This window comes from Calliphora vicina, chromosome 2, assembly GCF_958450345.1.
Source record: "Calliphora vicina chromosome 2, idCalVici1.1, whole genome shotgun sequence".
Classification (NCBI taxonomy): domain Eukaryota; kingdom Metazoa; phylum Arthropoda; class Insecta; order Diptera; family Calliphoridae; genus Calliphora; species Calliphora vicina.
In genome coordinates this window covers 64,085,800-64,229,978 of record NC_088781.1, presented here as the reverse complement: position 1 = coordinate 64,229,978, position 144,179 = coordinate 64,085,800, and the positions used below count along the sequence as shown (strand labels likewise).

Below are 144,179 nucleotides of genomic sequence, written 5' to 3'. Positions count from 1 at the left end.
CTAATTTTAGGCTATTAACAACCTCTCGAGGAGTTATTTTTGGGAATTTCTTGAACTCTCTCGCTATTAAATTATCTTGTCTAGGAGTGGTCTTACGAGGTCTTCCACCTAAATGTTGAAATTTCTTTATAATTTTTGAAACTGCTGATTTATTTATTGAATATTTGTAACAAATATTTTTTTTGTTTTAAACCAGCTTTAAAATCGTTAATTATTTTATTTTTTAAGTCTTCACAAATCTTAACTTTAGCCATTTTCTTTAATTTTGAAAAAAGCAATTATGCGAAAAACTTAGAAAAAGAAATTGTGAAAAACTACCAGAATTTAAAAATAAAATAAAATAACTGTAAACTGTGTTTTTAAATTGTTCTTTTAAATATTATTTTCGTTTTACACTTCTTTCTTGCAGAAGTTTAAAAGTTTCCATTGTTTTCTCAGTAGCGAAATAGTGAATATTTTTAATTTTGTTCCCTTTTTTCAGAATATAATTAATTATGTTGTTTGTTTTTCAGTTAATTTATATAATTAAAACTATACAAGTAAAATACTAAAAAAAAAAATTTTATTTTTAAAAAATATTTTAAATTTTGGGCTACATATGGAATATTTGGAAAAGTTTCCATTGTTTTGTCAACTACTGTATATTAGAGTCAACGGAGACCTACACAAATAGGTTCGTATTGACGTGCTCTTTCAGAATCTATGGTGATATTAAAAAATTATCTCAACTCCAAAGTTAACAGTTATTGAACATAAAAAGAGAGTTTTAAATAGCCGTCATAAAAAACTCATTTGAGGAGTTTTATTTTTTCCTTCAGAAAATAAAACTCTTTTCGTTTATTTCCTACATTTTTTCAGTATCTTTATTGAGTCTATCTGATATAATTTTTGTAGTAATTTATTTGTATAAGAAAAAAAAAAAACAACAACAATTTGATAATAGGAATCAAACAATAACAAATTAAAATCCCCTTGATTTTATTTTAATGACAATTTATTCATTTGCAATGCAAGGTGTTTTACAAATTGTAATGATCTGACCAGCGGCAAGCTTTAGGTGTCAATTTACATAATCCTCAAATGACTTTTATTTTATGACAGAAAAAATAAAACTCCTTAAATGAGATTTTTATATGGCGGCTATTGAAAACTCTTTTTTTAAGATGCGAAATTTAATTTTAACGTCGAATAATAACTGTTTTAGATGGATTTTTATTTTTAAATCACAAAATAACTGTTATAAGATAACATTTTTGATATCACTTGTAATCGTTTCTGTCCCTGGTTGGTATATAATTTAATTAAACATATAAAAAAACTGGATTATTTTACAATATTATAGTTACAGAAGATATATGGGAATATAGAAAATCTCGCAAGCCCCAAATTTTTCCTTGTAAAAGCATCACCTAATATAAACTCATCCTAAACATATTTTTAAAAATCTAAGAACAATTCTTAAGTTACAGCCAATAGCAACCAACTGTTGTTTTCCTCCATTTTATCGAGGAGCACTCTAATGTTACCAACATTACACAATGTTTGATAATACCCTACAATTCAATTTAATATAGATCACATAAATCGTACTCGTATAAATATTGACATTGTATAAAGAAAAAAGGCAGCCGCAATATGATGACAATCATTAAGCTGGCATTTAATTACACAATGTGTCACCCGTTTGAGTCCTTTTCTTCTTCGTGATCGTCATCATCATCATCATGCTCTTCCCATTTCTTTGTCATTGTTCTGCCATCTACCGATATTACAACACAACATTCAGATGTTAATATCCCTACAAAAGAGAGAAAATCAGAAACAATAATGTCGCTTTCTTTTGATGATTATTCTTTGACTGAAGAAAGCTGAAGCAAAGAATGAGAAAATGAAATGAAATTATTAAGGATTTATTATGATTATTTTATTAAAAACACAGCAGGCCTAAATAAAAACTAATCACATTTTTCTACATACAAATATTTTCTCATTTTTAGAGATTTTCAAGACACAAATGTAAGTGTGTGTCCCTATGTGTACTTAAGTCCTTTTTACCTTAATACAACAGCAACAAAAGGTTGACAAATTCTGAAACAAACAAAAAAAAATTATAATTCTTTTGGAGACAATAGAATTTGTAGACTCAACAATTTGTCAACCAGACCGTTTATAGTAAAAATATCATTAATTTTTAAGAATTTATTTCTTTATAGAGACTGAGTGTTCGTACATATGTATATGTACGTGTATTGTATTGTTTTTGTTAAGTGAAATATTATTTTACATATCAATTATTTTATTATTAAGTATTATTTGGTAAGGTATTGTTCAAAACGCACTTAGATTTATTTCTTAAATTCCATCATTCATTGTAAGTATGTTTGTATGTCTTTCCATTTTGTGGTTACTTATTATAATTTCTTATCATCTTTGTTATGATTCGATATTTTTGTTCAAACCCCAAAAATATAAAGAAATGAATCAACCAACAACAAAATTGCATTAAAAATATTTAATTTTTAGTTGATGACAGACATAAATTTGTATGACGTCTACTACAATGATGTCTTGTGAATAAAAATTTATGACAATGGCGTTGAGGTTTTTAGAAGTTTTTGACTGGGCAGGATATTAAAATTTGGTAATTTGATATTTTTTTTAAAGAAATTTTATGAATTTTTTTTTATGTTTAATTTTGAATGGCGTATTTATTGTCATATTTTTATGGTCTTATTATTAAAACTGCAAATTAGAAATATATTAAGGCTTTAAGTAAGAAGTAAATGTACGTATAAATAATGGCAAGTCATTACTTTGGGCATTACTAACATATTTACATGTAATTTTACTTAAAATCTTTCTTATGTTAATGTTAGTTAAGCAAATATTCAAGCAAGTAGTCAATGTATCCCTTATAGACAGTAATTGTCTCTAATATCTGAACTCTTGACTAACTCCAATTGATATATTTTGGGTCATTTGACTCGTATGTGTTATTTGTAATACAGAGTCTATTGTCTACTTTATACATCCCAGGTAAACTAGAGTGAAGTCAATTGTCACTTAAGTGTCTCTGAGTAATTTAGAGTGTAGTCAATTCAAACATTTATTTTGTATTACACTTTTTTGTGAGTAATTCGTACAAACTAGATGATATAATTCTCATACAATTTAGGGCCACTTTTGAATACACAAATTTTCATAAAACTCGAAATTTTTGAAATTATGTATTAGAGGTATGTAAATTGAAATGAATAGATATCAATCAGTGCTTAGCATAGATGGGCACTTTGCAGTACCAGTACTTTTTCAGTATATATTTATTTTTACTGATTACTGGAAAAAAAAATCATTATTCAGTAAATTTTACTGACTTCTGGAAAAAAATTCAGTATTCAGTAATTACTGATTACTGATTTTATATTTCAGTAATCAGTAAAAAAAAAAATAAATATAATTTTCATTACCAGTAAGCATTTAGTGATTACTGAAACGCTTACTGCAGTAAAAAAGTAATACAGTATGCCCATGTATGGTGCTTAATTACCACTAATCAAATATCCACACCAGTGCTATAAGCATTGACAACGATGCCCGTAAATGTTAAAATAACTAATTATATAGTTGATCAAGTAACCTGTAGCTAGTAAGGTAACTGACGCTATGTAACAGTAAGTGAAACCAAGGCGTTGACTAATTTGGACCAGCTGACAGACGTTACATTGTAATCGAAAGGGGTCAATTAAACCCCTGCTTAGGACATGCACGTGTTAAAATAACTAGTCACTTAGCTAGTTATGTAAATGAAAAGTAAAATCACTTATTCGGAACAGTCTCCTAGAAATGTTGTATTCTTTAGCCAGTACTTGTTCTAGTTTGGTGTTCAGATTGATTTTAATGAACACAGAACTAACAAGCAGAACAAACACACCTTCATGGGAATCCTTCGAAAACTAATTCTTTCACCAGTGATTCGATTTGAAATTGTTGAGCTTGGAACTAGTTCTACTCATATAATAACTTATATGTATTTACAGCAAAAACGCTTGATAATCGAAAAAAAAATGGGAGTATATTGATTTTATCATTCCGTTTGTAATACATCAAAATATTTGTCGCAGGCCCACATAGTATATATATTTTGGTTCTTCATAATATTCTAAGACGATCTAGGTATGTCCGTCCTTCAGTCTGTGTGTTGAAAACACGATGGAGCCAAACGGAAGGAGCCAGCTGGCTGAAAATTACTCTCTCTGTTGATAAGGTTTGTTTGATATTGAAAATGGGCACTATCGGTGCATGATTTCACCTATCCCGGAATACTGTTTGAGCACTCATAAATATGTTGATTATGTGTAGGGTTTTTATCCCGGGAATTTCCGGTACAAATTTCCCGGGAATTTTGTCAATTTTTCACTAACCGATTCCCAAGATTTTTAGTCGGGAATCCCGGGAATATAAACTGACATAGAAAACAAGTTAGAACTCTATTTTGTTCACCAGAAAACAGTGAAATGTCTTTTACAGTTTTTTGCCTATATCTCGGCAATAATAGACCGCTTATTATTATTATTTATTTGGGGTTTTTCATATCAAAATTTAACACATTGACTGCCACGTCGGACACATATGTGTGACACTGCACTATGCGGTTTACGCCACGTCGGACACATATGTCCGACACGACTTTTATTCTCTCTAGCCATGTCAGACAATAGTGCTGGATTTTAAGGATTTTTTCGATGTTGTCTGGAAATTCCTCATCAAAACTGTAATCTTCACATTCTTCATCACTTTCTGAACTTGTAATGAGTATTTTTTCTAACTCAGTATCCCATAAAAAATTCTTTTTCGCCATTTCGCCATTTTTTAAAAAAAAAATCAGTTTTTAAGCAGTAAACATTACTCAGAGTAGCCTAAATTACAATATTGACGTTTTCGAAGAGATTACGCAAAGAAAATGCTGTGGCCCCCAGCATCTTATTTGCTGAAAGTGCCTTGGCAGTCAATGTGTTAAAAAGAGAATTCAATATTTATAGAATTTATTTCTTATTGAATCATTCTAATTTCTTTAAATTTCTTCTTCAAATTCATAACAAAATATGTAGCTTCAAAAATGTATTAAATGATTAAATTTTTCTTCAATTCAAATCTAGTACAAAAAGGCTTAAGACAATTTTTTCAATTAATTTTGTAAATGATTTGATTTAACAAAAATTTAATCATTCAAAGTTGGAATAAATTCTGTTATTAATCAACTTTAAAATTAATTCAGTTTAAACAATGGCATTGGAATGAAACTAAACAAGTAAGAGTGCTATATTCGGCTATGCCGAATCTTATATACCCTTCACCTTTGTTGTGGATGCATTATTATTTTTTATAATTAGTATATACAGTGAATGTCACTTAAAATCGTACACAATCGTAGTCAAATTTTATTCATTAGTTTTAAAAAGTTGATGTTTTGGAAATATTTTAAAATGCTATTTTTATATTGTGTGTGCTATTACCTATCAGAAAATTGGGTATAATTTTAATTGCCCTTATCCACAAATAAAAAAATTGGGTAAGACTGTCAGTGCCCAGAATATCAACGCTTCATTTAAAATCGTAAAGGCACTAAAAAATAGCAAATGATACCCTACAAAGTATTAGGATTATTTAATATTAACATTTTTTTTAATTTTTAAAGTTTTAATTATAATTTAATATAATTGTACGAATTTAAGTGAAATATGAATTTTGTGATGTTCTTTAATTTTCATCAATATTTTTTTAACGTATTGAGGTTTTGTTAACTTTTTTGTTGAAATACATATTTTTTGTTCCAATTAATAAAATGACTTTTAATTTTTTATATAATCACCTATTATTGCCTTTATAATTTCATAATATTTAAAAAAAATATATTGTACGATTTTGAGTGACACTCACTGTATGTATGTATGTATGTACATTGCCCACTTTCAGCGTACAGCATCCTAAATTTATCAAGAACACAAAAAACAACAACAACGCCAAACGAAACAAAACACCAAAAGAAAAAACAAAATACGCAAGCCAATGAAACCAACACACGTCCAAACATACGTTTAATTGTATAAAAAACAACAACGCCAAAAGAAACAAAACACACATACGATTTGTTGCTTTTTTGTCAAAAAAACCAACACACAACCAAACAAACGTTTAGTTGTATAAAAAACAACAACAACGCCAAAAGAAACAAAACACACAAAAAAACAAAATACGCAAAGCATGCACAACCAAGCATACGTTTTGTTGCTTTTTTGTAAAAAAAAAAACACACAACCAAACAAACGTTTAGTTGTATAAAAAACAACAACAATGCCAAAAGAAACAAAACACAAAAAAAAACAAAATACACAAAACTTGCACATCCTCACATACGTTTTGTTGTTTTTTTTGTCAAAGCATGCAATACATTGTGTTTTTTGATGAAATTTTCAGAGGTTGTCTCGGATTTTTGCTCATATCTCCGTTATTTATGGACGGATTTTGCTGATTTTAAATAGCAAAATTCTCGAAAGTATGTCTGACAGAATTGTTGAAGATTTGGATCCCGGAGATATCTGGGGCCTTCAGAAAATTGATTTCAACAGACAGACAGACAGACGGACAGACAGACAGACAGACAGACAGACAGACGGACATGGCTTAATCGACTCCGCTATCTATAAGGATCCAGAATATATATACTTTATAGGGTCGGAAATGAAAAATGTAGAAATTACAAACGGAATGACAAACTTATATATACCCTTCTCACGAAGCTGAAGGGTATAAAAATTAAATATTAGGAATGGATTTATGGAATGAAAGGCTGACATTTTTTAATTACGGATTAAGATTTTAGTGGATTAAGCTCAAATTGTATTAATTAATTAATGAAGCTCTGATATTTAATATTTATAACACTAATATTTTATATGAAATTTAGCTATAATATTCCTAATTTACAGTATCATATATATATTTCGGGAATAGCCGGGTACCCGGGAACGTATAAAAAAATTTCCCGATTCCCGGGAATCAAAAAAGGTCGGGAAATTAAAAACCCTAATTATGTGGTAATCCTGATAATATTTGGCAAAAATTTAATTTAAGTATTCCGTAATTATACTGCTGAGTATGGCGAAATGAAATTGGGCATAAACAGGTTTTATATGAACCTCAATCTTTCTACCAACTTTTGTTGGTATCGGTCCATAATTATAACTTTTTGTGTAGATATCTATATAAATCTTTATTTTCTGCCGATAAAGTCCTACGTCTATAATGGACCGATAGTTACCAGTTTCAATAGGCTTTGTTATTGGGCGAAGATAATACATATGCCAAATTTTGTATCTTCTATAGAAATATCTTCAAAATTGGACATCCATTGCCATTGACCTCAAGTATCCCGTTTTACTATTTATCCAACTTTTGCTAACGAAGTAATTCGATAACTCCAGCAGAAACACTTTAAAATTAAATTATACCAAAAGAATAACAGCAAGTAAGAATGTATACCCTATATCTTTTTATCTTATCTTTTCAATGGATTTGAATACCAAAAGTTTTAAGAAATCTCGTTAAAATGATTTTCAAAAGTGAGCCTCATATGGGAGCAATGACTACTTATGTACCGATCGTTATACAATTTTGGGAAATGACTTCTGTATATATTTAACTATATTGTATTAAATTTTATTGGAATACCAATATTTTTAAGAGATTTATGCTAGTTAAAGTGATTTTCGGAAGTGGGGTTATATGGGAGCTATGACTAATTATGGACCGATCGTCACAAAATTTGGTGATGCAAGTTCGGCTTATATAAAACTTATTTGTTCTGAATTTGGTTTCAATATCTGTATAACTAAGATATTTATGAGAGCTTAACTATTTTCAGATAGGGCAATTATATGGGGGCTATGAGAAATAATTAACCAATTCTAACCAAATTATGTCGAATTATCTTTGATAAAAAGACACGATTTCGTTACATCATATGTATACATCCGACGGTAAATGCAGGCTGTTCTGCAGGTATTATCGAATTACATCGTTATCGTTACATCGTTAAATTTTAATGATTTCTTGCTAGCTTCAATTTTCTGATGTTAGGGTGGTACATTAGGGTTGTAGGAACAATGATCTGGTGGATAACTACTAGAACGGGATACTTGAGGTAAATTGCCCTAAGAGCATAAACATTGGTCTTCCCGAGACAAAAATATTGATATATAATACTTTAAGATCCGACTGTAAATGGCAAAGATATAACGAAAAATGTAAAAAGGCGAACCCTACGTTCGGCGCACTTTTTTTTGAGGTACGGTCTAATATACATGAAAGCTACTTTAGTATTATTTTTTAGAAAAGTAAGAAAATTAAATTTTGTTTAATAAATTGCTTTTTATGAAAGTTAAGCGACCTGATCATAGGCATTTTCTAATAGATTTTCCAAAAGTATTCAGATACAGTTGCCACAAAATCAGCTACAAAGTCAATATTGGAGTCAAATACTACAATATTATGGTATTAAAGTTCAGTGGAAAGGATAAAACAATGCCAATACCTCAAAATACTGCTACTTTCTGAATCTTTGGGAATTATAAAAACAGGTTTTTATTTTATACTATAACCAAATATTCAAAAATCGAATGCATGTATGAACAACATTTTTGATTAACATCCAAAATTGTGTAATAACATGGAATTATCAAAATATTTCCCACATCAAAAACAAACTAAATCCCTAATAATCACACACAAAATCCTGGCAAAGGGATTTATTTGTGCCGCTATAATATTTTGCAGCAAATGAAACACAAATATAAAGATCACAAAATACACATAAACTACAAGTAAATACATTTGGATGAAGAAAAAAAAACAGAAGTTTATCGTCAGCAGTTGACAAATTTAAAAAAAAAATATTAAAATTATTGTATGTCTGTCTGTCTGTAGTAACATTAGAAAAAAAAACATTTTAAATCTCTACCTAAACAAACAACATGGTGGAATCCTAAAAAATGAAACATTCGCATAAAAAACATCATGTTGTGATAAAAATGAAATAAATGAAAAAACAATAATTGAATTTTATTTCTTTGTAGGGAATTATATGGATGGATTACTGTTTTCAACCCTCCAACATCACGATCGCTGTGACTGTTAATGTCTCTATGAGTATTATTTTTTAATATCAAATATGGACGATTATTTAGATTTACAAAAAAAAACACACAATAGAACTAAAAACTCATATACATACAAACATATTGATAAAACAAATGATATTAAAATAAATACATATGTATTTGTACTTTTTCTAATTTATATTTTTCTTACCTTTGTGCAACCAAATGAAGACCAACAACTAAATGTTTTTGAAAGGACACTCGTATATTTTTAATACATTTCAGGGTATTTTTTATATGATCATCACATTAAAATAAAGTGTGAATGCATTCAAGTGTGAGTATTTAACTCAGTATTAAATATGATTTCATTCGTTATATTTTGTTTAAATGTAATAAAACAAACAGGACTCATACGTTCTACATGTTTTTAATAAACCAATGTATAATACATTTGAATGTTTACTATTCCTTATTAAATTCACGACCAAATTTGTTCAGTAATTTGCCTTAGCGAACATATTCCTTAAGCATGTGATAAAACGTAATCTATATTAAACAAATAATTTCATAATGCCAATGACCTTTTAGCTGTTTGCCAAATATATGAATCTTTTACATTACGGATCTGCAAAAGTATCTTATCCGAAGGGATATAAGTAACTACCAGTGTTGCTGGTATATCCATCAGCGAATGTTAAAGACAGTTTTTACTGGATAAAGTTTGAGTCAGCTTGAAAAGATAACACTTGTAGATAAATCAAATGTATTAACTGTTCATCATATACATATCAGTGTTGCTAGTGGTAGCTTGGAAAAAGTTAAAATTTTTCATCAAAAGGAACAAAACAATAATAATTTTATCATTGAATACTGTTGGGACAGAATTACCACATTCGATATCGAGTAATTTTCTTAATTGAGATTATGGCATTCGGTATCGATCAAGAAATTTAATATTTTTTATTATAATTTCGATATCGAAGATTTAGTTGGCTAAATATTGTTTAAATATCATTCATTAGATTGAATAGGCCCTCATGGTCGAGGAGTGAGTTCTTACGCAATTTGATTTTGTTTTTTTCAACTCTGGTTGCGAAATATGTAGTTGCTACTTTTCTGTTTGAAATGTTTGTTAAAATCGTTAAAATGTTCTAGGGTGTATGAAAAGATCTCCGAATATATTTTTTATTATGTCGATGTTTAAGCAATCAATTCTGTGTGCCATTTAGGGATGTCATTTCTAGGCGAAAATATTACTTTAAAGATGTGTGTTACTCTAGAGTTCTTTATACACATGACTTAAATTTTATTGTTGTCTAATTGAAAGGAATTTTATAATTCTTGAAATTTAGGGAACCTTTTGGATCTCCAACAGCAGCATGTCCTCAATTGAACTTGTCTAACTGCTACCATGAAGTTAGTTTATGGAATATAACATTTTACAAATGTCCGACGCGGCTGCGGTGGCGCAGTCCGATGTGTCCAATTTTCCAGACTCTGGCTGGGATATGTTGGGTTTGACGGGGTCAAATCGCGCGATCTCGGTGGCCCGTACACCCCCACGTGAGATGATCATGCCCTCAAATCGCTCGTGCAGAATGTCCAATGCAGGCCATAAGATGTTGGTAATCATCGTCAAATACCACTCGGCTTTGATGGTGATGGCCTGGCCAACGTCGTTTTTTTAAGAAATATGGACATGATGACACCGCCAGACCAAAATAAAAAGGTTGACTTTTTATGAATGCATTGGACGGTGTTGGAACTCATGTGGATTGGTATCGTCCCAAAGAAGGACTTCACCTTGAAATGGGCGAAGCTCGTGAAACGTTGCCCGAGCATAACACTTATTTGCCAACACAAACTGAATAGATCACCAACATTTTTCAATTAAGCGCTGAGCTCGTCGACAGCCAATTTGACAGATATAACTTCAACAATATGGCCACCATCAACTGTCAAAGTACGGAAGTCCCCATTTGCTGTATCCGATGAAAACTCAATGCTATCGTCCAAATACACAAAATAGACAGCTAAAAAGTGTATTACATAAGTACTTATAGGCGGTAATAAATAACACATACATTTTGCTAACTTGATTGTTTCTAGAACATTTTAACCCAAATATTATAAAAATACCAAAAAAACAATTTTTGAAAAATGCAAAAAGTAACTTTTGTTCTGCGGCTCCTTACATCCATGACATACATTTAAAATACTAACAATTGCTAATACTTTTTCACATACAACTTCAGCAGCAGGTCAGAAAAGTTACGAAAATAAGGTCCAAAGCTAAATTTACATGTTACGTATAGGGTTAAAAAATTAAGAAAAAATCAAACGTCTTCACTGATAGTTACTTAGGAGGGTACCAGAGTAGAAAGACTCCAATGGATTTTATGGACACAAAAACTATGCTGTCGGTAGACTAAAATTGGGCCTAACGGAATTATATTTATATCGATTTCAATTGGGAATAAAGGGTCAGACAAAATATCTATACAGATGACTAATTGCTAGAAACTTAGGTGCTGTGAAACAATGAGATCCCGCTCATTCATGTTATCTATAGATAGATTGGTCGAATAGATCACCAACATTTTTCAATTAAGCGCTGAGCTTGTCTATTTAAAAGAATAAAGAGTTGGAAACTAGCAGATATATTTATACCCTACACAGCCATAGTGGGGAGGGTATAATGCGTTTGTGCAGATGTTTGTAACGCCCAAAAATATTAGTCTAACACCCACCTTAAAGTATACCGATCGACTTATAATAGCTTTCTGAGTCGATTAAACGATGTCCGTCCGTCTGGTCGGCTGGCTGGCTGTCCATGTAAACCTTGTGCGCAGAGTACAGGTCGCAATTTTGAAGATATTTCGACGAAATTTGCTACATATTATTTTTTCGGCTCACGACCAAGCCTATTAAAACTGGCTGAAATCGGTCCATTATTTCACCTAGCCCCCATACAAATGTCCTCCCGAAATTGGACTTTATCGGTCATAAATGTTTAATTTATATATGTATCTCCACAAATTCCGCTCCAAATAATTCTTATATACACAAAATTCATGTCACTATTACACGACCTAATTTCATGGTGATCGGTCCATAATTGGTCATAGCTCCCATATAAGGCCCACTTCCGCAAATCACTCAAAAATATAAATTATTGAAATTTTAAAAGAAAAATGTTTTTGCTCTTTTACTTAGTGTAGGGTATTATATGGTCGGACTTGACCGACCATACTTTCTTACTTGTTTTAATTCTGCATCGTATATTGCGCATATTTAAAAATTATTTCCAGGTTCTAAACCATGTTATTCACCCATACATGACGTCGTTATTCCAGCGAAATTGCAGACATCAAATGTCCATACATTACAGTAAGGTAGAGAATTTGTTTTATAAATTAGCATCCGAATATATAATTCCTGTCTATATATTATTACCCACTAATATTCTACACTCAATTTACCTAGCCTCGATATTCTTCGTTTCTATTTACGTCGTCAACAATTTTGTTACTTTCAACTTCAATTTCCGTCGTCATTCGATCTAATAAGTATTTATAAAAAATACTAGGGAATCCCCTCACAGTTGTTTCGATCGCAAAAATAGTAGTAAATGACCACATTGTTAGAACCTCTGGATAGAAAAACTTTGTAGGGCTCCTAACTTCTACAAATATCAACAAATTTCAACAGATTGCAAGTGGGAAGGTTAGGAAATTCCTATTTATTTCACTAAGTTATATCTAATTTTCATTAAAAACTTAACAATCTGCTTAAATTTCAAAAATTATTACGATATCTTAAACTGTAATTTAAATCACTACATAAAAGATTGACTTTGTCTTTCCATTTGTAATATATCGAAATATTGGTCATAGAAGCAAAAAGTAAATGCATATATTTTGGGTCCTTATAAAATTCTAAGACGATCTAGTTATGTCCGTCCATCTGTTGTTGGCACGATAGGGCCTCGTGAGAAGGACAAAGGTGGATGAAATTTTACCTGAATTTTCTATATTAATGTACCTTGACAAATAAAATTATAGGCCGCCAAAAAATAACTTAATCGTTCTACTCATACCCCCATTTTCTCAATCTCAGATTATTTTTTATCGTGACGATATTCTGACAGTTCTCATAAAAAATTTATATTAATTGGAACTATATCGTTACAAAAAACCACATCCAGAGTTTTATGAATAGTAGTTATGAAATTTCATTCAAAACTAAAGTTATAGATCAGTTTTTTTACACAACTAAAGAAGTAGTTTCTGAAGAACTTCAAAAATTTGCTCAAACGCAGCTCTCCAGGACAAGTATGTATAAGTAAGCTTTTTCCCTAAATAAAATTGAATTGCTAGACAATTTGTCTTAAGTGAAACTTTTCCCATGTATCTACTATATTTTCTTTCATTTCTAATCTGTCTCCTTTTAAATTTAAAGCATAAAAACAGACAGCATTTAGAAGTCTCAAAAATCGATTTAAATTCCACAATTTGTTTCTTCATTGAATGAAAAAAAAATACAGAATTCTTCCACAAAAACAACTTAAATTTCTAAACACTTTCGAAATGAAAATTTAAATTAACTTTAAAAGAAAACTGAAATTTTCCATTTGATTAAATTTTATTGAATGTTTTTTAGTCATTGACCTTGCTGTTTTAGAAATAGGAAGTCTTTTGCAAATAAGTACAAGTAAATAACTGAGTGAGTGAATGAATGAGAGTGTGAGTAGCTAACTAAATGAAATGAATGAATGTCTATGTAAAATTGTCTTTAGAAGATTTTCACGCCATTTCGATTAAATTTAATCGATTTCTTTGTAAATACGAAACCAATGTCAACAACCAGCCCATTTATTTATATACAAACAAAAACACAACAAAAACATGCACGATGACGACAACTACACCAGAACAAACAAAAAACTTGACTTCAAACGTTTACATAAATATACAAACTAAAAGATACTAGTCGTATTAATACATACATACATATATATTCAGTATATAGCGAGCATATATATAATAGAAAAAGGAAAATCTATGTATATACGCAAATATGTATGTACTATATAGATGTCTACACACATTCATACATAGATACATGTTTTAGTTTGTATTATTCACATAGTTACATACAATTGAAACTTTAGACTTCCGTTTGTTGTTGAGTGTGAGTGTGAGATAGTCTGTCTGTCTGCCAGTGTGTATGGTTTTGTATAAAATTGTCTACCAGTTTTAACCAGACTATATGTATCCAAACAAATATTGTTACACCAACAACTACGACAACAAGTATTAAATCCATAGTCCTTTACAGCCGTTTTTTTTTCTTTTTGCTCCTTTTCCAGACTACAATTACAACACACACCGATGATGAGTTTATACGACAAATATTTTGAATCTAAAAATTGTTACTTCTTACTCTTCTGCTTGCAAGACAGGAGCACACACTTTGTTATAACGATAAAGGACTGGAGGAAAAGTGATTTTACAATTTGTAAAGTAGGACCAAATTTTTATAATTTAAAAATGGACTTATCAGGAAACAGTTTCAGTGGAAATTAAAAAACAAACTGTGAAAGTTATGGACATTAGAGTGTCCCTTAGAATTAAATGTTTGAAATGTTGAAACGGTACCCCCTGAAAACTTTCGTAATGACCTAAAATACCTTGTTCTAAGAAGGGCAACCGGTGCCGACTTTCGATTTAGTTTTGAGGTGCATTTACAAGGGGAAAAAAGTATTTTTTCAGTTTTTTAAATTTTTGCCATTAAATAATTACTTTTACAATTTAATTTAAAATAACCGAAATGTGTACGTAATTGTCGTTCTAATCTATCTATCTATATATATAAAATACAAAAAATGTTTCTACCTATGTCCGTTATAGACTCTGAGACCATCCAACCGATTAGCTTCAAACTGGTATAATTTTAAAGGAAATTTTCTGAATATGGTTTTAGACACCTAAAATACAATATTAGGTCCATTCGGTGCTTTCGTAAAGAAGATTTTCGAATTTTCTCATACAAACATTTTTCATCTATATATATACAAAAATGGATGTATGTTCCGAATAAACCCAAAACGGCTGGACCGATTTTAATGAAATCCTCAGGGAATCCTCAGAGTAGCCCAGCGGGTAACACTGTATAGTCAGATTTTTGATATTTTGTCTGTGGGCGGAGGGTCGTTTAATAATCCAATTTTTACATTACATCGCTAATGCCCTATATTTCATAAAAATGTATGTGTATGGCCGGAGCGATTTTGATGAAATTTTCACGGAATCTTCAGAAAAGCCTTTTGGGTAACAGTGCAAAGTCGGATTTTTGATTTTCGGTCTGTGATAAACAATTTTGTTTACTCTTGCATATTAGGTGCATGAATAAGAAATTTCCGTATGAAATGTACTTTTAATAAACAAATTATGATGTTAACAAGCTCGATGACCAAATACAATTGAAAGTGCCTGGCGAAACAATAAAATACAAATCGATTGACACAGTAATGAACGAAGAACAAGTCGTCAATTTTCCTACTGGATTTTTGAATTCATTGGAACCAGCCGAAATGCCACCACATGTATTAACATTGAATGTTGGTTTACCGACTTTTCCCGACACTGTATATTAAAATCGAGATCGAGATGCAATATAAAACAGATGTTTTCTAAATGCCAGCAACAAAAAGACAAAAATTGGTTAAAAAATTTTAAAGTTATTAAAAAATCGCCAGGCCATTAACGTGTCTCAGGCCACTAGAACAAGAAATGTAGGAACAAAATGATCATATTTTGAAAAATATTAAAACAAAAGTTTAGTTTTACTTAAAATATATCCATATTTACTTGTATATGAGTTTTTATCTTCGTAGTATACAGTTAACCTATTCGCAGGTACAACCAAAAAAAATATTTTTTTTAACGGTAGTTTCCAAACTCCATTTTCAAATTTTTAAAAATTTTGTTAAACAAATTTCAGAATTTTGTATCACCTCATTGCGATTTGTTGAGAACATAATAGGAAATAAAAATATGAAAAAGTTATGTCAATACCTTTCCAAAAAAAAACAAAATATTTTGGTATGAATTTTAAGTAAAACCAATTAAGAATATTACAGTCCAGATAATTCTAAATATACTCTGAAAGTTTCACTAAAATTGGAAGACGTTAAACCTTAAATCGTGAAGGTCAAAGGTCAAAATATTTCAATATTTGGAATTTCGGGCCGATTTTGATGAAACTTAAGGAGAATATGACATGAAGTCTAGTATTTATAAAAACAGCACAAAAATGGAAATTAACCCTTAATGGCTCTTGGGGTTAAAATTACCCCAATCTTCTCTCGATTGATTGAATTTTTAAAACTTTTTCTCTATGCTATGTACAAAATTTTCACACATATATTGCACAAAATTATAGTTTTCTCTTTGATTTACATAAAATTGAGTAGTTAATGTTCTTTCGAATGATTGAATTTTGAAAATATTTTCCCCATGCTATGTGCAAATTTTCACACATATATGCGTTTCAATCGGCTCAGTAGTTTCGGAGTTATAATAACAAATTAAAGAAAATAGCAAATTTGTTTGTTTTAAAAAAATCATATAAATCGAAAACGGCAGAAAATGTTCAGATTTATTGCTTTAGCGCAAAGCAACATGTAATAGGAACAAAATGAGATTTCGATCATAATAATTAATTAATTCGTTTTGAATTTATTCACAATTAAGTGAATTCGCTCATTTTCAAAAAATTTTAGTTTTTTTTTATATACATAAAACACAGGGCAACAAAATCGAAAAAATTAGAGGCTTTTTAACCACTACACAATTTTGATGTATGGTGGTTCCAGTAGTATAGATATGGTCCAAATTTTAAGTTCTATGGAGAGGTTTTTTTAAAAAAAAGTTTTAAATAAAATTGTAATTTTTTTTAAACGTTTCTCCACATAATTAATGATTACTCAAAAAACGGTTAGTCCAATATTATCAAATTAAACTTAGGAAAATTGAAATTTATATATTTTTTAATCCATTTATATATTGCGTTTAAATCGGCTCTGTAGTTTCGGAGTTATAATAACAAATTGAACCAAAAAATATATTTTTTACGTGATAATAGCAAATTTGTTTGTTTTAAAAAAATCATAAGAAATCGAAAACGGCAGAAAATATTCAGATTTATTGCTTTAGCGCAAAGCCGCATTTAATATGAACAAAATGAGATATTAGAGAAGCCACTAAAAATTTGCAAATGTTTAAAAAGTAGTTGGGACCGTCATAAAAAAAATAAACTAGTAAGCTCCTCTGCTACGACTGTGTGAAATTTCATGAACCAACCTTTTATTTTCAATTTATAAGTTCTTTATATAAAGAGTGAGACAGAAAAAACGTATAATTCATTAACATTAAAATATTGACATATTACTCGATATTTATAAATTTATCCACTTTTTCCCTCCCTTTAAAGATTTTATAGTTGCTTCCGTTACCTTTTCGGACGAATTGGTCCACTTACACTTAAAATCGGACAAAAAAATCTGAGCATTTACCTTTACGTGCTGGTTTTCTGATATAAGTGTTCGGTTCGTTCGGTTCGGTTGTTCGACTTATTTTGCCTTACCAATATCTGTTAGACCTTTTTGCCTTCCTGATCTTGGTTTTCTTTCAGTGTTCAAATCTTCCTTATACTGTTGAAATCGATGTCTTCCCCTCTCTGAGTTAGGGGGTCAAAATTTTACATTTTGGCCATACACGTGATTTTTCTCATCCATGTAACTTATTACCTATTGTTCTAAGCAATTTTCTTCAATCTTGCGAATAAAAAAATTTTTAATTTTTTTTCCAAAATAAAAAATTTATTTTCTCAAAAGAAAGCTTAGATCTTTTCCTTGAAAACCTTTTTGGTCGCTTAGTGGAATGCTAGTTGGATATTTATCAAAATAAATGTTTTGTAACTCAAAACATAAAATGCCAAATTAAACACTTTGTTGACTTTTTTCAAAATGGACCCTTTTTTATTTTTTTTTTTTTCTAAAAGCATAAGTCTTTTCCTTTAAGAGCTTTTATGTTGCTAAGTGGGATGCGAGTGAAATATCTATCAAAATAAATGTTTTGTAACTCAAGACATAATTTTTTTTAATTTTTTTTTGCAAAATCTAACCCCCATATGCATAAACAGTTTATAAATGTATCAAAGGTTTATGAAACAGATTTTGTATGGAAATTTTGTTTTATAAACCTTTGATAAATTTATAAACTGTTTATGCATATAGGGGTAAGACTTTTTAAAAATGGGCTCTTTTTAATTTTTTTTTGCTCAAAATATAGTTTAGGCCTTTTCCTTTAAGACCTATATGGTCGCTTAGTGGGATGCGACATAAAATTTTTGGATAACAGTAGCCAAACTTGCAAATTAATTTAAAATTTAAAGTTTAAAGAACTTTTCAGTTTACCCATGTACTAATATGTACAAGAATATGCCAGCAACAACATTAATGTTGCTGATTTGGTTGCTGTTGTTCATGTTTTCATTTGTTTTTGTGCAACTACAACACATACAATACAAAAAACCAAATCGAGCAACCAAATTGTCTTTATGTACCAATTTTTATGTAGATATTGTACATATCATATGTATGTACTTATATATAGTAAAAGTATATACATATTTTGTATATATACATAGATTTTTGGTTCTACAAGTAGTTAAAAGACATTTACTACAATTTACTTCCGTTTCTCTGTTTGTATCTGTGTGTAAATAAATGAAAATACGTGCGTGTGTGTTAGTTAGTTAGTATAAGAGTGTGTGTGTGTTTTGTAGCAATTCATTCGTTTTGTGTCGTTTACAATTTAAGCAATTTACTTTAGTTGTTTTTTTTATATTTTTTTGTCTCTATTATTTCTGTTGCTAGAGTTGTTTAAATTTTTTGTGTCAATCTCTTTAAAGTTAAATGTTTAATAGTATATTCGAAAACAGCGGGAAATAGTGAAAGGCCTTCATTTGACAATCCTTTATGTAGGCCTCGAACTATGTCTCATAAACGAATTATAGCTTAATGCTACCAAGTAATAAAGTAGAACACACCATTCAATAGGATTGATTACCAGCTCAGTTTAGATATTAATGAAACGAGTACTATGTAGATCCAGCCAGTAAGAGTGTTGAAAACAGTATCAAAAATCATTTGAAACTACTGGTTATGCTAGAAACTGATTAGAAACTTTTTATTTTGGAAATTATTCGGTAGGTCATGAATGAATGAAATTTTACATTGTCAGTACTGATATGCTTTCGACTTGATATGGATTGACATGGGTAGTTGGAATGGGGGTAAGTGTTGCTTGCCTACACTTGAACTGGACTGTTGCACAATGGAATGCCGTTTTATTTTCCGATGAAACTAAATTTAATTGTGGATTCTGATGAAATGTGGAGAGTTCGACGACCTGCCAATAATAGAATAAATCCCAAATACTGTACTGGAACAGTTAAGCATGGAGGTGGACATGGTGAAAGCTTAGGAACTTATGGAGAAAGATGTGTATAAACATATCTTGCAATAGAAGGTCTACTTTAGCATGCTGCTTGTAAGATAAAAGTGAGTTTGTAAGGCCTCGGTCTGCTTTTAAAAAATATACGAATATGAAACAAAACTTAGATTTCTAGTATCTGTTAAATAAGGCCTTTTAAAGGGCCTCCTTACTCCTTCCTACTAAAGTTAGTATGTGTATTTGTATGTGTGTAAGTGTTTTTGTGCTTGAATTTTAGTTTCGTGTTTGATTTCTTTTTGTTTTTGCATCGTTTTGAGAAAAGGGGACATTTGTAATCGATATTTTAAATTGTAGGGAAATTAAAGAGATATATTTGTCTACATATAAATACAATACATATTTTAAATTGTAGGGAAATTAAAGATAGATTTTTGTTCATACAAAAATACTTATTTGAAGAAAACTTAGTTTTTAGTATTTTGTTAAAGAATTATAATTTGCAATACTGCAATTGAAAATTGGCATAAAAAATAAAAAGCATACTTATTATCTTATGATCTTAGTTATCTTATGATCGCGTTTCAATCAGAGCAATTTACATCATTGGCGCTTTTTTGGAAAATCGTATTTCATCAGCCTGAAGTTTGGAAATGCATTTACAAGGGGAAATATGCAGGAGACAACTTATTTCCATTGTGTAAAAAGTATAATTTATTGTAATCTTAACACTATGTGTTTTTTCTGAATAATTCCTATATACGAAATAGCCTACTACCTTTTTTGACAAACTGTCCTTTGACAAAGTTTGACATAAACGTTTAATAAACAGGATAAAATAGTTGCTGCCTCCTTAAACTCATTACAAGAGTCTTACCTATCGGACCGTTTGCAAAATGGGTTAGAAACATTTTATTTTGGAAATAATTCAGTAGCTTGTGAACAAATTTATACAGTCAGAGCTGACGTTGATTTGTTTTTAAATGGTTCCTAGTTGGAATGGTGGCTAATGGGCAGTAAGGGCGTTTAAACATGGCGGTGGGTCTTTAATGGTGTGGGAGTGGTGTGGACTGTACGTCAACTGTAGAACCTGGCAATCTTGTATTCATTGCAATTACAATGAACAGCTGAGACTACTTAAAAATTTTAAAGGAAAATCTGAAAGTAAGTGCTTAAAAATTAGGTCCTGTAACATCATGGGTCGTTCAGAAAGACAATGACCCAAAGCACACCGCTTAGGAGTGACTATTGTATAATGTGGCTAAGCAGTTCACCTCCGCAATCTCCAGATCTTAACCCAATAGAGCTCCTGTCGGAAATTTTAGACCGGAATATTGGAAAACTAAGCATTTCAACTAAGGACGAACTCCGTACCCTCTTTAACGGAAGAGAGGAGGAAATTACTAAAGATATAACGGGAATTCCCGGGAATATATTTTGAAAATTTTCCGGAAATGTTTGTCTGGAATTTTTTTATAAGTTTTCATCTTAAAGTTATAATATTCAGATTCGTTGCGATGGAATTATTCTATTATATCCATAGATTTTTTTCGGATCTAACAACATATACTCAGTGTCAAAGAAGCATTATTGTTGAAATAACCGATTTTTTTCATTCAACTACAAATTTTTCAGCCACAGTAGAAAAATTCAGTCATTAAGAATGAATCAAATTGAAATTTTATGTTCTTAAAGGAATTATTAATGTGCCTAACATTACTATTTTTAAGAATATTCATATTTAGAGAAAATAATAACAAAAGTAGTGGATTGAATTTGTTTAGTTACAATCTGATTTGAAAAATGTATCTTTCGAAACCCTTAAAAAAACTATTCCAAAAAAATTTACTCGATTTTGGTTTAATTTAGTATTAAAAAATTCCCGTTGTTCTCAGATTATGATACCCATAAGCCGAGAGCAACATAATATGGTAAGTCCTTCACCATGTAAATGGTTGTCACAAAAATATACTTGTTTACTGTAACCATATATATGGTTTATACAATCATGTGAATAGTAAATTAATCATATTAAGGTTACCACAATCATGTGAATTGTTACTGTACCTATAATATTGTTAAAAAACTTGTAACAATATAGAAATGGTTACAGTAAACATGCACAACTATAAGACCTGTAAATGCAGATTCAATATGTAAACAAAACGTATACAAAAATTCAGTTGTATTTCAGAAAATTTCCAGTTTCCACTGAAAAATTCTAAAATACATCTGAAAATACTAAAAACTTCATTCAATCCTCAATATTGCTACCATTTACTAGAATTTCATCCAAATCTCAAAATTTTCATTATTGACTGAGTCTATGTAAATAATGGTCAAACTTCATCAAACATATGCTAGCTGTATTTATTTCAATAAACGCTTTAATTTAAGTTTTTGTTTTTATTTATTTAAACATTTTAAATCTCATCTTTTTGGAAAGTGTGTATGTAGCGTGTGTGTGTTTTAAAATGTGACATCTGCTTCATATCACATTGATGATACGAATAAATTATACATGGAAATATACCTATATGTAAGTATGTACATATGTAGATATTGTATATAATGATATGTATAGAAGAGTATGAATTTTTAATCATATTACTTAATATACAATACATAAACTGTATTTATCTACATGGGTACGAGTATGTACGACTGTATGTAGTTATGTATATTCGTAATAAAAAATATGGTTGCTACCATTTTTGTTATAGGATGTAGACAAAAAACGCTAAAGATGAATGATGAATGATGAATATACATATGTATGTATGACAATGTTTTCATATCTCAAAAATACAATAAAATATTTCAACCCTTTTTTTCTAACTGTCAAATGTTAGATGAATGAATGACAATGATGATGGGCATACAGGCCCTAATTCATTCATACAAAAATTCATAGATTTATATTCCTGAATTAAAATACATTTATGAGAGTGTGTTTTATACATATACATATGTATATATGTACATTAGGGTTACCGCTTTTGTAAGGAGGAAAAAGTAAGGTATAAAATTAAAGTTTAGTTTGTTGAGAATACTAGTTCTCAAAATGTTTGTTCTGGAATAAGTATCTGGAAAAAAAGGTTTTTATGATTTTTTCATATTCCTTGCAAACGAAATATATGAAATATTGGTATCAAGCGTAAGAACTTTAAAAGTGGGTTTCAATGACGTATCCGAAGTTTTAATGTAAATACAAATTTATTTGAACTTTTGTATTTTTGGAAAAAAAAATTTTTTTAAATTTTGACATACAAATCATTTAAGCTTTCCATTGATATATAATACATTCTAATTTATTGGGTCATAAAACAAATCTTTTATTAATTTAACCAAAAAAATTTTTTTTTTCTTATTTAATTAATACGAATTTATAGATATTTTAGGTACATATTTTGTATTTGGAACAAAATCAGATCGAGAAGAAAATATGTATCGAAAAACTTGATTGAATTTCGAAAAACAAAAAAACCTGTTTCAGTTAAGTTATAACGTAGGTATTAATTTAAAATGTTTTAAAATTTGTTGCTTTTATTTTGAAACATTTGTACAATATAAATTTATTCAAAGTATTGGCCATTGTTAGCTATGACCTTTTCCCATATTACTTTCAACATATGGATTCCGAGCCAAAAGAACTGTTCATCTTTTGAGACCAAGAACGAATCAAGCCAATAACGGATACTCTATTCCAAAACATATCACAGACTTCATCGATTAAAACAAATAGTAGTCGAAAGGGGCTCGGTCTGGACTATAAAGCGGGTGAGGCAAATCTTCCCAACTTCGTTCTAAATATGTTGTCCTGATGTAATATTACGGTTTAATGTCTGGCCGCATATTCTGGGCGTTTTTCAGTCAATGCTCACTTCAAATAAATCATTTGCATTCAGGTTCACAGATTCCAGAAGTTCATAAAAAATGGGACACTTTTGCTCCCACAATATACTGAGAATTACCTTAGCCCATGGATATTCGGCTTTGGTGTTAATTCGGCTGGTTGGCCGTGCTTCACATACGATATCTTACGCTTCGGGTTATCGTAATGGATTCATTTTTCATTCCATGTAGTGTTTCGGGGCAAAAATTATATTCTTTTATAGCGTTCTAGCTTAATGTTGAACATGCAAAATAGTCTGTCAAGGTATCTCGTCTTCAATTCGTATGGTACCCAATTTCCTTGCTTTTGGATGAATCCTGTTATTCAAAGACGTTATGAAATTGCTGATTGTGTAGCTTTCAATAATTTTTCAAGCTCTTGTTGAGTTTTACTACAATCTGCATGCAGTAATGCCTTTAATTTTTGATTTTCAAACTTTATTGGCTGTCCTGAGCGATCTTTGTCTTCCGTGTCAAAATCACGTTGAAACCGATGGTACACATTCACCATAAGCTTTGGAGAGCAATCGGTGTGCTTCAGCCGCACTTTTTTTCAAATTAAAGAAGTAAAGCTAAACTTCCCGCATATGACGCTTTATTGGTTCAAAATTCGAAGCAAAAAATTAGTTGTTTACACTATAATGTTCAATAACTAAGTGAGAATAAATGACAGATATGTACACTTCAAAATGGCATATAAGTTATTAAAACAATTGCCGCGTTCAAAAGATACCATCTATTGTAAATCCCGCATTTTTATGTATAAAAACTTAAAATTTTTACAAAATATTTCAAAAGTTTTTATTTATTTTGGACTTAAACGATTTAATACACGTATAATAATAATACATATATTTCTTATGTTTCCTTTTCGACAATAAACTTTAATAAATGACCGTTTTATATATTGATCCAGCTCAACTAATACTGCACTTAAGACAAACATTTTGAGAAACGTTACATCAGAATGAATTAAACTTTTATTTTAGTTTTATTTTTTTGGGGGCCACCCTAATGTTCATATGTATGTTGGTAGATATATGTATGTATCTGATATATACATATTAATAAGGTGCTGTTTTTAACAACTGCTCATATGTAAATGTCAAATGTAATAGAATTTTAAAATGGTTTTTCAACTTAAAAATTGTAATATTCGGAAATGACTAATGTCAGGGTTACAGGAAATCAAAATCATCGAGAATTACCAATTAAATTCCCAAACATTTCCAAGACAGCCAGCTCTACGCACCTGAATGACCCGAGTTCACTCGACCAAGGGCTGTCAACTCAGCAAACACTGCTGCTACAACAACAACCAATTTAATTAATTTTACAAAGATATGATTTTTAAATCAGCATTACTTAAATGGAATTTATAATACATTTTTTCATATATACTAAAATAGTGTAAATTTCTTTAAATTCATATTATCTTCACTTTGGCATTTAAATCGTATTTCCTAAATTTATTTCCAAATTTTGGAAAAAATATTAAAAACAGTCAAATTTAAAGTAAATTAAGTTTTAAACTATACAACAGAAATCGTTTAAAAACAGGAATTCCCATCAACTGGAGTGCTAGTAATACGGTTTGTGGGCCACACGTTCTATTACTACCCATGGCTAGAAAGTATACTGTTTTACATTTTACTTTATTCTAGTTTGAATTTTTAACATTTCTATATAAATTAGTCAGAATTTGTTTTTAATAATTTCATTTAAATATTAAGGCGCCAATTCGAACCGCCAAGCGGTATTTGACAAAATCAGTTAAGTTTTATTGCCAATTTATCTAATATTAATTGAGTTTTTTATACTGTTTTACTACTTATTAAGTTTGAAATTTTACTTTTACCGTTTGTTCGAATTTCAAATTGATCTGCGGCGTGTGTTAAGGTCGCCACTCTGTGACAGGTTGTGCTAAGGTGTCAAATACCTCAGCACATGTTTGAAATATTTATGTATTATTAACATATATTAATTTTTAATATTTTCTGGCATACAAATGTACATAATTTTATATGAATGAATTAGTTGTTATAAACAAATAAAAAAAAAACTATAAAATACTCATAACGGAAAGTCTATTAAAGCCAATCAACCAAACAAGAAGCTCTTAAGTATTTTAACTAATTTAAATTTTTTATTGCAAAATAAAATGTTATCTTTCTTAATAATAATAAGCAACAACCACAAATATTAATAATTAAAACATCTTATCATTTTTTAAGTTTAACAAAAATGCTGAAATGAAATATTAAAATTCATAAATAAAATTTTGATGAATACTGGGCAGGCACTTCTTACTCATCAATGAATATTGACATTTCATATTTGAATTTAAAATCAATAAGTGTGTGTTTGGACTTGCGTCAATAGACTTTAAAAATTGATAATAACATGTTTGATAAAAGCCATAACATTAAATTATTTTTTTTCTTAATAAAACTACTAATGAGAATATTTTATATGTATAGTTCACATAAAAAGCAACTAAATGTCTATAATATTCAAAACTCATAGTCATAATGTCTAACATTTAGTGGTTAGAAAAAAAATCCAAATATTATTTTCTGGTTTTCATTTTCCACCAAGATAATATTTGATATGTTTACATTTTTTTGTTGCTTAACAAAAATCATGTTGAAAAACCCATTGATATATTTCAAAAACCCTTTTCCATTACAGCATAATTAATAATAGAACCGAAAATCGTTAGAAACATTTTGAAAATTACCACAAAATAAAAACGAAACTTTTTGATGACGCCGATTTGTCTCTTTAATGTGCAACCAAATCCCCAAGCAACAAAAAACAAAACTATACGTGGACAACCTTTTTGTCCATCAAAAATATTTATAAATATTAACTTGTAAATAAATAAGGAAATTGTTATGATAAAATTGTAATGACGGTTTAGGTAGACTTTGACAAAGCGCTATAGCAAGAGAGGTATAGTAGTTGAATTGACAAACCATTTTGAAACTAGTTATAACTAGTATTGAAATCATATGACTATCATCAACAACAGCGTGATTCTGGAACTGTTTTTGTACTTTATAAGAAAATAATTTTTAATCAGATTTATATTATTTGTTGTAAACAAGGCAAGGATTTTCATGCACTAAAAATTTAAAAATATGCACTATAAAGAGAGAAAATATGCACTAAAAATTACAAAAATATGCAATAAAAACTAGTTTTTTATCTATATATATAAAAGTGAATGTGTGTCTGTATGTATGTATGTTTATTATTATTAGTTTGGGATCTATAGACGGCTAAACGGCTGAACCGATTTGCTTGAAATTTTTACAGTATATTTATGTATGTCTGGAAGGAGCTATAGGCTACTTTTTGTTTTGAAATTTTAAGTGGGCGTGGTACCTCCCATACAAAGTTAATTTTAAAAATCAAATATTTAGGAAACTATAATAGCTATAGTCCTCAAATTTTGCATGAGCAATTCCACTGTTTGTTTAAATATTTGCGGCAAAAATGGGAGTAGTAGCCTCAGAGGGCGTGTCACCTCCCATATGATGTGATGAAAAATTATATATAGGAACAGCTATAGCAGCTATCAATATTAATATTTAGTACAGAAATGCGCGCACTACCAAAAACATTAAGTAAATGTTAAAATTTGTATGTATACATTTGAAACCCTTATCTATATATATGGGGCATTTCATGTCAAGTGAACCAACTTTTGAAATCGATGTCTTCACAATTTTTCAACAACATCGGTCGAGAACTCTCTGAGTTATAGGGGGTAAAATTTTGACAATTTGGTCAAACAGGGGTTTTTTCTTATCCATGTAACTTATTACCTATTGTTCTTAGCAAAATGTGTCCCAAATAGTATAGATAGCTATTTCTTCGATCTTTCGAAAAAAATATTTAAAAAAAAAAATAAAAAATTTTTAATATTTTTTTTCCTAAATCAAAAACTTTTTTGACTTTTTTTTAAAACACGTCCTTTTTTTTTTTTTTTTTTTTTTTCTTAAAATAAAGTTTAGATATTTTCCTTGAACACCTACTTGGTCGCTTAGTGGGATGCGAGTGGGATATCTATCAAAATAAATATTTTGTAACTCAAAACATAAAATTTTTGACTTTTTTTGCAAAATCAAAAACTTTGTTGACTTTTTTTTTTCAAAATGGACCCTTTTTTAATTTTTTTTTTTAGGTCAAACAAAAGCTTAGATATTATCCTTGAAGACCCTTTTGGTCGCTTAGTGGGATGCGAGTGGGATATCTATCAAAATAAATATTTTTTAACTCAAGACTTACAATTTTTGACTTTTTTTTTTGCAAATACGATTTTTTTTCCAAATGGGCCCTTTTTTTAAATTTTTTTTTGTAGTCAAAAGAAAGCTTAGGTCCATTCCTTTAAGATATTTTTAGTCCCTTAGTGGGATGCGAGTGGGATATCTATCAAAATAAATATTTTGTAACGCAAGACATACAATTTTTTAATTTTTTTTTGCAAAATCAAAATTTTTTTTCCAATATGGGCCCTTTTTTAATTTTTTTTTTTGCTCAAAAGAAAGCCTAGGTCCATTCCTTTAAGATATTTTTAGTCCCTTAGTGGGATGCGAGTGGGATATCTATCAAAATAAATATTTTGTAACAATTTTTTATTTTTTTTTTGCAAAATCGATAGATAGATATCCCACTCGCATCCCACTAAGCGACCAAAAGGGTCTTCAAGGATAATATCTAAGCTTTTGTTTGACCTAAAAAAAAAAATTAAAAAAGGGTCCATTTTGAAAAAAAAAAGTCAACAAAGTTTTTGATTTTGCAAAAAAAGTCAAAAATGTTATGTTTTGAGTTACAAAATATTTATTTTGATAGATATCCCACTCGCATCCCACTAAGCGACCAAGTAGGTGTTCAAGGAAAATATCTAAACTTTATTTTAAGAAAAAAAAAAAAAAAAAAAAAAAAGGACGTGTTTTAAAAAAAAGTCAAAAAAGTTTTTGATTTCGGAAAAAAATATTAAAAATTTTTTATTTTTTTTTTAAATATTTTTTTTCGAAAGATCGAAGAAATAGCTATCTATACTATTTGGGACACATTTTGCTAAGAACAATAGGTAATAAGTTACATGGATAAGAAAAAACCCCTGTTTGACCAAATTGTCAAAATTTTACCCCCTATAACTCAGAGAGTTCTCGACCGATGTTGTTGAAAAATTGTGTCTGAGTTACTATCCAATAGAGCTAACCGTGGTGCAAATTTCATCCCGATCGGAAGACATCGATTTCAAAAGTTGGTTCACTTGACATGAAATGCCCCATATATATAAAAGTGAATGTGTGTTTGTTTGTTTGTTTGTTTGTTTGTATGATTGTTTGCGTATTTGTAATGGCACTCTACTTACAGTAAGGCAATTAATTAACAATCTAATCGGAGCGACCTTTATAACTGGGAATTATAACTTCGGAAATGCCATTTGATTTTATTCGATTGCAGTTTCCTATTTGCTTAGTATTTGCAATGATACTTGATAAAGCTCAACGTCAGTCTTGCAAGTTTGCGGACTAAATCTAGAAAATACATGTTTTTCACATGAACAGAAACTAATTTTAGATAGACTAAATATATTGTAAATCTTTACGGTACGGGTAGCGAAGCACACCGGGTTTTAGCTAGTTTGATATATTTATTAATATAAGAAAAATATAAATTTCACTATTTTCAGATAGGACAATTATATGGGGGCTAGGACTTCGTCCTTGGAGCAATAGAAAAGATTGTACCAAAATTTGTCGAATTAACTATCTTTGACAAAAAGGCACGATGTCTATTATCGAATTATGTACTTCGTTAGTAAAAGTTTAATTATTTCTTGCAAGCATTAATAGTAATTTAAATTTTTAATGGGAAAATATGCTATATATGTATATGCATTTAAAAGAAAAATATGCATTTATAAGAAAATATGTAACAACAAATCGATGCCCTTTTGTTACAAATTCTTCGATTCGGAAAGATAAATTGTCAAAAGTGATTTTGAGTTATTGACTACAAACATGCATTTGCATAGATATCCTTTCCCTGGCTATTTGTTATATTTTTATGACTTGCGGCACAAACTTTTCAAAAATTCTTTATGACTCTGCCACAAACTATACAAAACAGGACAAACAATATAACTACAAATTCTAATTAGGTATTTTTATTCAATGTTTTAATCTTTAGAATAATGAATCCATTTTCAAGAATTAAATCGATAAAAATTTGGCAAATCGGGCTAGCCTGGTCACAGAATATGGAAAATTTCATATTTCTGTCTTTCTTTCAGAAATCCCTTTTGTTTACATCGAAACTACAGCTGAACTTCTACATCCTCACATCACATCAGTCTTGGAGGAAGAGAGAATGCCTCTTGGAAAAAAGCATCACTCGTAAAGTTATCAAAAATTGGCGATTTGAAAGATTGCAACAACTTAAAAAAAAAGAGGAATTACTCTGCTTAACACCATATACAAGATACTGACAGTCATAGTACAGTAAAGAATCCAAAACAAAATAGAGAACAATCTGCGAGATGAACAGGCAAGCTGCTTAAATCAGGCCAATACTCTACCCATTATAATAGAGCAATCTATAGAATAGCGTACCTTCTGTATCATAGACTTCAAGAAAGCTTTCGATACCATCAGAGGAAATGCTATATGGAATCAGTTCTTCACAACATCAGTCAACCATTTCATACTAAAGCTGGAGTAAAACAAAGATCACCTCAACTATTCACCATCGTGCTGGATGATATAAGTCTGTTTAGAGAGTCACTTACTTGAGGATTTGGGTTATGCGGATGATATTTATCTACTCTCGCACAAAATCTGAATAGATTAGCTCGTAATAGTGGAATTGAGATTAATATCAAGAAAACCAAAGTCATGAGAATTCTGCTATCTAGGCAATATAATAACAACAAATGGCAGCGCAGAAACAAACGCAAGCAACCGGCTCAATATAGTGAGAATGGCATTTCGGCGACTGCATTCTGTATAGAGAAACTCGCAAATATCCAGACGCACCAACCTCAGAGTATTCAATGCATTTGTAAACTCTGCTCTGTTGAACGGAAGTTAAAAATTACAGGTATTCATCAATAAGTGCCTCAGAATCATTTGCAGGATATTCTGGCCCAACACCATCAGCAACACGGATCTCTGGAACCAATGAGAAACCCACATTGAAACAAATCAAACGCAGAAAGTGAAGGTGTATTAGTATTAAAAGGATGGCGCTATAGAGGAATCCTCAAGCCTCAAGAAGCCGTGGTCGACCCAAGAACACCTTGAAACGAACGGTACTCCAAGAGCTAAGACTATGTAGTTTTACGCGGGAAGGTAACATGGATATGCTTTGTGGAAGCCATATACTCCCAAGAGGGGTAATGGTAAAAAATAAAATACAGTAAAACCCTGATAATCTGGACCTTGTTAATCCGGATTCGGTAATCCGGTAAGCAAATATAAATAGAATCAATTTCAATTTTTATGCTAAAATACAGGTGCTTAAATTTTTATATGAATTTATATGAAAAAACGTACTTTTAATAACGTTTTTCTTTATAACTCCTGAACTAATTGAGTGTCCACCAAAATTTGTTTGCTCGACTATAGTAGAGAGGTCCTCATGCCATCTTCTTTTTTCATTTTTAGCACCGCGATCTTTGATATTTTTTACATTGAAATATATTCTCCGAAAATTGACACCATACACCATTTTAAAGACAATAACTTCGCTTTTAAAGTAGAATCAACTATTATGATGGACTTTGAGTAGTTTCATAGCTATGGACAATTAGGTAAATATATTTTTAGAACATTTTAACCCTCCGGCGGGTGAGAAGGTCCCTGGGGACATTTTTCATTTTCAAACTGAAATTACTCCTTGATGGTTCATGAGAATTATAGCCCCAACATGTGTTCCAAGGAAATTTTACCTAGAATCGTTTAAAAAAAATCAAAGCGATCCGACCAATAGTTTAGTTTGAGATTGAGATTTAAATACGTTTAAATTTGAAAAGGTAGTAAATAATAATAAATCAAAACAAAAAAAAATGTTTAAAAAATGCGTTTTCATATAAAATCCCCTAAAGGTGCCTGTGGACCTTGTACTTCGTAACCCTCCGATGATTCAACCATCGGAGGGTTAACATATTTTTCAGTTTTCAAATCGCGATATTTTTGAACTGGATTCATTAATTTGAGGAATCCCTTAGAACCATTGTCAAATCCGAAAATTCTCCCAATGTTTTTAAATTATTATTCGGTAGTCCGGATAATTTGATAATCCGAATTAGGGTCTGCAATCAATTATCCGTATTATCAAGGTTTTACTGTATATATATTCTGAACAGCCGAATATAACAATTTTATTTGATTTTGTTTATATCTTCTAAAAGAAAATCAAAGTTAGAAACAGTATGAATTATTTGTCCGAGATTTTATTCAAACAAGTTGATTTGGAATCCAACAATAATAGCAAATATCTGTTAACCAATTTAACAACCATCATCAAACACCAATTGGAAATGTTAACGAACCTTAATGTCTTAAATTGTAGGGTACACTTTAGAATCGATATAATTTTATTACAAAATTTATACAACATTTAACGTAGAATTCAAATAAATTATAAAAGAAAAACATTTTGTGTTTTATAAATGGCATTTAAGAAACTAACAAACATCATATAAAAATTCATTAAAATTTTTAATTTTTTTCTCAAATAAGTTTTGTTTTACGTAGGAAGAGGAAAAGAACTACGAGAAAGAAAGAATACAAAATCTAAAGGGTTTCAAATAACACAAATAAATATATTTATTTATTTACAAAAAAAAGGTAGATTCTAATATAAAGATAACAAATGTTTAATAAAACCAAATCAACATACGGAACATGTGTGTGTGTCACAAAAAACTCAAACAAAATATTTTTATATAAACTGCTCATAAATGAATCAACAACAAAAATAACAAACAATTTCGTGTATTCTAAAGGTCGCCTTTGCCGGTGTCATCATGAATGATACTCTACATATTGGAAAAGGTCAGTATGTTTAATTTAAATTCGAAACAAAATCAAAAAATCAAATAGTTTCAATTTCCCAATTTTGTGGGCATTTAGTTGTGTGTCATAAAATAGAAAATGCACGTAAATGTATTTATTTAAATTTAGATTTATTTCTTTTTCATTTCAAACACTTTTTCCTCATTTATGTTCTAAAGAGCGGCTTTAGTTTGAAACTCTTTCTTTTTCCCAATTTTAGGGAAAATTTTGTATTCTAAACAACTCTAATGGAGAGCTATAAAATAATAGAACTATTTTATGTTTTTGTCTTCTTTTTTTAAACTCATTATATAATTACAGTTTAAATAAAAACCAAATAAAATTCAGACTTAAAAAAACCTTTACATTTGTATGTAAGTAAGTGTTTAAATTATTTTAATGTTTTAGGTGTTTTATTCAATTTAATTTATTTTAATTGCTTAATGATGAACAACCTGAAATGTAATTTAAATAGATTTTCAATAAAAAGAACGAACTCCCACAAAAATTCTTGGAAATATTAAATTTATATCGAGAAAATAATTTTTTTTTTTTAAATTCAGTTTAATGTAGCTTTAATGTTGCACTTAATTTTAAATACAAACTTAATGTTTCTTTTTTTATTTTCTGATTCGCCACAATCTCTATTAGAAGGTTTTTTGTAAGTTTTAAAATCTTAAGAAAATACAGTGTAATAACAGCTGTTAATAATTGTAAACACAAATATTTGTATTTAAGAGAAAAGGTTGATCTACACATTTAAATCTCAATAGAAACTAAACTATTTGTCAGAACGCTTTAATTTTTTTTTCAGCGATTATTTATCATTAAAACGTTCTAGAAATGCTAAGTACATATTTGGAAAATAAATTGAAATTAGAAATAACGTTTTTCCAATTATGTTTTTATATAATTTGCATTTGTCTGAAAGTTTTCATGATTTTTTGCAGCAAAATTGATTCATCAAAGTTTCGATTATATGTTATATAGTCGAAACCGTGTCGAATATTATAATATAAATGATAATATCCTTTTTTGGAATATTATAATATAAGAAATAGCATATCTCTCGTCTATATTATTAAAAAAAAATATTTTTAAAAACATACAGTTGCTAAAATCATAAGATAAAAGTTAGCAAAAATGCAACTACTATTGGGTTTTCAAAAAGCGCAAAAAGTGTTAAATTGTAAATGCTGATACAAAAGAAAGTAATCGAAAAATATGGTGGGCTACCGTTACCCCTAACCTCAATTCTCTTTAAATAATCGAAAATACCGGTGTTTCTAAAATATAAAAATCCTTTTCAGAGAAAATAAACGCTAATAAATTTCATATTAATATTGCTATCGAGACAAAATTCTACATAAATGGTAGACCATAGAAAAAACCTGTGAATTAGGTCAATAATCGCTAACAGTTTTAGTGTCATAAAACAAATTCGGAAAATAGTTTTAGTCAAATTCTCCAACATTTTTGATTTTCCTCATATTTCAGCAGAAAGTAAATGTAAATAATAAATCCAATTAAAAATTTCGTTTTTATTAAATTTTTAACAAAAATCTTAAACAACTATGCAACAAAATAAAAACAAATTTGCGATCCCCAGTGCCCGTGTTACTATTTTATGTTATTAAAGAACAATTCATTTTGTACCTACTTTTCAACATCACCAATATTAAATGGAAAATACTGCATTCAACTTGAAAATTATTAAATACATTTAAGAAAAATATTAAGAAGCATTTCTGTTCAAAGGGATAAATATTTCGAATTTCTAATGGAAAGGTATACCTTAAGTCTAGAAAACAAAGTATAAAATCTCCAAAACACTTCTTTTTATTTTATTTCCCTTTTTACTTCCCCTTGAATAACGTTTGGAAAACATTTTTAATTCTGAATATATCACATATTGGATCTACCTTATAGGAGATAAGCATTTAACTTTGTAAATAATGTAAATACATATGTAGTATAAAGCTGATGAAGATTTATTAAATATATTTAATCTAAGTTAGTTATAATATAACATTTTAAGGAATTTTAAACCCAAATGGGTTTAAAACCAATGTAATTTATTATATTTAAGAGAATTTGCTTATTATTTTTGTTAAATAGATTGCAAATAAATTTTGATGGAAAAAAAAATAATAATAATTCTGAATATGTATGTATATGGGTAATTCCATTATGTCGCACGGGACATTCGTACACATTTAAAGTGAAAAATAATTAAAAATAAATAGAATTTTTAGTTTGACAAAAGGCTTAATTTATAGCTCTTAATTAGCCCCATAATTGGTGCTAAGTTTTATTTTGGGCAAGTTCGGCCAACCATTCGAACTCCAATTTTCAGCAAAACCAGAGGCAATATTTCAATGTGACTAATTTTAGAATATTGTGCATTAATGTCTGTTAGAAATGGTTTTGATTTTACGTAAAAATTTGTTATACTTTTTTTAAATTAATTTTAATCACAGTCGCACGGGACAAATTTTTCCATCATGATATTAATGTAGTTTCTGTTACTTTTTTACGAAATAATATGTAAACAAGCTTAATATAAATGTTTTTAAATTAATAGAAGTATTCAATGTATTTATTTCAATATAATATTAACAAACTCAAAACGTAAGAAAAATATTTAGTACGAATAAGCCCCTGTCTATACTTGACAAGTATTTATCATAACAATAAATGACGTTTGTTTTCAAAACAAAGTTGTCGTAGCAAAAACACTAACAATTTTGTCATAACGAAGCAATAACACTAAAAAATTATAATTTTTTATCTTGACAACCATTGTGACGTTTATCATTCTAAAAATGTATCAAGTATAGACATATATCAAAGTATTGTATATCAGTAAATACAATAAAAAAATAAATTTAAATGAAATTAGTTTCAGGAATATCAAACGGATATTTTTTCCAGAATACGCAGTTCTATCCGCTTTTCCTTCTTGCCCATTGCAACAAAAGTAGTCCAACTGGGCTATGCCTGGAAAGCTTTTCACTTCTCTCCATTTTTTGTCTTAATTATATAACATAGAATGCTTTTCAATCTGATCAGGCGGCAGAAGATATAATTTTACCATATTTATTTGATGTTGTGCATATTTACATGATTTATTTCATTTATGTAAGAAAAAATAATTTTTGAATTTCACACTTACAATGTCGCACGAGACCAACTTTATATGAGTACCAAAATCATAGATGTTTTTATTTTTCAATAAAGTTTATTTTATTTTAATTGTATTAAACATCTCTATTTGGACTCAATCTTTGATAAACTTTCTGTATGTACTTTCGACGCACGGATACCAAATGTTGTTTTTCAATGTCGCACGGGACATTGAAATATGTGATAATGCAAAGCAAAAACTTACAGTTATTTGCAATCGCATAGTTTCTTATGCATTCTATTTTGACTCTTTGTACCCTCAGGAAGATTTGAGATATAAAAAGTCAATGCATAATATCTTTCTTTAAAGAACTTGTAAATATCAGAATCAGATTTGATATCAATATCAAAATCAGAAAAGTTTCCCTTGGTCGACTTTGCATTCAAATATCTCGAAATGGGTTATGAATAAATGGAAAATATCTTTACATTATTTAAATTTGATTGTTTCCCTATGAAAATGGGATAAAACAAAGTGTTTTCAAACACTTTTGATTTTCTGGTATCGGTGGACCTTTCGGTGGAACTGCCCATATATTTATTTAATATAGGTACATATATTTTTAAAATTATTTAATTATGTACACAAACCTGAGAACATAGGTATTTATTATAAAGTTAAACCGCATTATTGGAAGACATTAATTTTAAAAAGTTTGTATGGCTGTCATTAACACAGCAAAATTAAAGGCAAATAAACAATTTATTTGATTTTAATTTGAATATTGTTTAATGGTTTCAAAATATCCCACATTATCAATAAACGATTGTTAAAACAACACATTAATCAAAAAATTTAATTGAAAATTTATTATTTATTTAAATGAGCTTTGTTTTTTTTTATTAAATTAATTTCAAACAAATAACGCACATAGTACCTATTTGAAATGCCGACGGCAAATGTTTGTGCACGATTTATTGAAATAAGAATTAATAAAATACTAATATGGACAAGATTAATAAATTATACATTAATAAAATCTTTAAAATAAATCAAAAGTTTTTAATAATTTGCTTCTTTTATAAAAAAAGGCGTCGGCAATTGCTAAAAAAAAATTAAATGAAATTATGTAGGTACTCTGTGAAAGCTACAAATATTTTAACTTAACTAACACCTTTCTTATAACAAAGTTGTACCTATGAATGTATTTTTTATTTTAGCACATAGAATTCTTTCACAATGCATATGTATGTATATAATGTGATATATAGAATATATTTTCATAATAAATAAACTCCAAAGGCAGCAACAACAACACTCTCACTCATACATATGAATAAAGAATAAAAATATGATTGAATATGTATGAGAGCACTACCAAAACAACAACAAAATATAATTCAGTCAGCCAAACCAACGACAACAGCAACAACGTCGATAAGAAGGAAAAAATAAAGATGAAATTTTTTCGCTCCGCCTAACCTTGTCATAATTTGTTATGTTTTCTTGTTAGCTCGTGTAGTTGTTATTGTTGCCGATATACGACCAGTTTTTTCTTTCATATTTCCTCCATATACAACAACAACAGCTGTAGCACTAATAAAAAACACACACAAGAGAAATAAAGGAATTACTTTGCTCATTTGCTTGATTTTTTTTCCTGATTGGTTTTTGTTGTATTTTGTATAAATTTTCTCGTTTACTATGCGCTTTTACAACAACATCTAGTACCTTTAATAATACTCATATCACTGATAAAGATTTTAAAAGAGTTTTTATAAAAGACTCCCCTCTTTGATAAAACACAAAAATCATTTCACTCATTTACATCACACAGAGATACTTGCTCATTATAAAATATTCTCTTTCTCTCTGCAATTCTAGCCACTCAAACTCATTTTTGTTGTGTATGAGTGTGTGTTAATTTGATTTATGTGATAATTTTATTGTTTTTGTTTTACTCTCTGTTCATATTTGAGCGTGTGTGTGCTTTTATTATTGTTTAATCATAAATTCATGGGTACGAATGTCTGTTAATGTTTCTCTAACAGTGGCCTTTATTGCTAATGGGTTAGAAGAGTTGAACTATATAAAATAATTTTATGTTGGGTTTTAAAAAAATGTATATAAAATGTTTCCTTATCGCTGTTATTAAATATTTTAACAGAGGGGAAAAGTTTTCTGTTAACAGTTTAAAGAGAAATGTTACTGGTTATTTAACATTTCGAATTGAAAAGTCTTATACGTGTGAATTAAATAGTTGGGGAAATTAATTACATTGTTATGTTAAACTTTCAATAACAGTTGAAAATAATAACATGAATGCTGTATAAGGATATTATGTTAAGAATTTAAAAGAGTGTGTATATGTATTTTTTTCTGATAACAACTTAAAGTAAAGCTGTTGAGAAGTTTAGGTACTTTTTATGAATATTTTTTTTTTTGTACTGAATTTATGTAATCATGGAAACTAAACCGATCTTCAGAGATCTATTGCATATATTCTCTAGAACAAACATCATTCATTTGAAAGATGAAGGTGGAAATATTCATCAGTAAAGGCAAATTATAAATTACTGAAATAAATAATTAATTATTACCACTAGACTATAAATTTTTTTATTATAAATTAAATGCCTACTTCAATAACTACCTATAATCATTGTGATCAGCTAAAAGTGTTTGTAAAATACTACAACATATTATAGAGTTAAATAAATTACTTATTTTTAGTTTTTCATGCAGAATTTGGTACTTGAGCAAACGACATTTAAATAAAACAATAGTAAAAATCAAATCCTTTTTATATTTGGTGCTACTAAAAACACAATGAAGTTCAATTGCGAATTAAACAAAAATTATGTGTTTTAATGAAATATTTGTGCAGACAAATGTTTTGAAACATACCTCAAATATACTTAAAAAAGGAATATTATGTTAAATAAATTCTTTATTAGTTTGTTTAGGGAATGTGAATAATTATCCGAAGTGACACAACATTGCGAAACGCGAAACCGTGCCTTCACATGATCAGAATATGGCTGTAATGAGTGCATCTAATTTTGCATCCGTAACATTAACGATTTTGTTTCATATAATAAAACAATGAGTGAATTCCAAAATGTATGCAATGCAGTCATATCGTTATCAAGACAAAGCATGCAAACGCGTAGTTAAAATTTAAAAAAAACATATCTTTTTCATACATTTTGCGATATGAAACATTATATGAAATGAAAGTTTACACAGTTGCGTTAAGAATCGCTCGACTTTTTAAGGTTGCATTGCATACATACATTTTGGAATTCACCCAATATATTATTCAAAAAATAAAGTTACATAAAAGCCTGTATATCAGTAAAGTAAATGCTTCTTTTTGGGTATTAAATTGATAATTTACTCAGTGTACGGTATTGTATGATCGGGCTTTACCGACCAAACTTTCGTACTTGTTTTAATATGTTATAAGTTCAGTCTATGTTTCCTAATTTTTCGAACTTTTTCCATTTCCGGGAAATTAAAAAAAATTGTCAATTTCCGGGAATTTTTTATTAATATACATGGGAAATAATTCTAAATGTTTTTTAAGCAAACACAGTGTACATATTTTTACTTATTCTAGATAATTTATATATTTTTTTTTGTTCATAAGCCATTTGACAATAGTACTTAGTATTATTCTAGGTATATAGAAGTCACAAGGTTTCTTGTGTTTTATTTAATAATGTTGTGATCTTTGGGTCATATTAAATCTAAAATCTATTGAAAAATAATGGTAGATATTCGTTTCTGAAAAAATTTCAATGTCAACGTTGCAACATTCTGAATTAATAGGTTTGTTCTACTTTATTTAATATATATTTTTTAAAACTGATCTTTGCATATCCAGACGCTACTGTATTACTAAAGTTTTTTTCGGAGCAGGTATACTGGGAATCAAAAAAGTTAGAAGAATTGTTACTACGTTTATACGCATTGCAAGTAGAAAAATTTGCCGTATAAACAGTGAACTATTTTTTTATTTGCGAATAGCTAATTCACGAAAACAATTCCTGATTAACGACACTATTTGCAAATAAGATTTTAAAAATTGCCATATTTTTTAATGTTTTTACTTTTTCTATCGTTTTTTAAATATTTCATTGCGTTTTTGCATTAATTGGATTGTAAGACAAACAAGAATTTTTAATTCTTTCATTTTTGCATTTAAAAAAATAAGAATTTTCCGTAACCAAAGTGACATATAAACAGAGAGTTAGTTAATTGCAAATTATTTTCATTTGCGAATAGGCTACGTATAAACGTAGTATGTCATGGATCATGTTTTTTTTTTATACATAAATGTAAACATTTATAGTTATCACAGTAGTCAAGCATGAATAGTCAAATATAATTTCGGCTTTAAAATTCTCCTTACAAGCATACCGCAACAAGAGCGGAAAGCGTTTTCTAGTTGACAAAAATTCCCATGCCCTTACAATTTGTATGCACCGTACTGAAAGAACGCGGCGGCAACGCTTTGAGATTGGAAAATCCGACTTTGACAGTGCGTTTAATAGTGAAGTTAGTTGCAAAACACAATAAATGATAACTTTGTTTTTGTTGTTTGACGCATCGTTGGCACTCTTGTTTAGGTATGACATTTCAATGTTAAAGCTAAGAGGAGAGCCTTCCGCTCTTATTTAGGTACGACTGTTACTGAAAACGAAAAGAGCTCTTGAGTGCTTACAAAACTAAAGAGCTAAAATGTCTGCGATGTAATCGCCGAAACTTATTTGTATAAGTTGATCTGAAAATGGACTTATGGCAACAATGGATAGAAAAGTTTCCATTCGGCACTGGTTGGACTAAATAAATAAATTTATTAGCAGGGAAAGTAGGATAACTATTATTTGGCAATATTTTTAAAGTGAATTATTCAGAAATACTACTGAATATGTCAAGGATTATTACGAAATTTTCCGTTGTCAAAAAGTTCAATAATACTGAATTTTTCTTAACTGATATGTGAATACTTTTTAAAAATATTCATATCTTTTCGCCGCCACTATTTTGAACTTTATGACATTTGTTGGAACATACCATTTAAGTATTTATTTTTTATTAAAGAAATATATTGGTAACATTAATGAAATTTGGAAACTTAAAATATATGTAAACATATTTTTACCATATCTTTTTTCAAATAAAAACTAGACTAACCAAGTACGAAAGTATGGTCGGTCAAGCCTTGAATATTATTTTTTTAAATTTAAATTTTTTTGGGAGGTTGTTATGCATCACTTTTGTGAAGAGTTTTATTTTTTCATAAAGCGGAACAATTTTCAAAATAAGAAAAAATGCCGGGATTTTACAAACATAACATGTTAATACTCATTCAATTTGTCTTTTTATGCAATATACAATCTAAATCTTATCATAAATCCATATCAGTTAAATCATTGAAATAACGAACTGATAGTTCGTCCTGGTTCGAAAATAAAACCAAATAATATAAAATTTTATATTTTCATACACATTAACATCGGTTGAAAAATAACTGCGGGACATTGGTTAAGTAAATGAAAGTCTCCCAAGAACACTTTATGTTTTTTTGAAGTTTGTATACCCACCATTAAAAATGATGGGGCAATATACCCCCGTTTGTAACACATCAAAATATTTGTCGCAGACACACATTCTAAGATGATCAAGCTATGTACCCCAGAGAAAAAATATAATTGGGCATGGTTACTGTAACCATTTAAATAGTTTTACAAGATTTTTAGCAATATTATAGTCACATTAACCATTTACATGATTGTGGTAACCATAGTATGGTTAATTTACGATTCAAATGATTGTATCACCATATATATGGTTACAGTAAACAAATATATGTTTGTGGCAACCATATTTATGATGAATAATTTTATCATAATATGTTGTTCTCAGATTATCATAAGCCTTAAGCCGAGAGCACCATAATATGATAAGTCCTTCATCATATGAATGGTTGTCACAAACATATATTTGTTTACTGTAACCATATATATGGTTGATACAATCATGTGAATCGTAAATTAACTATATTATGGTTACCACAATCATGTAAATTTTTACTGTGACTATAACATAGTTAAAAAACTTGTAACAATATTGAAATGGTTACAGTAACCATGCCCAACTATATTTTTTCTCTGCGTGTACGTCTGCCTGTCTGCGTGTTTCAATAGGGCGAAAAGAGCTAGCTGGCTAAAATTTTCCACAAATACTCTCTATTGATAAGGTGAAAATGTCCTCCCGGAATATATAACTCTTACTTGTTTTTTTTTATATTTTAAACATAAATGACGTATTTATTTTTCAATTTAACAACAACGGTTCTTTAATAACACTGTGCGACAGCTCAAATCGGCGGGGGTTTGAATTGCCTTTTTCATGCATTTTGACCATCTAAATGTCCAAATATCACAAAATTATGTTTAGTAAAGTTGTTAAGCTAAACGCCGGCTACAACATAGTCAATAAAGAATGGTGGTATTTTTGGTTTTCATTGAGTGGGACCCTGGAAAATCAGTTTTTCACCTTTCTTTTCGTTAGTTATCTTACAAAACTCAATTAAAATCATCTAATACTATACCAAGAGAAGAAAATATAGTTGTATGTACATGTTTACCAAAACCTTTTCAAAATTGTTAAAAGTTTTTGAACAATATTATGGTTACTGTACAGACATTTCGATCATCGCCTGGCATGAATAACATTTTTGGTAGATAATCTACTCTAAGCTTAGTTTGAACATAATTAGCATTTTTACTGGAATTCAAGATGAAAACAAGTGTAATTCAAGCTTTGAATTATAGTCAAGCAATTGAATTACAATTGTATTAAACTTTATTTCAATAGCATTCTCCAGTCAAAAGGAAATATAAATTCAAGCCATATGTTTTTTGTTTGAAAAATATTTAATTTTTTCAAATATTTTTCAAGTTTAAAACATAATTACATTTGCATACAAGTCAAATTCCAACAAAATGTTCAAGTGCTTGAATTTTTGCGGCTTTGGTGCTTATTGGGAAAGCTTTTACTTTATAATTCAATATACAAATCAATTTGTTGTTGTTGGTTGCTGAGTTGAAAGCATTCGGCCGAGTGAACACGGGTCATTCCGGCGAGTAAAACCGGCTATCGTGGGAACATATTTTTTTTGTTATGGGATTCAGATTAAAAAAACAAAGGTGCCAAAATAAGATACTAAAAATAATTATTGTAGCCAAACACAGAGATCTCAAATCATGTAGAAAATTATTTGAAGATACTTGAATTTTACATTTTTATAAATTAAGATGCAGGGCGACAGCAGACATGAGCTGAATAAAAATAGCTATGAAACAATTAATTTGTGTGTATTTAAGAAGAAAAGTTAATGCAGCCTTCGTTTTGGTTATGGAAAGATCGATCACGACACGACTAATATGTATTAGATTTTAATGATGTTTCCAGGGAAAAATATATTGAAAATGTTGGCCTATTATGAAAAATTGTATATAATGTTGACCTAGGACTGTTGAAAGAAATGTATTTTTTGCATTACACAATTCGCAAGGTCTCCTATCATGTCATATTGTCATAATATTTTACGAATCGGCTTAACCGACTCTTAGCTTTTCGGCACGGGCATGCACAGTAGTATTATTTGAGAACAATTTTTTCAAACCATTCTGAAATATTAGGACAATATGACATAGGAGACCTTGTGAATTGGCCAATTAATAATAAACAACAATTAAAACGTTGACATTTAAAGAAGACATGTTAATTTAGCACATGTAACAGTACCAGTCTTGTTGGTTATCGGCATGCACTTGTTACATATGCAAACAATTTCGAAAATGTTACTGGATTTTGAAAATGTTTTGCATAAAAAAAATGTTTCGCATATAAAAATTAACATCTAAGAAATGTTTTTAATTAGATTTAATATTTTATGAATTTAATCATAATTATATGAATATTTCTTTCTATCCAATCACTTTGCTTTATTGTTAATTCATATTCCAGTTTACTTTCAATTTTTTTTTTAAAGAACTCCTTTTACCAAGAGCTTTAGTCGTGGAGTGGTCCAAACTTAGGCAACTGTTTAATCAAATGAGTTGTATTTGATATAAAATTATGGGTTTTTGTTGTAATGTAAGACAATTTCAAAGAAAATCCATGAGATAGAAATGCATTTAACTCTCCTGCCAGGGAGTAAGTACTCTAGTTGCTGGCCGAGGAAGAGCAAATATAAACTAAACTTCTAAATATGTAGTGGCAAAGAAAGAGCAAATGCTGGTGCTGAGTAGTATTTGTGAATGTGTACTTTTTGCGTTTGTTTTGGCCAGAGCGAAACAAAGTTGGCCTGGCCTGTATGGCTGTAAATGTGTGTCTGTTGTCTGAGTATTTTTGCTCAATGTTTGTTAGCAACAGCAATTGAAACCGAAAATGTATCTCAACAACATTTTCATACAACATCCAGCCAGCCAGTCCAATAGTCGCAGCAGCAATCGATGATGAGGGTTTGTTTGTTTTTCAGTGTTGTGTTGTGTGTTTTTTTTTTTGGTTTGGTTTTCTTCTCGTATACAAAATATTTTAACATTTTGCCAGTGCCAGCCAGCAGTGTGTATAGAGACAAAGTTGTGTGTAGAGTGCGAGTACGAGACGAGTATCGCAAAGATACACTCTACCACTCTATACTACGTTTACGATGAGTTAGCCAGCAAGTCAGCCAGCCAGCCAGCCATATAACGAACAAATTTCTGTATTATTTCTTTTTTTTGTTGTAGTTGTTTGGTTTGTATCTGTTTGTTTGTTGCTTTTTAGATGATGGTGGTGCGCAGCACCAAAACTTTTATGCTCTAGTTCGAATCTTGGCGTATAACGTTGCGCCAGGACTTTTTTTCATTTCATTTGATACAAATATAATAATTGTATTTTTACAACAACAACAACAATAGCAACAACGACAATAAGAACATCTACTACTACTACAGCAGCAGCAAAGAACGAAAAGCATTTTATACTCTTTTGCCTTCTTATAAAATACAAAACTACGACGACGACGACCAGCAAAAAAGAAAAAAAACGTTTTTATTATTGTATTTGCTCATGTTGTTGGTGCTGCTGCTCATGTTGTTGTTGTTGGTGTTGCTTTAGTTGGTATTTGGTTTGTTGTATTCTTGTACTTCTACTTAGTATTATAAATTTTTTTGGATACACTTAACTTTACTTGAAAACTTACACACAACAGACGACCGTTTTTCGAACGACGTCAAAAAATATAACATCGACGACTACAACGTCGACTACGACAAAGTATTCAAAAATTTTTATTGTATTTTGAGTACATCGAAGAAAAGTAAACGAAAAAAATACGAGAAAAAAAAACACCTCAAAAAATACAACAAAATACAACTATTTGACTCGATTTCTTCTTGTGTCTATAATTTTTATATATAATTTTATATATTTTTGTTTTTTTTTATTTCGAGCTACTGTTCTTTAATATTTTTTTATGTTTGTGTGCGTTCTTTTCAATGTTTCTGTGTATCTTCTACTTCATTGTACAATTTTCGTCGTTTTCGTCATCAGCAGGAATAAAAATTTGCCAGCATTAAAAAAGAGTTTATTTTTTTTTATATATAGAAAATAATCAAATAAAAAGAAATCCTTATAACAAAAAATAAAAAAAATAAAATGATTTTAAGGAGCTCATAAAAGTAAAAAATACAAAAGTAAAATACAAAATGAAATGAAATAAAACGTAAGCAAGAGAAGCAAGCAGCAGTTTTATGGCCATAAAGGATAATTTTGCATCTAACGAATCTCAGTACAGCACGAAAAAACGGTTTAAACTCTACACACAGGCCAGCGTCACTAACCAGCCAAAAGCTATAGAATTTTGTAAATAAAATCGTTAAAAATTCTGAAAATTATTAAAAAAAATAAAAATATAAAGAAAATAATCAATAAAAGTGTTAAAACAAAATCTCTTTTAAACAAAATAATTCAAAATTTATCGCAAAAAAGTGCGTGTACTTACGTGTAAATTAACGTTAAACGTCCGTTTAAATACAGGCAAATACAGTTGTTGTACCAGGCCTGGGAGTGCGTAAAACACGCGTGAGTGTGTGTGTGTATGTGTGTGTTCTACACTTACACATGTCTGCATTGCTATTTGTGTATGTGTAATGAGCCATTAAAGTGCAATAATTTATAGTCAAAATCCTCCCCTTTACTTTTCCCAAAAAAACGTTTTAATTTCAAAATAAAATAAAAATAAATTTGCATTTAAAATTTAGTTAAAAAATGAAAAATAAATAAAGAAAAAATTAAATAAATGTCTCAAAAATAATGGTGCTAATTTGATGGTGCATTTAAAAAAAATTTCACAAAAAAAAAGGAAATAATAAATACAAAAATATTCTACAACCAGCAAAAAAAAAACAACGAAATTTAAAAGCCGTCGGTAAATTGGTGGCTTTTTGCATTGCAAATTATTGAATTTTTACTCAGTTGTACATAAAGTTTTATTATTTTTTTGTTGCTCATTTTGCATAAATGTTGTTGTTTTACAAATGGATACCTGTCTCACTTTGAAATACAGGTGAGTACTTTATTTTTTTTTAAACAACTTGTTCTACACTACTCACACGCTTGGTAAACCAAACAGCGTTTGTTTTAGTATGAATTCAAAAATATAAAAAAATTGTAATAAAAAATTTCAAATTATTTCAAGTGACAATTAAAACAATTGTTTAATGTGGCAAAGTATTTCAAGTGTATCATATCATTTGCTTTTTTTTGCAGCACTTGTCATAGTTGTTAAACAATTAATTAAATTGTATGTAGTTTAAAGTTAAATAAAAGCAAAATAAATTTATGCAATTTAAAGTGTATAAATGACAAAAAAAAAATGTTTTGCTTTAAGTCTAATTAAATCTAAATTTTTAATCAGTTCCAAGTTAATTAAAGAACATAAAGAATTCATTAGATAAAGATAAATTTTAAATAATTTAAACAATTATTTGGTTCATATTTAAACCTTTGCCGTAGAACATGCTTATTATATCGGCTGATTTTAAAGAATTTTAGTTATGGCAAACTGTATTCTGAACATCCATGTTTCTACTTTAGTTTTCTTTTTAAAGTTACAGTATTATTTCTGCACAGATTTAACATGTTCGTTGTGATTTGTTTCTATTTTTGATACTAGCAACAGAAGTATTACAATTTAAATAACCTAATGTTTGCCAAACTCAGCTAAAAATTTTCAGATAAAACAGAAAAATTTTATCATTTAAACTGAAACATTTGATTAGAAATAAATTCGGTTATCACAACCAAAACTATTTTCTCTGTGTGTCTAAAATAGAGACGACTTAAATAAATTATTAATATTTAATAATAGTTTTATTATTAATGCTTAACAATAAAACTTCTATTCATATTTAGAGGAAATAATGACAATAATACTGACTTAAATTTGATTATATACATTCGGATTTGAAAACTTAGTCGGACCTCTTAAATCTTTTAATAAATGTATACTTTTTATTGAATTTTTACCGATTATTTGAACAAATTTACTGGTCTTTGGTTTAATTAAGTATTTAAAAATTCTTGGGAATGAGAAATTTAATTTATTATTTCCTGGGAATGAAAAAAGTACGAGAAATTAGGAACTCTATTCTATTAACATATTCTAATTTTATACTGAATTATGATGGAATCAATTTATTTATTCCAATCAAATACATTTTAAAGCACAAAGTGCAATTGTTTAACACTATAATAGATACAATGAAAAATGTTTTGGTTTATTTTCATCTTCAGTATCACATAGGGTTGCCAAATGTCCCGATTTTAGCGGGATTGTCCCGCTTTTAGTCATGAAATCCCGCGTCCCGCTCGGGATTCGTAATTCGCGCTTTTTTGGATTATAATATCTAGTTTTAAAGAACATCATTATGTTGAAAATGTATAAAAAATCTAACAATTAAGTGGAACTGGGGGTCGATTCCGGTTCTGTGAAACGGTGAAATGAAAAGTTTTTTCACAGAATTACCCAAGAATTGGAGGCGTTACTCAATGAAGATAGTTGTCAAACTCAACAAAGTAAATTAGCTGGAAAACGCCATTTACTTTGTCTGATTACTTGTTCACTCTTATGTGGAAATTCAATCAAATCATATTTAAACAGATGTGAAAAAATTATTAAATATATATTGGGTGTATGACTTAATTTCTTAACTCACAATTTTAGCATTTATTTTTAAACATTTGCACAATTTAAATTTATCCCAACTTTCTGGCAACATATGGGTTCCAAGCCAAAATGCCAAGAATGAATCAAGCCAATTTCGGATACTCTGTTCTGAAGTGAAGCTTATCCCAGAGAGAGCGTTCTGCATCGATCGGAAGAAATAGTAGTCGGACGGTGCACGGCCTAGACTATAAAGCGGGGGAGGCAAAACTTTTTAACAAGTATTGCAACATGTGGCCGAGCGTTGTCATGATGGAAAATTATTATTTCAAGTCTGACCGCATATTCTGGCCAATTTTCGCTTCAAACGAATCAGTTGCGTTCAATACAGTTTTCCTGTAATGGTCTGATCAGATTTTATAAGTTCATAATAGATAGTACCCTTTTGCTCCCACCAAATACAGAGATATACCTTAACGCCATGGATATTTGACTTTGGTGTCGATTCGGCTGGTTGGCCAGGCTTCATATACGATCTCTTACGCTTACACGTAGAAAATGGATTCGTCGTAGCAACCGAATTTGTTGCCAATCGAATGATTCTGTCTTAGTGATCGAATTTTATAGTTGTGGCTACATAATTTTAGAATGGGAAACAAAAGTGTGGTTGCTTCAACCCAAATTCTATTCTAATTCTTTTTTATCTACTGATTTTCTCTTGAAAGAACCGAAAAATTCTATGTGTGCAACCGAATTATTCGATTGGCAACAAATTCGGTTGTTACTACGAATCTGTTTTCTCTGTGTAGGATTATCGTAATGGATCCATTTTTCATCGTAAGTAATGATTCGGTGCAAAAATGATTTTCTTTTATAATGTTCAAGCATAATATCGGACATGCAAAATCGTATTTTAAGGTCTCTCGGCTTTAATTCGTATCCTACTGCTCGCAAACGTTTTGAAATTGCTGCTTGAGAAGCTCCCAATGATTTTGCAAGTCTTTGTTGAGCTTTTCAACAATCTTCATGGAGTAATGCGTCAATTCTTGGTCTTCAAACTTTTTTGGATGGCCTTGGCGATCTTTGTCAATTTTATTCTTATTTGGTCAATGCACAAGGTCTCCTATCATGTCATATTGTCATAATGTCCTAATACTGCACAATGGTTTGAAATGCTTTTCAAGCAAACAATTTCCTAAAATAATACTACTCTGTATTCTATGTTCATTGTGTTATCGCAACCAACCAGCAGAGACCTAAGAAACGGTTAAGTCGAGTTGCGAAATATTAGGACATTATGACAATATGACATGATAGGAGACCTTGTGCATTGACCAAATAAGAATAAAATTGACAAAGATCACCAAGGCCATCCAAAAAAGTTTGAAGACCAAGAATTGAAGCATTACTCCATGAAGATTGTTGAAAAGCTCAACAAAGACTTGCAAAATCATTGGGAGCTTCTCAAGCAGCAATTTCAAAACGTTGAATGACCAATTGTGATATTGGTAATAACATCAATTCGGCATCGTTCTAAACCACTTCAAATTACACGAAGCAATACTCAGGGAATTTTGACAAAAGACCTCCATGCGTACAAAATGAAAATATGGAAAGCTCCGGCAATTCAAGTTTAATGGCAAAGTGAAGTCAATGACAATTTTTCGAAAAAGTCATCTTCTCCGATGAAGCGCATCCCATCTGAATGGCTTCGTGATTACAAAATGGTCGAATTTGGGGCTCAGAAAATCCTCATGCAATCCATGAGAAACAAATGCACCAACAACGAGCAACTGCCACATTGTGCATGAAACAATCGATTTATTGCAGCAACGATTTCCAGAACAAATTATCTCAAGAAATTCTGATGCCAACTGGCTACCAAGATAATGCGATTTAATGCCCTGCGATTTTTTCTAAAATCTCAAGTTTATGCGAATAAACCAGAAACAATTCCTGAAAAAGTCATTGATAATTTCATGAAAATAGTAACGGCCTGTCATAATAGGAATCTTTACAATCCAATAAAATAATCAAAACTATCTCTAAAAATACGTGTTTTTATTTTAAAATTAAATGCATTCTTACTGAGACATCCTTTACTACAAAAATATTTTATTTTAGTATTTATCATACCCATGAAAAACTGTATTAGTTCTAAAATTAGTTCTTAAACGAATGCATATCGCCAGTACTCATTCTAGTTTGGTTTTGCGGCTAATGATTTTTGGTTGAAATTGTCACCCTGAGAACTAGTTCTATGGAAGCGATATATACATACATATGTAACTAACTCACCTTCATAAGAACGGTTCTAGAATTAATTCTTCCATAATTGTTTCTTTTTATTCGAAATTGGAACTAGTTTTTTCATTACAAAAAAGTATATTAAAATGCTAATTTAACGATTTTTTAGTCTAATTAACGTTTGTTGCATTAGTTTTTATAAATGACCACATTATACATTTTTTTTGTCAATTTTCTATAATGAACACAATATTTCATTTTTTTTAAAGTTCCTAATGAATTAGATTAATAGATCCGTCCAAATCCATCATATGTTTAATTTCTGTTCATCATTATTAAAGATCAACATTTTATATTGTAATTTTCTTCAATTATGTTTTTTTTTGACAAATAAAATTGAATTTTTCCCAACACAAAATTCAAAGTTTTTTTAATGGTTCCGTAAAGTTCAAGGCATATTAATTAGCTGAGAGCGTCTCGGCCATAGAGAAACATAGAGCGGAAACTAGAAAAAAACTCAAACAAAAAATTACTCAAAATAATCACACATACGAGTGTTGTTTTTGTTTTCACATAGTTTTTTCTACTAATACATTGTCACCACTTAGGTTTCTGACAACTGAGTTAGGTCTTTGACAGTGGAGTTTCCGCTCCATGTCTATTCTCTATGGTCTCGGCAATAATGCCAATATTTGTTAGTTGTGAAATGATTTTCAATGTCAAAATAATTTATTTTGGTTATTAATTTTTTTTTGAGGATTCTATATCACAGCTACTAGCTTGATGTTGTTTAATACACAATTTAATTTATTTTATGATTTATTTGCAAAATTAGTTTACCAAATTTTCAGTTTTTTTATTTTTAATTTATAAAATATTTCTTTTTCAACTACAAATATAAAGAAATTTTGACAATACCGATCACATATGTATATAAACTATTTTTTATTCTAAATTGAAAAATCGTATGCATTAGAATGAAAAAATATATTTTTTCCTCTCTTATTCGAACAAATTTTTATTCGAATTACAACCTTACCTTACTTCTTGGCTGTCTGATATATATCTGACTTATCTTAACTACAACCTATAGATTTTCTTTCCTATCGAGTCTTCTTATTTAAATTTAAATATTTTGTTTCAATCTATAAGTTAAACAGTTATCAGCTGTTAGGGTTTGATCCGGTGGAAGTGGGCGTGGCTGTTTATTTTTTCACTTGTTTTCAGAATATTTATTTTTTACAATATTTATAAATACATATGTACATAATTCTTGCCAAGAGCAAAAACATTTTAAGACTTCTTTGTTTAAAATAATTAAAAATAATTCTTATTTAGTTGTATCATGTCCAACAAAAATATTATAAATTATTATAATCAACATTAATAACATGTCAAATATGACATTTCATTCGTATAAATACGTTTGTAGCAATAAATATTTGTATATTTCAATAAACATACATATACACATGGATGATACACGTGTATATGTTTGTGTGTTGATTTATATTTTTTTTGTCAAATAATATTCGACTAGATAAACAAATGTTTTTAGCTACAATTTCCGTAACATAATGTCAACAAACATAAAGAACTCATGAAAAAAATAGAAAAATCATAAAAATAAATTAAGAGATTAACTAAAAAAATTAAACAGCACTGGAGGGAAAAATATATCGAACAAGCAGAAAATATTTACACAAACATTATTATAGGCGAATCCGCCCATCATCGTCAGGCCAATGTGCAGGTGGAAAGAATTTACAAACAAAATATATAGACTTTGAACCACCAAGTTATGCTGGCTGAGAGGGAGGTGGCTGTTGATCTAATGGTCTAATGGAATGACATAAACAGAGGGATTTTGTTGTTAAAAAACTAAAATCATCTAATAGTGCATGAAATATTTTAGATGAAAATGTTGCATTTTGATAAAAAGAAAGAATAATTTAAAAGATATAAATTTTTTTATTATTCTTTTATTTAAGTGAACAAATCATAAATTAACTAAATACGGCGATAGTTGGTTGTCCTGCTTTTATTTCTTATTTTATTATTTTTTTTTTTTGCTTAAAAACATTTAAGAGCATGAAAACCCAAATAGAATTTTTGTTAAATGTTTGTAATGTGGTGTGGCTGTTGATTTAATTAATTTATGATGACGCGAATCATTTAATGTAGAGATGGGAAATGTTAGAGTAATGGGGTGCCCGGGTGTTAGGAAATTCATGTTTAAACTAAAATGTTTGGAGTCTTTTTAGATCTACTAAGCTACTGATCAGATTTCCAAAAGGTGTTTAATACATGCTGCTTTTTTTAATAGTTAGATGAAGAGGTATGTCAACATTTACTTCTTTCGGTATTTATTATTTGATTCTTAAAACATTAAAATTGCTGAACATATTTTCTCTCTGGTGTTCCTAGCCGTCACATTTGTCCAACAAAGTATCTTTATACGTACGCGCCTGATTCGTTTGAACCGAGCATTGGCCGAAAAACTATAAAGGGTCCTCATGTAAACGCTTAAAAGCCTCGCAAACTGTGCAATCTGTGCATTTTTACACTCTCGCAAATGAAATGTCAAAAAACGTATGGAAATTCGTTTACACAACTCCGATAAGTTTGCGCGACAATTTAGACTCGCAAACTTGAATTTATTGTGCATTTGATGAATCAGCTGCTTTTGTTTACTTTTATTTATAAGAAATAAAAATCAAATAAAATATAAAAATTTTGTGCATGTGAAAATTGTGTAACTTCGGAACAGAATGATTGTATTAAATGACATTGTGTATGAAAACATTAACCAACAGCTAGAACATAAACATAGTCCTCCAAACTATGTATACCACCGTTTGTTCCAAAGATTTAACTTTCATTCAACATTTTAAAATTAAAATTTATACAATTTGAAAAAAAATTATTAAAGCTTTTGTTGAATTTATGTATTTTTATTTGACAAATATAAATTTTCTGTATAAACTTGCACAAAATTGAAAAGGTGGGTTCATGAAACATGTCGCGCAAATTTGCCCATTTGCACAAATGGGAAACTTAAGCGTTTAAATGAGTACCCTTATAGTTTTGTTAAAAAACTATTTAGAATGATGTGGAAGTTTATAGTACAGACTTAGCACCATCCGACTACAATTTTTTTTTTTTGGAACAGAGTATCTGATATTGGCTTGATTCGTTCTTGGCCTCAAAAGATGAGCAGTTCTGTTGGCTCAGAATCTATATGTTGCCAGAAATATGGAAAAAGTTCATTGCTAACAATAGCCATTACTTTGAACAAATTTATATTGCACAAATGTTTCAAAATAAAATCTTAAAATTAAAAAAAAATCCGGATTATCAAGTCATACGCAATACATTACAAAAAGTTCGCCATTAATGTTATTATGCGTCGCACAGTGCATAATATAAGGTGAATGCATCTCATAATTAATTTTTGCAAATGTTTGAAATTAACCTTAAAACAAGTTATATCGTAAAGTATTGTATTATGCCAACAGAAGTATTCGAAAATGGCGACAGAATGGAGACTTTCGACATTAATGATTTGCGAAAATAAAATTATACCATATTCAAGGACGTATTTTTAATATTTATAATTATTTTTTTAGAATTGTTATGCTGGAAAGGGCATCTTATCCAGATTCTGTTTTTGTTATGACTTTTTTATATATTGTTATCAGATTTAAAATTTATTCATTTGAGACATATAAAGTTTTTTGGCTTACCTACGCAACTTTGACTAGGATTTTAACTGTTGGCGCCATTTGCCGCCGATCTAGTTTTAATATAGAATTAATGTTTGACTTATTATCTAAAAGATATCTCAAAACTAGCTGCCTTTGCATGACTATATACAAATGGCATGCAAAAATGTTGAGCAACTCAGAAATTAAAACCAAAAATTGTAAATTTAATGAGCTATTTTATCTTAGCAGTTTTGCGTTTCTTATTAAACATGAACATAATTTAAATAATTATGAAAACCTATTTTTTGGAACAGTGTTTTAAAAAAATGTTTATATAGAAATAAACGAGACATCACTTGTTGAAATCGGTTTATATTTGCAAAAGTTATTAAAGTTTTTCGAAAAAAGTTCGAAAAAATTTACCTTGTAAATTAAAAATTGTACAAATTTTTGTTCGTTAGTCTTTTGTTTTTTAATTCAAATGATCTGGGGGAGAAATACAAAAAAAAAGGTTTCATCCGATTGGAAAAATTAAAACCATGTTTAGTTAAGAACTAAATTTTCTTTATACATTGGTATAAATTTGTATAAGCTTTCATATCAAAATAATCAAAAACTGACTGAGTTACAAGTGCATAAGTTGACGAACATCACTGATAACAGCTTTTTAGAATAACTTCTGAATTTGAGGGTGTTTCTGAAATTTTTTTTACACAATTTATAATGTACTCAGTAAGACCTATAAATCTAATGACAAAATACATAAAAACCCCTCTTTTACTTGACTTAACATCTCACTTTTATAGAAAAACAAGTAAGAAAGTATGGACCATATAATACCCTACACTAAGTAAAAGATCAAAAACTTTTTTCTTTTAAAATTTCAATAATTTATATTTTTGAGTGATTTTCGGAAGTGGGCCTTATATGGGGACTATGAGCAATTATGGACCGATCACCATGAAATTAGGTAGTGTGATTTATGTCTACATGAAAGTTTACTATGCTGAATTTTGTGAGTATACCAACATTTTTAAGCGATTTATGCACGTTAAAGTGATTTTCGGAAGCGGGTCTATATGGGAGCTATGACTAATTATGGACCGATCGTTACAAAATTTGGTGACATGAATTTTGTATATATAAAACTTATTTGGAGCGCAATTTGTGGAGATACATTTATAAATTAAACATTTATGACCGATAAAGTCCAATTTCGGAAGGACATTTGTATGGGGGCTAGGTGAAATAATGGACCGATTTCAGCCAGTTTCGATAGGCTTGGTCGGACGGACATCGTTTAATCGACTTAGAAAGTGATTCTAAGTCGATGGGTATACTTTAAGGTGGGTGTTAGACTAATATTTTTGGGCGTTACAAACATCTGCACAAACGCATAATACCCTCCCCACTATGGTGGTGTAGGGTATAAAAATAAAAAATGTATTTTTAAGAGTTCTTAACTTTTTTTTATAATGATTCGATTTTTACGTTTGAAAAAAAAAATTAATGCTTAAAGTCACACCTATTCAGCAGAGAAAAAATATTAGAGAAATACTCATCCATTCTAAATTGATTATTTTAACGCAAGCTACAAAACTCATCTTTATGTTTTTATACCCTACACCACCATAGTGGGGAGGGATTATGCGTTTGTGCAGATGTTTGTAACGCCCAAAAATATTAGTCTAACACCCACCTTAAAGTATACCGATCGACTTAGAATCACTTTCTAAGTCGATTAAACGATGTCCGTCCGTCCGTCTGGTCGGCTGGCTGGCTGGCTGGCTGGCTGTCCATGTAAACCTTGTGCGCAGAGTACAGGTCGCAATTTTGAAGATATTTCGATCAAATTTGGTACATATTAATTTTTGGGGTCAAGGACCAAGCCTATTGAAACTTGCTGAAATCGGTCCATTATTTCACCTAGCCCCCATACAAATGTCCTCCCGAAATTGGACTTTATCGGTCATAAATGTTTAATTTATAAATGTATCTCCACAAATTCCGCTCCAAATAAGTTTTATATACACAAAATTCATGTCACCAAATTTTTTTACGATCGGTCCATAATTAGTCATAGCTCCCATATAGACCCGCTTCCGAAAATCACTTTAACGTGCTTAAATCGCTTAAGAATGTCGGTATACTCACAAAATTCAACATAGTAAACTTTCATGTAGACATAAATCACACGACCTAATTTCATGGTGATCGGTCCATAATTGGTCATAGCTCCCATATAAGGCCCACTTCCGAAAATCACTCAAAAATATAAATTATTGAAATTTTAAAAGAAAAATGTTTTTGCTCTTTTACTTAGTGTAGGGTATTATATGGTCGGGCTTGACCGACCATACTTTCTTACTTGTTTTTTTTTTAAATTTGGTTTAAATAATTTAAGAATTATGAAAAAGTATCAACAAGTTACGCCAATACCTCCCATAATTTTTTCGTACCTACAATAAAAATTCTGCGGATTTCGGTGTAAACAAATGTTGTTGCCATATTTTTTTCGAAAGAGCCCGATTTCGTTAATGTTATGAATTTTAAATAAATATGTTTGATCAAATTTTCCCTGTGGTCAGAAAGGCCTAATTTACAGTTTTCTAACACACAAACATTTTTATGCTAGATTTCAATAGCAATCAAGTTTTGTTTAGCTCTATACAAATTAAAAGTTTGGGGTAATTTTGAACCTAAGTATATTTAAGGGTTAATTTTAAAATTTGGAATTTAAATATATTATGTATATCGCTATGTTTTTATTAGAAATTTTTTTCAAAATATGGTAATTTTGTTCCTACATTACTTATTGTAGTGGCCTGAGACACATGGAGAATTTTTATTGGTCTGTTCAAAATTTATTTTTCCGGGCACTATACCTTAGCCATTATTTTAGCAAAAGAGTTCTTTTCTACCATTAAAAACAAACAATGTTAAACATACACACAGATACACACATATACATATACATACATATGGATTTAGTTAGTGCCACACAAAAGTATGTTTTTGTTTGGCACATGCTCTTCCACTGCTGAAGTCCAAAAACTAAACACATCTAGTCACTGCCACTGTCACAAACAATAAGTCACTTCTGTGGCATCAACTGGTAGGAGAATAACTAAGAGGAAGAATATAACAAAAACAGCAACAACTACGACAATAAAACATAAACATTTGTGCGATATTGTCGTCGTTTGTAGTTATTCTTGTCTAAATTCTATATTTTCCTTCTAGAGGTCGTCGCAGAGGAACATATTCATATGTACTCGTACATATGTATGTAATAAACGATTGCGTTGCTGTAGTAATAATTTTTTGGTGCATTTTAAATGCAGAGTTTTTTTTTTAAATTATAGACAAAATAAAACATAAAAAAACTGTTAAATTGTATGAATTGGATACAAAAACAATGCAATATACAGTTCAACAACTTGCATCGATTTATATGAAAACATACATATGAACAATATGTACATTAGACCAGCTCTTAAAAACTAGATTTGCTTTGGATGCAAGCCGCTTGCTAATTATAAAATTACTTTTTTAATTTCTAAATAAATTTTGGTATTAAACCATTATTTTTGGAAAGTTTAAAATATTTCAGAGAAAATTATTTTTCCAAGAAGGTATTAAACATTAAAACATGAAAAATAACCAAGTTATTAACATTTTTCCATGACATATATTTCAAAATCGGATTTTTAGCTACTAATGATCAAAATAACACCCAACAAAAGCAATTATATTTTCTAAGGGCTGGTCTAATGTACATATATTTACTCATTTGTTTATTTGGATATGCTTACTACATACAGTATCGGTCAAAATGTGCGTTATAACTTTTTTACAATTCAAACGATAATAAAGATTTAGGAAACATCAAGTGCACGCGAGTATGACTTAAAAATTTTAGATTTTTTTTAAATTTTAGGTTTTATTTTGAAATATTTGTACAATATAAATGTATTCAAAGTATAGGCTATTGAAAGCTATGACCTTTTACCATCTTTCTGCCAACATATGGATTCCGAGCCTAAAAAACTGCTTATCTTTTGAAGCCAAGAACGAATCAAGCCAATATAGGATACTCTGTTCTGAAGAGAAACCTATCCCAAAGAGAGCGCTCTGCATTGATCGAAACAAATAGTAGTCGGAACGGACACGGTCTGGACTATAAAGGCAAAACGTCTCAATCACTTCATTCTAAATATTTTTTAACAGGTATTTGATGGAATATTATTGTTTCATGCCTGGATTCAAACGAATCAGTTGCGTTCGATGCAGGTTCACAGTGATGGTCTGGTCAGATTTCGGCGGCTCATAATATATAGGACCCTTTTGCTCCCAACAAATACAGAGAATTACCTTTGGTGTCGATTCGGCTGGTTGGCCGGACTTCATATACGATATGTTAAGCTTCGGCTTATTGTAATGGATCCATTTGCATTGCAAGCAATCATTTCGGACATGGAATATCGTCTTTCAAGGTCTCTCGGCTGCAATTCGTAAAGTACCCAATTTATCTGCTTTTGGATGAATCCTGCTGCTCGCAAACGTTTTGAAATTGAGTAGCTTGAGTAGAAGTTCCCAATGATTTTGCAATTTTTTGTTGAATTTTAGAAAAATCTTCATGGAGTAATGCCTCCAATTCTTCGCTTCAAACTTTTTGGCGGTTCACCACTTCTGAACCGCACAAGTCATCTCTCTCACATTCACCATAGGCTTGAGCGGCACTTTTTTTTTCAAATTAAACAATTAAAGCAAAACTTTCCGCATATGACGATACATTGGTAAAAAATTCGACTTTTTCGAAGCAAAGAAATCTTAACCAGTTTTGTCCGATAGGTTTGTAGCTCACTTAGTACATGCTATTTTAATATGTTACCATTTTATTACAAAGATATTTATCATTTTGTATTGTTTAGTTTAATCAAATATTTTTTGTTTTAAAAACAAGCAAATTTTTTTCCCTAAAGAAATAATATAGAAATAATGTTTGTCTTTTGACCGACACTGTACATATGTGTACGCATAAAAGCTTGTAATATCTGTGTTTATTAAGATTGGCCCGTTTGTATAAAATCAAAAAAGTCACAACTTGATCTAGCTTCAGCTTTCAGCTGATTGAAATGTCAAAAATTTTCCTTTTCAGGATTTTCTCTTATTTGTTTCATAGGAACATTGTTTTCGAAATTATACATATATGAACACAAAAGTCTGCATTAAACAATTGAAGCACAATATAATATATCTTTAAAAGCTTATATGATCGGATGTTTATTTTATGTTAATAAATATGAATTTCAAAAAATTTTCATAAGACATCAAATATGCCTATTATTGGACCTTAAAAACAAATAATAGAAAATTCAGAAAACCCTTTAAAAGGAAATTTGTTATTCTGGTTTAGATCAACATGGAATCTTAACTAGTCTTCTTTGGTCGAAGTTTTTGTTGGGCCCTCCTAATGTTGTTTATATATTTGTTTGTAAATAAATGACGGACAAACTGTCTTTTAGTCATTTTGTTTGATTGTTCATTTGTCGTGGCGCTACGCTTCAAATGTAATGAATTTATTTCTATTTTGAGCAGAGTTTTAAAGGACTTTTATAAATGTTTAAATTATAGGGAGAACTAACTGGTTTTCTTCAGTTTATATTGGAAATGGATACGGTTTTTTAACAAGGAAATTATTTCCTTAAATTTTAAATTTTGTTGACAGAAACATAAATTTTGACCTATAAAATAAAATTGTTTTTCTAGCGTTCTATATTTAAGTTCGGGAATTTGAATTTGCAGAATAGTAAATAGTTTTTCGCCTGGTAGCTTGCACCAACAAAATATTTTTGAAAATGCAGTTTATTTGCATGATTTCTTCTACCATTTCGTTCTCTTGATATGTTTCTACTTCACAGCTACGAAACGTTGCAAACATAAAGAGAATGGAATAGAACTGGTCCCGTTATGGGTTCTTTGGAAGTAGTCAACAGTTCACTGTGGTTCCAAATCAAAATCTAGGTGGACAAAATTATTTGGCGCTCTTCTTATATAGAATTGGTGTCTCCGTGTCTCTAGATATATAAAAATCATTAATAAAAAAAAATTAAAAAAATACATTTTCATGTGTTTCTGAAACTAAATTTTTAAAAAGATTATATTTCAAGTTACAGTAAAAATAAAATATTTCTAAAAATTCCATTTCATAAAAATTAAAAAAAAGTATTTTTTTACAAAGACATTCCCCAGAAGTTTCGTTAAATGATGTATATAGTCATTGGGCGGGCTTCCACGGTCTTTTTTTGGCAGAAAAAAAATATCAGTATATTTGAGATCACAGTTTAAAGGACTATAACAGGAAAATGGAGAGGACCATAAATATAAGATATACACTTAATAAAAGCCTATATCAATGTTTATCTATGTTTTGAAGTATGAATTTCTGTATGGTAAAACAATTGAGATATATGTAATTTAGTAAAGAAGTAAAATATTAAAAAAAATTAACAAAAATATTATTAAATTTTTTTTTAACTTCTGGCGCTTCTGTCGAAAAAACGAAATGTCCAATTGAAAAACCCATTTGTATTAGAGGAGAGCAGATTGTCAGCTTCCTAAAAAACTTCGCTTTCCAAATTCTGAAGATACCGATTTCATAATTTTGTCCACCTAGATTTTGATTTGGAACCACAGTGCAGTTCTAGAACTTCATGTGAAAGGAACCTGGCACTTTAATATGGAGTTGGCATAGAAAGGAGTAAAATTATACGTTTTGGATACTGAACTACCCCAAACCAAATTGTTCTTAAGTAAAAATTTATTAGAAAATATGTTATGTAGTGTGCAATTTTTTTGCAATCATTTTTAAGCAAACAAAATGAAAAAATTATGGCTATAACTTTGAGATATACTTCTTCAAAGAAGTATATCTCGAAGTTATCTTCTACAATAAAAAACGTTGGTTAATCCTTAACACTAAGAGCTAGTTTCTTACTTGTCAGTTAAACGTAGCTTAACACGCTGTTATATTAAACCTGAAACATATTTAGACGGGGTTTAACTAATGATTGTGTTTCTCACTAATGGATTAATTTAGTCGGTATTGCCATACTTTTCAGTCAAATCACATGTTTATTCCTCAAAATGTTTCATATAAATATGGCAATACTTAAAATTTTATAAGAAAAAGCAACCGCGTATAGAACATTTATTGTAAATTTTAACTTTGTAAAAGAAAAAGTGGCAAATCAAAACAAAGAGCTGCTGTGCTGAATTGTTTATTTTTTATCTGTTTGTGCTTTGGCATTTTATTCTTAGGTTTAACTCACCAATGATGCTCAGTTAAACCCAGATTATATAGTAAATAAACAATAAGTGAGAAACACAATTATTAGTTTAATCTAGGTTTAAACGAAGAATGTAGATTATCTTTATCCCAGAAACTAACTCTAAGTATATACAAATTTAACAATATATCTTCTATCTACCTATTGGGTGTATGACTTAAAAATGCGGGATTTTTTATAAATAAATTTATTCAAAGTATTGACCTTTGCTATGACCTCTTCCCATCTTTCTGGCAACATATGTATTCTTAGCCAAAAGAATTGCTCATCTTTTGTGGTCCAGAACGAATCAAGCCAATATCGGATACTCTGTTACAAAGTGAAGCGAATGCCAGAGAGATCGTTCTGCATCGATCGAAACAAATAGGATTCAACATCGCCTAGCTTAAACGCCAAAAGGTAAAAACATGAAATTTGGACTATAAGTTCCCATCTCCCTATGTAGATCCACTAAGAAGTAATTTATTGAAATTCGTGTTTGGTAGTTTTTTTTTGAAATTAAAACTTTTTGGGTAGAAAACCAGTAAATACTAAGTTTTGGTACTTTTTTTGGCCATTAATATTTCTTTATCAAATTTTACTAAATATGAAATTGGAGCTTTTTGAACATTCGAACCGTTTAGGGGTAAAAACGATAAAATGCATTTTATTAAAAACTATGAAGCCAATTTTAAACATTTTTTCCTATAGTCATACAAAAATTAACTAACATGATTTTATGTGGAACAGTAAACAGTTTGATACTTTTTTAAAACATATTTTTCTTGAGCACATGAATCGTTTGAGCCATGTTACAAAAATTTTGCCAAAACAGAGTACATTGAAATTTCAAACTTGACGAGTGTTCAAGGGGGAAAACGAAAATTGATACCTTTTCTTATAATGGTACTTTTTTAATATATTAAAATATTTGAATTATATTCATAAGAATCAAGGGAAGGGGGCTTAATGGTATTAAGGTAGCAAATAGGGAGAAACAGTGGTACTTTATCGTTCTTCAAATGATACTTTTCGAATTTTCTATAATTAAATTAAACACTGATTTAGAAAATAAAGGGACAAAAGAGGTACATTTTTATAGCTAGAAGTACTTTATGAATAATGGACATGGAAATATAATATGAAGCATTCTGAGGGAATGAGAATTCAAAATGGATAATTAATGGTACTATTTCTTTATTGTAATGGCACTTTTTGAATATTTTATAATAATGAACTTAAAATAAAATTAGGCTCACATGATCCTGAATGAGTTAGATTCCTCAAAAGGCGACTTTAGTGGTACCTTTCATCCTCTTAGTGGTACTTTTTGAAATTTCAATAAGAGTGTAATATTATTGGCGGATCCTCATAAGATTCTAAAACCATCTAGCTATGTCCGTCCGTCTGTCTGTTGAAAGCACGATAGCAACCAAACGAAAAGTTCTAGCTGGCTGAAATTTTCTAGCCGAATATAACACACTTTGGAAAATGGAAGATGGCTTTTTGAGATTCCTTTGTTCAAGGACAATTTTTTATGCTAACTGTTTTATTGAGATGCGGTTTTCAAAATAAATGAGTTCAAAAATTATAAAATCTGACTAACATATTTTTCACGAATCTGTTAAACAGACATGAACTTTGAACCTATATGAAAACCAAACTAAACAGAATTTCGGAATTCTAGAGAAGAGCAAAGGTTCAAAAATTAATTTTTTAATCCAAATTTTTCTTTTTGTCCCACCAATTTTGTTTGCATTCATACTTATTTCAAATACCTATAGAATACATTCCTTTCAACTGAAATGTGGACGCATGTATCCGTGCAACTTTAAATACACACATAAATACATCAGCTAATAGCGAGATGGATAGATAAAATTTGTTAATTTATTAACAACGAAAATAATCATAAGCAGAATATACAATAAAACATTTATTACAGATAAAAATACACACAGGCCGCCACATACTATATTCATACAATATAATAAATTTATAAATATTTATGAAAGTATAAATTTTTTTTTTCTTCATGTGTGTTTATGACTGTGACACAAAATAAATAAACGCCACAAAATTTATTTATTTGCTGAAAAAATAAATTCAAAATTTTTGCTGCACACAATAGAGATAAAATATTTATTTATTTTTTTTTTGCGCAAATATTGTATTTTGTTGCTACAATATTTATTTTATATTTTATTAGAAACTGAAATTTATTACAAATAATTTCGTGTGTAATGTAATGTCTTGATGAAGATGATGATTTTCTTGAAATTTATTCATAATATTTTTTGGGTTTTTTCTTGTCATTTATATATTTTTTAATTTTTTTTCTTTTTGAAATTTTATGAAAAATATTCAGGACGTGCCAATTTTTTAATGTAAAAATATTTTGAAAATTTCTTGAGTCTACTGAAAAATTTTTTTTATGCGAAATTTATTTGAAAAATTAATTTAAATAAATTATAAAATTTCAAAATGAAAAATGTTCATATTTTTATTTTTGTGAATCATCGAAATAATTTCTTTAAATTATAGAGGGTGTTAGGAAGAAGTAATTGTTGATCCATAACTTAGGATATATTAATGACACTTTAACACATATTTTGATAAATATTTAAGGCATTATTCATAAACAGTTTTTAAATTTAAACAATGTTTTAAAATCTAATTTTGTGTGGAAATTTTACTTTAAAAAGTTGCATAAATTTATATTTTTTTTATTATTTAAGAAAATACAAAATTAATATTAAATTTCAAACTAGGTTTGTATTTGTATTATAAATTCTTAATCAAATTATAGAAATTTTTTAATATTTTGTTTGATATGCTCATTAAAACAGTCAGAAATTTAAACATTTAAATAAAATGTTTCAACAAGATTTTTAAAATACAAAACAGAACATTTTTATAGCTTCTTTCCAATAAAAATACAATTAAAAAAAAACAAGTAAGTCACTAAATTTAAGTATGTATATCAAAATTGTTTTAATAAAACAGTCTTGTTCAAAACATCATCAAAGTTGTTTTTATTATTTTCTTTTTTTAAATTAAATTTTGTGTTTTACAAATTTTAGTATGATGTTTAACAAATTAATAAAAGCACTTTGTTGCATTTATTTATATCTGTTAGACAAATATGTTTTTTTTACAAATATAGATTTTATTTTATGTATTTTAAATAAACTGTGTGTGGAATACCACCAATAAAATTGACAAATAAATATTTAGTAAAAATATTTGTGGAACATCATAAGAATTTTAAAAAATTTAGTGGTTTTATGGATTATTTATGTGTATATATTTTAATCGTATATCTACACTTATCTAGTTACTGTTCGATATTGTATTATGCTACCAATTACATTATTATAAACAACTTTCCTCTGTAATGATGTGAAATGTTTATATATATACTAGCTTAACCTGCTGCGCTTCGATACCTCTATCGTAGTATAATTAGATACTGATATAGAGAAATATACAGTCAAAATTTCAGTGGTTTAGACTCCTATAAGTCACAGACAAACAAATAAATAAACAGAAATACATTAATTTTTATATAATAGATATCAAATTTTAATATAAAAAGTTAGAATTATTGGTGGTGGGTATATAAGATTCGACTCAGCCTAATCTAATCGACAAAACCTTTATTTTGCACTAAAAATACTGCTATAAATATGTTATCTCAAAATGTTAATATGAACAAGTTGTATTTGGTAATTGCAGTTATTTCAGTAACGGTAGCCAGTCTTGCTTTTATAGTTTTATATGGAAAACCAAAACAAAATTGTAAAAAAATGATACACTTACGATCACGAACGTGACACACTTTGAAAACCAAATTAAAGTGTTTAGTGTGATTATTACACCGTACGACACTCAATATTAAACACGAACCAGATGAACACGAACGTCAGAAACAATAAATTAAATGGAGAAAAACTGCGTTTTCAGTTTTTCATTTCGTGATCCTGTTTCATTTTAAAAGGACTTCAAATTTTTAGAGGAGTAAATTTTTAAAAAAATGTTTTAAAATACTTCTGATCATCCTACTATGTCAAATTTGTTGTCAAATGATCAAGAAGAGTTGTAAAATATTTCGTATTATTTTTATTTTATCGTGTAAGAATGAAAAGATATCAAAAATGTCATTTAAAATTTTTATCCTTGAATATTTTTTTTTAAAAAATTAGTGAGTTAAAGATCCAAATATTGAATACCACATGCCAAAATTTCATCCTTCTATCTTAACTACTTAAGTGTTAAAAAATATTTTAAATTTGAATTATTTGATTTTTTATATTTGATTTTAATATTTCATTCGAAAAAAATATAACAAAATCCGTTGTGAAAACCAACGAAGAAGACTTTTTAATAAACAAGTAAAATGGTATAGTTTTGCAAGCCCGAACTAATGATACCCTACACCGGCTATATGATTATAAAGAGTTTTCTTTTGATATGAAACTTATTTGTGTTGAATCTTATTTGAATACACACATTTTCGGTAGTGGGGCTTATATGGGAGCTATGACTAATTATGGACCAATCGTCACAAAATTTGGTGGGATGAATTGCTGAATTTGGTTTGAATATGTTTATAATTAAGATATTTCTGAGAGCTTAACTATTTTCAAATAGGACAATTGTATGGGGGCTAGGATAAATAATGGGCTGATTCTAACCAAATTCAATAGCCTTCGTCCTTGGGGAAATATAAAGGTTTGTGCCAAATTTTGTCGAATTATCTTTAAACCTGCGATCTGTAGTTTGATTACAAAGTTTACATGGATGGACGGACAGATGGACGGACATCGCTTAGTCGACTCATAAAGTGATCCTGAGCAGATTGGTATACTTTAAGGTGGGTGTTGGGACAATATTTTTGTATGTTGCAAACAACCCGTTATACATCCCCCACTATGGTGGTGTAGTTTATAAACATGCACTTTTCTTAATAAAACTTTTTTGTATAATAATACATTTATTGTTATATTTTAATTTGACTTTTATATATGTAAAGGATGAAATTTTGACATTTAGTATAGAATATTTGGAAAGGAATTTATTGGCAATCTTAAAGGATATTAAAGGATAAACATTTTAAAGGACATTTTTGACATCTTTTAATCCTTACAGGATAAAATAAAGATAATACAAAATATTTTACAACTCTTCTTGTTCTTTTGACACACAACTTGTCATTGTTGAAATAGCAGGAGTATTTTTAAATATTTTTTGAAAAATGTACTTCTTTAAAACTTTGAGGTCCTTAAAAGAGGACACAGGATCACGAAATGAATAACTGAAAACACAGTTTTTCTCCATTAAATTTATAGTTTTAGACGTATATCATCCGGTTCGTGTCTAACGAATTGTTTCTCTATTTGTCGGACGGTGTTATATGCAGTAACCTGTTTTTTAGTAAAAGCAACTAAATTTTGATTTAAATTAAATCTTCGCCACTTACTGAGTACTGATAACAAACTATGATTTTGGTTCCAGAACGCGACATTGGAACATGAACCAAATCAAATGAAAACTGTACAGTTAATCGTGCTTTGTCCGGCATTTTTTAATTTGTTTGGAATAATTTGTACATTTTTATATCAGGTCATGATGGAGTTTTCTGTGGAAACGCCCATATCAGACTATTGGTTAATCATTACTCAACTACTTCTAAGTTATATAGGTGATATATAGAACTCATTACAAATTCTGTTAATCTGAAATCACATATTATTACAATTTTTTTTGAAAAGATATCATAAATTAAAATGTATTATAATTGATTTGCTGAAACCAACCACTATTTCACCACTTTCATTTGTAAAAACTAATAAATCGACTATTAGAGTGGATGTTGTTACTAAACAACAAAATTTAAATGGATTTATTACAAATATTAGTGTTTATACCTTCAAACTTATTCTTGTTTGCCATTTTTTAAAATTTATAAAAAAAGTCTTAAAAAGAATTTCATTTTATGTATAAACCAAATGAAATTAAATAATCAAGTTTTTAACTAAATTAAACAAATACTCAATACTAATACAGACTTACATACAAATATATCTACATATATATGTACATTTAAATGATAAAATTCAGCATATATATTAGAGTGCTCCAAGATTGTATGGCCAAAAATAAATGTCAAGCTAAAGCTCACTTCCTAGAATTGAATTGTCATATTTAGGGGAATAAGTACAATTATTATAGTCTAGAGAATTTTATATATACCCCGAAAGTTTTACTAAAATTGGACAACGTTAACCCTTAAATGGTGAAGGTCAAAGTCAAATCTGGAAATATTTGGAATTTCTAATGAAAAGATAGCGAAATATTATATGTTTTTGGATGGATTTTTATGAAACTTGTGAAAAATGTCTTATATTTTCAATAAATGTGGAATAATCAAAATTAACCTCTAAAGCCCAAGCTTTTAATTGTGCTAAACAAAATTGGATTTGATTTGATCAGAGCAGTTGCTCCAACAGTTAACGTTATGCTATAATCCAAATACTTTACAGAATGAATTTCTACAATACATAGAACAATTCCATGTTAGGAGGACGGTCAGAATTAGCAATTTAATTTTTTTGGGAGCCCTCTAATATACATTTATAAACTTTATATACATATAAATAAGCCAAATAACAATTTTGTATAAAAAACATTATTGTACATAGAAAATTAATGAAATGAACAAACATACACATCAATCAATCATTCACACACTCATACACTTATTCCAACATAGAAGAAAAACTATACATAGATACAAAATATAGAAAAAAACGAAAGAAAATTGCATAGATTTTTGTTCAATATCCGCACTCAAATAAAATCATGCCAAAGTAATTTAATTCATTAGTAAAAGTATTCAATGAAAATGAAAATTTAAATAAAAATAGGATGAAGAAAAAAAATTAAATAAAACGAATGTTTAAAATCGACTAAATTCGAACAAAAAGCGAGAAACAAAATTGAAATCTAAACACAAAAATATCAATAAATTACAATTTGAATAACAAATGATTGACTTGTGTTAAGTGGATATTAGACAAACTTTACAACGGCAAAAAAAAAACGCTCACTCACACTTTCGAACAATGACTGAAAGAACCTATGTGTACTGTTAATAAAGCAGGAAGAAACAAACTTCTGTACGCCGCGCAGGTGTTTAGAAACTTTTTATCTGCCTATATATATTAGGGTGGGTCGATTTTTTTTACGAAAAATCGTATAGCAGAAACGCATTCTATGGAAAATTCTAAGAAATTTTTCCAATGAAACCATATGTCTAAAATCCGCAAGATAGGATTTGATGTTAGACCTATGGTTTCTCGAGAATTTCCCGTAGATTGCGTTTCTGCTATACGATTTATTACTTTTTGATCGTCCATACAATTCGACCCAGCCTAATATATATACTTAAAACACAAAAAATGTTTCAACCTATGTCAGTTATAGACTCTGAAACCATCCAACCGATAAGCTCCAAAACGGTTTCATAGGAAAGGAAATTTTCTGAAGATGGTTTTAGATATCCATTCGTAAAGCCGATTTTCGAATTTTCCCACACAAAATCTCTATATCTCTGGAACTAATAAAGCTAGCACTAAAAGTCGAACTAAATCTAAATTTATGAAAAAATAAGTGGACAGTTGTGTGATACTTTTTGATTGTTGTACTTTTAAGGGAATAAAATGAGCGAAACCCAAGTTTTAGTACTTTTTTGTATCCCATATCCAAGAAATTTAATTTAAATAGAATTGTAGTCATTCTAAAAAAATTCAAATGGATTTTGTTCTTTTTAGAAATTTTAACATATAAGAGAGTAAATTTATCCCTCTTTTGGTACTTTTTATACATTAATATGGTATAAAAATGTTTATTATAAAACCCCTCTATTAATAAAGAATTTTTAGCGTAGTAACTTGTGCAAGATTGGATTTACACGTGGTCGTAGTTGAAATGAAGGATAGTGTGCAGCTCCGCAAAGTTGCTCACCTTCAAAATTTAAAAAAAACATCGTCAAAAATTCAGTTTAGTTTTTGACATTCGGATAAGAACGGAATCAGTAGTGAATTTTTTCTAAATATTGTAGGCGCGAGATAACAACCTGTAAATACAAATCAACTCAAAAACCCCTCGGCTCTGACTGTGATAAATATCATTAATATATCTCCAAACGTTCACGAACTACCGACTTATTTCCAAAATAAAAAGTTTCTAAGATATTTGTCATTTATTGGAAAGTGGTACATATAATAAATTCGAATTTCTCATGTAAGATTTTTATGGAAGTAATTTAAAAACGTTTCAGCATCTTGCATAAAAACCTTTACATGTTTGATGTCAGATAGACAAGCTTATGTAGATGCCATGTACCCTTGATCCAATTTGGTCTCGGTTGCAAAAAGATATCTACCCTCCAACTACTGTTTAGCCATTGGAGCCATGCGACTAAAACTAAAAGATCAATCATCTCTCCTAGTTGCGTATATAGTGCCATTATTTAGACTATGTATACACCTGTCAGCGCTAGTGCATTCTCAGAACGCTCCACTTAACATTTTGTCCATATCGTTCTTACCAAATCCCATGTCTTTACCATGCTTGTCTCTCTGTTGAGTGCCTTGTTGCTGGAGTGGATCTATAAGCGACTAATTTGTTTAAATTCAAACTAGTATTTCAGGTCCAAATCTTTGGAAAAGGCAACCGCTAAAAATAGATCATGTTGAACCTCGACTACCTTTACACCAAGAATATATTACGAGATCAATACCGAATAGGCAAAATACTATATAATGAAGCTATTTCAGATAACATGCGATACATGTGGAAAATATACAGGCCCTCAGAAATTGCCAAAACTTGCACACCTCGGATTCAAAGAATTTTAAATCGACGTTTATTGGCGAATACATATTTATGTCTGGCAGTGAAAATGAATTAAAAAACAATATAAACTTACGTTTTTTTTCTCCTTTTCATTTACACAAATTATAAAAATTACTTCATAAACACCAGACGGACGGACGGATGGATGGATATAAAGGCATTAAGTCAGTTTGGCACAAGTTGAGTGTTTGAAGAGACCACCTGCTGACAGGAAATCTATTGAAGTTTTCTTTCAAATTAAATTATGTATAAATATATTCTTCGATTGGAATGGAATGTGTTAAAGTTTGAAGTAGACAAATTCGTTTCGAGTATGTTAATGATTTGAAGTGATTGAAAGTATTTTCTTTTAGTATTTGTTTTTAGTACTAAAGTTAATTTGTTTAGCCTTTAATGTGTGAAAAGTTGAGGTTATATTCATTTTGTCATATCATTTGTAACATACAGATGATATAGAATTCATTAACTATTGCCTTTTACTGGTTTAGAATATCTCACTTTACATGACTCTAGTCTGAGGTTTTGTTGAAGAACACACAGTATCTAAAGACCCGTGACAGCATTTTCCAGAGGGTACTGGTGGTATCTAACACCAGAATGTCCAAAAAACAATCAATTCTAAGGTCGCTCTTATCGAGCAATAGTATAGTATTCGCCCTATGGCGAACAAATTCAACACAAACTCCTATTGGTAAAGTGGCCGATCGTTACCAAAGTGAACCTCTTAGTTCGATATCCTTTGTTAACCATGTTGCGCCTAACTAGTTTATTCAGAGATATAATACAGGCCATGACAACTATCGAGCAAATCCCTTTTACCTCCTCAACCACTTTCTAGCTGAAATGAAGATGGCCTAAATATCGCCTGAAATGTTGCACCGCGTTTATCCATGGGAATGACCTTTTGACAATTTGGTCCATAATAACGCTGTGAACCGTACTTGTTCAGCCACTTCATCCACCAAGGCCATTCCCTATTTGGTAAAAGGACATCCAAGGTCTTGAGCTATACCAAAAGAGAAGGCATACTATCAGGCTACCTTATATAAGGGTCATTCTCATATATTTTCAGAATACACATGTGTCCCACCAAATCACCCGAATTTATGCCAGATATACCCGGTAAACCAATTGCGCATTTACAGGACTCATATTTTACCAATTATGCGAAGGAGGAATGTGTTCATATGGTCCAGTGATTGATATTCCATTGAGAAAATAGACCTAATCCAGTGAAGACCTTGTACTGACCTGTTCCAACTTTTGCTACCATATCAAGGGGCGTAGGTCAGCATGGGCTTTATAATGAACTCGTATGACCAATATATCATTCTAGGTTTTAGAGCCAAGTCCTACCAAAGAGCCTTTGACTGGCATAGAGTGCAGAACTTAAGCCTATTCCAGCATATGGTCTTGTCCAGAGTAATACGAAGGCATTTAACACTACTCATTATTAAGGATTAACTGCTGTATCTAAAATCCCTAAAGTAATTACTATAGAAGCAGTTCAGTTCAAGCGCCTTAAAATATGGTATTTATATTTTTTTTTTTGCAATTTTACAAGAAGTGATCAATCGAATTGTGTATTCCTTAATTGCTTCAGTGTTTTTGTTGTTATTTGTTAAGTTTTTGTTTTTTATTATAAATAATTTATTTTAGTATATTTTATTATTCTTTTATCTTATCTTTTATTTTATATTTATTCATATACAATATATTAAAATTGCTGTTGGTTTTTTGTTCTGCTGCTGCTGCTGCTATTGTTGCAGTTGTTGTTATTGTCTTTTAGTTTGTTTTTGCATAGATTGTCCACTTAAGATTAAGAGTATTTACTTGACTTACATACGAGTACATGGACGTATGAATGAATGTACATATATAAAGTTGAACATATTAAGAGTATGGAGGGCATGAATAATTTATGTACATTTCATATGATTTTAATTGTTTGCAATGGCAACGTTTCATACATACGCTACATACAACACACATACATTTACAAGCTAGCCACATACCACTGCAACTGCTCGTACAACAACGGGTATAATCAATATGTGGCCATTTTTTTCCCAGTTAGTTTTTTATTTGAATTTGCATCTACACTGGCTGCCTTAAATTCTTCAGTCCATGTCAAGTTGCTTCGGCTGCAAGAACAAAAAACTGACCACTATAAAACTTTTTTGTTTTAATACAAGTATGAATTTATGCAAAAGAGTTCCCTCAATGTTTGTAGCATGGAGGCAAAAAAAAAAAAACAACTGACTTCAACAATAACTTTAAACTACAAAAGACTTCATAACAGAAATTAAAAAAACAAAAGCGAAAAATATATGATGCCTGGTAAGAATCGACTTTATGGGACTCTATAAATTGTTTAGTGTTGAGTGTCTGGAGATTCCACTATAAATAGACCTAAGCGGTATTGCAACATACGAAGTGCCTGCGATATTTCAAAAGGGATCGCACTTTGGATTGTTCGTCATACTGCTCATAATCGTAGCCTCTATGAGAAAAGAGCGAAGCTAATGTCTGATAAATGGATGGTAATTTCAGATGGGTAACCTAGCCTGGCCAGCTCTTCATTACACTAGTTAAATACAATATAAAGAAGTTGTGAAAGATATTTAAAAATTACCTTTATTCAAGGGTGCCTGACAGCAGGCTATTTGATTTGGCGCAGAACCTTTGATGTTCTAATATCGGACTGATTTATCAAGAATTTTTCATAGAAGCATCCAAACAGATAAATGGTCAATTCGAAGCAAATATCCTGTAATCTTTCAGTCGAGCACTAGAAAGTGCTTGAGAATACGGTTAAGTACTCTTGTGATGTCGTATAGCCGGGATTCGCTCATGTCCTTATCGTCATATGAGATCAGGAGGTGTCATGGACTGTATTACATATCTGAATAAACTTGTTAGGCACAACATTGTTAACATAGTGCTAGATATGGAGCCATAAAGTTCACTTTGGTAATGATCGGGCTGATCATGAATTTAATGCTGTGCTTAAAAAAGATTTATAATTTTCAAATATGTACAACTATTAAGGCCAGGCCTTAACTGCAACGTAGAAATTCAATTCCAACCCAGCGGGAAAAATTTCTTGGGCTTTACTCTGTAGGCCTTCTAAAAGACCTGTTCACACATTCTATAAGATCCGATACCCATTCCTCTCTGCCTACTCCCAGAAGATCTTCTAGAAGGGCTTTGCTTCTCTTTCTAAAAACCATCATACACATTCAAAATTGCATTACAAAATCAGGTCTAACAAACATTTATTTAAAATTCTAACGTGCAAATATTTCTATATGTTGTCTCTCTATAATAAAATTTATTTTGCTCTCTAAACCAGGAGAAGAAACAAAATCTAAAGGAATTAGTCGTTTATAACATTTGATTTTCATTCTTTAAGTTTTATGTCAAATTCATTAAGAATATCTTTAATGGCTTGATTCTGCATACCTTCAATTTGGCTCCTATGTAGACTAGGTGGCCCTTAATAAGCGAAAGTTGGATTTTGGCCATTCTCACCCCCCAGTTTGGTGAACATTAGTAAAAAAATCATCCATTCTTGTGCTGTTATTATAAACCCTAGAGTTTATGTTATATTTTTGTAAAATTTCATCAAAATCGGTCCAAAAATATACAACATTTCGAAATCTTTCCAAGAGAAATTCCAAATATTTGACCTTTGACCTTCACGATTTAAGGGTTAACGTTTTCCGATTTTATTAAAAGTTCCGGAGTATATTTAGAATTATCTGAACTATAATATTCTGAATAAGTTTTGTTTAAAATTCATAAGAGTAAGAAAATAGAGCTCATTCGCCTAAAAATTGCCAAATAATTGTTTTTTCTCGAAAATTTCAAAATTTAAATCGCAGGTACGGAAAAACTATAACAGATATTTTCATAATTTTTTCACATTTATTCCCTATTATATTCTTAATAAATCCCAATGAGAATGAGAGAAAAATTCTGAAATTTGTTTAACAAAATTTTTAAAAATTTTAAAATGGAGTTTTTAAACTGCCGTTAAAAAAATTTTACTTTTTTGTTCATACCTAAGATTAGGTTAACGGTATCCTACGAAGACAAAAACTCATATACAAGTATATACGGACATATTTTAAGTAAAAATGAGCTTTTATTTTAATATTTATCAAAATATGTTAATTTTGTTCCTACATTTCTTGTTCTAGTGGCCTGAGACACGTTAATGACCTGGCGAATTTTTAATAACTTTAACATTTTTTGACCGATTTCTGTTTTTTATGTCTCATTAGAACGATAATTACGTACACATTTCGATTCTTTTAAATTTTTTTAATTTAATTTTAATTTTTTAATGGCAAAATTTTTACAAAAACTGAAAAAAATGCATTTTTTTCCCCTTGTAAATGCATCTCAAAACTTCAGAGGGCTTGCGGCACGTCTTATCTCCAACCGATTTACCTAAAATTTTTTCAGGATGATTTTTTTACTAATGTTCACTAAACTGGAGGGTGAGAATGGCCAAAATCCAACTTTTGTTTATTAAGGGCCACCCTAATATACAACTATAGCAATCTCCATGCCTTAATTGCAACGTAGAAATTCAATTCCAACCCAGAGTTAAAACTTTCTTGGGCTTTACTCTGTAGGCCTTCTAAAAGACCTGTTTACACATTCTATAAGATCCGATACCTATTCCATTCTGCCTACTCCCAGAAGATGTTCTAGAAGGGCTTTGCTTCTAATTCTAAAAACCTTTATACACATTAAAAATTGCATTGTAAAATCAGGACTAACAAACATTTATTTAAAATTCGAAGATGCTTGCATTGCAAAATTATTTCTATATGTTTTCTCTCTATAATAAAATTTATTATGCTCTCTTTATTATAAACCTATACATGAAACCAGAAGAAGGAACAAAATCTTCTAAAAAATGTATTCGTTTATAAGATTTGATGTTGTGAATTTCAGAATATTTTCCCTTATAACCATCTTTAAGGGCTTGCTTCAGCACACTTTCAATTTGGCTCTCATGTAGACATTCTGTGAGGCATTTCGTGGAAGGTTTCCTTCCAGAACTTCAACGGAAGACCTTCTAATATGCCTCCTTAAGTAGGCCTTCTATCAGCTCTCTAACAGAAGCAAGTATGCAAGGTCTTGGCTCACAAAGACACGCTATGAAAATTGAAACGATTTTACAATGCGGCTGGGAGTTCTGTGTCTGTACAATAAGGCCTTTATGAAGTCCTCTTTACTGCATCTTGTTCCCGCTGAGAATTGTTATATCACCATTTACTTCCCTGAAGTACATTTAAAGAGAAACTATAAAAACCATAACTATCCGAGATAATACAGGTCAGAGTTTAAAATCAGAATGCAATCTACATCATATTTAGAATCGGCGCTGCAAACCGAAAATGAATTGAATCACCAAAATTGTATATAAAGAAAAAAAAAAAGGGTCTTATTTAATTTTTTGAGGATTTTTTCATTTCCAGAATTAGGGACTTATTTCATAATGAATTTCTAAAAATTAAATAAATCCCCACATTTTTTGAGACCGGCCGAAGTCCGCTCTTGCTGAGCGAAGAGGGTTTTTATACAAAATTTAAAAGTTAGGGACTTAGTTAAATTTTGATTTGGGATTTTAATTCGTTTCGTTGGAGTTTTTTTCATGTAGAACATTTGGGGCTTTAATTCACAATGCATTAAGTCCCCAACTTTGTAGCTTCAGTTCACAGGCAGATCCAAACAGCAAAATGTTCAAACAGGAGCTGATGTATGTGAACCAATTGATCTCGCTAATTTATAACAGAAGATACTATTGAATAATGGTGAACTTAGGATACTTATCAGAGTATTTCATGGACATTTTGGTCTTAGATATCACCAGTACGTTCTCGATAATGTTGCATAGAGACTGTATAGATAGCGTGGGTAGCAGGACGATACTTCAGAACGTGTAATCTGTAATTTCCTCACTACACAACGAAATTTCTTGAAGTAGCCATATTGGTTCCAAAAGATCTCTCACCATTTGGGATTTTGAGCTTCATTCCTGAACTGTAGGGCTGCACAAAATATTCTTTGGGTCGTGAATATGGACTCATTGATCAAATCATATCATTTACGTCATGATTTGACGTATCCCATTATGGGATTCCCATGCTCATTATGACAATATTCCGTGAATCTAGTTCAAAAAAGCGCAATATAATGAAAGTGAGATATTATATATGCAAACAAATATGATATAGATCTCTGATCTTCAGTGTCTTGACCGATTAAAAATTGACTAATGCATCAAAATCGAGTAATGTTAACGCAAAAATTATTTTTAAAATTCTGGCTTTTAATACAATTATAAAAATAATTCACAAAAAATAACTTTAACATTTTGAAAAGCATGTCTATCGGTCAAGCAGCAATTTGAAAACGTTTTCGAACAGCTGGATTCATCTAAAAGCAGGGAAATTGGGTACCATATGCATTGAAACCAAGAGACCTTGAAAGACGATTTTACATGTCCGAAATAATGCATGAATGCTATGAAAGAAAATCATTTTTGCCCTGAATCATTACTTGCGATGAAAAATGGATGCATTACAATAACCCGCAGCGAAAGAAATCATATGTGAAGCCCGGCTAATCAGCCGAATCGACACCAAAGCCAAATATCCATGGCGCTAAGGTAATTATCTGTATTTGGTGGGAGCAAAAGGGTTATATTATGAACGTATTGTGAGCTGCTGAAATCTGACCAGACCATCATTGGGAAACTGTACCCAACACACTGATTCGTTTAAAGCATTGGCCGAAAAACGCACAGACATGAAACCGTAATATTCCATCATGACAACTCTCGGCCACATGTTGCAATACCTGTTAAAAAGTTTGTATTTAGAATAAAGTGATTGGGAAGTTTTGCCTCACCCGCCCAGATTGTGCCCTGTCAGACAACTATTTGTTTCGATCGAAGCAGAACACTGTCTCTGGGATACGCTTCACTTTGGAACAGAGTATCCGATAATGGCTTGATTCATTCTTTACTTCAAACGATAAGCAGTTCTTTTGGCTCAGAATCCACATGTTGCCAGAAAACTGAATAAATTTTTATTGTAGAAATGTTTTAAATTAAAGCTAATATTTTGAAAAATCCCGCATATATACTTCATGAGTATATGTATTTTGTACAAATGTGATGATTAAATTAACATACCGATACTTTATAACATCCAGGGTATAAAAACCAAAACATACATATAAAGATTAAATAAAAAACCCAACGTCCATTTTAATAGATTTTTATAAACGTATCATACTTTTTGTTATGATAAGAAGTTGGGAAGGAAGCCAAGCAATAGATGCGATTTGAAGAAACTAAATTTGGCTATTTAGTGTCAGAAAAATTGAAGGGCTATATTTCAAAAATCAGAGGAAACATGCTATGATTTGTGTCCGATTTCTTATAATGCATTTCGAGGAATAAAGAAAAACCTGGGTTTTGTAACAAGGAAATATTGCTATATGGTAAGCCAAGATTAAAGGGATATTGAGTGGTTCAAGAAGGTTCTTGAGGAAAGTTCAGATAATGAATTCAGGATTTGAATTGCTATGTAAGCACCACTCATGAGTTTCTTAAAATGTATATAATTTGGAATTCTCAGTGGTTATACTTCCCCAACTCCCTTAATATTTTTAATTCCTTTTTCATTTGCTAAAATAGTAGTCTGTAAGTTTGTCTATCTTTCAGTTAGTATGTCTGTCTGTCAATCTTTGTGCTTGTAAGTATTTTACAAAATGAATAATTCTATATTTTTGACCAACTAAGCATGTGGTCTAAACGTTGGCTGCTGATGATGACGATGGTGTGTCCCTTCATTTTCTGCTTCTATAATAAAGTGTGGCGCTTATGGAAATAAAAATACAATTTACAAAGTTGTTGACGTAGTCGCCAACATCAACTTTATCATGGAATGGCCAATAGTCATTTTATAAACGGGAACAGACGATAGCACCAGTTCCTATACTGCCACAGTAGTTGTGCTCAGTAACTTACTTCTAGTTAATATTTAAAATTATAAACACACATCCAAGCATGAAAACAAAACCAACTAGTAAGTAACAATATGTATATGAAAATTATACGTCGTACTAAACTACTCATAAACATTTTGTAGTTTCTGTTAAATATTTTTATTTTTCAGTTTCTTTTTTTGCAAACTTAAAGTCTCTGCTTAATAAATTCATTTTGTAGACATTTTGTTTTTGTGTGAGTGTTATAAATGTTGAATGTGGCAAGAAACATGGTTGGTTGTTGGTTGGCCCTGTAAGATTATGCAAAATTGAAGGATGTAAATGTTGTATGAAGGGGGAACACAATTTTATATAAATTTTGATGAGTTTTTTTTTTATTAAAGTTTTTGCAAAACGAAAGATTTGTTTAAATGGGAACTTAATGGGACTGCTTTAATTATTCCTTTTTCATATTGATGGAGTGGGAGTCATTGTGTACATATTTATTTTCATTTCTGTGGGAATCTCTTCACATTGCAATTTAATAAATTGTATTTTTTGTTTTGCTTTTATAGAGAAAACATGAAACATTAAACCAAAATATCTAAGGAGATGTATAAAAGAATGACTTGTCTTAAGCTAATACCTATTTATAAGAAACTGATACCGGGGGTGTCCCTTAAATACACTTCTTTATAACTTGGAAAATAAGGGTTGGTATTGAGCAAAATGTATCAACTGTATCAACATTTAAATCAATAAAAATAAAATTTAAAGCAAGCTTTGAAGATGTATACAACGACCTACAAATTTGTATTGAGAAATATTCAGGTTATAAAGAACTGCAACCCTTATATTAAGGCCCACTTCTGATTTCACCAAGTAAATTTAAGTATTTGTAGGCCTGTAATGCCATCGTATTACCGTAATTTCTATGATTTAACCACATGAAACAAAAATAAATTCATTTGCCCAATTCACAATTGGTGTCGTAGCTTTGTATCGTTGTATGTCGTAATTTTTTTTATTAATGATTTGTTTTTGTTTCGAAAAATTTGTTTGAAAAATATTTATGACATACAATCCTACAACACTACGACATCAATTGTGAATTGGGCAATTATTTATATAATTGTGTTATTAGTTAAAAAATATACAAAATGAAAACCATAAATAATTTCCTCAAAAAGTATGTATATATTGATAGACAATAAACATTTGAGGCTCTATAATGTCAAACATTTCAAATTACAATTAAATTCCCATTATTTTTAATACCCATACTCCCCCTGCGATGTCAAATAGGCAATTTAACATATTTGGTTCTCATTTCTTTCAGAACCTAACAAATATTAGAAACATAAACCCTTGGTTATTGTTGGTATACATTAGGTCATCTAAATGGAATGCATAAAGAGTTAATAAGAATTTGACGATGATAGCTTTCAGAATTGAAAAGAATGCGAAGGTGAAGAAGAAAATAAAAGGAATCATAGTGGCCTTATCGGCATCTACTGGTTTCTTATTGGAATCCGTATCAAACCTAACCTTACCTAATCATCTACAAAAAATTCGAGAATAATTGGTTTTAATGGCTAATTTTTGATTGGGAGATTTAGGAGAAGTATTTTTTGAACATAGTGTAGAAAATAGAATAGATATAATTTAGAAAAGTGATATAAAATTATAATGAATGTCTGAGTGGGCCAGAGCATTCTGGATATTCTACAAGTGATGATATTTGAACACCTGAGTTCCATATCTCTCAAAGCCTATACATCTATCAAATTCGATACGGTAACCAAGGGAGTGTGAATATACCGGGACGACCCGTTGGTTGTACATTCATCAGAAACTTCATTTCTACGGATGCCCTCAGTGAGTGGATACAATTGAGAAGAATTTTTCGACCAAATAACATAGGAGTTGGAGACTTGATTGATGCAAGGCTGTTCAAGTAGATATGTGTTTTCGAGAATCAGTTTTCGGATTCTACTCGCGGCTGCATCGAAGGCATAGATCCTGGAAAACCGTACATGTATCGGGCAATCGAAGAGCAACTTCTCTCCATATGGTCCAGTTCATCGGAGAAAATTCCAGAGTCCGTGCCCTTTTCTGTCTTTGAACCATCAGTGTAGATTAAGATCACTTCGTCGCTTAGGACAGAATTCACGGCCCAATCAACCCTTGTAGCTATTAGCATCCTACACAGAGAAAACAGATTCGTGATAGCAACCGAATTTTTTGCCAATCGAATGATTCTGCATTAGTGACCGAATTTTACAGTTGTGTCTACAAAATTTTAGAAGGGGTAACAAAATATTGGTTTCTTCAACTGAAATTTTTCTTTATCAACTGACTTTCTGTTGATAGAACCGAAAAATTCTATGTGCACAACCGAATCATTCGATTGGCAACAATTTCGGTTGCTATCACGAATCTGTTTTCTGTGTGTAAATGTACTATCAGAATTCGGTGTATGTATTATGTAGTCCGTTTCATGCCACATGATTGGCCTGCCTATTTTTGTAGGATGGTACCGTGACCAATGCAGATTAGCAGAAATGCATTTGATATACATACATACATATATGTATGTATATCAAGGTGACTTATATCTAGTATCGTCTTATTCTGGCCTTGGAATTCATTGACCTAGTAATTGTAAGATATGTTAGTCTGTGTATCTTATTTAGAATAGAATGGTGAGTTTTAACGTCCACCGTTCTCCAACAAACAAGTGCCCCATAGGTCAAAATAGATCTTATGATCGTGGTGCACATACAGTGTACAGTACAGACCCTATATCTTCCCATAGGTTTTCTTACATATATAGAAGGCAAATAATGCCTTCTTCATTCTACTCTAACCATTGCGTTTTCTGTGGGAGCTTAGAGTCCAAAATTACGCTAAGAAATTTGTCCCAAGGTATGTGGGACAAACTAAATTCAGGAATTTTATATCTTCTGGTAAAAATAACCAGTATTATCGGTATTGGTACGGATGACCCTAGACATTTTTCCTTGGCCCATGATAGCAAAACGCGAAGAGCTGATTCCATGAGATCACTTATTATGGGAAGAAACTTCCCTTCAATAAGAAGCACAACATCGTCAGCATATGCGACTATTTTGGTGCTGTCCTACTGAGCCTGAAAAGGATTTTATTTTTAGGACTAGATTCCACAAAAATGGAGAGATGACACCTTGTGGTGTGCCACTTGTCACAACTTTCCTTGTCCTATCAAAACCAATATTTAAGTTTATGGTCCTGCTCTTATCAACTCCTAAATCACAACTAGTTGATGTTCACATTATTAAATGCACCCTCTATATCCTTGAAAGATGTCATAACATACACCTTTTAGTCATGTGTCTCCTCGATTGTTCCGACATCGTCATGCAAGGCTGTTTCCACCGATCTCCATTTAAGGTATGCGTGTTGTGCCCTACAGAAATTGTCAGGGGAGAGGATGTTCAGTAAAAACGATGACAGACTGATCGGTCTATAGTCCTTGGCGGTAATATGGTTTACACCTGCTTTTGGATAACTACCACTGAAACCTCTCTCCATTCCTTAAGAATGTATCCTGTTTCCACTGGATACAATCAATTATGTGGATTTGAGAAGCTGCAAGGTGCACCGAAGCGGAGTCCTTATTTTCATCACATCCAAAATTTCATTACTACTTTCAGTAAAGTTACGATACGATTTCATAAGGAATCCAGACGTACCAGTAACTTTGGATAGTACCTTTCGTATACCCGATGCTTTCGTGGTACTCTCCAGTTCTTCGCAGAAATGCTCCCAAGATTATTTCTTTGTCAGTCTGGTTTCCCTCTTGAAAATGTTGAAGCTTTGACTATAATCGTCCCAGCTTAACGGGTCTTGGTCTCTCCTCGCTTTATTAAAAAGTTTTCTACATTCCTACCTTAGCTGCATTAGTCTAGGATATCACCATGGTTATCGGAATTTTCTAGATCTCTAATAGAAAATATAAGTGAAATTATATATAGACATTCAATATACTACTATATTTTTAAGGAATCTTTTATGGTATCAATTTACATATGTATGTTATTGACATATATATTCATCTTTACATCATGGTATATTATTAAAATAAGTTCCAGAGGACACCCTATATTTATACTTAGAAATAATGATATTGTATAGCCAAAAACACATTTGAAATAAAACGAACATCTTCTTCATCAACTTCAGCCAGCTGACACAAAGATGTTCGCACCAGTACTTCAATAAAGTAGTGTGTATTTTGAATCTCATGCCGTATTTTCATATACATAGATACATAGGTTGTATGTAGATTGTAGTCGTAAGCTTTTTAAGATTTTCAATTGAAATAAAAGAAATTCTGTTGTTGTCTTTATCATTCGATTCTTTTTCAATTCATTTCACTTGGTCATGTTGTTGCTGTTGTGTTGTTTATTTGTGTTGCCAATAAATTCGCTTAATTGACGGGAAATAATCATAAAACAATCCGTTTGTAACATTTATTTACGAAATATTCTAGTCATTTATACTTTTCTATACTAATTTACATCTTTTTTTTCACTTTAAGTATTTTCTGCATATAATTATTTAAATAAAAAATGCAAACAGTTTGTATGTTTACAGACATGTGTGTAATTGTATCTAAATATGTATTTTAAAAACGTTCTTAACAAGTATTTATTTGTATCTGTATCTATCTGTATATATGTATGTATGTATGTATGCTTATGTTTTGTTACAAATAAATTAAAAAATGCTGCAGTTTTTTGTTCTATTCATTTCTTTATATTCCTCACTCTGGTTAATGATTTTCAAGTCTTTAATTTGAAATTTATGTTGTTAACAAATGAAATGTATGTATATTTGTGAATATTCTTGTATACTAAGTACAAGTATCTTTAAATATCTCTATTCAAACATAAATATTTATTGTTAAATATTTTTCTATATAAAAAACTATTCATCTTAATAGGGGAGATTGCTACACACAGAGAAAAAACATGGTTGTGGTAAACATATTCTAAAGCCGTGAGTCCACTAGCAAGTCACTTGCGGAAGAACTACTGCAAGTATTTGCTAAAGTGTTTCCACTTAAACCGAAACTTGCGGAAGTCTGCTTTCAGAATTAGTTTGTAGAAGTTATTACGATGAACTTGCTGCAAGAAATTGCAAACGTGTTTTCAGATAAAGTGAGTACAGCATGCAGTAGAGTTTGCTTTCTTGGTTTACTACTTGGCCAAACTGCGTTCGGAGGTTGTGCAATTTCATTTTGACCTCTTCTTAAGGCGCGTCTATATCATTGGCTATTGCTTTTAAAACGTTTTGTTTTTTTAATTTTATTCTTATAGAGAACGTGTTCCATAATTCAGGATAACTTTCTTTCTCTTTTGAAAGTGAATTCGTGTCCACACAGTGAAGTTTTTGACATTTCTGTACAGAACGAATACGAACGAATAAATGTGCATAACATACTAAATAAACACAGTACTCTTTTCTATTCCTCTTTCCCCTTTCATCAACAAATTCAATTGTTTTGCAGCAAATGTTTCATTCGGATGGGGACTTAGAAAGAAAATTTTATGAAGATGGTTTTAGACATCTTAAACACTGCATTAGGTCCATTCGTGAACCTAATGCAATTTGCCCAATTTTAAACTTTTTTTAAATGTGTGTGTCTTAAAATTTTGTAAGTAAGCACCTGTCCCGGTGTGTAGATCCACTAATAATGAAAATAAGTGCAAGGTGTGTGGTACTTTTTGATTTTCGTCCTTTTAAGGGGATAAATTTGGCGAAACCCGAGTTTTAGTACTTTTTTGCTTCCCATATCCCAGAAATTAAATTTAAATGGAATTACAGTCCTTCTAAAAAAATTTCAAATGGATTTTGGCAATTTTTGGAAATTTGAAATTTTACATTAAAATGGTAAAAAAAAATTTTGTTTTTAAAACCTTTCCATCAATAAAGAATTTTTAGCGTAGTAGCACACGCCGCACAGTGGTCCAAATGCTCAAACTAGACAGTGGTTTGTTCTATAACTTTTGCAAAAATTATCTGATTGTAATGAAACTTGGTATGTTTGTATTTACCAAATAACTTTTTTGGTTGAATAAGCTTTGTCCGTCCGCCAGTCTGTCCGTCTCCATATATCGGTATGTCCGTCTTTCCATGTAAATTTGTTAATCAAGGTATATGTCGCAATTTTAAACATGTTCCAATGATATTTGGTCCACATCACTTTTTCGACCCAAAGAAAAAACTTTGATAATTTTGGTCATAATCGGTTCATGATTTCACCTAGACTCCATACATGTAATACATTAGGGATATAACTATTGACAATTTTTGCAAATTGGCATAGCATAGTCGTATAGAGTATTAAAAAATATAAAAAACCACGGTATTATTTTTTCGCGGTTGTTAAAAAAGTTCACGCACCAAACGCAATAAAGTTTTTCATGAAATATTTTCAATTATTTTGAAATACAATATATTTTATTTTAATAATAACTGTGGACATACTTCAAAAGATAATTTTTAAATAAGGGAAGTATCCCTCACACTTGCAAAAAAAAATATGAAATTATTTATATAATTTTTCGGAAAAAAAAATTTGGTTTATTTTAGAAATTGGTGTTGGTGCGTGATGTTTTTGATTCCAAATGACCTAAAAAAATGATTTTCATTACTTATATAACATTGGCCATTACGTGGTGGTATGACAAAAATATCGCCAAAATTAGTTATATGCCTATTATACATACATATACATACATATTTAAAAGTTTTTTTTGTGAATTTAGACCTATTTTAAAATGCATTTTTTTAAGTTGTGGCAAAAACTCCAACAAACTTTTGTAATTCTAAATTTTTTTTAAAAAATTTATTTTTTTTGAGCTATAAAAAATAATTTTAGTCGAAATTTTTAATAAAAATTTTATTACTGCCGAATTTTGAAAATGCTAAAGAACTCAAAAAACAAAAATTTAGACTATTTTTAAAAAAAAATTAATTTTTGAGAATTATTTTCTTGAAGCAATTCAATTAATTTTTGTATTCATGAATTTTTTCTTAAATTTGACTGACTTTAGCGACCTCTGTTGAATCTAGGAGAGTCAAATAAAACCAATTCCTAAAAATTTATTTGAGTTGTGTTGTTAGCTATCGATCAATATATATTTTATCATATTTTGAGACCAAAACTTTTTTTTAATCGTAACCATGGTGATCTATGTTTTTTCTCTGCGTGTACTTCTACTAAATAATTACTTGGTAAATTCAGGCCTCTTTTTGATTTTTTTTTTTGTTTTAAAGCAAATGATTTCTATTCATCTGTTGTGATTTTTAGCGGATGTTTTGTGAAACAGTTTTCTAGTCAAGTGTTTTATGTATATTATTGGAAAAAAATATCAAGTTTTATTGAGTAAATAGTCAATTTAATAATTCTTGTCTTAGATTCATTGTGAAGAAAAATTACCTAAGTCATGTAAGTAATAAATATTAGAAATTAAAGCAAATACATATTTTGTTGTTTTTTGGATGATACTCGTATTTTTAACAACCTTCAATGAACGAGTACTAATTACTAAGTGAAAGATACGATTTTCAGAATATTTTACGGATTTTCCCTATAGCAAAGATTATTTGGTGATACGGTTGTGGCAGAAGCTAAAAGGCCTAACTCCACTTTTCGAAAATTTCTCAGTTTTGTTATATTACTATCTAATTAGTTGTGAACTCTTTGAAAATTATTTTGTTCTTCTATTATTTAAAATTGTTCCATTAAAAAGTATGAAAAATCGGTATAGGGTTTGAATCTTATTTGATTTTCTTCAGAATTTATTCCAAATTACTCCTCTTTAATTAAACGCATTGTTTTAGTTAGGCATTTTAGCTTCTAATACTTCCATATGTCGAATACTTGCCAGAGTTTTTTCCTGTAGACTAAGACGAATTTAGGAATTAAAATTTTTAGAAATTACAATTAATTCTTTGTTTGTGGTAAAAATTCAGGGTCATATTTCACTTCAGCTTTGGGTCAGTTTTTCATTATTTTGGGATGAAATTTCATTTAAAAAATAGGGTTATGAAGTATGACTCCAAAATTAGGTTGAATTTTCGTTTTTTACTTTGGGGCCATAATTCGCAGATAGCGTAAATTTTGAACACGGTTTTATCCTTTAATAATTTATGTATTTATGTATTATTTTCACTAAGTTATTGAGCATTATAGTGTAGCCAACAAAGCTTTTTTTGCTTCGAAATGCTGCTTAAACGCTATAAAAGAAAATAATTTTAGTACCGAATCATTACTGGCGATGATAAGTGGATTCATTAAGATAACTCGAAGCGTAAGAGATCGTATATGAAGCCCGGGCAACCAGCAGAATCGACACCAAAGCCAAATATCCATGGTGCTAAGATAACGCTCTGTATTTGATGCGACCATAAGGGTCCTATCTATTATAAACAGCTAAAATATGACTAGACCATCTCAGGGAACTTGTATCGAACGATTCGTTTGAAGCGAGCACGTGCCAAAAAACGTCCATAATAAGCGCAGAGACATGAATCCGTAATATTCCAATATGACAACGTTCTGCCACTGTTGTAATACCTGTTAAAAGCTATTACTATTTCTAATAAGTGGTTGGGAAGTTTTGGCTCACCCGCCTTATAGTCCAGACCTTGGCCCGTCCTACTACTATTTGTTTTGTTCGATGCAGAACGCTCTCTCTGGGATACGTTTCACTTCAGAAAAGAGTATCCCAAATTTATTCAAAAACTTTGAATAAATTTATATCGTACAAAGTTTTCCAAATAAAAGCTAAACATTTTAAAAAATCCATCATTTTTAATAATTTAAAAAATCCTTTCTTTATCGCGAGAACCAGAGTAAATTCTAACAAAGACTTTTTAAAAAATTATCACATGTGTCGCATTGTGCTATATTTCGAATTAATCTTAAATTACAAACGTTTGCACATTTTTCAAGAACTTACTCTTATTAATTTAACAAAATGTTTACTTTAGTTTAGTAGCTTTAAATTAATACAACTATTTGCTACCAAAGCATCACTAGAAAAGTATTTCTTACAACTGTGCCGACTAAATAATTAACCCCAGATTAATTTAGTATTTAAGAGACGATCCATAACACACAAAACTGGTCAAGTTATATTTACTACCACCTTCGCATTTAACTGATAAAGTATGAACAATGTATGCACTCTTTGCCACTACACATTAGGGGCATTCAGATTTATTGTAAACTTGAATTCCGTTAATTGAGTGCATTAAATTTACTAATTTGAAGTCTTCAATTCATCTATGTCGTTGATGAATACCCTAATTGTGCTTACAAAAAAATAAAAAAATAAAACTAAAGCGGAATCTATTTCTGACATAAAATTATCACCAGCGATGACTTTGTGTGCATACAAATAAAACAATCTAGAAAATACTCTTCAGGAAAAGATGAAGAATTTTTTTTGTATAAAACTACACTTTATTGGTAAGAGTTTTTTTTTCTCATAAATTGCAAATGAAAAAAGAGTTGCCACAGAGTTTTTAGGGATCTATGATCAAGTAGAATTGATATGACTCCGTTTTGACAAGACCATACTACTGAATAAGATCGATGAAACAGGTCAAGGACTAATAGAAATAAATCAACATGTATCATTCAGACACAGTCTGGCTCCCTATAGCTTAGCTAGATCGTTTAGAATGTTTTAGGGATCTATGATCAAGTAGAATTGATATGACTCCGTTTTGACAAGACCATACTACTGAATAAGATCGATGAAACAGGTCAAGGACTAATAGAAATAAATCAACATGTATCATTCACACACAGTCTGGCACCCTATAGCTTAGTTAGATCGTTTAGAATATGTTCTCCAATAAATTTATATCTTAATAAATGTAGAGCAGGACATTCAGAGAGAAGGTGGAAAACTTGTTCATGCTTTCCGTGGTAACGGTCGTTTCGATATTAATTCTTGAAAGGAAGTAATTTTTCATATTCACATTTTTGTTGGCAACTTTGAATGTTTCTATTTTGCGCTATCTTTCTTTTGTAGATAGTTTCTGAAGATTTTGCTTTTAATTGTGCCAAGCTATATTGCTATAGATAGATCTAAGACATTTAAAGATGATTCGTCTCTAGCCAGTATATCCAATTAAAAAATGGTTTTGTACAAGGTCTTCTAATAGGGACCTCCGAAATTTGACAGTAGATATCGGTCAGTTTGCTTTGCCAAAACACCATGGCAGATATAGCATTGAAAAGCAATGGCGTGTTCGCTGAATGGGTCCAGGAGCAGTTGGAAACTGACCCTAATTTTCATCTAAATTTAGCATCGACAAAATTGTCGAATTTAGGAAAATACCAATCCACATGAGTTTCAAATGCGTCCAATGCATCCCGAAAATGTCACTGTTTGATGTGGATTTTCTGCAGGCGGCGTCATTGGACTATATTTCTCTGAGAACGACATTGGTCAGGCCATCACCGTTAACGGCTATAGGTCGATGATTACCAATTTCGTTTGTCCTGAATTTGATGATATGGACACTAGGAACATGTGGTTCCAACAGGACGGCACTACGTGGCAGCTCACATGGAGGTGATGTGAACTGACCACCAATGGTGCGATTTGACCCCGTTCGACTTTGTCTTTTGGTGTTTTCATAAGCCACAAACAACTTAAACTTAAAACCAACATAAGACAAATTCCGCCTGATTTATGTATGCGCCAGAGTCGTGTAAAATTGCACATTTCGGAAGCGCCACCCAGCAAAGCCCCATAGGCCCTCCAAACGAATAAAAAATTTCGTTGATAACTCAGACTCACTTTTTATTTAAAATTAAAGTCTGGAAGCATTTAACGAAAGAACTTTTATTTCACATAGATTGCTGATAATTCCCATGTCATTGATTATGATATCGCAAATCACATCTAGAAACATTCCACATTGTCCGCATTGTCCAAATCAACAAGAATTAGCCATAGTAGATAAAAGATCTCCCTACCTTAGGACTTCTCACTCTTCTCAAGAGTTTCAGTTATAACTCACGCTTTCAACATGTTCACTATCTCGATGGTGTTGTAAGTCCAAGTAAGACCAAGATTGTCTAGAGCAGTATTAGGCAAATAGAGGAATTTAATTTGTGTGTTTTATAGTTTGTATTTTTACGCTCTATTGTTTACATTCGGGTTATGTACGTGTAAATTGACGAAATTCTTCGTAACCTGAAGAATATGAAAGCGCACCACTGACCTAGAGCACTAACAATTGCGATAGTTGTTATGATGTTGAAGGGACTTCAATAGTAATTAAACCTCAATGAGTTAGTCACGTTGACAGAACGATTCGTGAGGAGTCCTCCAAATTGTATCTTATATATGAGATGATGACATCCCGTGACTTGTTTTGCCTTTCTTGACAAAAAAAAAAAAATAATAACCTTTACCTTCTCCAACCATACGGAACACAACTGTGAGAGAAGAATAGTTTATATATTTTATGGAGCCATGGGTTAATGCAAGTCTTAGCACTTTGCTGCAAAATGTCATCAGATCCCATTGATTTATAAGCAGAAGAATAAAAACCATGAAATGCTGTCCGGATAGAATATGTTTTTTACTGGTTTCGAAATGGGACTCAATGTGCAACAATTCAAATATTTGGAACCTGAGGAATTGGTATTGAGTAAAACTTCCTAAGATTTCTCCGAGGATTCTGTTCAGGAGTAAACAATCTTTTTGACATTAAATAGATTGTCCGACTTGCATTTAGTACTCTCAGTAGATTCCCAGAAGTTCCGTCATGAATTTATTTTCGTGGCTTTTATATCTTTCATGTAGCCATTTGGCCTAATACGGTAGTGTTGACACGTCTAGCTATTGTTGGAAATATTTACACTTTATAAAGGTACAGGAAATGTTCAGGTAATTTTATTTATGTATATTTTATTATCTCTTCTGACGTAAACTAAACGTTGGTTCCTGAAACTTATTAACTACATATTTGTTTACTTTGTGTAGCCTTGATATTTAAAAAAAAACATTATCTTTAAAAAGCTTGGCAACTCTATTTTCGGAAATAAAATTCTCAACTCGTATCGGTGAAATGTGAAACCGGTACCTGGTTGTTAAACAAAATGAGTTGGCGTATCAAAACAAAGTAGAGTTATGTTCCTTTTTGAAATGAACAACAGCAACAAAAACACAAAATTGTAAAGATTTTTCTTGAAATTTTAACGACAACAACAAAAAAGAGTCTCCTTTACACAACACATACATAAATACTATGTAAGTGTATCTTCAACCAACCAGGCAACAATTTGCAAATATGTACATATTTATAAATAAACAAATAAGAAAGTATTGTCGATCAAGTCCGACCATATAATACCCTATACTGAGTAAATGAGCAACAAAATTTTTCTTTTAAAATTTCAATATTTTATTATCGTGAGTGATTTTCGGAAGTGGGTATTATATGGGACCCGAACGAAACGATTGTTCGTCATGAAATTATAGGTAATGTGATTTATTTCTATATGAAATTTATTTCTGGTAACTCTGCTCATTAAAGTCATTTTCAAAAACATCACAAAATTGTGAGATTTATCCTTGTGCCAAACATTATTGAAATAAATTTACAATTGCGACCTGTAATTTGCACTCAAATATACAAAGAGATCCATCCAAACTGACGGACGGATATCGTTAAATCGTTTCAGATAGTGAATCTTAGTCGATCGGTAAACTTTAAGGTGGATGTTGGACTAGTATTTTTGTTCGTTCCAAACATCAGCACAAACGCATGATGGTGGTGTAGGATATAACAAATATACATGCAACATGATCAATAAATATGCAGCAGTGTTAGTTGCTGATGATGTACGTGTTATGTATGTGCAACGTGCCAACATACATACATACATACATGCATGCATTCTATATACAAACAGTTGCAAGCAACAACAGCAGGCATGTGTGTTTATCATTTGAATAGCAAGTTGTGAGGTAAACTTGGCTAAACATAATTAATGCTAAAAATAATACACGCAAATTTAAAGCCATAATTTTATTGTACGGCTGTGTGTGAGTGTCCTTGTCGTTTTTAGCCAACTCAAGACACAACAGAAAAATATGCATTTTAATTAATGTGGAAAAGATTAAGCAAAAAACTTTAAAGAAATCTTAAGACTTATTAGCACAGCTACAGAGCCGAAAATGAATACCCAGTTAAGATGAATATTAAAGCAGTTTAGGGGCCATAATATATGCATTATTGTCATTCTAATCGAATGGTTTTTTTTCTTTTAACCAGTTCCACACAGTTTGATTTTTTTGTTCTGATTTATTTTCGTTATCAACTTAAACCGAATCGAATGAACTCTCATGTCCTTTTGTACCCAATTTTATTATTGTTCTGTTAATAATTTAGCATAACATGTTGATTTTTATATTTAATTTAATTTATTATTTTATTTTTATAGTTTTTTTTATTTTCATTCTTGAGTTTTTATTCTTATTGATTGTTGCAATTTTACTGTGTTACAAACGGATGCCAATTTTTTTTTTCGTTGCAACAAAAATTTATATAAAAAATTTATTCATTATTCGTAAAATGAACTTTTTCTAAACAGACCGATATATAAATTGGAAAATTTGTTTATTAGCAGCAGATTCTTATCCTGAAAATGATTGTTAAATTCTTATTTCTTGTAGTTTTTCTTCAATTTGGTCTTATGATTGATTACGTTCAACAATTTGCAACAAAATAATATACATATAAATAATATAATATCGAAAAAACATTTTCTGTAATAATATTCTATAATATTTAACATAAATAGAAGGTGGCCATTCGCAAATGAATTTGCAATTGCCCAGCTATATTCCAGAAGTTTCATTTGGCTTAACGTTGCATTTCTGTAATGCAACCACTTACGTGGTTGAAAATATCACTAATTTAAAAAATAGTTGAAAATTGTTATTTGCTAAAAAAAAATTCTTATATTCATTTTCCCAAAATTGATCAGCATCTATACTCATAAAATTTAAGAAGGTAAGGTCTAGATAATATTTGATAGTTTATATCATCAATATAAATAACAAGATAGAGTTGTTGTTGTAGCAGAGTGTTTGCTGAGTTGACAGCCCTTGTCCGAGTGAACTCGGGTCATTACGGTGCGTAGAACCGGCTGTCGTGGGAACAACAACAACAAGATAGAGTGCTATATTCGAATATTATACACCCTTCACCTTAGTATATATAAGAAAAACACTAAGAACTTTAGTAAACAAAAATTTTGGAAAAACCTTTGTTTGTTTGGATGACATAAAGTTGTTGATGGTATAGGGTGTATGACTTAAAAATGCGGGAATTTTTCAAATGTTTAGCTTTTATTTTGAAACATTTGTACCTTTTCCCATCTTTCTGGCATATGGATTCGAGACCAAAAAAGAACAAGCCAATATCGGATAATCTGTTCCAAAATTAAGCGTATCCCGGATAGAGCGTTCTGCATCGCTCGAAAGTAATAGTAGTCGGATGGTGCACAGCGGTGCACAGTGGTATAGAAAAAAATAGAGGGAAATAAATATGTAACTTCTAAACGGTAAGTCCGGTTTGATTGAAAATTCACATGCACAAAGAGGAAGTGTTGTCAAGTTTAAGTTTAGAACTTTGACATCATGGGCCCATCAGCGGCGCGACCAAAGATCCTCAAAGTAGGTCACCTCGGGTATGTTTCATTTTTAAAACGATCATATTTTTTCGTTTGTGTTCCGATCTCTTATAGCTTAGGAGCTACTCGCATTTTTACCCACCCTACTCCATTTTCTTGATAATAACGGATCCAAATATTTCCCGATTTTCTCCAATTGTCCTTTATTGGAGTAACAACACATGTATGTGTCAAATAGAAAATGAGTTGTTTAAAAATAATGACTAATAATAAAACAAATTTTAAATTGTTTTTTGTAAAATTCAAATTTAGGTCAAAAATTTTCAAATCGCATATTCGATATCAAAATATAGTAACCGATCTTAGATGGCCCAATATGTTTTTAATTACCATGTAAAGGGTTCCGATAACCCCGACCCTGGTATGGATATTATAGAAAAAAACTAAAACTTCACATTTTTGGGATTTTTCAACACTTTTTGGGAATTTCGGGATTGCAGTAAACAAATTTAAAAATTTGTTTTCATTTTTCCATTTTAAATAGAAAAATCTACATAACTGTGATATTTGACTAAAAACTATTCATAAATAAAAATTTAATTTCAATTTTAAAAATTTATATCTATGCAAAAATTCAAAAAAACATGTTTTGTCATATTTTTCAAAAAACTATTCCATGCATTTTTTAATTCTCTAAAGTTATATACATTTTTGAAAAGTAGACAAAATTCTCTATCCAATGATATATAATATGTATTGTAACAAAAATTTTAACAAAAACAAAACACATTTAAATATACACTCAAAGAACACGCTTGTAAGCACATACAATTTTCTGAAAATTAGCGAATTCACTTAATTTTGAATAACTTCGAAAAGAAGCAATTCATTTTCATGGCCGATATCTCATTTTGTTCCTATTACATGTGGCTTTTCGATAATGTAATAAATCTGAACAATTTCTGCCGATTTCGATTTTTCATGATTTTTTTAAAACAAAAAAATTTGCTATTTTTCACGTAAAAAATATATTTTTTGCTTCAATTTGTTATTATAATTCCTAAACTACTGAGTCGATTGAAACGCAATATATGTATATGTGAAAATTTGTACATAGCATGTGGAAAATGTTTTCAAAATTCAACCAATCGAAAGAAGAACATTAACTATCAATTTTATGTATAACAAACAAAAAAGTAAAATTTTGTGAAAATGATTCTGTGAATAAATTCGAAAATAATTAATTGATTTTTATAATCGATATCTCATTTAGTTGCTATTATATTTGGGTTTGCGATAAAGAAGTAAACCTGAACCATTTCTGCCGTTTTCGATTTTTCATGAGTTTTTTAAAACTAAAAAATTAGCTATTTTCATGTAAAAAATATATTTTTTGCTTTAATTTGTTATTATAACTCCGAAGCTACTGAGCCAATTAAAACGCAATATATAAACAGATTAAAGGTTATGTAAATTGAAACTTTTTTAAGTTTCAATAATATCGGACTAACCCATTTTGAATTTTCATAATTTATGTGGAGAAACATCTACAAAAATTCGCAATTTTAGAGAAAAAATTGTTTTTAAAAAAATCTATTAAATCTACATAGTGGTTAGTGAAGCCTTTTTTGCTGTTGACCTGTATTATCAGAGAAAATTAAATATATGTAGTCTCATCCTCTTCCTTATTCTGAAAACTTCTGCCGAAGTTGTTATAAAGTAATTCGAGTTTTTTGAGCATGATTGCCGAACCCACAGTATCAGGTAATCACCGCCACCTCGTTGCATTGTTGTGAACATGGTAGTCACAGAAGAAGATTCATCATAGGCTTTATCATAGGCCAACTCATAGTTAGCATCAATTGTGCACTGTTTACACATAGACAGCATAACACTGTCGAACGTCAAAGCACCTATTTACTCCATGTCATCAATTAGTTATGTCCCCATTCATACACAAATACATATTAGGGTCATAGTTATCCCGAATTCCAGAATGTAGAAAGCAACAACAAACTTCCACTCACTTGTTGGCATGTCCGTATAAACGGAGATGCCCACTGTATCAGAGGTGAGTTCTAATCACAAGTCAATTAAGAATTTATTTATGCTCGATTCGAAATGGTAACAATAATGCTAATTTGGATTATTTCGGTAATTCATTGATCTGTATCAAGAAGCTTTACTATTTCTTTCTGAGATTAGAAGAAGAACTAAAAATTTCATTTATATCCATTACACTGCAAGTGCGAAAATACTGTCAATAACAATATTTATCCAGATTTAAATGAGATATACAGTAAACAAACGTTTGTAGAATAAATTTTATCAATTATTTGTATCTAATTAGAATTGTCTGAAGACTTCATAATCTACATATTAGAGAATTTTTCACTCAAATTGCTGTCTAATTTCACTAAGTAAGCTGCACAAAGCCTAATTATAATTGAAAATATATGCAGATCTTTAATATCGCTTCCTAGTTTGAATTAATTTAATTTATTGCGCCCTCAAAGAATTTATTATAATAACTGGACTCTGGCCACACTTATATAAAGAAGTTCTTACAATCTCATCAAGTTATATTCGTGATTAATATATGAGTATTAAAATCTAAAATAAAAAAAATATAAGGAAAAATATACATAAATATATATTGTATTTAACTACTATTTAGAACTTGACCAGTAGCCGGTTAAATAAGAAATATATATTCTATAAATACAAAAATAAATTAATAAATTAGTTTAAACTATAAACGACATATCAACTATGTGCCACAACATACATATATACTAGAAACAATTATTCCAAGTTATACCGAGAAATATATCAATAAATTACTTATGAAACCGATTGGCATCAATACAATATTCAATTTTGTGAGTAGGAAACTATAAAATAATAATATTCTCGTACCAAACACAAATCAAACCAAAAAAAACAAACGGCAAGTCAAGCAACCCAATCAACTAGACAAACAAGAACCCATTACGGCCATTACGATTTCGTAAATCAAATAAATTTATTACATAAACACACTCACAAACACTCAGTTATTCACATTAGTTTAATAATATGCAAAATAATCATTTATTCATAATCTATCCATCCATCTATGATGCATTTACACACTATCACCAGATCAGTTCTACAATACCAAGTATTCATATATTCATTTTCAAAACTGATCATAAATTAAATATTGAAACCAAGGATGATGCACTTAGCGAGTACACACAGAAAATAGTGAATTTGTCAATTGACATTAGATTAATTTAGAATTTAAAAAGAGAAATTAAATTGAGCTCAAAATATTTTAATAGAACTTTGTTATCATTACATTTATTCTAATTATCTAATAATTTCAAATATTTGTTTGTTTTCTTTTAGATTTTGCAGAAGTATTTGAAAACTTCAGATTTCCATTCTAAATGCAGCAAAGTTCTCTACTTGGAAAATGTGTTCAATTTTTCGCAATCGCATTAATTACCGTGGAACACCTAGTAGCAACTCGCCTGGTAGTCCACCCATATTAACCAAAGATTTAGAAGCCGATAGTAATAATAACGATAATGACAACAACATAATGTCAAGAAAAACAGAAAGTCCACAAGAAACTAGGGAAAGCAATAGCAAATCTCCAGAAGTAGATCATGAAAACAATGATTGCGTTGAAGAGCATGCAGATGACAACGAGGAGGGCGAAAGAATACAACATAAAGATAATGAGGAAGCGGATAGGGATACAACGAAGGAGAAATTAAATAAAGATGAAGCCTTGGATTTATCAGTGTTACCCAATGGCTTACCAATCAAAGGTCATGTCTCGCTAGAAGCTCTGCAGCACACCAAAGTAGCGGTTGCTCAATTTGCGGCCTCAGCTTTAGCCCAGACTCCCTACTTTGGTGAGGGACCCAATGATTTGACGACCATATTAAATGTACAGCGGCAGCATTTAATGCAATTACAATTTATACAGCATTTACAAAGTCAATTGAAAAGAAGAGATCAGGTAAGAGAGTGCGGCGAAGAGGATGATGGCCAGGAAGAGGAAGACGATCGGGAGAGAGAAGATATTGTGGATGGCATGGATGAAGAGGTCGATGAAGAAGGCCTCAATGAAGAATATCTGCAGCAAGAAGAATTAGATCTAAGTCAAAGAAAGTTGGAGCTAAGAAAAACTACCGATGACAAAAATAAAAATGGTTTAGAGTCTAATAAATTTTTAAGAGAAGAGAAATTAAAGACTGATAAGAATGTTTTAAGTAAAAGTCCAAAAGAACCCGAGGACAAAGTGCAATCACCAAACTATCAGCCCCTGTTAAGTGGCATCAGTTCTTCGTTAGCTTCTACAATTATAACCAATCATGATCCTATACCCCCGCCTCACGAACCCAATTGCTTAGAAATGTTGCAGAGACGAACAGAAGAAGTCTTGGATTCAGCCTCGCAGAGTTTACATGCCTCCCAAATGCAAGAGGAATATGAATACATACAAAAGGATGGCCAGGGTAGAGGAGAAATATTTAAACATCGCTGTAAATATTGTGGCAAAATATTTGGATCGTTTTCAGCCCTGCAAATACATTTGAGATCGCATACAGGAGAAAGGCCTTTCGTGTGCAACGTGTGTGGCAGTAAATTTACGACCAAAGGTAATCTAAAGGTGCATTATCAAAGACATACACAAATATACCCGCCCATTTTAATGCCACCAGGTGTAGGGCCACCTTTAGAGATGCCACCATCAATGAGAGAGCCTTTAGGACCACAATCTCAACATCAGCATCATCACCATCATCAGCATCCCCATCATCAACCACCACCTCTGCCACCTCCCCCTCCCTCAGCTATGAGCAATTTAAATAATATGCCATTGAGATTGCCCTTTAACGAAAAGCCTTTAACGAAAGATGCAGAGGACAACAATGAAATTCCTATCAATACCAAAGAACGTGAAATTGAAATTAGTATAGACGATCATGAAAAGGAGTCAACTCCAGAAATCTCTAAACCTGTAGATGAACATCCCGAAGATTTGAGTAAGCCAACAAAAGAGGAAGAGCCAAAACCCAAACCATTGGTTAGAGTTAAAACTCCTCAAGCTTTAATGGAACCTGCAGCAGAGTTGGCCAGTGAAAAGCCTGATAGACCCGCTATGTCTGTGACACCAAAACGTTCTAATTCACAGAGAAAGCGCAGTTCTACAGCTGGAACTCCACCACATGAGCTGAGAAAAATTAGCATGGACACAGATATACCGGAGCATCATTTATCTAAACTTTACAGAAGATCATCCCTAAGTCGCAATAGCAGCTTGGAACATTTATCGGGGGACTTTTGTCAGGTTGAGCAATTTGTAGACAAATCATGGGAAGATCTAATAGAAATAGATACCACATCAGAGACTTCCAAACTGCAGCAGTTGGTCGATAATATTGAGAACAAGTTAACAGATCCTAATCAATGTATATTCTGTCAGAAAGTCATGTCTTGCCGCAGTTCATTACAAATGCATATACGAACTCACACAGGTGAGAGACCGTTTCGGTGTAAAATCTGTGGCCGGGCTTTTGCAACGAAGGGTAATTTGAAGGCTCACATGAGCATACATAAGATCAAGCCTCCAATGCGTTCTCAATTCAAGTGTCCAGTTTGTCATCAAAAGTTTTCCAATGGCATAATACTGCAACAACACATACGTATACATACCATAGATGATGGCTCGGGTGGTTGTGGTTCCCAATTGGTTGGTCAATCGAGTGAAATGGCCGCCGCTATTGCCGAACACAACAATAGAATGCGCGCTCATATGGAAGCGGCCATACTGGAAGATCAAAATTCCAATAAATCTTTAGGTGCTTCCGAAAATTTGGACTTTTCAACCACCTCTGAATATTCGGGACAAAGATCGGAATCATCACAAGGCGATTTTGATGAATACATGACAATGGAGAGTACCGATGACTCCAGAGAGAACTCAACTTCGGTAACGCCTTTGGATAAAAGAATCTCCGAAGATGGTGAAGACAAACTAGATCAAGATGGCGAAAGATCAGAGTCTGTAACGCAAGCAATCGATTTAACAGCACGAAATGGTTCTCAACAGACACAAAAAGCTTTGGACCATTTGCCCCATTTAATGGGTATGCCTCATAATCTTTGGTTAATGGCGGCTGCCAGAGAGGAGATACAGAATTTAGGAAATCATGGCAAATTTCCACTATTACCATTTGGACCTTTAGGATTTATGGGTGAGTATTAACGCAGATCTTCTGAGTTAACCAAAATTAATTTATTTCCTAAAGTTGATTAGGAAATAAATTAAACAGAGTATCAGTGAACTTACAGTGGGGTAGTATAGCATTGGAAACAGGGAAACTGAAATTGAAACAAGTAGCACTATAAATTTAATTCAAGTACAGATGGAAAACTACAACTAGGCAGTGATTTATATTTACCATAAATATCATATTTTAAGGTCAATAGCTATAATGGTATTCCGTAATAGTAAATTCAAATATTACGATTCTAAGGGAGAATAAATATAACTGAAGCAACCTTTGTGAATTTACACTCATTCAGGATCATCTGTATTTAATTTCGTATTTCTAGGTACATAATAATAGGAAATGAACAAGGTTTCATTAGTTCCTCGCTATGATTTCTCGCTCATTAAAGTTTCAAGCTTCATGAATATAGAAATTCAAAAATATACCTTTGAAATAAAATGTAAAATGCATTCAGAATATATTCAGATATTTCTGATATAAAATTAATTTTTTTTTTAGTTAATTTTATATCAGAAATATCTGAATATATATAGTTATTTTTTCACCCTCAGGTAACATACGTTTATACACAATTTTTTCTATAGAAAATACTGTTATACACAATATTTTCTATAGAAAATACTGTTATACACAATATTTTCTATAGAAAATACTGTTATACACAATATTTTCTATAGATAATACTGTTATACACAATATTTTTTATAGAAAATACTGAAATACACAAGATTTTCAGTGGAAAATACTATTATACTCAAGATTTACTTTGGAAAATACTGCTACACACAATAATTTCTATAGAAAGTATTGTTATACACAATATTTTCTTTAGAAGAATAAGAATAGATCTAAATAAAATTTGATTATTATTGAAAGCCAAAAAAATTTTACCCAATAATTTTTAAACGCCAAAATATTTTTTATTGCGGATTTTAAACAAATTAAGTAAGAGAGCTGTATTCGGTTTTACAGAATATTATATACCCTTCGCCAAAGTCTAATTTAAGATAAATATCGAGGGCCTATATTCAAAACCCTCTATCTTTGATTTTCACGAAAATCACTTTTTGATGATAAAATGTTCAGTAAAACAGCCCTCATCTATGGTGTGAATTTCATAAAAAACTTATTTTTTGCTGTTTTATTTGCATTTTTGTTATATCTCTATCTTATACAATTAATTTTTTCCGAATACAAAACCCTCTCTCTATCTTTCCAAATAATTAATTTTCAAATATTTTTTTGGAATAATTTCTTCTTGCAATTCATATTTTCTTACTAATTTTTGCATATTGAACATGAATTTTACATTTTTCAATCATTTATCAAAATAGCGAATGCCGATTCTGAATTTAATTACCATGAAGCTTTCATCATTTTCATACATACGCATTTAATATTTTGAGAAGAAAAACCCTCTATCAATCATAAAGTCCCCAATTTTAAAAAATATTGTAGAATACCGAATTTTTATAACTCAAGTAATACGCGAAATAAACAGTTTTTTGGCTTTCCTGAAAAGTTGTGTTTTTTAAGATAGATGATTTTGAATATAGTCCCTTGATATTAAAAACAATATTCTGTGAAAAATATTTGCGAGCTGATTTTCGCGATTTGAATAGCAAACTAAGTCAGACTATAGCGGATATATTGATGAATCAATCGAAATGTTAACATTGTCCGATTTTAGTAAAACTCGGAGTATATGTAAAATTATATGACCTATAACATTCAGAATAGGTTTTATTTAAAATTCATAACAGTATAAAATTAAACCCAATTATTCGACAAAATATTGTTTTGCCGAAATCCGCAAAATTTAAATCGAAGGTACGGAAGAACTATGGGAGGTATTGAAACAAGTTTTTATATTTTCATTTTCTCATATATTCTCAATAAATCCCAAAGAGATTGTAAAATTGTTTCAATAAAATTTTAAAAGTATTGAAAATGGAGTTTTTAAATTATCAAAATTATTTGCCATACTAGACAATAGGGTAACGTCATGACACGAAATCAAAAACTCTTATACCTACATGTAGCTATGGATTTATTTGACGTAAAAATATAAAATCGAATATTAAGTTATGATTTTAAGAATTTTGATATTGATTTGAATACTCTTTTGTTTAAAAATTTATTTTAATTCAATTACTAAATCTAATTTTAAACTTTCTTATGCCTCTGGTTCATTACTGTACTTTTATCATTCTTAAAATTAAAACAAAACAAACCAAAAAATATCACAAAAGATATAAAGCATGTGTGAATAAACGAAATTTATTCCGGCATAAATTTCCATCACTGTCACTACATGTTATTTAAAGCGTAATTTCTTCACTATAATCATGACATTGCCTGCCTCAATATACTACAGCCAAACAAACATACACACAAAAAGCATTTACAGTAGCAGCAGTCTGCTCTGGTTTTTTGTTGTTGTTCGAAAATGACAAAGTTTTTCCGTCTGTCACCTTTGACCCAAAGTAGCAGAAACAGAAAAAAACGACAAACTTAAATAACAATGTACGACATAATTCAATTGGACCCAAACAACAAAGAATTTCTTCTATACATATTTACGATTTCGAATCTTCAATTCAAATAAAATTTATTTATACCAGCACAAAAATCTTAAAATACACGTCAATATCCAACAGTTAAAAACAATTGTTTAGTGGCACAAAGTATTGTATAACATTTTTTAGATTTAATGGATCCATAATATAAAATTGTTAAAGATAGGCTGACATAAATACTAATTTGCATTGTATTCAATTCGAATGGGCCTTTTTCAGAAACACTACCTAAACATATTTTTGAAATGTTTGTATGAAAATCACTTAGTTGTGTGTTCTCATACACAAATTTGGAAATTGTTAGGTCAGGCCCTAAGTTAACATTTCAGCCGATTACTCAAAGTATTGTTGAAATATTTTTTTTAATTTCAAAAAAATAGTCGTATATTAAATTGATCTCTTTTGTAATTAGCTCCCCTAAACGAATGTCACACACTATACCCAAGTATCTTTTCATTCTAAAAAATCGTATACACTCTATATGAGTTACGCGATTTTTTTATTGTTTTAAATAAAAAACATACAAAAAATGGTATTATTTAGCGTACACATAGATCATTGCTTTGACTTGATTTCTTTATACAATTTTTTGTTATGTGTGTATTTTTTTTTCTCACTCTAGGCGTCATTATGTCACAACATTTTATTTAATACAAAATTTATGTTCAATAACCCAGCAGTACGATTTTCTTAAAGACATTAAGTAATTAAAACGATATTTTTTTTAATTCTTTAGTCATTTCATATAATGACTCTTAAACGCTTTTGGTTTCTTTTGTTTGTTTTCTGTTAAAGGTTTACCACCTCAGGCCCATATCTGCCAACTGTGCTTTAAATTATTTCCGAGTCCCTCGGCATTGGAAACACATTTTCAAAATGATCACACCAAAGATGCTGCTGCTGATAATACGGCTGCGGTCCCAACATCATTATCATCGTCATCATCAATATCACTAGCCACAAACTCATCGTTAGCGATTACGTCAGCCGCGAATGCTAATGATGGCAGTGCTACCGATTCAATGGCAATTGAGAATTTTGATAAAAATTGTGATACAACAGCTGAGACAGCGGCGTCACCAATGCCCTTCAATAATAAGGTAAGTGTAATTTGAATTCGCATTATTTAATTTAGATCCCATTGGAGTTTTGGATTATAAGTTGTGAAAGTAACTAAAACAAGTAACAGTGTTGCCCACCATCAATATGTGACAATAAAATATTTCTCTGATTTAGCGGTTATATGGGTCAATTATGGATCGATTATCACAAAAGTTGATAGAAAAATTTAAGTTCATATAAAACTTATTTATGTCCAATTTCATAACAATATTATTATAAGAATGTTCAAGTCATTTTTTGATGGGGGCCTTGTATGGGGACTTGGGACTAATATTGCCCGATTTTCGCCATACTTTATAGAATAATTTCAGAGGACTTAGAAATAATTTGTGCAAAATTTGATCAGGATTGCTGCATAATCATCATAATTATGACTGCTCAAACAGTATTCCGGGGGACATTTGTATGGGGGCTTGTTGAAATCATTTACCAATATTGCTCATTTTCAACACCACACAAACCTTATCAGCAGAGAGTATTTCTGTATTTCCAAACAAACCTTATTATATTATATCATATAATTTCCATAGCTATATTTCTAGACAAAAGGTGCCGCCACAGAATTGGTCCCTTTTTTCTAATTTTAAAGCTTTATAAATTATAATCTTAAAAATTAATATTGTAATACATTTGGACATAATTTTGTTTCCACCCAATGTGTAAATATTTGGGTATTCAATCGATTAAGTGTTCGAATAATTCAAAATTGACGATTTTCAAATAACAAATAAACCGATTAATTTGTGTCGATAGAACAACTGACATATTTAATTTACATGTATTTGTAGGACATTACTGAAACAAGCATTTCATCAGAGCATAATTAAAAGTATTCAAAATCTGAAAAAAACCAAAAAACTCCAATCGAATAATTTAAAATTAACCGATTACACAGTGCAACAGTGAAAAAAAAAACACACGATCGTGACTATATAGGTTCGACTCTACTACCAAAGGGTAGTAAAACCCTATACTCAGTTTGTCCATTTTGGTGACCGATTTTTTTTATGGGCCCCAAATTTTCTGAAAATCAGTTGGGCCTCTAAAAAAGGTGTCATCAGTTTTTGGTTAACAACTGATTCAGTCTTTGTGATACGGCTTAACTTTATATGGCAATAATATAGCTAAGATTCCGCCAAATAAATTTTGTTACAATTTTTTTTCCAAAAAATAGCTTTTTCGTGCACTTTTGTTTAAAAAATATAGGAAGAAAATTTTTTTTTTACTTTTTTTAGAATAACTTCCAGGGTCTCCTAATTTTTCACTAACAATATTTAGCAAAGTTGTAGCTACGGTAAAGTTGAACAACTCTTGAGAACATATCAATAAATTCTGAACGTGTCTAGTCACTCTAAATAGCACATAAAGATCACTTTATACCTTAACAATTTTCGTTGTTACTATTTTTTTACGCTAAAACAAAGATTTTTTGTTAAAATAGTATGATCAAGTCCACACTGCTATGTTGTGCTGTATTATTTACTCGGCTGAGGTGTTCGGAATGGGGATCAGTGAGTGACCCTCAATGTCACACATTTAAAAAAAACGCCAAAAAGCCATTTATGATCCGAATGAGCTGAAATTTAAAATATAGATAGTCCTTGAGAAGGTCTACAAAAATATGCTTTTATCTGTAGGTATCTCTTTTAGTTTAAGAGATATTTAAGTTTATTTTTTTTTAAAATTTTGCTCGATTTTTTTTTTGTATTTTATATATGATGGGCCTACGAAAGGTAGAAATTTGTTTTTTATATACGACGTATATTTGCGATAAAATTTTAAAAATATAAAATAAACCTGATAATAATTATTTCGTCCCTATAAAAAGTTACACGCATCCAAAATTGAATCTTCTTTTTATATATTTCAACTTTGTATGCGTGTGTTTTTTTAGTTTTTTCCCAAAAAAGTCCCCATATTTTTTCTTTTATAAAAAACTAATTTTCTTCGTGACTATATGCATTTTGTAATGATCTGGAAAGAGAACTTAAAGCAAAAACGTATACAGTAAAATTTGACTAACTCAAGCGGACACTGTACACCCAGCCCTATCCAAACTTGGCCAATTTTGAAACAAAGTTTTAGGTTTGAGTAAAAAATTCAAAAACGCAAAGCACCGATCCTCAAAAGCTCGTCATATTTGTATAGCCCTATATATTGTTTATATACATACAAAACGTTTTTATTATCATACTGTAAATAACGTCAAAGTGGGCTATTTTCTAAAAAAAAACTCAGTTTTTGGAACACATTTTCCCCGTTTTAGGAATTTCAATGTTTGAAAACAAAGAATGGCAACATTAGTGATGCCATTGACTTAAGAACATTTAGATCTATATTACTTCCAAATTTTATTGTGATGTCTGTAACTGTTCAAATTTTACATTAATTCAAAGTTTTTATTTCCTTGATGGAAAATCACCATTTTATAATATAGTTAGTTTTTAAGGTAAATGAAGACCGAAAAACACACAAAATTAATTCATTTCACTAAAATGTCAAACCTCATAAGGTTTCAACCGATATCAAAAACTTATATAAAAAGCATATATTTACTCTTCAGAAGCTTCACAAACCTTGCCCACTTTCAAAAATTTTGATGTTTTTTCATATCTTGCATCAAGCCGGTCTTGCTTGATTAGTTTAGTAAAAAACTAAAATTTGGAAGCTACAAAGTGATTTTTGACAGCTATTTAGAATGCCTATATATGTTCGGATTGCATAGATATGTTCACAAGAGTTATTCGTAGCTACAACTTTGCAAAATATTGTTATTGAAAAATTTGGAGTCCCTGGAAGTTATTCTAAAAAAAGTAAAAAAAAAGTTTATCTTCCTATATTTTTTCAACAAAAGTGCACGAAAAAGCTATTTTTTGGAAACTAATTTTAACAAAATTTATTTGGCGGACTCTTAGCTATATTATTGCCATATAAAGTTAAGCCGTATCACAAAGTCTGAATTAGCTGTTAACCAAAAACTGATGACACCTTTTTTAGAGGCCCCACTGATTTTCAGAAACTTTGGGGGCTTATAAAAAAAATCGGTTAGCAAAATGGACAAACTGAGTTAGGGTTTTACTACCCTTTGGTAGTAGAGTCGAACCTATACTGTCACGATCTTGTGTTTTTCTAAAAGTCTTCATTTGTTACATAGTGTTATTAACCAATTAAATCTAAACCCCGCTTAATTATTTGCTCGATTAAATATACCCTAATAAATATATATAAATATTTTCAGCATTTTAAGTGCAGCCAAAAAATAATAAGAACATTCTAATACCTACTCGTATTCCGATTAAACCATTATTAAATTGCGTAATTTTTACCTCCCACTCAAGCTGCCACATCAAGTTAAAACTAATGAACAAATTCCTTTAAGAAATCCAAGAAAAATTCCTGTTAAAAACCACAACACAGCTTTGCCATCTCAACTATGGTTAACTAAAATTCGCAGTAATTAATAGATGTAGCGAGAAAATGAACACACATCAGATACAGTGTCGTTCAAAACACATTGGCAAAAATATTGCTTCTAAAATATTTCTATAGGAAAAACTAATTTGTTTTGTTTTTTAAAACAAAAACTAAAAAACACAAAATTATAATTAGGTTTGTACTTAAAAAGTAAAACAAGAACGGAGTTTTAAAGTGGCATATTTTGAAATCTAATTGAGATATTGACATGAAATTTTTTTTGTAAGACCAAAAATTAACTTATCTAAACAAGAAAAATTATTTCGGAATAAATATGGATCAAATTGTTCCTAACATTTGCAATCCTATTAAAATTTTTATACAAATTTTAGTTTTAGAAACTCAATAAATATGTATTAAAATCTTTATTTTTTAACAAAACTCATCGAAATTTTTTTAACAAAAAAAACTTGTCAAAAGGATTCCCCCGCAATTCCTAAAAATTGGAGCGAATATCCCAAAAATGGCATATGCGGTCCACATTTCTTTCGGGGCTAGGAATATACTATGGGCATAAATAGGGAACATATCGAGGTTTCCAAAGCTGCTTTCCTGGTTTGATCCCTGCTTTGGGATTTTAGAATATTTAGCCCAAATTTAAAATTTTGATAAAAAATGGGTCAGATTCCAAAAAGTTTCGATTGTGTCCCACTGTGGGCTGGAGCGATTTGGCTGATTTTTTTTATTCGATTTTTAAACAAAAAAAATCAAAAGTTCCTGGTAAAACTCGGACGTTTTTTGGAGAACTTGAAAAACTAACAATAGTAAATAGCTACCGAGCGATGCCGGACGGTCAGCTAGTAAATAATAAAAAGAGTATCAAGGAGGTATGAGGCAAAAAGATATTTGCGAAACATTTTGTATGTCAAATTCTACGGTCAGCTAAATGAACTATTTAGCAAGGATACAGGTATAGAGTTGTGATTAAATTTGCTCGAGAGCACTTGAACTGGACTGTTGCACAATGGAATACCGTTTTATTATCCAATGAATCTAAATTTAATTTTGTAGAGTCTAATGTAATGAAGAGACTTCGATGGCCTGTCAATAGCAGACTAGATCCCAAATACTGTACTGAATGAGTTAATCTTTAGTAAAGCTTAAGACCTTTATGCATAATTGACGGTATTATGGAAAACAGGTGTATAAAAATATATTGTGGGAGAAGTGGTAAATTCAACCTGGATGGAAATGGATATTTCAACCTGACAATAACAGTAAGGCAACACAGTAAGGAACAGCTCAGTAATCCGACATTAACCCTATAGAAATCTTATGGGAAATAGTAAATAGAATGTTATTCGGGATTTGGAACATCGAGATAGTGAAATTTAATTTCGCTGTTAATAATACTGAGGATGTATTTTTTATTTTAGAGTGGATTTCTTGTTTATAAAATCTTTACTTCTTTTGAAATAGGAAATAAGTTATAAAGAGAATTTTGTGCAATATATTTTGACCAATACTGTTGTAGATAGCAAAAAAGGCGAAAAAAGCTAAAAAGACTTGTGCTTAATGATGCCACTTAATACAAATAATAATCCTACCAAATTTGGCAGCTACTCCACTACTATACATTGTTACATCCTAAATATTTGTATGAGTTTGTGTAAAAGACAAATGAATCTTTTCATATGTCATTAGTATGGGAGTGTGTGCGTATGTTGCAACAACAAACGTAATTAATAATCTCATCATAATTTGTTATTGTAAGAACCATATTTGTACGTTCGAACGTAAGTTAGTATTCGTATCTATGTACTACGATTACGCGTAACTCAATGCCACATATTTTGTGGTTACGTCTTTATATTACGAGAAGATTTTTTTCATCGTTAACTTGTGGAGTAGGCAGCCCTTATATGGCTAGAAAGACAGTATGGTCTTAACTTAATTCTCACATTTACTAAGTATTTCGACGATGATGGCTAATGAGTAACAAACCATATTTTCTAGCTTAAAATAGTATATTTGTTGTATTTATGTATTTGAATTGTTACGAGTATGTGAGAAACAGAAATAAAAAATAAATATTTGTAGTTAAAGCAATAACTAATAACATATTAATTAATCCATGACATTTATCATTAAATGATGTAAGAATATGAAGTTATAAGCATACGTGTAGTATGTGTCAGTAGGGCAGGCGCGGATCCCGAGAGGGTGAAATAGGAAATTTCCCAACCCCAAAACCGAAAAGTTTTCATATAAAAAATGGAATAAATAGAAAAATGTAGAACAAATTTTAATTAACCCCCACCCCCCCAAATGGTTGACCTGGATCCGCGCCTGCAGTAGGGTAGACCTTATTGTCGATGATCACAAGGACTAAAATTGTTCTCCGTCATTTAAAAACCAAATGCTGAACAATTTATCAAACTCGAATAAAGTTTACAGGTTGTACATTTTATTTAAAGTTTCGAGTTTTGGGCCAACACATTAACTTATATTTATTTTGTTGCTGAAAGAGTTAGGATTTTGATAACGGACTTAGGTTTTGACAATTTTATCTCGTCGTTATGTTACACTATACCTGGATGTTTAAACTTGAAATATAAATATTTTCTGACATCGGAGTTTCGATTCTAATAAATGCAAAATGAGAATTAACAATGGAAGTTTTACCGGTTCTACCTATTATGGCTCGGGGACCGATTAGAATTTGTCGGATTTCGAGGAAAATTTGTTATTCGTCAAGTTTTTCAGAGTTGGAGAAAAATAAGGGCTAATCGTAAATAATCTATATCTACGAGTATCTACTCTACGTTAATTTCTGCAACTAAGTTCTTAAAAGTAAAGTCACCTGTTTTGCTTTACATTCCTCTAGTCATACCCTACATATAGCCAAAACCTCCTGCCTCAAGCTATTAAATACATTTCTCTGGGTGTTTTAATTAATTAATGCAAATTTGTTTGCTGACTATTATGAATATTTGTCATATTATCGTCTACAATGTTTCACTCCCAACCAACAGCATACAACTATCAATCCATGGAACATCAGCATCATCATTATTATGATCCTCATCGTCATCATCTTCATGCTACAGTATGAACACTGTCTGCATGTCTTCAAGATGTGTCTACACACATTGTCATCTTTGACTAATGACAATGTTTATTTTATGATCTCTGCTACAACACACTTGGAGTTATTCCAAAGATTTTTTTCTGCTGTTTTATTTGGCGTCTAGCATTTAAGAAAGACCTGTTAATAATCTATCTGTATTATCTACATATTCGTACAAATATTTGTTGGTATCTGTGAAATTAAAAAAAAAAAACACAGAAAAACTTAAAATATTCAAATCATACAATTAGTATGGAATACTAAAGAAGCGAGCAAAAAAAGTCAAATCAAATACATTTAGTGTTGCTGTTTTATATTTCCACTAGTTACTGGTCATTAAATTGGAATTATGTTGGCTGTAAATTTACACAAAATTTAGCATATTATTAAAAATGTAAGTGTATGTGCCACATGCACATAAATTATGTTATGCTTTATGAACGAAAAAAAAAAGAAATGTAGAAAAAATGAACTAAATTATAAAATTTAAGTAGGAATATGTATGAAATAAGTTTTTTTTCAATGGAAATGATACAGGGTGTTAATGGGAAAATGGGTATGATACATTACTGCTATTTTTCAAAGTATAATTGTTTTCAAAATGTTACATTACTTCTATAGTCCAGTTAGTTTAAATAAAATGAGTTAGAGTGCTATATTCAGATGTGCCGAATCTTACAATTTATTGTTTTTGGAAACCATTTTTGTGAAACCCTAATTACACTATACAACACCAAAAAAAATTACGAGGTCCGACCAATAAATTTTGATAGAGGAGACAAAAAAAAAAGACACGTGTATCGGCGTTTTGAAAGTTTACATCTGAATTTCATTTGAGGGGGGTTAAAGTTTCCCAACTCTGGCACATTCTTATTGTTGATCGTCGTAAGAAACCATGTGATCCTATATTCATATGTGCCGAATCCGTGATATTGCTGGTCATTGGCGCAGAAAGTTTTTTCCTCTTCCATGTTGTATGGAATTAAACCAAAGTTTCTCGATAGATAGAGCCTGGGAGTGCAATATATTTCCGATTATACTGGCTTGACCGTATGATCCATATTTCCATTCACCAATCGCACTAAGCGTTAATCCCGTAATGAATGCCATTTTTTTGCCATTAGATCCACAGGGATCCAGTTTAAAATTGTAAACAGCTACGTCACTGAGATCCAACTTCTTGAGCAAACAATTTATGGCCAGATTCCACAGAAGTTGTGATAAGACGTCTCCTTGAAGCATACCACTCGTGGCCGTTCCTTTCTAAGAACGAATGATCGTATAGTTCAAAAAGTTCATGATTAACCTAACAATTGATTGGTCCAGACCGAGATCTTGTAGGGCTGATCCTATAGTCGCATCCTATAGTTCCCTTTCATGTAGGCATGTTGAGAAGAAGATAATGGTCCTTGTTTCACAAACACGAGTCTGTTTAGGTGTATATATACGACCATATAATACAGACATGATAAATAACTATCAGCCAAGGAGTAACCAGATCTATATATCAGCAGGTAATATGCCAACAAGGCCCGGTGAATCGAAGGTATATCCTTGTCAATTGTAATCGACGGGTTTGTCCGATTGTATGGTGTTCCCTTATAAGATTTTAATTCTATTGAAAATCTCAGATAGGTCTGAAAAAGAATAATCCTCTGGAACCTTCTAGTTCCTAATGAGTTGTGAACAGAGTACGGAAATAAACAAATCGAAACGTTTGCTATCGTTTTGTTTAGTTCTTTTCAGTGAGTAAAACAAAAACCAAACATAAACAATGAGAATGCGTGTGCCATTTTGTTTTGTATTGTTTTTGCTCATGAGCGCAAACTGTACATTAGTACGCAGCTAGAAAAGAGTAAGAGCAATATTGAAACATTCTGATAAAAAACGTTTAACAAACGTTTGGTAATTGATTTACTCTATATAATAGAGAACACAGTACAAAACAATAAAAAATACGTTTCTCTATCTGTTTTGTACTCAAATGTACGATTGTAACGGTAAATTAAATAAAGCAGATGTGTGAAAAGCCAATCGTTTCATTTTCTCACTTTGTCACTTGAAAAGTTTTTGTTTTGTTTTTGCTCATGTACAATACTATTTAAAATTTTTGATTTGTTTTGTACATTTTGCAAACGTTTGCGAAATGTTTTGTTTGTTTTCATACTCTGGTTCTGAATGACATGCACTAGCAAGCGTAATATCCACGTCCTGTCTATTAGCTATCACGATATTAGAGTCTGAACCTCTATTGACAATTACCAGATTAAAGGCTAATATGAAGTCTAACTAGTATGTACTCACAGATTTATGATGAGCATTTGCATCAGTTCCAATAATCACTGGAGTTCAGGCTTGGTTTGCAGCACGCATCATATTTGTTATTACGTTGTTTGGTGGTGGATCAACCTGGTCGTGCGCCATATAGCTATAGAGCAGCTACATCTTACCTGCCTCTGACTCCATCCATTTTCTGCGAGGTGGAGGAGTAATACAGTAGATGCTGCCTTGGATTGGTGAAGGCGCACTAGACCCATAATATTTTGGGAAACACCATAAAATTTACCAAGTTTTTCGGGGCTAATAATGTACATTTTAAAATTTTTTAATTGCAAAAAAAAAAGTTTATATTTCAACGTTTTTCAAAACATTATTTGCAAACAAATTTCAATTTAAATACCCTGTATTATTACACTGTACATTAAAACTAATTGTTACCACAATTTAAAATATACAAAAATTATTTTAGCCCTAACAATAACACTGACTACAATACAATAATTATAATAATGATGATGAGAAAAAAAAATGAAAAAAAGATTAAATATTAATATAAAATACGAAACGAAAAGTTGACAACTCAAAAAATGCATTTAGATGATGCTACAAAATGCAAATATTTGTCACGCTAATGAGTCCTTACATTACACTACATTACGAGACTACAATAGCAATGGGTTGGCTGGCCCATCATTAGGGGTAAAAGATATGAAAATAAAGACAGAAGAGTAGGAAGGACAGACAGAAGCAGCGACAGATGAATTATAAACATGTTATTCATAGTTGTTTTATTTTATTCTATTCAAATTTCCACTGACATTAAAAATGAAATTATGTTTTTATTCCGCAGTCAGAGGCAGTTGTTTTAGTAGTTGTTGCTAGTAAATAAAAGACTTTGTGAAAATAAAATTATTAAAAGTTTGTCTAGCGCATCTAAAATATTAACGCCACATTTAATTGGAAATGTTAGACCAAAAACACAACAAAAAAAAATGTTTCTACTTATAAGGAAAAGAGTGTTGTAAATTGAAACAGATGTAAATTACTATACATACACATGTATAAATACTGTTAAATTGTGTATTATTTTTTATATTTTTCTAATTTACAGCTTTCATTGAATCCCAATTTATTCCATAAATTCCAAACACCCTCCGAGGAAGATCAAAATTCCCGCAAAACCCCCTTTGAGCGCAGAAGCAGTCATAGCAATGAAGATGCTCGAGAGCTGCAGAATAAAATGCAAGATTTGGAACCTCTTAAAAATCACATCAAATCCGAACCCTTTATGGACGGCGAAGATACAGCACCCAAATCTCCTCACATGATCGACGACATGGACGATGAGGATGATGTATTTCGAAATTCCTCTACACCGCCTTCTGTCTATGCACCACACGCTTCTGCGCTAAATCATCCTCATGCGGATAATTCAGAGCATTCTCTTATGAAAATGCAAATGCGTAAGTTTCTTCTTTGTAGGCTTAAGCTGTTTGGTTTTTTTAAATTTCTTCCCAAAAACGACTTTTGCAAACATTATAGTAACAACAATTCCTCATCAATTTTCGAACTCCCATCCCACGATGCCCTCCCACATAGAAGCTCATCGTTTTCCAGCCACTCCACTCGATTTTCAACAGGCTCTGATGTCAGTGGGCCCACCCACATCCAGCCTAGATCCTCCTGTTAATAATAAACATTTCTGTCACATATGCCGGCGTAATTTCAGCTCCAGTTCTGCGCTGCAGATACACATGCGCACGCACACGGGTGATAAACCGTTTCAGTGTAATGTGTGCCAGAAAGCTTTCACTACCAAAGGAAATTTAAAGGTAATTTTCAAAGATTTTCCAGCAACTGATAGGGTAAAGGGAATGTTTTATTGCGACAACTGAATTGGTTACTAAACGAATGATTTCCTTAAATAACCGTCCAAACATAGAAATTAAATCATTCGTTTAGTAACCACTTCAGTAATTTTTACAAAATCTTGTTCTCAAAATTTACTTTTGTTGCTATTGACGATAAAATTGCATTGCTACAAGCAAATATATTTTTTTGATGAAAGGATGGGAAAAGGTGCTTTACGTTTTGGTGTTTGTGTTATTTACTTTTAGGTTCATATGGGCACTCATATGTGGTCGAATCCGACATCTCGTAGGGGCCGACGAATGTCTTTGGAATTGCCTATGCATAGACCTGGCGGAAGTTTAGCTTCAGAATCGGATTTTTTACCCAGACGACCGGATATATTCTTTCCATATCTACCGCCATTTTTTAATGGCTTGCCACCAAAGGTAAGTTAAAACAAATAAGAAAGTATGGTCAGTCAAGCCCGACCATATAATACCCTATAGTAAGGAAATGAGCAAAAACATTTTTCTTTTAAAATATCAATAATTTATATTCGTGAGTGATTTTCGGAAGTCGGCCTTATATTTGAGCTATGACTAATTATGGATCGATTACCATGAAATTAAGTCTTGTAATTTATGTCTTTGTGAGAGTTATTTATGGTGAATTTTGTGTGTATACCATAATTTTTATGAGATTTATGCACGTTAAACTGATTTGCTGAAGAGGGTCTATGACTAATTGTGGACCGATCATAACAAATTTTGGTGACATGAGTTTCGTATATATAAAACTTATTTGGAACGAAATTTGTGGAGATACATATATAAATTAAACATGTATGACCGATAAAGTCCAACTTCGGGAGGACATATGTATGGGGGCTAGGTTAAATAATGGACCGATTTCAGCTAGTTTCAATAGGCTTGGTCCTTGGGCCGAAAAAATTATATGTACCGAATTTGATTAAAATATCTTCAAAATTGCGGCCTGTACTTTACGCACAAAGTTTAAATGGACAGCCAGACGGTCGGACGGACATCGTTTTATCGACTCGGAAAGTGATTCTAAGTCGATCGGTATACTTTAAGGTGAGTATTAGACCAATAATTTTTACAAACATTTGCACAAACGCATTATACCCTCCCCACTATGGTGGTGTCTGACAAAGATTAGATTACAATAATTCTTGACCTTTTCGATGACATGTCCCTTTTACAACTTGTTCTTCACAACATTATATTTTACAACATCAAGTTTGTAGTTTGTTATGTCGCCTTTTTTCTGCAGTGGCGTCACCACCTTCCTGGTCGTACGATGATTTCTCCGAAAGCGATCATAGCCGAGTATCTTTTCGGCAACAGTTCGAATTGAGTGCGACAAATGTGGCCATTCTTCATCTTTACAATTAGTCCAGAATTTTCGTGGAACATTACAAATCAATAATACTGGACGGTGCTGTAATACATGATGGTGTTTTAATGTGGGCAATGAAAAATTCTGGTTAGTCAGCGCTAGCAGTAATCAAGAGAATTAGAATGATTCACCCAACTTTACAAACTCTATGCCGACGTAAATGTGGTAAATTACATTAAGATCCAACAACTTGAACACGTATGTCGAATTGAAAATGATACCCCAGCTCGTAAGTCATCCGAGGTAGAACCAATGGATGGGATGAAATCCATAAAAGGACGACACAAATGCCGATGGAATGATCAGTTGCATTTGGCCTCAGTACGCAGAAGACAGGAATTTGGCATACATAAAAATTATATTTTTTTAAGGGTAGACGGAACGTTGAGGTAGTGTTCCATTTTCCATATGCAATTAGGAAGAGAATGGCTTTGTCTTTATGTGTTCCAATATTCCTGTATACACAGAAAAAACTATATTTCAATTATGAAATAAATGAAACCTGTTCAATATGTGATAAATAATTGAATTGAAACTGTTTAGAAAATAGTTTTTTCTCTATATTATAGAGTTTTACTCCACAAAGTAGTAAAATTTATTTTTTGTCTTAGACTCCGAGATTATATTGATTACAGATCCGAGAGAATGATAAGTAATACAACTTGATAGCCCAGAATATATAGTTGATAAATTTATATTTGGGTGCCCATCAATGCCAACTAGTCTATTAATTTCATATCATTCCTCTCTTAGGCAATTCAGTTTTTTTACTGGAGAATTTGTAAATGTACTAATTAATTATAATTCAAAACAATCAATGGTTTGATTACCAATATTTTACATTGTGTAAAATTACTGCAACGAGAAGTTTGAATAGTTTTGAAATAATTGAAATCAACAACATGTTTATTTGGACATATGAATGCATAAGCAAACAAAAATTTATAAAATACGCACTGTAAATTGTATGAGATTTTAGTAGTTGCTTGTTGAGAACACTTTTTTCAGACAAAACTCTATTTAATTTATTTTCTTCTACAGCCTGGCGATTTGAATTCTACACCGCCATTTCCTCCCCACATAACGCCTCAACACTTAGCCAATGGCTCTGCTGGACCTCCCAAATACCCTCCAGGTTTACCCATGGGATTTCCACCATTTCTACAGCCTCCCTACAACTTTAACCCACTGCTAAATCAATCATCCACATCATCATCGTTAGAACGACAAACGAATGCGAAAACGCCTCTGAGTTTGGAGCGTGACGAAGAAGAACCAAAGAACCCAACACATCCATCGCCCAAACATCACAACACACACATGTCAGCAGACAAAGAAGATTCTCCAACGATCTCATCGGCCTGGAATCCAATGATAAAAATTAAAACTGAAAACAATCAAAATGATATTAATCATCTTGTAGATCATAATGCAGAGTGTAGTAATCAAGATTAGTTTAGCAACAACTAAATATATAAATAAAACAATTACATAAATTAAAAATAAAACTAATTATACATAAATAAATAAGTAGTAACGAATCAAATTTAAAACGATCTATAAATAAATTTAAAAAAATGAGACAGATATACCAGTAACGTAACAGTAATGATAAAAGAAATCTATATAAATAATTAAAAATGATTGAAAATCATGGTTTTTAAGGAGTACATATCTTAAAGCATAAATTTAAAAAAAAAATTATATTAAATAGGCTTAAATATTGTCTAAATAAAAATAATAAAAATATTTATTTCAAACCACAACAAATGATAAATAAAATTAATTCAAAAAAGTGTCTGCATTCTTAAGGCATTTAAATTTTGCATTCTTTTATTTTTTGTTCTTTCCTAAGTGATTAAGTTATACTTATTTATTTTAAATTTTGTAGCTTTTAAGCTGTAAAAAGTTCAAGTAGTTTGTAAAAGATCCTTTAAGAATTATAAAGAATAAGGATCCCTTTGATTTCTATAATAATAAATACTTATATATATATTATAAACTGATGTAGTTATAAATATTATATAAAATTTAAATATTACATGGCCCCTAAATTATTATAATTTAAAACAAAACAAACAAAAATATGAATATTATTACGATACAATGATATAAATACATAGTAAACTGTGGTAGTTGCATATAAAACAAAAATTAAAAAAAAAATAAAATAAATAAAAATAAAGAAATATAATTATTTGAAATAAAATGTGTGTAAAGATTTAGTAAATGAAAGGGTATTTATAAAGAAGGTGAGTAAAGGTTATATATTGGATGACTTAAATCTGGCAACATATGGGTCCGCGCCTAAAGAACTGCTCATCTTTTGAGGCCAAGAACGAATCAAATCCATTTTGGATACTCTGTTCTGAAGTGAAGCGCATCCCGGGGGAGAGCGTTATGCCTCGATCGAAACAAATTGTATTCGGACGGGGCAAGGTATGAATTTTAAGGTGGGTGAGGTAAAACTTCGCAACCACTTCTTTCTAAATACTTTTCAACAGGTATTGATTGCATAATGTGGCAGAGCGTTGTCATGATGGAATATTACGTTTTAATGTCCGTCCGCATATTCTGTGCGTTTTTCGGCAAATGCTCGATTCAGACGAATCAGTTGCGTTCGGTACAGGTTCCATGATATGGTCTGGCCAGACTTCAGCACTCATAACAAATAGGACCCTTTTTCTCCTACCAAATACAGAGCATTACCTTAGCGCCATGGATATCGTATGTGATAGCTGAAATATGCTGGACATTGTATGGTAATGAAGTGGAATTGCCTAGGTAAAATAGTAGAGATATTAGTAATTTTTAGTTAAATTTGAACTATTTTTTTTTCATGCTAAATTTTTTGGGATATTTTATGTGTCTATTTTGTTATGTCTTATTTCTGACTTTCTGGTTCAATTTTCCGTTTTGTGTATTCATGGAATTATAGTAAAATTTCACGGCTAATATTTTTGAGGAGCATTTTAACTCCTTAAATCCCTGTTTTTAATGGTGTTTTTTGCTCTTTTTTAAAAGAAGGACAAAAAGACTCATACCTTGAGAATTCAGAAGGTTAACATATTCTACAAAAATGTTCTCCGTAACATTATACATAAATTTGCTGAACATATTTTATACCTCAAACGTAAGGATCACATGGTTTCTTATGCCGATTAACAATAATAATGTGCCAGAGTTGGGAAAATTTAACCACCCCTCAAAAGAAATTCTGATGTAAACTTTCAAGACGCCGATACACGTGTCTTTTTTTTGTCTCCTCTATCAAAATTTATTGGTCTGACCTTGTAATTTGTTTGGTTTTGTACAGTGTAATAATACGATTTTATTGACAAACTAATAAAAAAAAAGTTGGAAAATGTGTTTTACTTTTTACGTGATATTCATAAAAATAATTTTTGACATTTGAGCAGCGTAAATGAAATCGCATTTTGAAAAAAACACTGTGTTTGCGACTTTTTGCATAGTTTGCACCATCTTTTTTAACTTCCTGGCTGTGGATCTTCTTGTTTAGTACCAACTGATCATGAGTGAAGGCGGATAATTTAAACCGTTTGCGGTCTCTATCTGCCATTTCTATCATTAGATAGAAAGATAGTATGGTCGTTCAAGCCCGACCATATAATACCCTACACTAGGTAAAAGAGCAAAAACATTTTTCGTTTAAAATTTCAATAATTTATATTTTTGAGTGATTTTTGGAAGTGGTCCTTATATGGGGGCTAGGACCAATTATGGACCGATCACCATGAAATTAGGTCGTGTGATTTATGTCTATATGAATGTTTACTATGTTGAATTTTGTGAGTATAGCAACATTTTTAAGCGATTTATGCACGTTAAAGTGATTTTCGGAAGCGGGTCTATATGGGAGCTATGACTAATTATGGACCGATCATAACAAAATTGTGACATGAATTTTGTATATATAAAACTTATTTGGAGCGCAATTTGTTGATATACATTTATGACCGATAATGTCCAATTTCGGAAGGACATTTGTATGGGGGCTAGGTGAAATAATGGACCGATTTCAGCCAGTTTCAATAAGCTTAGTCCTTGGGCCGAAAAAATAATATATACCAAATTTGATCGAAATATCTTCAAAATTGCGACCTGTACTCTGCGCACAAGGTTTACATGGACAGCTTACCAGCCAGCCAACCACGGACGGACATCGTTTAATCGACTCAGAAAGTGATTCTAAGTCGATCGGTATACTTTATGGTGGGTGTTAGACTAATATTTTTGGGCGTTACAAACATCTGCACAAACGCATAATACCCTCCCTCCCCACTATGGTGGTGCCCTGAGGCACACTTAATTTTTGCGTTTTCAATACATTTTATGTTAATTGTTTAACATTTACAAATTCATAGACTAATTTGTAATAATTCGTATAAATTATCACTGGAAGTTACGGGATTCCGTTCGTTTACTTTTAAAAAGAGTGTTAAAAGTGACAGTTCGTAGATAGAAAACATGATATTTTTTACTGGACATTTTTTGTCCAGTAAAAAATATCAACATAAAAAATATATTTAAAACATATTGTTGCAAATGTAAACAAAACAAAGCTCTAAATTAAAGTTACTGGATAATTTTTACTGGAAAGTACGCGAACACACTTATTATGACATCACTCACAAAACAGCTGACAGAACAAAAACTGAAAGTCGGAATGCATATCGACCTCCGAGGGAAATGTTAACAAATCTGTAACTAAAAAATTATAATAACTTTTTGAAATAATTAATATTTTGTAATGCATGCCTTGAGGCACTCTTGCGGGTTAGAGGGTTAACTATATACAGTACTTAGTACCCGGGATATATCCAAACATTCTTCAAGCTACTTAAGGAGTCGTATTTTTTTATTGACAAACTACCTATACATACCCCTAACACTCGTGGTGAAGGGTATAATTATCAATCTTCACTAAATGACTCATTTAATATTTAAAATTAAAAGCCTTGTCAAATTTTTCTTTAAAAAACTACCAAAAAAGCGAACATTACTTATTATCCCCCCATGGAAATGATTAAAATTTATTATATTAACTAAAAAAAAAATTGGCACGTTCCAAAGAAATAAAAATCGAGGCCGCAGACCTCGCAGTTATACTTAGAAGGAAGGGTAAGTTGTAAATCAATGGAATAAACATGTGTTTTAATTAAACCACTTATCACATTCAATCACACCCACTTTAGACTTCCTCCTCAAACAAATACTAAATTCAATTTTAAAATAACATAAATTTGTGTATATTAATATACAAGAAAAGATGAAATGGAATTAAACTTCCTATTAAAGTGTTTTATTTTGGGGAGTTTTGAAGATGAAAAAAATTAAACAATTTCAAATATTTTAACTGCACTTTAAAAAAAAAGAAATATATAAGTTTTATAATTTTGTAAATGCTGCAAACACATGCACACTCAATTGTAAAATTTATGAACATACCACAAGCCAAACATTTATCATCTTAAATATACAGCAGCAACATCATAATGTAGCACTATCACAAGTTGCAACAATAGCAACTAAAGTAGCAGCAGCAGCATCAGTAGTTGTTGTGATAAAAATACGACCTTACCCAGCAGTTCGAGGAGACAGTACCGAACTAGTGATTTTACCCATCCTTTAGGGTGGGAGCTAGTTACTTCGATAGCCACGTGACTAGTCATTTTAACACGGGCATGTCCTAGGCAGGGGGTCAATTGTCTCTTTTTGATTATAATGGGACTGTCTAATAGCTAGTCCAAATTAGGCAACGCATTAGATTCACATACTGGTTATATAGCGTCAGTTACCTTACTAGCTTTGTAACTGGTTACTTGATCAGCTACTTGACTAGTTATTTTAACACGTACATGTCCTAAGCAGGGGTTCAATTGACTCTTTTGATACAATGTGACTATCTGATAGCTGATCGAAAGTAGTCAACGCTTCTGGTGGGTAAAATAAAGAGCAGTACAAAAAAAAAAGTATGAAGTGACTTCTCCATAGGTTACTAAGAGACACTAAAGTGACTATTGACTTCATGCTATGTTACATGGGATACCAGATACTTAAGCAAAAATAAAAATAAACTGTATGAGAATTATATCAACACAATTTGTATAAAACCAGTTTGTACGAATTACTCACAAAGCGTTTAAAGTGACTACACTCCAGATTACTTAGAGACACTTAAATGTCAATTGTCTTCACGCTAGATTACTTGGGATGTATGAAGTAACCAATTGTCTTCTCTCTGCACTACAAAGTGCTCACACGTGTCAAATGACCAAAATAAATAAATTGGAGTTAGCCAAGTGATACGACATTTGTGACAATTACTGTCTTTAAGGGATACATTGACTACTTGCTTGACTGCTGGGTAATGTGAAATGTTGGATACATGTATGTGTTTGTATGCATTTGTGAGTATTAATGATCATGTTAATATTTTTGTGGCAGACACAAATAAAGCACTTGCTACTTGTTTCTGTCGGTCTATCTGTATGTCTCTCAGTCCGTCCGTTTATCCTTACGCCAGTTCTTTTATTTGGTTGCATATATGTATGATGAGGATGTTCTGAATGTTGTAAAAATACCTCAGTCTGTTAGACTTGTTGCCTGTCCGTCTTTCTGTTAGTCCATTCCATCTGTTGTCTCTCACTATTAAAATAATTCATATTTAAGTTGTTTGTTAAACACAAAATATTCATATGCATATTAAATACATTTACACACACTCTCACTCACAAGCCCGTCCCTAACGAATATGTTGTATATTTTTACATTTTAACATATTTGTTAAATATTTTACGCATTTGCCACCCAAAAATCACGCTGACAATATTCTTTGGTTCTACCCCCGGCACAAGCATACTGTAAGTTCGAAAATTTGATATGTTCAAACTTTTTAGTGGACAATAACGAATTTATTAAATCACTACAGGTATTATAAATGGTCTAGAAGTAGGACTAAAGATATATTTAGGAATTAGTTCTAAAGAATATTTTGTCAGGCCAACCATTTGGGAACTTGGACATCATTCTTCAGAAATTCACTAAAAATACGCCAACTTTATATAATGTTCTCAAAAGACAAACTTCATTAAATAGATTTCTGAGAGAGATATTTCTTTAAAACTCGAAATTTTTGGTTTATTACACTAGACCAGGGATGGCAATTGTACTTTTTTTGGTACAATTTGATCTTAAAAAGTACAATGGTACACCAATGACTCATTTGGTACAATTTGAAAATTTATTTCACAGTTAATATATTTAAACCAATTTACGAATTTATGTTCTCTATCAATTATACCAAAATACCAACAATAAAACTTTTAAAATTATAATTATGATTTTTTGAAATATAGGAAAAATAGCTGCATTTGACTAGTTTTGTCACACTCGTAATTTTAAGTGTTTTTCAAGCAAAAAGTATATAAACAAATTTAAGCCATTATTATTGCCATTATTTTCCAGTGTTTAAAAAGCTACGATAACTAACAAATTTTTAACTGTTGCTACAACTACTGCTTCAAAAAAGTGTATGTAGCGGTAGCAGTAGCATTTGTCTTTTTTCGTTTTCTTGTTTTTTTTTTAAAACTACTGCTACCTTCAAAATATAAAACTCTTAACAGAGCAGTAGTAATAAAACATGAATTGTAAATGGAATAGTAGCATAAAAATACAATTCATTCCTACTGCTCTATATAGAGTTTTAATTTTTAAGGTAGCAGTAAAGTAGCAATAAAAGTAGTCACAAAAGAAAATCTTCAGTCATAACACCAAAATTGACAGAATTAAACACTGTGTGTTGTTTTTGTTTTAAGAGAGTTTGAAAGAATTATTCGTTTTTATTCGTCTCAGATGTTCGTGTTGCTAACAGAAAGATCGTGTTTTCTTTGTCTATAACAAAAAAGCCGAACTTTTGTTTACAACACGACCAACTTACACAAATATACATTCACAACAACAACACATAATATACTTTTTTGGCTGAAGATTTTTATTTTTGACTTATTTTATTGCTACCTCAACTGCTACTTAGCTGCTACTTCAACTGCTACTTAACTGCTACTTCTTCTACTACCTCAACTGCTACTTCTATTACTACTAAATTTTAAAAGTAGCAGAATTAATAAAAAACTAATGCCTGCATCAAAACTTTTTCTTTTTTAAGGTAGCAATAGAAAATAAATTACTCTGCTACTTTTAAATTTTTCTTTTATTAGTACTACTACAACTACTGCTACCAAAATGTGAAGGTAGCAGTAGTAATTATTGACTTCGAGTTTTTATTAATTTTTTAACTAGACTACTTGTGTTTTTTTGTTGCTACTGCTACTTGTAGTCTAGTTTTTTAAACACTGTTATTTTCTATTGAATATATATGAATATATATGAATATCCATAGAATTTGTAATTCTTAATGACAGAATTTTTCTGCTGTGGCTAAAAAATGTTAGATGGGTGACAAAAATTCAATAATTCATTCGTTCATTGTAAAAAAATCCCGAAATTTCACTGGAATTTCCAAAAAAATATTCTCGGGAAAAAATTTCCGTGGTGGAACCCTAGTTTTGATACAATTACTGTCGAAAAAGTACAATTTCTGATGCTGATTGGTACAATTTAAATTCCATTTGCCATCCCAACACTAGACTATATTATATATTGAGAATGATGGAAATTCCCACATAACTTTGCCTATTGAGAAGAGGATAGAATTTACTCCCATATATGTTTGTGTACATATAAAACATAATTTATATCTCTGCACACTGAATATTTTTTTTGATGACTATTTTTCCGTGTTTGGATTTTTGTTCTAGATATATTTCTGTGTGTTTAGACGATCTTCAGCAATTGGATGTATGAAATAATTCTGAATATAGCGACCATGAATGTTATGAAATAGCTGATAAGCAGACCAGACGTTCACAAATATCTTTTTCACTTTTGGATTTGAATCGAACGTTTCTATATAAGTGTAAAATTTCATTAAAAACGATTCATAAACAAAACTTTTATTGCATTTTAAAATTTTAAATTTTCCAAAAAAATCAGCTATAATTTTTTATTCGCATATTTTTGAAAAACATCTCCTCTATAGCCATGGGAAATTTTATTAAAATCGGGCAATTCGTTTAGAAGTTACAGATTTATTTCCACTTTTTTTTCAGATCCCCCACTGTGCATAGTAAGTCCTTTTTTAATCATTTTATAGGACATTTTAAAATCCTTTGTTTTAAATATTTTTGAAATCTGTAAATGCAGATATGATTTATAATTTTCAATTACCACAGTTTATGAGAAGTGCAAATTTTTGGGACTTATAACACTTTGTATTTTTGTATTTTTTTAGTGGAATTTTTCAGGTTATCTTTATTTTTATAGTTTTAACACTGTTATTTGATTTAAAGTCTCTATTGTCACTAAAGTTACTCTCAAAAGACAATGGAGTAATATTTTTGATATCAGTTGTCGATATAGTAATATATTTCAAAATGATTATGATTCTGGAGACCAATTTTTTTTAGGGGCCTCCAAAGATTCTGAAAATCAGTGGGCCCTCAAAAAAAGGTGTCATCAGCTTTTGGCCAGCAGCTAATTCAGACTTGGCAATACCGCTTAACTATATATGGCAATAATATAGCTAAGAGTTCACCAAATAAATTTTGTTTAATATTTTTGCAAAAAATATTTTTCGAGTCCTTTTTTTGAAAAAAATATAAGAAGAAAATTTTTTCACTTTTTTAGTATAATTTACAGAGACTCATAAATAATTTTTCACTAACAATATTTAGCAAAGTTGTAGCTACGGTAATGCTGAACAACTCTTGTGAACATATCAATACAATCTCAACATATCTAGGCACTCTAAATGAACTTTGTACCTTAAAAATATTCGTTTTTGTTTTTTAATTTTTTGACTCAAAAACAAAAGATTTATTATTAAAATAGTATGATCATTACCACACTTTTATGTTGTCCTGTATTATTATACGGCTGAGGTGTTTTCGAGTTGATTTACAGTTGTTCAGCTTCGTAGGCGAATAGATATCAGTGTGCACTGTATCACATTTCCTAAAAAAATCGCCAAAAATCCATTAACGATCTGAATGAGCTGTGAAGGTCTTGAATCTGTAGGTTATCTCTTTTTGTTCAAGAGATATTTAGGTTTAATTTTTTTTTTTGTTTTTTATACATGTCCTATGGGCCTATTTTTTTTTAAATATCATGTATATTTGCGATAAAATTCTTTTTTAATTTTTTCCAAAAGTCCCATTTTTTTCTTTTATAGAAAAAAATTTTCTTCGGGACTATGTACAAGTTTATATGATCTGGAAAGAGATATTAATGCAAAAGCGTGTAAAGTAAAATTTGGCCCACTTAAGGGGTTATTGTACCCCCCAGCCCTTCCAAACTTGGCCAATTTTGAAACACAATTTTAGGTTTGAGTAAAAATTTCTATAAACGCAAAGCACGGATACTCGAAAAAGCTCCATATTTGTTGTTTAAATACATACAAAGCGTTTTTACTATCACGTTGTAAATAACGTCAAGGTGGGCACTTTTTTAAAAAAAGCTCAGTTTTTGGAACACATTTTCCCGGTTTTAGGAATTTCGAACATAGAATGGCATGTATTGTAATTGCAATTGCTATTGAATTAAGGACATTTAAATCTATATTAGTTCCAAATTTCGTTGTGATATATTTAACCTTAAAAATTTTACATTAATTAAAATTGTTTTTTTTATGGAAAATCACCATATTATAATCTTTTTACTTTTGAAGGTAAATGACGTCCGCAAAATACATAAAATTATTTAATTTCACTAAAATATTAATTTTATGGTCCTTTGATATGTTGACAAGAGTTGTTCGGCTTTACCGTAGCTACAACTTTGCTAAGTATTTATTCTAAAAAAAGTTTAAAAAAATGTCTTCCAATATTTGTTCAATAAAAGAACACGAAAAAGCTATTGTTTGGCAAAAACTGTAAACAACATTTGTTTGGTGGAGTCTTTGGATATTATCTTGATACCAACATTTAATTTCGTTAAAGTAATTTTCGGAAATGGAATTTATATGGGAACTATGTGCCCGGTACATGCATGCTGTCCTTTTGTATCATTACATTACAGGATCTGTGTTGGTTTAACATTGTTCTCGATGAAATATTGATAATTTCACGAAAGTGCTATTTGCGGAACGTGTAAAATATTCCATTAAATCGGTCTCTCTAAAAAGGATTTTTTTGCGAACGATTGATTTTAAATATAAATATTAGAGTGTCCAAAACACCGGAAAATTTAAAAAACCGGTTTCCGGTTTAACCGAAAAAGTGTGTTTCTAAAAAAGCGGTTTCAATTATTGTCTTTTAAAAAAACCAGTTAAGCCAGTCTTTTAAAAAAACCGGTCAACAGGTTTTTATTCAATTTTTATTTAATGGAAATTTAGCATTTTTGAATTCTTTATGCAATTATTTTATATCTTTTCCAAAATGTTGTCAAATGCTTTTCTATCATCGATTTGATGTAGTGTTTGATGAAATTCTTGATTTGTTCAGCATAATCTAGTTCTGTAATAAATACTTTCAACTTTTACTTTATAATTAGTATAATGTAGGGTATAACTTTTGTCTGTCATGTTGCTTGTCCTAGAGTACTGCAGACTTTGTAGTAATTTTGCCACATATTTTTGCGTTGGCGCGTCTCTTTTGTGGTACCAGATGTTTTAATACAATATATGACAATATACATACTCTTACACCAAACAAGCGACACTGAATACAATTTTTATTTCATTTTAATTTTCCCAATGTTTATGTCACAGTCTCGAGTTGTACAAAGTCGAAAAAGAGCAAAAATTCAAAAAAAAATAAAAAAGGAGAAAAATAAGTGTGTAAAATACATATAATAAATAAAAACGCCACCAGAACACACACTTGTCATTTTCATAAATAAAACTCTACTTGTAATTGTCTCTTACGAGTTGTATTTATGATTTAAAACACAATTTTCATTTTTATATCAGCGGAGGAGGGGCGGCAGATAAAATTAATTACATTTATTTCTAGACCGCAGCAAAATGCTAAATGCGTAAATTAAAATAATTAAAATTACATGTTTTTTGTTCTTGTTTTTTTTTTTGTTAAAATTTGAATACATTAAACTGCCGTTTGTTTATTATAAATATTCATGATGATATTGAAAACTTCAATAGAAATGAATGCAAATAACTTTAATCTGAATTCACAGAAATTTCTTATTTTAACATTTTATTAGAATTTTAAATAAGTTCTTGATTCACAGTTTACACAGGAATATGAGATACCAAAGGGTATTTATAAATAAAGTACTTCAGAATTTTTACAGCGGCATTATTTACCTTCCCACATTATAAAATATGCGATACTCATTCGACTCTCCTTTCAAGCCGTTTAATATATGCTCCTATGTAAAATTTCTATGAGGTAGGTACTTACAGGCCTTTAACGGAAGACCTTCTAATATACCTTCTTAAGTAGTCCTTCTATAAGCCGTCTAAAAGAAGCGAGTTTTCAAGGCCTTGGCTACTAATGAAATTTCGTGTGAACTGGAAACGTGTTTGTAATGCGCCTGGGTGACCTCGTGTCTGCAAAATAAGATCGTTAGGAAGGCATCTTTACTGCACCTTTTTCCCGGTGGGTTAGTTCATGAACAACTTTTCTAAATCACAAAAGGTCTGGTAGAAAATACTGAATTCATTACGACTATAATGAGCTTTCTTTTTCATTAACATTTTATTCAAAATCATAGCAGGAAATCTATGGTCTCCAGGTAATCAGGATGATATATATGGGCATTTAGGATTTCAATACTTTAAGATGCTAAAATATAAGTGAACGTCAATATTAAATTTCAAATTACACAGTGCAACAGTGAAAAAAACACACGATCGTGACTATATAGATTCGACTCTACTCAGTTTGTCCATTTTGGTGACCGATTTTTTTTATTAGGAGTCCCTGGAATTTATTCTAAAAAAACTAAACAAAAAAATTTTCTTCCTATATTTTTTCAACAAAAGTGCACGAAAAAGCTATTTTTTGGCAAAAAAAATTTAACAAAATTTATTTGGCGGACTCTTAGCTATATTATTGCCATATAAAGTTAAGCCGTATCACAAAGTCTGAAAGTCAGATGTTAACCAAAAACTGATGACACCTTTTTTAGAGGCCCCACTGATTTTCAGAAACTTTTGGGCCCCATAAAAAAAAAACGGTCACCAAAATGGACAAACTGAGTACCTATAGTGTCATGATCTTGTGTTTTTTCAAAAGTCTTCATTTGTTGCATAGTGTTATTAATATTATGATAGTGTGTCTTCACAAACTATTTAAAACAATATTCTTAAGATACAAATATTTGCTTACTTTATCTCAACTTTCAAACTTAAGTGCCTCATTAGGTCTTGCCAAAATGTGCAAATATTTTAAACATAATTTAGTGGCGTTTGACATATTTATGAGAAAACGAAGCAATAAAAAGCAGTAAACTTGCAAATATGCATTTGATTTGATTTATGTTAAAACTTCTTAGCGCCTGCCTGTTAACCAATTAGCCAAACTTCAAAAGATACCGCCAAAAAGGAGATGCAACCCAAAAGAAAAACAGGCGTCACATGAATACTATTTCAAGTGCACTCATGTATAATAAACAGCATTAATTTTAAAAATTCACAAATTCATATTAACAAAAAATCATAAAACAAAAATAATTACATATGATTCTTCATAATTCTATGTGGCACAAAAACAAAAAGAGGCATTAGAATTTTGAACAACAGACGACATTGTTAATTATTCATATACATCAAACAAATTGCATGCCACATAAATATGAAACTCAGAATTGCAAAAACCAGACAAACCAAACCGAAAAAATAATTTTAATTTTATACAATTTTAAATTTTTATTTATTTTGTTTTTTAATCAAACTTCAACGAATATGGCACTAAAATATAACCGCAAAATTTTGCGTGATGAAAAAGTGAAAAAAATGAAAATAAGAAACAAGTCCCAGACACTTTGCCAGACATTTAAATGCACAGTTTATTAAATCTGTCATATCTTTCCAGGAGGTTATTTCTAAATACGCTCTATATTTTATTTTGTTTTGAAAATGGGTACGACAAGTGTATTACGTTTGAGACGATTGAGTATTACTCTACACTCAATAAACTTTTTTGGACACTTTTTTTGCACGCATATCAGTATTTGAGAGGATCATCAATCTGAGGTTGATATTGATGTTTGGATCTGTATGCTCTATCTATTGTTTTTTATAACGTAATTTGCTTCCTAAAGCTGTCGCCTGTGCTCTATTTTTGGTTAAGTAAATTTATTCCACATGGGCGATTTACTTACTATCACGGTGGTAAATTCCGGCCAAAAAGGTTTTTTTTTGTTTTTTTTAATTTTTATAAAATTTTGGTGGTAAATTTTTCTTAACACTTCAGAATATAGAGTATCACTATTATTTTAGCTATAAAGTAAATATAGAGTTATTTATAGTGCTGTAAAGTCAAAGGTTTTTTCTTGTCATTTTAATATTAGAAAAATGTGATTTTTTACTTTTGAATCGAAGTAGCCTGTGCTTTTTTCCTTAATTTTTTTTTTTTTTTGCAAATTAGCACATGTTTTTATAAAGAAGTAAGCAGTTAACCATTCCAAGTAGTTATTAAGGAGTTTTTGCGTGTTTTTTTATATAAAAGTGAAGTGATTAGGAACTAGTTTTAAATCTATGGAAACTAAATTAAAAAAAAGTTTGAAAGGCCAGAACAAATTAAAAGGGGCTTTAGAGGTTAATTGTAAATTATATCTAATACTGTAAAGTATCAAGAGTAAGTACTATAAATTTCAGCTGCAATTATCTGCCATTCCAATAACCAGAACGATTTCAGTGCCTTCATATTTTACACATTTTTTTTTTATTTTTTTGGTCAATTTCAAATATCATGTAAGTTTGAGAGTTATTTACGTCTATGCTTATTTGGCCAAACCATGTATTTGTATGTTGAAATTTTTTCATTGGATCATTTATGTTATTTTTAATTATAAACCTAATTGAGGCCATTTACAAAAATTACATACTTTTTTCGATACTTTTATAATGTCAATATTTATTTGGTCATCTCCTGTATGCAATTTCTAATATTTTTTGCGATGGATCAAGTGAGTTTTTCTTAAATGTACACCAAATTTCAAATTTTACATGAATAACCTAACTTTTTCGATAATTTCAAAACGTCCAGATTTGTTTGGCCAATCACTTATGCTTTCTTAATTTTTGGACTAAATTTCAGGCATTTACATGAATAACCTAATTTTTTCGATGCTTTTAAAACGTCCGTGATTGTTTGGACAAACCCTGTATATGTAATCCGAAATTTGAATGACCAATTTTTTTTCGATCACATATTTTTTTCTTTATTTTTGGAATAAATTTCAGACGCATACATGAAAATTTTTGATACTTTAAAACGTCCATTTATTTTTGAACAAACCCTGTATTTGAACATCGAAATATTTATAGATCGGTTGGTTATGTTATTCTTAATACAACTACCAAATTTCAAACATTTTTATGAAGAAATAAAGAAGTTATGGATTTTTGGCCGGAATTGACCACCGTGCTATGGAGTAGAATCTGGTGTCTTATATGATGAATTTGGTTTAAAGATCCCAATATATCATCTATAGGGCTTTCAATGCGAAAGATGCATTCGTGGGAGCATAGCACCTCAGATGACAGTCATTCTGCTCTTATGTCAATTAAATCTTATTACTTTAAAATCCAGTATAATAACCTTAGCCTGGACATCTGTGTATAGATACAGTTAAGGTAATGAGCGTCGCGACGCGTCGTTCAGTCGCTTCCCTGGTCCGGGAAGCATAAATTTTAAATATCTCAGAGGCAATATAAGTCACAGTCCTACTTGGAATTAGTAAAAGTGAAATCTTGAAACACTATCATCAAAAGGCTTGCAACAGATGTACCACATGGAAAGTTCCAAGGTTGCCAGGAAAATGAAATGTGACACACCATGTACAATTCCTAAATTGGATCTGGAAAGATATTAGAGGCTAATGGCAATGAGTTTCAGGGATGCATTTGTTAAGACATAAATTTCTATCATTAGCATGATAGGATCCTTTTTGTCGTTGCTATATCGTACTCAATAATATATAGCTAATCGTTTGGTTCGAGGAATTCTCTGAATTGTCATAAACCAATATTTGACCAATTTCCTAACAATGTCATAAACAATTGCTATAGGGAATGTTAATTCCTCAGGAACATATGAAAAATTGAGACAATACAAGACACAGTGGTTTCCCCCATATAATAAAATAAAAGTTTTTGTCTAAGCTTTATTTCACTAAATTTATTGATAACACTAAATTTTATGAATCTAACAATTTGTGTCCGTTGAAAGTGGAGGTACATATGTTTATATTGCATATAAAATTTTTATATTGTCATAAAATAAAACTTAAGTTTATCTAAAAAGTTATTCGCGATATTGTGGCAGAAGTCTCCAAATCCCTACAAACATTAAATTTTAACTTATTTTCTACCAAATTAAGTAATAAAAACTGCAAGAATATAAGCCCATTAAAAAATCCCTGAAGAATACTTTTTTGACCTATTCAAAACACATGTTTTTTTAAAATTATGTTTACACGTAGACTTTTAGGTATTTGGCCTTCATCTGCCTACAACTTCTTATACACCAAATTATAGAATTTTCCCCCTCTTTAAATTAAAACAAGTAAGAAAGTATGGTCGGTCAAGCCCGACCATATAATACCCTACACCAAGTAAATGAGTAAAAATATTTTTCTTTTAAAATTTCAATAATTTATATTTTTGAGTGATTTTCGGAAGTGGGCCTTATATGGGAGCTATGACCAATTATGGACCGATCACCATAAAATTAGGTCGTGTGATTTATGTCTATATTAAAGTTAACTATGTTGAATTTTGTGTGTATACCAAAATTTTTAAGCGATTTATGCACGTTAAAGTGATTTTCGGAAGCGGGTCTATATGGGAGCTATGACTAATTATGGACCGATCGTAACAAAATTTGGTGACATGAATTTTGTATATATAAAACTTATTTGGAGCTAAATTTGTGTAGATACATAGATAAATTAAACATTTATGACCGATAAAGTCCAATTTCGAGGGGACGTTTGTATGGGGGCTAGGTGAAATAATGGACCGATTTCAGCCAGTTTCAATAGGCTTGGTCCTTGGGCCGAAAAAGTAATATTTACCAAATTTGATTGAAATATCTTAAAAATTGCGACCTGTACTCTGCGCACAATGTTTACATGGACAGCCAGCCAACCAGACGGACGGACGGACGGACGGACATCGTTTAATCGACTCAGAAAGTGAGTCTAAGTCGATCGGTATACTTTAAGGTGGGTGTTACACTAATATTTTTGGGCGTTACAAACATCTGCACAAACGCATAATACCCTCCCCACTATGGTGGTGTAGGGTATAAATATGGATGTGATTTACATAGTCATCCGACGAAAAATAATGAAAAGTCGAATTTTGTTGTGTACTATTTCCTTTTAACTTACTGTTTAACGTAATTAACTTATCGTACAAATTAGAGCTAAAAAAATGGAAGACCAGTAAGAACGAAAATTCAAGTGTTTTGAAGAGAAAACAAGTTATACGATTTCAGTCCGAAATGGGACTTTTGGTAGATGGGCCAAAAGGTGTTGGTTGCGGAAATTCGAACAATTGCAACACAGCGCGGAGATTTTTTCAAAATGCCGATCTTTCATTAAAAATAACAGGAATCGATAAGGGTATTTTGCAAAGATGTTCCACAATTCTCGAAGTTATAATTCTGGATTTGAAATTGATGCCGAAAAGTTTAAGGAGTATGATGTAGAGACAGCCAGAAAACTTGTTGAGAAGTATGATCCATGGAGCTGAGGTGATCCAGCATGCATTAGTCTCAATAGGTGAATTATCGGAGGAAGCATCAATTGATGCACAATAAAATAACTAAATAATGGTTTTCACACAGTAATACAATATTATATTCTGTGTTTCTAAAAATAAACATGCAATAAAGAAAATGGGCAAATGGAAAAAAAAGTAACTGATTATTTTGTTTTTTTTTAGACTTTACTACTTAAAATGTAAGTTATTAACCCTCTAACCGGCCAATTTTATTTCGAGGTAAAATAATATACCAGGTTATTGTTTTTAAAAAAAAGAAATACGTTGGAATAAAACCAAACAAAAGACAAGTGCATGTTCTTGTTTATCAAAATAAGTAAATTGTTTGTTTCTTTATACATATTTACCGTTATAACGGGAAAAATAACCAAATAAAGCAGCATTACATACATTTAACATACCCGCCTAAATGCAGCCTTGCCGGTTAGAGGGTTAAAAAAGACATTATTTGTAGCTTTGTAAGCGAAGTTTTTGCTAGGTAAAACAGTTTAAATTGCAACATACATGACAAATATCGCGCATTGCTACAAATACAGATCATTTAAATAGGCTATTTTTAGGTTCAGACCCATTTATTTCTGGAGCCCGAAACTTACCAACAAAGAAAACAAGTAGTTTAAGTCAAGGAGTTTTAAATTTGCTTAAAAAGTTATATATATTAATATCTTATTTTACCTTATATTACTTAATAATATCGCATTATATAACTTTGTATAATTTTTTAATTTATTTTTTCAATTAAAATGGAACAAAAATTGTTTAAAACAAACTAATTTACATATTGAAATACTTTATTTCAAAAATTCTTAAAATAAATCTATATGCCAATTAACCCATCAAAGGCCAAATGGCGACTGTTGCTACAGTTGTTTATATTTTTTCCTAAAAATTTGCAAACTTTAAGTTCTTCTTTAGTTTTAGTTTTGGAGATATTGATATATATATTGTTCAAATAAGGGAAACCACTGTGCAAGGCTTGGAAAATTACATAAATTGACTGATAAATTGTTCTAAGTATCACAGGTATTTCACCGTCCAATACTGGATATTTGTTTGTATATAAACCTTAATGATCAGCAACTCTTTATCACATCCACACCTAATTATAGACTGTAATAGAACCTAGTGTAGCGTACAATTACCATGTCTGCAGTCGTGGACTTTGCAGTGTAAAATTTCCTTGTTTTACCATCATTTCAACATCATCATCATCAGCAACAGAATCATTATTTTAATCATCATAATTACCGTCACGATTGTAATTATTATCATTACAAGAATTTGCATTATTAGACGACAATATTTTTGCTGTTGTGCGGTAATTAAATATATCTTTTTTTGGTTGCAACGATTTCTATTTTTCCTTGACGTTGTGTGTTTTACAAAATATTAAGTTTATATGCCGTTGCAGTGTGATTGCATCGCATTTTTATTAAATGGTCTATGCTTTCTATATGCATTATGAAATATGATGATTATATTAATTGCATTTCTCGGGAAATATGCATACTAGTGGAAAATCGAAAATGAAATTCTCGTCACAAAATCACAAACGCATTTCAGTTTTGTGTCGTTCTACACATGTAAATTATGGGAATGCAGACAGATGTTAAATGGTAAGTGTTCTGTTTAGGAAAAAATTTATTTTTATTTTATAGTTTGACATGGTTGCGTTGTAGACAACTATTTTTATGAAAACGATTTATCAATTTTATTAAATATGAAGTGCTGATACAAGCGTGAATATAAATTTGCATTAAGATGTTTGGTTAATAAGAACTGACAATTTTTAGGGAATTTAGAGACGATTTGTTTAAAAATCTAGATCTAGATAAAAACATTGAGAAACTCATGCTAAAATTTGTAAATTAAATTTTTAAATAATAATAATACCTATTTTACTCTATAATATTTTTAAAACCTCTTAAAATTCTAACATCGCAAACTGTTCTAAATTCTTATCACGAAATCTTTCATAAACACACTTTATGAGTAAGACGTAATAATTTTTCAATTATTTAAGGCTTCAAAAATAAAATGAAATCATATCAATTTATCTATAATTTGCTAACACCCAAACAATTACTTAAAAGTTATGGCCGGTCTTAAGACTAGACAAAGTTGGAGCACAAAAAACACAACCAAAATACAATGTCCACTGAGGCTCATAATTTTAGCAAAAAGAAAAAAATATAAAGCAAAAAATATAAGTAAATCCCCAATAATAAAACTATAAACCATAAATACTGATACAATGATAAATATTGTTCAAATACAGAACACGGGGTAGATGGACGGACAATAAACTTGGTGTATAAAGTTGTATTTTTGTTTGTATGCTTGGTTGTTTGTGTAATAAAACCTACATCAATTTCCAAACCATTCAATTCAATTCATATCATATTCCAATCAGCAAAAGTCATAAAACCAACTGGTCAAGAAAAATAAAAACAAAATAATAATTTTCCATGCTGTTGCAGGGAATACTTTTGTTTTTATACACGCAAATACCCCAGCAGTTAAACAAGTAGTCAACTGTATCCCTTATATACAATAATTGTAACTTGGCTAACTAAAATTGATATATTTGGGTCATTTAGCACTTTATACATCCCAGGTAATCTAGCATGAAGTCAATTGTCACTTAAGTGTCTCTAAGTAATCTAGAGTGTAGTCACTTTAAACGTTTAGTGAGTAATTCGTAAAAATATACTGGAATATAAGACTTCTAAGGACGAAGGCCACAGTAGCCAGTTTCCTAATTTCTTGTTATATTGATATGTAAATTTAATTTGCTATTAATAAATAATAATAATAAGAAGACTTCTAAGTCTTTTGTATAGAACAACAAAATAAAATAAAACTAAAAAACTGGTTTTATACAAATTGTGTTGATATAATTCTCATACAGTTTATTTTTAGTTTTGCTTATGTGTACTGATATCCCATGTAACCCAGCGTGGAGTCAATTGTCACTTTAGCATCTCTAGGTAATCTAAAGTGTAGTTATTTTACCCACCAGAAGTAATCGATTGGAGAGTTGTCGGAGGAGGAAGATTTGTTTGCAAGCAATCGGTTATTGGACTGTCTATGAGCTGTATTTTTAACTGACTATTACTACGTTTATACGAACGACTTATTAGCAAATAAATATATTGAAAGTAGAAAAATTAGCCGTATAAGCAATACATTATTTTTTTATTTGCAAATAGCTAACTCACGAAAGCAATTCCTGATTAACAACACTATTTGCAAATAAGATTTTAAACATTACCATATTTTTTAATGCTTTTAGTTTTTCTTTTGTTTTTTTAAATATTTTATTGTGTTTTTTCATTAATTGGATTGCAAGACAATCAAGAATTTTTAATTCTTTCAATTTTGCATTTAAAAAAATAAGAATTTTCCGTAACCAAACTGACATATAAACAGAGAGTTAGATAATTGTAAATTATTTTTATTTGCGAATAGGCTACGTATAAACATAGTTGGGGTATTCACACGGTCTACTATTTGGTCGTATTGTCGTAATGTCCTAATATATTATTATAGTTTAATCAATTTTTTTTTTGTGTTTTAAACAAAAAAAGTCCTAAACTTATAAGACTATTTGAACTATGCTTATTGTTTTGTCATAAAATAATACTTTTTTTTAAAACACAACAACAACTATTATAATATATTAGGACTTTATGACAATATGACTAACAGGAGACCTTGTGAATACCTCAAGTATATGTAAGCGGTTGTGAATCCAATGAGTTGACTACTTTGGACCTGCTATCAGACTGTCTCATTGTAATCCAAAAGGGTCAACCCCCTGCTTAGGATATGCACGTGTTAAAATAACTAGTCACGTAGCTAGTTATGTAACTAGTTGTCACCTAAAATGATAAGTAAAATCACTAGTTCAGGATAGTGTCCTAGAACTGCTGGGACTCAATACACACACTTATAACCATTGACACTCACACCCATGCAATCAAGAAAAGGCAAATACATATGAGTATTTATTGTTTTGCCTGGTAAAGTGCCAAAATAAATATGAATTTATCAACATACTGAAGACTCATTGTACGGCTAGAATACATTTCAAAGATTTCTGTAAAGATGAGATAAGTATTTCTTCTAGTCGTACTAGTTATAATAATATAACTGTTAAAAATAAGATATTACCGGCAGATAGATCCGTCCAGTATTTCTGGCTGATCAGAGCTTCCTATAGCTAAGTTTGGACATTTACTCAGAAGTCAATATAGCAAATAACCATTTTTTTCTTGGACCAGCACTCAGAGGATGACCCCTACTCATGCAAAGCATTGTGTTAGAACTAGGAAAATAGTTTATGGGAGGGAGGATAGAGGGAGTAGTGTTTGTGGACCTTGCAGAAATTGGACGTTTCGCAACAATTTCAACTTTCAACTTATTTGCTCGCATTTCAGTATCAGATTTGTTCGAGCAGTGGGCAACTGCAAACACTTTTCACTGGATGATATCGATTGTATGCAGTCCAGGAACTGATCTGATATTTCAAATGTGATGGAATAAGTGATTTGTTCATTTGTGTAACCTAATCCGGAAATGACAGTGGTCGAGTGACGAATCCATATAATCCATATCCATATAAATATATAAATGTCTTTGTAAGATTGTTTGTTCGTTTGGTTTTTTTTGTTTGAGCATCACGCCTAGTGTTTATAAAAAACCGACTTTTTAAAAAACCGGTTTGTCGGTTAACCGAAAATTGGGCTTTTTTAGAAAACCGGTTTTTCGGTTAACCGACATCGAAAAAACCGGTTAAACCGGTTAACCGTCATATATATGTAGAAAACATAAAATGTCCAATAAAGTATATACAGCTTTAAAATTTGTAGTTTTTAGTAGTCAGGAATGGTTAATATTAAATACATATGAATATACAAAAGTGCTAAGTCCATTTTATTTTGTAAAAATTTCAAAATTATTATCTCAGTCAAATGGAATTGTGTATAAATATGTTACTAAATATATAATATACTTGTTTTAATTATTGGTTTATTCATTAAATTTTTCTGATATGGAACAAAAAATGTAGCAAGTCGCAAAAAAGGACCTATAAGATGCAAACGCACTTCTTCTTAACTGTGATTATTTGTCATTATAAAATTTATAATATAAATCATACCAAATAATTAATAAAACTCCATTATCAGATTTCAAAATATTTCAAATTATGGATTTTGGAACGTTGTTATTTCTGAAATGGACTTTGTACACTAAGATGCACAAAACCATGAGATTTCTTAATTTTAAACCTAAATTTTAAAAACCGGTTAACCGAGTGATAAAAACCGGATAAACCGGTTAACCGAAAATCAACATTTTAAATTAACCGGTTCGCAAAAAACCGAGATTTCGAAGAAAAACCGGTTTTTCGGTTAACCGGTTTATAAACACTAATCACGCCTAAACGACTGAACCGATTTTATTGAAATTTGGAACATAGATAAATCCTTACTTGGAAGTGTCAATAGGCTATCTCTTTTTTCAATATTTCGACCAGAAAGGGGTAAAATTGGTACCTTTAGTTCTTAAACAATAAATACTAAACGATTGAACCGATTTTATTGAAATTTCGAACATAGATAGATTACTACTTGGAAGCATCAATAGGCTATACCATTTTTCACAACTTGTATCACAAAGGAATAAAAAGGGGAAATATAGGTAACTTTAGTTTTAAAACAGTTAATATTTGTTTAAAAGAAAAACATTTTTAATTTAGCTCACTATAGTCACAAAAATATGTATTTAGAAAGCACCTTTTTTAAAGTCTACTTTCAGGGGCGTAAAAATGGGTAAAATTGGGAATTTTGTGTTTATCTATATTCCTATATATTTGAAATGATCAGTAGACTATTTTTTATTTTCAAATTGTATGTGGGTGTGGCTCCTTCCATACATAGTGAATAGTTATTATGGAATATCTAGTGAACTGTCATTGTGAAAGTCGCAAAACTTTGCGGGATTTACTTCGGTACCATTGTGCGTTATTTTTGAGTATCAGCAGAACTATAATTGTGACAATATTCAAACTTTATAGGAATCGATTTCTTATCACTGCATAAAGTTTAACCGAAAACGGGACGGATCGGAACAGGGGGAGTGACACCACCCATAAAAAGTAAATAATTATTTTCAAATATCTGGAGAGCTATAATTGTGGAAGTCTACAAACTTTGTCCGAAGAGCACCCTTAACATTTTACATGGGCGGTATTAATTTAGTGGGCGGGATTGTATTAGTGTGCAGGTCTCCTATCAAATGTAAATAGTTATTTTCGAATATCTGGAGTACTATAATTGTGAAAGACTTCAAACTTCATATAAATCAATTTTTTAACACTTCATGAAGTTCAACGAAAATTGGGAGAAATCGGAACTGAGAGAACTATAATTACGATATACTTCAAACTTTGTCCGAATATCGTTCTTTTAGTTTTACATAGTATAGCTGACAATTATTTTAGTGGTCGAGGCGCCATAGCGCGCCATACGGTTTAACCAAAAATGGGAGGAATCGGAACAGGGGATGAGTCATCTATTTCTCATCACTGTGCAATTAATCACAAACAATAAATTCCGGTATTAATTATATTCATTTATTTTTTTTATAAAATCCTTTCATATTTTTTTATTTTACTACGACAGGGGTAAAGAAGCGCACCGGGTCAAGCTAGTTCGTTGGCAGAAGGAAAAAAATTCAATTTATTTTTTAACTTTTCGAATTATTTTCTTAAATATTACATACAAAATTAGTCTTATATACGAGTACCTTCGATAAAATAAAAATTTGATTATAAAGAAGATTGAAGTAAACATTATTCTTTATTATATTTTAACAACGTACTAGCGGGTAGTGGTGTACTCCTAGTTGAATATCTATCTTTTGGCATCGAAAAAGTATGACATAGAAATAAGTATCGTAAGTCTATTGTTAAGACAGTTCAATAACTTTTATAACTATATTTCTTATAAAATAATAAAGAAAAAATCCTTTAAAGGTAACTTTGTTTTTCTGTTTTTGTTTTTGTTCTGGGTAGAGTAATATTTTTTAATATTTTTTGCAATAAATTTTGCCCAAAAAAGTAGAAAGAAAAACAAACATATTGCAAATATTACACAAGGGTTTACCAAGCGACAACAAAACTATACCAAGTGCTAGTTGGAGAAGGGTCAATATATTTTTTATGCTTCCTTAGAGATAGAGTAAAGTGTAACGGCAAAGGATATTTGTTCTAGGAAGGGATGGTTGATTATTATTCTTATTATGGTTTCTTTTTGGTTATGAACGTAACTAAAAACAACACAGATTTGCTTATTTATAATTTTTGCTGACCTTTGTTGTATGGAAAATTATGGCTGTTTTAGTGGCCTTTGATTTTCTTTCATTTTAATAAATATTGTTTTATGTTCTCTCAGGTATGAAAGGGAATTTCGTAGATATGGAGCTTGTATATGGATATAGATTCAAACATATGCATAACTTTTATTTTATGACCAACACTGACAACTTCATTTACACTCTATACAACATTGTTGAGTTTTATGTCTAGATCCCAAGACATTAATAAAATCAATGTTACGATAAAAGCAAAAACCAAATCAAATAAAATCATATTGTTATAAGTACAAAAAATATCAAGCAAATTTTTGTTAAATTTTATGAATATTTTTATGGCGATATGTTGGTATGTATATTTTATGTTTGTTTGTGTAATGATAACATATAAAAGGGTCTATTAAGGGCATCTGAAATCCAGACAATGAATTGGAAGAAGTAAAAATTGTATTTATTTTTTAACATTTTTAAGTTTTTCCGGCAATCAAATTATTTTTAAAGGATCTGTGAACTTTTTTTATTTGGATTAGTCTTAGTAAACAATTCTAACATTCTAATAACAAATAAATAGAGCATAAGTTCAAAAATCTCCCACAAAAATGGCATTCACTTCTAAAACTTTTCAAATTAATATTAATTTAGAAAAATATAAACAAATTGCCATCCACAAATTTTTACCACAATCTGTCTAGCCCTATTAATCATTTTCATTGTTGGTTAAATGGATTTACTTCACACAATTCCTCCATAACAACAAGATTCTTGCACCAGACATATTTTTTCCCACTTTTGTTTTTTATTTTATGAAATCATTTAACAGTCATGGTTTAGATAATAAGAAAAATTACACCAAAGTCTGTCATAATTATCTAGTATAAACCAAACATCATCATCTTCATTTATTTAAGGGCCACACACACCCTTGATAGTTTCTCAATCTTAAAGAGTTGTGGTTGCCTCTGCACAAGATCTTGGGCATAGACATGGTGCTGACAGGGCGCACACACATTCTAAATGAACACATTAGGATGATTATGATGATGACTGCATTTTTTATGTTTTTTTTGTGTTTGTTGCTTTAATAGACGACAAGTGTATTTATTTTATGATCTTAATGTTGTTAATGATATTCGTTAAAGCCAAGTTGCTGAAATTTTATGTTAATATTGTTATTAATGCTGCCACTTCTGCTGTTGCCGCTTGTATAATTCTATCCAATGTTTTAGTGATTGCAGCTGATATTTTTGAAAAACAATTTTCATCACTTACATGAATTTTTAATTTTGTAAATTTTTCACGCTTTTGGTTTCTATTTAGTATACTCTACACTCTAAAAAATATTCATATGAGACCCAACAAAAAATACATATTATTAATCCTTATGAAATTCTGTCTGTGTAAAAAAACACTCTCACGAATTATTTTGGACCAAAATGTGAGACAACCTTCAAAAAATGTTATAATTTTTTTTTTTTTTTGCGGCTTTGGATAAATTTATTAGGGAAAATAGCATGCAATTTTTCACTCATTATTCATATGATAAAGGGACAAATTCTGTTGAAAATTGTAAAAATTGGTCTATGATTTCTCCTAGTCTAGTACTAAATGCCTATAGAATAGAGGTATCCATACAAAATTCAACAAAAATTAGTTCCAAGAAAAATCGAATCGCAATATGACATTTTTTTCTTTCAATATTTGACCCATACAAAGTCCTCCTTCGAAAACCTCTCGTAAACCAACATTTTACACGTATTAGTAACTAGCTAAACCCGGTTCGCGTTGGTGGCCTTTAGAAAACATTTGAATAAAAACGTTATTTTTTAATAAAAGTGGAATCCGGAGAGTTATTTAAAATATTTTTTTAATAGATTTCATATCAATATTTCTTATTCATGCACCTAATATGCAAGAGTAAACAAAATTGTTTATCACAGACCGAAAATCAAAAATCTGATTTTACACTGTTACCCAATCACTGTGACCGATCAAAATCAGTCCAGCCATTTTTGAGTCCATGCGGAACATACATACACACACACATCCATTTTTATGAAATATATGGCATTAGCGCTATAATGTAAAAATTGGATTTTTACACACGCCTCCGCCCACAGACCGAATATAAAAAATCTGACTATACAGTGTTACCCGCTGCGCTGTTCTGAAGATTCCTTGAAAATTTCATCAAAATCGGCCCATCTGTTTTTTATATATATAGATGGCATTAGCGCCCACAGACCGAAAATCAAAAATCTGACTTTACAGTCAGATTTTGAGTTCACTCGGAACATACCGACATATATACAAACATCCTTTTTATATATTGTTACGAAATTGTACTTGAATTCAAATATAACTATTTTAATGGCTGATTTTAAGTTGCATAATGCTTTCAAATAGCAGTGCCTCTCAAACTGTAACATATCTGTGGCCATTGATGGTAAGTATGGCAACGCAGAATGTTTGCTGCGACTCGTATATTCGAATTCGAAATATACGAGTTTTGACAGTTAAAGAACATTGTAGAAAGTTCACCAGAGATGGCGTGTGTATTCGAAAACTATAGACTTCGAATATACGAGTTTTGACAGTTAAAGAATATTGCAGAAAGTTCGCCAGAGATGGCGTGTGTATAAATAGTGGCATTGGTTGCAGTCGTGAGTTTCAGTTTATCAGAGACGCTATTCGAATAAACATCAACTGAGTGCCTTAAAGTGTGCTGTATTTTCCAGTGAATTCGTGTACATTATAAAGTGTGTCTGTATTTCTGCGAATTTATAAACGTGGCTACTTAATTCTGGTGTTGTTTACATTTTAAATAAATAAAGAGTTGTTACAATTTTTAAACTTCTAAACGGCTTTTATTTGCAATCAAGTATCCGGTTTATTTAAAGAAAATAAACCAAGGTTTTGAAATGGTTAAAAGGTAACAATATATACACAGCTATTTCAGACAAATACTTGAATTTTTTCATCAACTGAATTTTAAGTGCGATAGAGCCAAAACAAAAGGGTATGAAATTTATTATTAATATTTCTAGTTTCTCAAAAATGTTTGGAAAAATCGGTACAACATATATGTACAAAGATATGTGGAAATACGTTGACCCACCTCAGCGAACATCTGCTCTTAATAACATGATATGACCGAAACTAATGGAACTAAAAATACGAATTTGTTCCGAATATTTTATAATAATAAAATTATAATGATATAAATGTTAGAAAATATGTTTATTTAAAAAAAAAAACTTTTTGGTCAAGTTGTAGAAAAATCGTGGTGAATATGTATGAATTGACACATTTGAATAAAACACTTATGTGTTAAAACAGTCCTCATGCATGCATATTTGTGGAAATATTTGAAAAAATAATTGAGAATTACATGGAATTTAGTAAACAATTTTTGTCTTACTTACCTGGCCACCACTGTAGATTTGTATCCAAAAAGTATACTACTGGAGTTTGTGAATATCAGTCCATGTTTGACCATATCCACTTCCGCAAATCACTTAAATATTCATAAATCTCACTTGGAACATTTGTTTATACCAGCGGACATTACATTGTATTCTCATGTTCAGAACATCAAGATCGTCTGATTTCACAATATTTACATCAAATTGAAATTTGGCGCTGATTTTCGTATATATCAAAATCACTGTACCGATTTTTATGAATATTGGCCTATAATTTGTCATAG

General features: G+C 30.5%; 1 protein-coding gene across 1 annotated transcript; it reads left to right on the top strand.

The window, feature by feature from the left end:
* Positions 1 to 46,344: 46,344 nt before the first annotated feature.
* Positions 46,345 to 116,578, top strand: salr (spalt-related). The gene is made up of 7 exons (XM_065502012.1): positions 46,345 to 46,403; positions 96,341 to 99,204; positions 102,618 to 102,922; positions 112,880 to 113,231; positions 113,311 to 113,600; positions 113,886 to 114,065; positions 116,080 to 116,578. Exons 2-7 carry the CDS (start codon positions 96,408 to 96,410, stop codon positions 116,491 to 116,493), a joined length of 4,338 nt encoding a protein of 1,445 aa, XP_065358084.1. The 5' UTR covers positions 46,345 to 46,403; positions 96,341 to 96,407; the 3' UTR covers positions 116,494 to 116,578.
* The last annotated feature ends 27,601 nt before the right edge of the window (positions 116,579 to 144,179 follow it).

Coding starts and splice junctions, on each gene's coding strand:
- salr (XM_065502012.1), top strand. CDS start 96,408: ATGTGTTCAATTTTTCGCAATCGCATTAATTACCGTGGAACACCTAGT. Junction 113,232..113,310: donor TCTTATGAAAATGCAAATGC/GTAAGTTTCTTC, acceptor CAAACATTATAG/TAACAACAATTCCTCATCAA. Junction 114,066..116,079: donor TTAATGGCTTGCCACCAAAG/GTAAGTTAAAAC, acceptor TTTCTTCTACAG/CCTGGCGATTTGAATTCTAC.